This window comes from Rhinatrema bivittatum, chromosome 5 (genome assembly GCF_901001135.1).
Source record: "Rhinatrema bivittatum chromosome 5, aRhiBiv1.1, whole genome shotgun sequence".
NCBI lineage: Eukaryota > Metazoa > Chordata > Amphibia > Gymnophiona > Rhinatrematidae > Rhinatrema > Rhinatrema bivittatum.
The window spans coordinates 30,241,459-30,360,303 of NC_042619.1; the positions used below are offsets into that span (position 1 = coordinate 30,241,459).

The following is a 118,845-nucleotide window of genomic DNA, read 5'->3' on the forward strand; positions in this document are numbered from 1 at the left end:
TTTTGCAGTTATTGGATTGTTAACTATGCAAAAAATATTGCCTCTCTATAAATAAGCTTAGTCAATAGGACAGACTGAGCACAAGAAATCATTAACTAATACATGACTTTACCAGCGGTGTAGCTAACCCTGGAAAATCAATCTAACATCAAAACCCGCTCTGTAAGCATGAAAGTGCAGCTCCGGTGGTTTCCACTTGAAAACTCGGGGAGGGGAGGAAAAACCTGGAGTCTAAATCCTGCTCTTGCACCAATCTAGAACAGCAAATTCATAGCACAACAGAAATGCAAAACATTTCAAACCCCAGTACGCTGACATTTAATATACTTTTTTTTTTTTTTTTTTTTTTTTAAAGCATCCCAGATTTGTTACATGAAACCTTGGCTCCATGCCCCCACAAGGGCTGACATACAGGCCGATACAGTACCAGTGCGCTCCACCGGAGCCACAGTACACGCGGGGCGCAGTACTGTTAGCCCGCGTTTGGCCGCGCGTTTTCGACGCGCTATTTTCACCCCTTTGTCAGCAGGTTTGACAGTTGACGCTTCTGTCTAAAAGGAGGTGCTAGGGACATGCTAGTGTCTCTAGCGCCTCCTTTTTACCGTGGGCCCTAATTTGCATACCTGGGCTTCCTGAATCGCGCGGCCTGGGCGCGCGTCGGGGAGAGCGGGCGCTCGCCGGTTCTCCCGCGAAGTTTTCTGTATTGGCCCATGGATGAGGCTCTGCCTGCGTTTCTGAAGGTTTTTATTTATTTTTATGATTAGAGAATGCAGCAAGCATTTTGATGAATCCTGGGAAACATAGTTTGAATATTCCTGTTAAGAGTTCATTTCTTTGCCAGTAAATTATCTTCTTAAAAGTCCATAAACATGAATATATATATAAAAAGGGCATTATCAGGACTGATTGATGTTATATTTACTATTAATTTTTAATTTCATATGTAAAACGTTTCTTTTCTCAGTGGAATAATTAGCGCAGGGATTCTCAGCTCCAATTCTCAGAGGCTGCAAACCAGCCAGAGGTTTAGAATATCCATATTATCTATGATATCAATTCACTTAGTCCAGTCTCAGTAAGAATGCAGACATTTGCATGTAAAAGTGACTGCTTGTCTAAGAAGCAATTGTCTTGCTATCAAATACAGAACCAGGAGAGAGCTAACTAATACAAACAGACAAATAGTAGACATTAGATGCTACATTCTTGCCCCATGGAAACATGCACTCAGGAGGGATGCACAACTTTTTGCAGGCTTAAGGCCAAATTATAGTTTTGTACAATTTTTAAGGGCTGCACGGTCTTTGGCAGCAAACAGAAAACAAACACATCCAATATGTACTGGATCATACACTAAACGTTAACACGAAAATTCATTACATATTTTTCAGCTCTTGCTTGTATTCAGGCTTAGTCATTTCCATTTTAATGTATCTGCTTTCTCTCCAGTCATAAGAACAGAGAACAATCAGTGCCTTCCTCATTTTCTGGCCTTAAGCATCTCATTTTCTACATCTCCTTTCAATATTTTTCCTACTCTTACTTAACACAGAGGCGCAGTTTGGTCAGCCACACACAGCCTTCCTCACCGATTCATCCTCCTGCTAGTACAGACTTTCTAGTACAACTTCCAGCACACAAGGATCTCACTCACACTCCCCAACCCTCCCCCAACGGGCCAGAATCTCTTATTCTCATACGTGCACACACACCTACACAGCCATGCTCACACATACTGTACCTAACACTGCCTCTCCTACCCTTAACCCCTCTACACCCCCCCACCCAAACCAGTCTCTCACACCCTTACGCAGCCTGCCCCTCACCCACAGCCCAAGCTCGCATGGCTGACTCCAGGGAGACTGAGTTTCTCTCTCACACCCTTACGCAGCCCGCCCCTCACCCACAGCCCACGCTCGCATGGCTGACTCCAGGGAGACTGACAGTCTCTCTCTCTCTCGCACCCTTACGCAGCCCGCCCCTCACCCACAGCCCACGCTCGCATGGCTGACTCCAGGGAGACTGACAGTCTCTCTCTCTCACACCCTTACGCAGCCCGCCCCTCACCCACAGCCCAAGCTTGCATGGCTGACTCCAGGGAGACTGACAGTCTCTCTCTCACAACCTTACGCAGCCCGCCCCTCACCCACAGCCCAAGCTCGCATGGCTGACTCCAGGGAGACTGACAGTCTCTCTCTCACACCCTTACGCAGCCCACCCCTCACCCACAGCCCAAGCTCGCATGGCTGACTCCAGGGAGGCTGACAGTCTCTCTTTTATCCTGCCTTTATCTAGCCATCTGTCCCTTCCATTACCACCTCTCTACTTTTCCTGTCTTTCAAATCAGATTCTCAGTCCCCCAGTCTCTCATCCTCCAACTTGTCCTTTGCCACACCTCCACCTCCCCACCATTCACTTCATGATCACAACCCAGCTCCTCCATCTTCCCTGCTCTTCTCCCCTCTTGTAAAGCCCCTTCATCTGTGCTGCTCTTTATCCAACCATCTCTTCCAGCTTTCACACCCCCATTGAAAGTAAGAGGTTAAGGCCTAAGCTTATGCACTTCAAAGTAGGAAAAGATAAGGGAATGCATGGGGTGATTCCCTGAAAAACTATCCACATGGGGTCAGTGAGATTTGGGGTTGCCATTCAGGAACAAACTGCTGCCTGCAGGCTCCTGCCTGGGTGCTGACGGGCATGGAAAAAGGTGGGTGGTGCGGCCAGAGTGCCTCCCTCACTGCACCAGCCTCATGACGCTTCAGTCCTTTGCCCCACGCGCCTCCGAGGATAGAAAGAAGCCCTGGAGGAAGCCACTGGCATTCACCCTCCCCCCAAGGAAAGGAACAGATAAGATCGGCTGCTGCTGGCACCTATTTGATTACCAGAGAAATTTTGAGATATCCTCACCCTGAGATTGCTAATAATTAATGGGGGGAGGGGGGAAGACAGAGAGGAATGCGTATTAGCATTTTCTCATTAAATGCCCTCCCCCCCATTAATCCCTACTCTCTTGCGCTCCCCTCCCTCCCATCCACTCTGCTGCTCTTCCAGGGATGGCCCCCAGCACTCTCTTTCCTCCCCACAAGTCACAGCCAGGGGCGGCTCAAGGCAATCTGCTGCCTGCGGCGAGAGATGACATGGAGCCCCCTCCCTACCACCACCCCCCCACCATGGTGCGGCGCAGGTGAAATCGCCAAGAGGGCCAGGGCAGCAGGGGAGGCAATGGAGGGGGGGGGGGGGGGGAAAGTGACTTGCCGAAGGTGACACGGAGTGACAGCAGGGTTTAAACCCTGGCTTCCCTTCTTCGCAGCGCGCTCTCTAACCACTAGGCTACTCCTCTATTCCCCATCGTCTGCTCCCCCCCCCCCCTCCACCCTTCTCCAGGATCTGGCCCCTGGGGGTGAATGGTGGGAGTCTGTGTGTGTGAGACACACTCTCTCTTAGGGCTGATGCTAGGGTATTAGATGCTAGGGTATTAGATGCTAGGGTATTAGATGCCCTGGTCAAACCTTACAGCCTTTCACTCCCCCTTCCCCATATTCCATTTTAAAATGTATCAACCATTTCCCCGACCTAAAAAGGCAGATTGTATATGGAAAAGGGACAAAGTACAATCTTCTGAAGTAAAAATATCACTTACAACAATAGGCATACACTGCAAAAAAGACACTTTCAATAATAATAGTTTATTAGACTTAATAAACTACCTTTCTCATAGTAATCAAGGCGGTTTACTGGATCCCATATGGTACTAGACCTATGGTAAAGTGCACTGGGTGTGGACTTGGCCCACAGAAAACCAGGAATAAACTGAACCAGTGCCTTCCACATCTTAATTGCCAGCACTCAACCTATGAAAAAGCCAAACTACAAATATTACATCAGGCCCTAAACACCAATACACCTCCTGTTAGGAAAACAGATTAAAGCCAGGTTGTTGTAAATCTCTACACAGAAATTACATGCTAGCAGAATACCTAAAGCCTCAGTCACACAGACAGGCTCTCATCAAATACAGAATAAAGAGATCATAAAATATAAATTCAAACATACAGACAAAAACTGAACTGGAAAGCACAGGAAGCCAAACTCTGCAAGCAATGCAAACTCAATCAAGAAATATAAAACATTAAACATACCAATAAAAAGAATGTCAAATCAGCTGATAAATAGAACATTCAATTAAAAACATTTAAATATTACCAAACACTAATAAAATATTTCAAAACAGCAGACACATCATATCCAATAAGTAAAACTAACAAGGATAAAAAAAATCTCCCACTCTCCATACCTGGGAACTTTAGATTTCCAGTCCTTCTGAGATTGTCGTAGATTGGAGGAGGGCGCCCCTGGTAAAACAGGGTCAGCTGCTGGTGTGCTCTCTCCGGAAGAGGCCATGGTGGTGGGAGGGCAGCCAGAGCTGGTGGGGAAGCGGTTCATGTGCGCTATGAGTGGCCCCCTATGGCTGCTCTTCAGCACCCCATAATGGTTGGTGCCGTCCCCGCTCGGTACTCCCTCCCTCTAAGGCCAGGGCTTCCCAACCCTGTCCTGGGGGCACCACAGCCTGTCAAATTTTCAGGATATCCACAAGGAATATGCATGAGAGAATTGTGCATATACTGAGTTTCCATTATAGGGCGCCTAATACCCTTGCACCGGCCCTGGTGCTGGGCATCGTGCAACAAGGCCAACTAGTGGCAGATTTAGGACTTGCCAGGTTCCTGAGCAAGCCCTGGTGCACACAGTCCCCCACCTAAGGAATATCTTTGCAGAGACTTGGCTAAGTGAGTAGGGAGGGGATATAAAATAGGGGAAAGAACACCAGGTAATTGCAAATCGAGGCTCATGGGGGCCGGTTCCCTGTCCTGCTTGAGCTGGAACCTCAGTGGAGCTTCCCTGGTTCTTAGCCCACTGCTTGAACCACCAGGCCACTCCGCCTCCTAAAGGAACCACGGAGGCAAAGAGCAGTTTGGAGAACATAACTGAGGCCACCCATGTGACAAAACGCAATGAAATCCTATTTAAAAACATAACCCCCCCCAAGCCCATAAAAATTGAGTTTAAGAGAAAGATGGCCATGGAGAACCATGGACTTAATGGTGCCTTGCAGGACAATGATGGAGGCCATCCTGCAAAAGCTCAGTAAGAGCGAGAATAAAGCTCTGGAAGTTTCTAGAGAAGAGATCCATTCCAGGATCCATTGGATGACATCATCACTTTGTAGGGACTGCTCTCCTGCTTGCCCTCTTGAGAATGACGCTTCTTCCTGGCATCACACAGAAAAAAGATAGTCTAATAATGTCAGTTCAGGGAAAACAGCCTTCATCGTCACTGCCACTGTAACTGGCCAATAATAAAAGCGTGTAAAGCATGACTTAGAATAGTGTATTACACGCCAACGTGAGGCAGTCACTGAACTGCCATTCACAAACAACAAGTCTAATCTTTTCAAAGAGACTTAATACCAAAGGCCCACTTTAAATCTCAGCAAAAGGACTGAACAATGAGCAGCATGCTCCCTCCTTAAATTTTTGGCTAAGACCGAGAACCTATCTAATATGGGAGGGATTAATGCCCTGACATCTGATCCCACTGGGGACAAGAAACCATTTGGTCCCTGGTGAAAGCCGGGATTAAATGCCATGTTAATAACAAAAAAGAAAAATTAATATGGAGTTATGCAGGGCACCATTTTTGTATTTCTCTGTCTCTCTCTGCTGGACAGGAGGCGCAACCCACTGTCTGGACTGATCTGGGTACGTACAGGGAATGCATTAAATTGTAGATTTAATTTCATGTTCCATCACCTCTTCCTCCTACAGCCACTAGGGTAGAGCTTCTCCACAGAGGCAGTCACAGCTACGATGACCAACATCAACGCATCCGAGGCCTTAATGTGTCCCATGAACTGCCTGTTGGAAACACTCTGTATACAATGAGAACCCTTTTGGCTTATCCATTCTTCCAGACTGCCCTTGCCTGCAATGCTGTGGTTAAGGATATCTCCCAGCTGTCAGTCATACAGGCTTGATGGCCTCCTTCTCCCCTTTGCCCTTATCTGGGGAATGTAGTTGAGTCAGTCTACCGCCTATGCTAGGCAACTGCCGTCTCCCCAATTACACCCAAGACCATTACAGAGTAATGGTCTTCTTTCCTGCCCAGTTATCTTCTTTTCTGGTTCTTTATCACTTTGGGTGGATGGCATATAAATTCCCATACTTAAACCAACACCAGTACTGCTTTCCCCATCAATCTCTTTTTTACCAGCCTCTCAACCCTATTGCCACCACTGCTCTCTATAGCTGTCTTAAGCATACCAAGCTCCACCACCGCACGGTCTTCCACTCCCTTCTGTTGGTAGGCCAGACCATTATAATCCACCCAGCAAAGAGGTACCTCCTCACATTTCCTCCAAGCCTAACATATAATAATAGATGAAGGTGACAGTAGATGAGGACCAATTGGCCTATTCAGTCTGCCCAGTTCACAGTCGTAGAAGTTTGATCATCTGCAGAATATCATTGGGGTCAATATTCAAAACCATTTAGATGGATAACAAAGTTATCCATCTACATGGCAAGTTGTGCGATATTCAGCCTGTTATCCCGCTACATTATAGCCAGAAGTCATTATCCGGCTATAGTTTAGCCGGATACAAAGGGGATGTTTTGGGGGCATTCCGGGGTGTGACAAAAGGTTATTCGGCTAACTCAAAAGAATTTATCCAGTAAAGTAATGTTTCAGGGGAAAAAAAACAAAAAAACAAAATCCCTACAAATTGCAGACCAGCAGGCCCAAACTGCAGAAACTGCAAAGGCCAGGTGGGGCTGAACCTGCCACCACCTCCCTAAAGACCTCCGATTTTAACACTGAAAAAAGCAATACTAGGGCCGTGATCCCAATGGCATGTATTCCCTCTCCTCCAGCCCCTGCTGCCGCTTCCCGTATTGTTCCCAGGCCTACCCTACCCCCCGGCTGCCCGGTACCATAATGTGCAGAATTTCCTCAAACCGTGATCTCAGCCAGGTGCGGCGGATGTTACTAGGCTACTACATTGGACGCTACCGTGAGCCAGGGAGGAAATTCAACACATTAAGGTACCGGGCTGCTGGGGGATAGGGGGAGGGGGGGAGGGGGGGGGGGAATACATGACATTGGGGTCGCAGCCCTAATATTTTTTTTTATGTTCAAATTGGAGGTCTTTAGGGGAAACAGGGACAAGTTTGGGCCTGCCTGCCCGCAATGTATAGGGTTTTTTTTTCCACCAGAAATGCAGCCACATAACTTTAGCCACATAACTTTAGACTTAACTGGCAATATTCAAAAGAGTATCCAGTTACGTTTAAACTTATCTGGCTAAGATTAGTCAGACAAGTTTAATCGGGGATATTCAGTGGGACATTTATCCCACTGCATACTGATGGCAAGTTATCCGGCTAACGGTAGCCAGATAATTTGTCCACAGAACACTGGCCTCATTAGTTATCCAAGTTCATTTTTGTCAACTTCCTCCTTGGTTCTCACAAGTCCCAGACTTAATCCAACACCCAGACCCCCCCCTTCCATATCTTATCACCAGGCTTTGTAATAATCCAAAACAGACATCAAAACGACTGAGGCTGTGGTCCGAACATCCAGCTGCCCCATGCTTGTTGATGTATTGGTTCTAACCATGGCCCCCTCCGTGCAGATTACCCGAGTCTTCTTGGCAGCCCGATGCAGCTGAACTGCTGATGTTAGGGCCGACACCGCTGCTCCGTCCAGGTTATTCCAGCCTTTTTCAAAGTATCATGCAGCCGTACCATAGATGTTAAGGTTCATGATCATGGCCACTCTGTGGAGGTTATACATTCCAAGGCCCCACTGCCGCTCCATGCATTACCCCATTAAACACACCAGTGCAGTCACTTGAGAATATATAACTTCTAAGAAGCACAGGCAATTCATATCAATAGGCATAATTTTAATGACAAGGATACAATTAGTTTTGTACAGATACATTTAAACAAAAACTGCCAACAGTCAGATTTAGACAGATGAATTTAAGAAGTTAACGAATAGGATGAAAATCCTCCAGTACTTCTGCATAGGTTTTCTTTTCTACAAAACAAAAAAAAAGATACAGAGTCGTGAGGATCACTTATTTACAGTCATTACAGAACTCACAGATAGCTTGTAACTGGCTCCAGACACATTCAAACGTTTCAGCGCCTCTTTTTAAAGATGCTCAACAAAGTCTGAATCTAAAACAAGATTTCGGCTGCCTGAAGTATCGGAAATTACCTCAAATTTCTTACAATTTAGGATTTTCACAAAGCATGAAGCTCAAATGGCTTTACATGGAAGTTTCTGGATGGTTCCACCATTTCAGAAGGCAGGTATTACCATTTCTCAAATTCTTCAGAGGATACAAATGGTCCACAGACTGCCTTTAACCTACACCCATGAGGGGCTGATCTAGTGGCTCGGTGGCAGTGCTGTGGACTGCCGTTCGGGAGATCTGGTTTTCAGTTCCCAGGCCAAGGGGAACTGCAGGTGCCAAGGGGGCAGGGGTCACAGCCATCTTACAATGGTAGCATTTATCTCAAATTTCAAAATTTGACTAAGCACTTCTTTTGGCAGTAACCTGGTGTGCAACAAAACAATAAGATGGGGCCCGACTAGAGATTGTTTTCTGTGTTCAGGTAAACCTTCCTCTTGAATAAAAGGTAAAAATTGCTTTCAGCAGCACGGCAAGAGTTGAGCTACAATAACTTCTTCCTTCAAAACACAAAACCAGAAAACGGAAAGCTGTAAGAAAGCATCTCTACCGCCGAGCTTTCTTTTTGCAGAAAGGAAAAAAAACCAACAACCACCAGCTGAGCTTTGCAAGGACTGGAAAGTTCACTGCAGAACTTACGTCTGCAGAGAGAGTGCAAGGCTAAGACCATGCATACAAAAAGTCTTCCGTGGAAAAGGTGAGAACATTTTAGAAAGCTTCATCTATAACAGCTGGATATGAAAAAATGGCTGTCCAGAAATAAACAAAACTTCGTGAAAGCAAAAACTTAGATGTGCCCTCTCTCGTCTCCGTGGACATCATACATGTGAAACACAAAACACTATATATGTGCTTCAAACATCATGTGAAATCTCATAAGATAAATTAAGAAAGCCTTTGTGTGCATTGTATCATGCAATGCTGGTAGAGAGGTCTTCCCAATGAGACCAATATAACCGGTTTTCCTAAAGCTGGTAAGGATACGTTATTAAATAGATCACACAGGCTTATATATTTGCTAAATATAATGTAAAAATGTTAGCACAAATCTTGGCTACTAGGCTTGGCTCCTGACTTGATACATGAAGACCAGTAGGGATTTATATCAGGCACACAGGCCTCAGACAATATTTAAAGATTGTTTAATCTTATATTTATTTATTTTATTTATTTACGATTTTTATATACCGACATTCATTTCAAAAAGAGATATCACATTGGTTTACAATAAGGTACAATAGGTAATTCACTTTCCCCTAAAAGGGCTTACAATCTAAAATTTTTGTACCTGAGGCTAAGAGATTACAAAAATAAAACCATCAAAATCAAAGTTCTTAACAATTAAGCAAAAGGTATAACAGGGAGCATATTAAAGAAATAACACAAAGGGTTGCACGAAGGGGTGCACAAAGGGGACCTACACAGGGCAACCTACCTAAGCTTTGACAATCTATTAACATAGAACATAGAAATGTCAGCAGAAGAAGACCAAACTGCCCATCCAGTCTGCCCAGCAAGCTTCCACACTTATTTTTTTTTCTCATACTTATCTGTTACTCTTGGCCTTTAGTAACCTTTTGGTTCTATTTCCCTTCCACCCCCGCCATTAATTAATTAATTAGTTAGGGGTAGTAACCGCCGCAATAAGCAAGCTACACCCACGCTTATTTGTTTACCCAGACTATGCAATTCAGTCCTTGGTTGTTGTCTGAATATAAAATCATCTTTACTTCATTCCCCCCTGCTGTTGAAGCAGAGAGCTACACTGGATATGCAGTGAAAGTGAAGTATCAGGCTTGTTTGGTTTGGGGTAGTAACTGCCGTAACAAGCAAGCTACTCCACGCTTTTTTGTGAATGCAAATCCTTTTTTCCACATTTCCTCTTGCCATTGAAGCAAAGAGCACTGTCTGAGTCGCATTAACCGTGTGTATGTCTATTGAACAAGGGTATTACCTCCAAGTAGTAGCCGTCTTTCCCGCAAGCCACCCTCTCTTCATTCACATCCTCTAGACTTTATGGATCCACAGTATTTATCCCCCGCCCCTTTGAAATCCGTCAGTTTTGGTCTTCACCACTTCCTCCGGAAGGGCGTTCCAGGCATCCACCACTCTCTCCATGAAGAAATACTTCCTGACATTGGTTCTGAGTCTTCCTCCTTGGAGCTTCAAATCGTGACCCCTGATTCTGCTGATATTTTTCCAACGTTGTCTTTGGATCATTAAAACCTTTTAAGTATCTGAAAGTCTGTATCATATCACCTCTGTTCCTCCTTTATATGAAGCTCCAGGGAGCTCAACTCAGGAGCAACATCAGAAAATATTTCTGTCTGGAAAGGGTGATGGATGCTTGGAATAGATTCCCAGTGGAGTTGGTAGAGACAAAAACAGTAACATGTGCCTATAAGTAAAGTATCACCTGAGCTAAAGAATTCCAGATTATCCCTATCACCTGAAAAGCAGGTTGTTAATACAAACATAAAAATAACACTTTGAGATGTCTGTATGCCAATGCCAGAAGTCTAAGAAGTAAGATGGGAGAATTAGAATGTATAGCAGTGAATGATGAGAGACATAACTGGCATCTCAGAGACCTGGTGGAAAGAAGATAACCAATGGGACAGTGCTATAACAGGGTACAAATTATATCATAATGATAGGGAGGATCAACTTGGTGGGGGTGTGGCACTTTATGTCCGGGAGGGTATAGAGTCCAACAGGATAAAGATCATGCAAGAGACTAAATGCTCAGCAGAATCTATATGGGTAGAAATCCCATGTGTGTTAGGTAAGAGTATAATGATAGGAGTATACTACCATCCACCTGGACAAAATGGTCAGACAGATGATGAAATGCTAAGAAAAATCAGGGAAGATAACCAATTTTGCAGTGCAGTAATAATGGGAGATTTCAATTACCCCAATATTGATTGGGTAAATATAACATCAGGACATGCTAGACATATAAAGCTCCTGGATGGATTAAAAGAGCAATTGGTTCAGGAACCAACGAGACAGGGAGCTATTTTAGATTTAATTCTTAGTTGATTTGGTGAGAGAGGTAACGGTGGAGGCCACTTGGCAATAAGGATCATAACATGATCAAATTTGAAATAATGACTTGAAGGGGGACAATATGTATATCTACAGCTCTAACACTAAATTTTCAAAAGGGAAACTTTCATAAAATGAGGAAAATAGAGAGAAACTGAAAGGTGCAGCTGCAAAGGTTAAAAGTGTTCAACAGACATGGACATTGTATTTTTAAACAATCTTAGAAGTTCAGTCCAGATGTATTCCACGCATTAAGAAAAGTGGAAGGAAAGCAAAACGATTACCGGCATGGTTAAAACGTGAGATGAAAGAGGCTATTTTAGCCAAAAAAAACATCCTTCAAAAATTTGAAGAAGGATCCATCTGAAGAAAATAGGAAAAAAGCATAAGCATTGTCAAGCTAAATGTAAAACATTGATAAGGTAGGCTACAAGAGAATTTGAAATGAAGTTGGTCATAGAGGCAAAAACTCATAATAAAAACTTTAAAAAATATATCTGAAGCAAGAAAACTGTGAGCGAGTCGGTTGGACTGTCAGATGACCGAAGGGATAAAGGGGCTCTTAGGGAAGATAAGACCATTGCAGAAAGACTAAATTAATTCTTTGCTTCTTTGTTTACCAATGAGGATGTTGGGGAGATACCAGTTCCAGGGAGGTTTTCAAGGGTGATGAGTCAGATAAACAGAACCAAATAACTGTGAACCTGGATGATGTAGTAGGCTAGCCTGACAAACTAAAGAGTAGCAAATCACCTGGACCGGACGGTATGATTCCCATTGTTCTAAAGGAACTAAAAAATGAAATTTCAGATCTATTAGTTAAAATTTGTAACCTATCATTAACATCATCCATTGCACTTTAAGACTGGAGGGTGGTCAGTATAACAACAATATTTAAAAAGGGCTCCAGGGGCGATCCGGGAAACTATAGACCAGTAAACCTGACTTCAGTGCCAGGAAAAATAGTGGAATCTTTTCTAAAGATCAAAATCATAGAGCATATAGAAAGACATGGTTTAATGGAACACAGTCAGCATGGATTTACCAAAGGGAAGTCTTGCCTAACAAATCTGCTTAATTTTTTTTTTGAAAGGGTTAATAAACATGTGGATGTAGTGTATTTGGATTTTCAGAAAGCGTTTGACAAAGTCCCTCATGAGAGGCTTCTAAGAAAACTAAAATGTCATGGGATAGGAGGCAATGTCCTTTTGTGAATTACAAACTGGTTAAAAGACAGGAAATAGAGAGGAGGATTAAATAGTCAATTTTCTCAGAGGAATAGGGTAAACAGTGGAGTGCCTCAGGGATCTATACTAGAACCGGTGCTTTTCAATATATATATATAAATGATCTGGAAAGGAATACGACGAGCAAGGTTATCAAATCTGAGGATGATACAAAATTATTCTGAGAAGTTAAACCACAAGCGGATTGTGATAAATTGCAGGAGGACCTTGCAAGACTGAAGATTGGGCATCCAAATGACAGATGAAATTTAATGTGGACAAGTGCAAGGTGATGCATATAGGGAAAAATAACCCTTGCTGTAGTTACACGATGTTAGGTTCCATATTAGGAGCTACTACCCAGGAAAAAGATCTAGACATCATGGTGGATAATAGATTGAAATCATTGGCTCAGTGTGCTGTGGCAGTCAAAAAAGCAAACAGAATGATAGGAATTATTAGGAAGGGAATGGTGAATAAAATGGAAAATGTCATAATGCCTCTGTATCGCTCCATGGTGAGACCACACCTTGAGTACTGTGTACAATCCTGGTCACATCTCAAAAAAAGATATAGTTGCCGTAGAGAATGTACAGAGAAGGGCAACCTAAATGATAAAGGGGATGGAACAGCTCCCCATGAGAGGTCTAGAACAGGTAGATGTGAATCGGTTATTTACTCTTTCAGATAACAGAAGAACTAGGGGGCAATCCATGAAGTTAGCAAGTAGCACATTTAAAACTAATCAGAGAAAATTCTTTTTCAATCAACACACAATTAAGCTCTGGAATTTGTTGCCAGAGGATGTGGTTAGTGTAGTTGGGTTTAAAAAAAGGTTTGGATAAGTTCTTGGAGGAGAAGTCTATTAACTGCTATTAATCAAGTTGTCTTAGGGAATAGCCACTGCTATTGCTGGCAGCGGGTAGCATGGGATTTACTTGGTTCTTATAGCCTGGAATAGCCACTGTTGGAAACAGGGCTTGATGGACCCTTGGTTTGACCCAGTATGGCAATTTCCTATGCTCAGAACTCAAAGCATAGGATAAGCACAGAGGATCCCTAGTGGCAAGGAGATGAGGGGGGGGGGGGGGGGGGCAGGAATCAGCTGGGGTCTGTGACATTCCTCCAGAAGTGAGCTGGGGTGACTGGATGAGCCTAATAATCCTTGTTTGATATCATATTCTGCGATAGTGGTAGGAACAAGGTTGCAAACAAGCCATGCTTCACTGTCTGTAGAGTAGAGGTAGAGGGAATGGGTAATATGAACAAAACAAAGGGCAGATAAAGGAAGCACAGCCAAACATACTGCAGGCCACTGGGCAGATGAGGAGTGTCAGCAGGTTACCCCCCCCCCCCCCCAATCAACTGAGTCGCTGTGGCAGGTTGGAGGTGGCTGGGTATCATCTAGCAAGGCCACGGGGAGACCTAAGAGGGTGGATGTTTAAGCAATTGCCTCCCTGGTTTTGGTAGCCATTTATGTAAAACATGAGATGTGGGGGCAGGCTGGGTGCTGGATTAACGCTAATCTACCCAGGATGGTAGAGAACCAACAAGAAAGAAAATAAAAACCGATTCGGGTAAGGAATGAGATCCTGCAAGCATTCCGCCTCCTGCAGCTGAGCTAGATCTTTGCTGAGCAGACTGGAGGAGAGAAAGAGCGAGGTGGTTAGAGCAGCGTGCCGAGAATCCGGGCAGGCAGGGTTCAAATTCCGCCGAGTCTCCTTGTGACCTTGGGCAGGCCATTTCATTCTCCCATCGCCTCAGGAATTAGAAAATACTCACAGTACCTTGAGCTACCAGTGAAAAGGCAGGAGCAAAATATAAATAAGTAACAGGGGGTCTTTTTCTGCTGTCATCTACAATGTTAGCGTGCTATGTCTTCAGTGTTTCTCCCAACCTCCTACATTCCAATTTTATTTGTTAAAAACTGCAGCTTGATCTACCTGGCTCCTTGAAATCCTCAGGATGTAACTTCATATATCCAATCAAATCTGTATCCTCTCTGGCATTGATGTAGTTCTCGCGTTTTGTAAGATGATAGCCAAGGAACCAGCCAGCGCTAGTGAGAAGAAGCTGGCGATGCACCCCTGCAATAAAACCAACAAGACTGGTAAACAAATTTAATATAGAAGACAAAAAAAGCAAACCAAAACCTTCTTTATTGGAGTCTTTAGCATGAAAATGTGTTAACTGAGAGGAGACACAACTTCTAAATATCTTGGGGAGTAGCTCCTGGGAAGCCACCATCTTCCTGGCTCTACGGGATTTTCTAGGAAGTCACACAATCCCTTCCCCTCTGCCCGACTCAATCAAGTCTATGGGCTGAATATAAAAAAAGAACGAGAGCGTGGCAAAGCCAAGTGAACAGGAAGAAAGAGGGCAGCCACGCAAGCCACAATTACATACGGAAGCACAAGAAACTGCAACCGGTGCATTCTGCATTCTAGGATACCTAGAAGGATCTATAATTGTGAATAATTTCATAAAGTGTTTACAACCAAATCCTTTTGATACCATAAGAATCGTGTTATGGTTTCTTGGTTAAGGGTAGATCCAGTGGCTTTTCTGACGTGGAAAACCCAAGTTATTTTATTTTGCTTATATGGATTTTAGAACTGCTTTACTAGGGACATCTAAGGCATCTAAAGGTCCACATTCAGTAGGATGTTTAATAGACAAGTCATCCAGCTAAAGTTAGCCGGATAACTTGTCCTGGATATTCAGTGTGATAAACGTCTCACTGAATATCCCGGATTAAAATTATCCAACTAACCATAGCCAGATGACTTTAAACATAACCGGATATTCTTTTCAATATTGCCGTTTACGTATAAAGTTAATTGGCTATGGCTAGTTGGATAACTTTACAATTAACCGGCGATATTCAAAAGAACATAGTCAGTTAAGGGAGGTTCCATAAAAAAAACCCCAAAAAAACCCCCACAAATTGAGGGCCGGAAGGACCAAACATGTCCCCGCCTCCCCTCCCCTCCCACCCGAACTGCAAACAGATCCGATTTCAGATTGTTAAAAACTTCAGGGCCACCAGACCAATGGCATCTAACCCCCCTCTCCGCTGCCTGCTCCCCATATTTTGCAGGGAAAGGGTTGGGGGAAGGTGGGCTGAGCACGCAATCCCAGCATTTAAAATACGAGGAGTGGGGAATGGATGCCATTGGTCTTGAGGCCATGAAAATGTTAACTACCTAAGCCCTACAGGGCCTTTGCAGTTCGGGTGGGAGGGAGGCAAGGACAGGTTTGGTCCTGCCGGCCTGCAATTTGTGGGTTGTTTTTTTTTTTTTTTTTAAATGGAACATAGCCTGTTAAGGGGGCCGATGCAATTATGTGCGCTGAAAGCGGGTGCTGACTTTTCAGCGCCTGCTTTTTTAACATACGCATGGTGCCCGCAAGGGGGGGGGGGCGCCATGCAATATGGAAATTAGGGGGTCGTGCTAGGAAGGAGGCGCTAGGGTCGCTTGTGCGACCTTAGCCGCGGCTGCCGGTTGTGAAGACAGACGCCGTTAAACTTGGCCTCGGTTTTCATTTTTTTACTTTAAAAAAAGAAGTACAGAAAAGCAGTTTTTTCTGCTTTTCTGTACTTCTTTTCAATGTGCTCAGCTAGTAATGCCTGCTCCAGGCAGGCATTACTAGCTGAGCGATAAATGTGTGTCTGAGACGCACATTTATCTTTTTGCATTTGGCGTGAAAGGAAAATTAGTTTCTTACCTGATAATTTTCGTTCCTGTAGTTCCAAGGTGCGGAGTCACAACCCAGGTGTCCTGGACTGATCCTGGTACGTACAGGGAATGAGTAATAGGCTCATTCACATGAATTTGCATGTGATGAGCGCCATCTCATTTACTCCGCGTTGGACGCGCATTAAATAGGCGCTAATCCCCCTATTGCATCAGGGGGTGGATTAGCGCCTATTTATCCCGCGTCCGACTGTTGTTGCATCGGCCACCAAGATAGGTTCTTTTGAATATAGTCGGTTAAGGATAAAGTTATCGGGCCATACAAGGCTGGATAACTTTAGATCTGCTTCTGAGCAGGTCTAAAGCTATGCGGCTAACTTAGCTGGATATACCAGATATTCGGCTATGTTAGCCAGATAATGGGACTGCTCCCAGGAACGCCCCCAAAACACCTTTTTCTATCCGGCTAAATTACAGCCAGATAACATATCCGGCCAGATAAGAGGCTCAATATAACCATTTAGATGGATAACTTGTGAGTTATCCGTTTAAATGGCTTTTGAATATGGACCTCCTAATTTCTGTAAATTCTGGACATTCTTCATTACTACTTTGCCAGCACACCAACAAAAATTAATTTGATGTGTTGTTTGGGAATCTCAGTTCTAACTGATTATGTCTTCAAATTGCTCAATGAATGCTGGCCCACATGCCTTTGATGACAAATTACTTTTAAAACCTTCAGTTTTACTGCACTTATTTTTAGCCTGATGTTAAGTCTCTTTTGGTCTATTAAGAGATTGTTATATATATATTAAAGGGGTTTGGGAAATAATGTTGACAAGATGATAAAGTGTTAATCTTACTCTAGAATGTTTTTAACAATAAAAAAAAGCTGAATATGAAAATTGCAACCGGGCACTATTTGAGATGCGAATTTTCAAGAAATGTCCCCCAAAATCTCCACTTTCTTATGAGAGATTTGGAAAAACAATACTCACCCCCCACCCCCCCCACCCCCAATATTTATTTCCTTTCAAGCCTAGGCTTTGAATTATGAAATGAACTGCTAACATATTAGTTCATTTGTAATCTCCAATCACATTTCTTCTAAATGCAATCAAAAGTAAAAAATATATTTCCTGACCCGCATCGATGAATTTAATCAAAAGCCACACATGTTCGGAAAACTGTTACATTTCAACTAATGGCTATTTTAAACACAAAGCGGCAAGGGTGGCACAATCCCAGGGGTCTTTACCGCATCCCACTGGAGTCCATGTTGCGACAGAACCTGCTTATCCCCTCTCTCCCTTGGGCCATGGTAAGCACAGCATACACAGGCTGGTGGCACAGCTAACACAAGCGCATAGATTCCCAGTCCCCGCATCTCTGCTCCTGCTTGTGACCATAGCAACTTCCTCTCTAAACAGGACATAACCAGAGGAGGAGCCACAAAGAACAGGAGGACAGGCTCTCACTTTGTTCCTGCACCGATAGTTCATAAATATGCATGCAAATGTCGAGGGGGAGACGGATGACAGAGGGAGATAGGGAGAGGAATATAGTGAGGAGATGAGGGGAGAAGAGCAACATGGAAGAGGTGAGAATTGACTTGGGAGCGAAAAGGAGGAATGTGAAGGGGAAAAATGAAGGTGGGATGAGGCAAACTGAAGAGACCTGAACAAGTGAAGGATGGAAGAGAAAAGGCTAGAAAAGATTTTAAAAAAAGGATAATTGGAGATAATGGGAGAGGCTGGAAGGTGAAAGGGAAGCAGGGTGAGAGACTGAAGGATCCGATAACAGCCAGAGAGTTCGCCCACTTTTTTTCATCACTTTAATCATTAAGTAGAATGGAGAGAGATTCTGGGCACACGGGAAGGAAGGAAGGAAGGAAGGAAGAAAGAAAGAAAATATGGAGTTCAGGGAGGATGGAGAACCTAGTAAAGAAAAAAAAAATCAGAGCAAACAACTAGAAAAAAACCATATGCCTCCAAAAAATGCAAAATGGCAAAAAAGGTCAACATTCCCTCCAAAAAGACACCCCCAGAAAGCAAAAAAAAATAAAACAAAAGGGAAAAATAAGTTTCTAAATATGTTTTTTCCCCATGTGACAGGAGATTCCTCTCCCAATTAGAGAAACACAATTAACCCTGGTGTCCATCAGAAAGGAGTTAAACCTCTGTACAATGTAGACACCTGCTGGACTTTATCAAGTGTATGACAGGGAAGTAGGACATTACCTGTTCATCTAACAAGACGGCAAGCTGAACTGAGAAAGACTGACACCTGTTTTGGGCCTAGTACGTAACAATAAGAGATCATCTAAATAAAGCCCACATCAGTTACAGGGCCACATGGGGCAACCAACGCAATGACCAAACTTGCTTTCCCTTCCCCCTACTAGTGGGAAATAAATCGAGACCATGAGAGTAGATCACCTAACTGCACAATGAACAAATAGCAGACTAACTAAACACTACCAAAACAAAAAAGGAACGTTACAGTGTTTGAAAAGGGCAACTGCCAAATTCCCACCCTACATGTACAGGCAAAATAGTCCAGCTCAAAGAAAAAAGATCTCTGCATGAGTGGGAGGACTAACTCACGTCAGAAGAGCATTACGTTTCTTTTATGCATTCCACTTTTAAAAATAACAGTGAAAGGCTAGAGGCACCCATGTGTATTGTAACTGCAAAAACGGGGAAAGGATAAGTCAAGAAGAGGTGGAGCACAAAAGCTGTACAATGTGAATGAAAGAAGGATCGCTGCTTAGCCTAAGGCACAAAGGCAATCTACTATATAAAAGCCCAAACTGTACCATGCATAAAAGGACTGAGAAAGTCACAAAAAAGATCATCACTCCAAATGCTCCAACATGGCTATCAGCGACAACATCAGAAAGCAATGCGAACAACAAAAAAGTTATCCACAGTTTCATGTACAAGTTTGCTCACAGCCTGCCACTCCCACTGAAGCTTTCTGATTCTACCAGATCCCTCACCACCAGAGGAAAGTTCAGATCTTCAGTGAATGATTAAACTGCATTTTCAACTTCAGATCTGAGATGGAATTGATGTCTGTGTGTTTTCTTATATTTTTTTAATGGCTAGAAGTGATTTGAAACTTTTCAGGGCCATAGACACCTGGAGAGAGATTGGACTTTGAGGTTGTAGAATGAGGACTAATTGAACAGGTCAGGGCGCTAGAGAAGGGATAAGCAACTTCCTGTTCACAGTGCAAATCCAGACAAGACAGAACCAAGGCTGTTTAGAAAGATCCAAACTCTACTTGTTATGTATTTGAAGTTTGGAGATCGGCTGAATCAAAGATGGATACAAAGCACTCCACTATGAATACAGAGTCCAGGACCATTATTTACCGGTGCCACACACTCATCAGGTACATCACAACCAGAGACCTTAGTTTTCATTTTTCCTGGGAATTTCAATGTTGTGACAAAAACAAATCAGTGGAAAAATGACTGTTATATTAAACAGAAAAAAAATCAGTGGAAAAGTCAGTGAAATCCCCAGCAAAAATAAAAAATGAAAATGAAAGCCCCCTAATCCTAGCATAGCAGATATTATGTTTCTGAAAATCTTTTTTTCAAAGTGCACAAACTTTGTCGCTTAAGCTGCAATACAGCCAACAAATCTTGAAGAAACATACTTTACTATTTTGAAACAATTTTCCAGCTTTTCAAGAAGCTACGAGTATTCACTGCTTATCTTCAAAATAGTGCAGTCTTATCAAACAGCACGAGGTTGCCCATCTTTAGTGAGAGCAGGTGCCAATCTTAGGCTCTCTCTATTTCTACCTAAAGTGCTCTCAGCAATTATTCTCGAGAAAAAAAAATTCTCTCAGGATCACTGCCTTCCTTCTTCATGAGAAATCCCATTGGTCTGCTACTGCAGTAAGATGGGAAGGTATTAAAAATAGTTACTTTGGAACTGAAATGGTTAGCAAAAGCATTACAAAGTTCAGAATGCAAGTTGGCTTTGGGATATTTAGGGCCACTGTCCTGACGCTTGGTAAAGAATTTTACAGTGTTAAACAATGTCTGAGGGTTGTTGTTCGATGCTCAGATACATTTTGAATAATTTTTTGTTAACTTGTTAATGTAATAGCTCTGATTTCTTGAGGGTCTAATGTTTCCTCCAAATGGTTCCTATTCTACACAGTTCTTTTTTTTTTTTCTCATACATAAGGCGAGTGTGAACCAAGAAGCATGGGATTTCCTACAGGCTATGACTTTTCTTAATGGGGGCCAATTTGTCCATGGTACTCAGGAGTGCTGAGTTCCAAGTATCAACCATTAAGACAGTAGGCTCTGCAGGACCATTGATATTTAGAATAGTAATTTAGATTTTTCAAAAAAATCTGCTTGCCTGTTTGACTCCCATGTGTCCTCTTTATTGTCTTGTTCTTTTGTCTCCATTTTTCTAACATTTTTTAAATTGTACGCTTATTGTAGAAGATGTTGTACATCTTTGATTATCGTGTTCCTTACTTTTCAAAATCTCCTTCCTTGAGCTTATTTTTCAATTGTTCATGCTATACAGGTATCCACGTGATGCCTGCAAAGCAGCAATCCAGTTTACTTATGTTTATACAAAGTTACTGACAGAGCTGGCTTAAGCAAACTGTGGGTCATCTAGAGCACAAACTTCCACTGCAGCAAACAAGAGCATCAGTGTCTACAAAAGAATAGGTTCTAACAGCCACACAAACTCAAAGAGCCATCAGCACTTTTAATCACTCCCTTCACATCTTTTGTGTGTGCAAATAAACCACTACGCCAAATACTGTTTTTCATTGTGGTTTAGTTTATTTTTGTGTTTTAGGGTTTTGTTTAAGCATATTTTAAAACAGCCTCCACATCTCATGCAGACTTTTAACCATTGCAACTGCTCCTTTTACTTTGTCTAATTTTCTCAGAGTTTCCTTTTTGAAAGTTAAATGCTACTGCAATCATTTTATTTATTCTTCCTCTGGTGACCTCGTTTTAAGATAGATAGGTCAAATGCATATATTTTAGCTTGAGGGGGGGGGGGTGACATTCTGGACAGTGAAAAGTTTCTGATGAGAAAGTTTGCAGAATTGAAGACAGAGTAAAAAAAAAAAAAACCACAGACAAGAAAAATAGCGTTCGGAATAGAAATAACACTGGACGGTTTGGCAAGGGGGTTGGGAGAAAGTATTCAGTAGGGCATAAACTGGGGTAATTTCTCCATGACCTGGAATAGTTAGCTCTGAAACAGCAACCAATCACTTTCTCTCTGTGTGATCCGGCATTTTAAACCGAAGGTACTCAAGACCTCCGAACTTTTTTTTTTTTCTGGTCCAGCAGCTCCTTTAGGCTTCCCTAACCAGGCTGGGATTTGGCAAACTATTTACTTCTAGGCAGTTAACCTCCGTCTCGGAAACCTGAATTATATTATAGAGCATTTCTTTTGCATAGCATCTTTCACACGCTTTACAATTTGATACCGCAGAGGCATCAGCAGTCACGGCCGTGGAGCTACATGGCTTTGCTTGGGTGCTGAACATACAGCACCCCCAGCTCCACGGCCTCAGGGGGGGGGTCCCATTACGCCTCCCAGTTCCCTTCCCGGTGATGTCCGAATCTCTCTTCCACAGGCCCCGCCCGCAGATACTGACCGGCGCGGAGGGGCGGCCGGCGGTTCAGCGCGTTGTCCAGCAAGACCGTAAGCCAGCCCATGAAGCCGACCCACACCGAGTTCCTGTTCACAATGCCGGGTGGCGGCAACCCCCGGGCCTCGTCCGGCAACAGCCCCATAGCGGGAGACAGAAGCAGCCCCGACGCTTCAAGGACGAGCGAACTACGGCGGACTGTAAGCCCGACGTACCCGGTGCAGCGCGCAAACCAGCCCGCCGAGGCCGGAGAGAAAGGTTCCACCGGCTCACGCTTCCCCCCCTTACACATGGACTCTTCAGCAGCGTTCAGGACTAGCACCTTATCCGAGTCACCCTGAACAGCCTGCTCCAGGCCTGCTTTTGCTCCATTGCATAGAGAGAGAAACAGTCCTCATTTTCATAAGGAACTCAGCCACAAATAGGAATTGAATTAACCCCAGTGGTATTAGATAATCATGAAAAAATAATCCCCAAACAAGCAAGATTTAAACTACTTTTATTAGAATGTATTTATACACAGAAAACACTTGAAAAAAAATACTTTTGTGAGTATAATGGAGGAAATAATTGTTGCAACTTTCACAGTTAACTAAAAAAAAAAAAAAAAAAAAAGGTCTAACAATCCCTGACAACAGCCTCAATATTGTCATATACAACATCCTTTTGTTAGCCGTTTAAAAAAATGGCAATCTACTAAGACTGCAGTGAGAGACAGTGATTTTTTAAAGACCAACTCTACTTAAGCAATGGTGACTTTTTATAATTATTATTACTTGATCTTATTATAATATGTAGATATACGGTATTTATTTCTTAAAGGTGATTAATTTGTTTTCCAAGTCACAAAATTCCATGTATCCAAATCCATAAATTTAGCATACTTTTAATCCCACTTCACAAAGAAAACATTTTAAAGTGGATGAATTCTAACCTCTTACTACTGAAATGGTTAAAAACAAACAACAAAAAAACCCCACTCCCATCCCGCTTCACTGAAATCTACTGTTTCCAGAAAAATAAACATTTGCTTTTAAGCAACCAAACTCAAATCAGATGATCTACACTGTCACGTGACCTGGCACTCCTTTAACTGGCCACCCCAAAGGACCAACTGCTCACAGTCAGTGGTCCTTACAACCTGCCCTGGGCCCTCGACCCTGTCCTCACAGTGCATATACACCATTCTCAGCCACAACAGCCATTTTCCTAGCATGTGGATAGATGGATTCGGGACCAGTGGGTTATGCACCTCTACCAGAAGATGGAGACAGAGCAAACTGGCATCCCAACATATATACTCCTGCAGTGACATCAGCCAGTATTCTCCATCTCCAGCAGATGGCAGACATGCATCTCCCTACTGGGGATTGCTTCATATTTTAGAAGGAGAAATAAAAGAAAAATTGTTCTCCCTGCTTTCCTGCGGTGATACCAAATGGTCCCTCCCTCAGTTGAGACTTCCTGAGATGATTTCTGTGGTGTCTCAGATGAGTGCCTTGGTCTGATAGCTGATTGTACAGCTGAAAGGCAGCAGGTGCAGGAAACTAAATATAGCAGTGCCAGCAGATGCCCTCTCCCCCACAGCTGGAGACCATCTTTGTACTCAGCTGGGAAGGGCTGAGCTCATGAAAGTTTAAAAAAAAAACCCAAACAAAAAACACATTATAGATCAGCGAAGGAGGGTTGTTTAAGGGATTCCCTTTCCCCGGTCTCCGTTCTGACCTTCGACCTGCCCTGAGGGAGGTTAGGGATGGGAGCAGCCTGGTGGGTTAAACAGCCTCTTTTGGCTACACCCCGCTCTGAGGCTTGTTCGCTGCATGGTAGGCTGTGGCAGCACTTTTGCCTGCGAGTTCAGCTGCCCTCTACAGGACGTCAGTTCAGCCAGGGCTTCTGGTTTTGCATCCAGGTTTTGGATGCTTAGTTGGCTGTCTGCTTGTGCATCCGATTTAGACGCACGCTTATCCTGAGCACACAAATTGGGCATAAGTGTGGGTGCATTTAAGTTGAAATGCCTAGCTATGCAGCACCTAGTTTTGGACTCCTAATTGTTGGATACCTAAATTTTGGATACCTAAAATTTAAACGCACATAAAAAAAAAAATGGCACCTATAGCTATTAAACCTAAGCCTGTGCATTGCCTGTCATATTCTGGCGTCTCAGCCTGGCTTGCACTCTAAATTGTGCCAGCGCTGTTTAGAGGCTCAGGGAGAATTATCTGCCTCTGATTTTACTAACAGATATAATTATTTTGGCTACTCAAATCATATATCACACAACTATCAACTCAAAACCATACAAAGTGACATATTTCTTCTATGTAATAAAGAAAATATATTACAACAATCTTTAAATATTTAACATATTACCCACAAAAATATGTATCTAAAAATTCTCCCTCCATTCATACATCATACATACCCTTTCATACTTCTACTATCTTCATAAAAACAACTTCCTTTCTTACAATATATTATGAATATGAAATACAATTTGTTAAATAAGCAGAGAAAATCCCATTTATCATGAATTATCACTCATTTAGAAAACAACAAATTTCTCAATTTTTCTGTTATTCTTTCTTGTTTTCTTGTTCTCTCAACATGTTTCGCCAACAGGCTTCCTCAGGAGATATATAAACGAATCTCCTACTGCTCATCTGTTCATGCTCATCACATATTTCTGAAAGGAGCTTTTCTGATTTTACTAAGCCTGATTCTTCCCAGCTCACTTTTGTTTAGAAGCGAGTTGGAGAAGCCGGCCAGAAAGTGGGGTGAATCCCCGGTTCCCCAGTTGCTGAAGGATAAGAAGCAGTTGCTGTGCGCCCCTTTGGTATGAGGGGTCATCTCAGGGGCTTCAAATGGTTTTGTCCCTACAGAGGGACAACTTTTCAAAGGACTCAGCCTTTTGACAGGTCTCAGTCCTTTTGTTCCAGACAGCCCAAGTGAGGCACAAAGTCAGGTAGTAGAACCTCCAAAGCCTCCCACAATGAAGATTTGCCGACCCACCCCTGGGAACAGGAGATGGAGGGCACCTCTCTCTCTTTTATCAGAGGTGAGTCGAGATCACATCGGATCAGTGGGTTCTGGAAATGATACGAGAAGGATATGCGCTGGAATTTCACAGTGTTCCACAGGACATATTCATGGTGTCTCCCTGCCACTCTCCTCAGAAGAAATAAGCGGTGGAGTGTACACTGTCAATGCTCCTCAATCTGAGGGCTATGGTTCCAGTACCCATATCTCAAGAAAATACTGGTCAATATTCCATTTATTTTGTTGTGCCCAAGAAGAAGGACTTGTTTTGTCCCATCCTGGATCTCTAAGGTGTCAACCGTCATTTGCGGGTGACTCATTCTTGCATGGAAACATTGTGCTCAGTGATAATGGCTGTGCAGTCAAGGGAATTTCTAATCTCCTTGGATCTGTCTGAGGCATGCCTCCTTATTCCCATCCGATTGTAGCACCAACGTTTTCTACTTTTCGCAGTGTTGGGGTGCCATTATCAGTTTTGGTGCTGCCTTTTGATCTGATCACTAGTCCCAGAACATTTTCCAAGGTGATTCTGGCGACAGAGCTGAGAAAGGATGGGATCCTGGTACACCCATATTTGGACAATTGGTTGATTCGGGCCAAGTCTCTGGAAGAGAGGCGTGTGGGTAAACCGTAAAGCGATCTCTCTGTTGCAGGAGCTCGGTTGGGTAGTGAACCTAGCCAAGAGCAGTCTTCAGCCATCTCAGTCACTGGAGTAATCTGGGAGTGTGGCTTGACACTAAGCAGGGCAAGATTTTTCTGCCAGAAGCTCATATTCAGAAGTTTATATCACAGGTGTGTCTCTTGGTGAACATTATATGCCCAACAGTGTGGTCCTATCTACAGGTACTTGGTTTGATGGTGGCGACCCTGGAAGTGGTGCCACAGGCAAGTAATGCATATGCATCATTTTCAGCGCTCCCTGCTGTCTTGTTGCAACCCAAAGTCCCAAGACTATTTGGTTTGATGCCACCTGCCAATGGAAGTGTGCTGTCATCTCCAGTGGAGGTTACAAGCAGAGCATCTGAGAAAGAGAGTTCCTCTGACATCGTCGGACTGGTTGGTCCTCATGACAGATGCGAACCTCCAGAGGTGGGGAGTTGCGCTGTTAGTGCCTGACAGTGAAGGGCTCTGTAATATAGAGGAGTCTCTCTGGAACATCAATCAGCTAGAAGCCCAGGTGGTCTGGTTGGCATGCTTGTAGTTCAGCAACAAGCTGCAGGATCGAACAGTCCACGTAATGTCAGACAACGCAACGATTGTGGCATACATCAATTGGCAGGGAGGAACCAAAGGCCAACAAGCGTTACGGGAGATAGACCAACTTATAGAATGGGTAGAAATACATCTTCAGGAGATTTTGGCCTCACACATTGCAGGAAAGGATAATGTAAGAGCAGACTTTCTCAGTAGAGAGAGTCTGGACCCAGGAGAATGGCTATTGCCAGCATTTCAGCTGATAGTGGATTGCTAGGGCCTTCTGTTTCTGGACCTGATGGTGATTTCTCGCAATGCAAAAGTTCCTTGATTCTTCAGTTGCAGGAAAGATATGAAGTCCTTGGGTATCGATGTTCTCATGCAGGTCTGGCCTTTCCCCCATTGCCTATGTAGGGTAGAATAGTTTGGAGGGTCGACAGCCACAGGGAGATGGTTCTTTTGGTGGCACCAGATTGGCCCAGGAGACCATAGTAATAAGATCTGTGAAGACTCCTGGTAGACTCTCCCCTCTGTATTCTGACCCACAAGAATCTATTGCAGCAGGGCCTGTCCTGCAGGAAGATCTGACTCAATTTTGTCTTACAGTAAAGGCCCTTGCGAGGGCTCACTTGTTGAAGCATGGATATTCTACTGCAGTGATTGCCACCTTGTTATAAGCACAAACGTTTTCCACTTCTTTAGCCTATGTATGGGTTTGGCGAGTGTTTGAAGTTTGGTGTGAAATTTGAGGAGTGCTTTCTCGTTCAATTAGGATCCGAATTTTTGCAGGATGGTTTGAATAAAGGGTTGGCCCTTAATTCCTTGAAAGTACAGATAGCAGCTCTTGCTTGTTTCAGGGGTCAGGTCAATGGTGAATCCTTACCTCATCCTGATGTGGCCTGTTTTTTTTGAGGGGATTGAAACATCTTCGTCCTCCCTTGCAGTTACCGGTTCCCTTGTGGAGTCTCAATCTGGTGTTGGATTTCTTGGCGGGCCCTATGTTTTGACCACTGCATAGCCTTTCCTAGCAATTACTGATCTTGAAAATGGGAGCCGTTTCTTCGGGTAACTCCAGGAGTGATGCAGTTGTGTACTGTTCCTTCTTTCTTGCCTAAAGTGGTCTTGGCTTTTCACTTTAATCAGTCTATTTCCTTGCTGTCCTTGGATACGGAAAGAGATGCAGAGGAATATCACCTGTTGCATGCCTTGGAAGTCAAGAGACATGTTGAGGTATCTGGAGGTTTCTAAAACCTTGCTGAAAGATGGATCGCCTGTTTGTCCTTCATGGTGGAGGTAAACAGGGTGAGCCGGCTTCGTGGGATACAATAGCTTGCTGCATTAAAGAGATAGTCATGGCCACATATGTGGCCGCAGAAAAGCCATTGCCTATTCAGATTAGGGCTCATTCCACTAGGGCTCAGGCAATGTCATGGGCAGAGGTTAGGTTCTTGTCTCCCGCTGACATTTGCCAAGCTGCGACATGGTCTTCTTTACACACTTTTTCCAGGTATTATCATCTGGATGTGGAGGCCCAGGAGGATGCAGCCTTTTCACCTGCGGTTTTCACTGGACGGTGGGCAGCCTCCCACCCTATTTGGGAGTAGCTTGGGTACAACTCACTGGTCCTGAATCCATCTATCCACATGCTAGGAAATGAGAAATTACTACTTACCTGATAATTTCCTTTTCCATAAAGTGGATAGATGGATTCAAACTTCCCACCCTTGACTGCCAAATAATTGTGGTAGAGTCCTCCTGTGTGGCTACGTGTTCCAGGGGATTACTGGTAAGTATTCATCCAGTCCCTAGATTAGTGCTCATACATTCTTGCCTGAGTTCAGGGTTTCCTGTTGGTTGAGTACAGAAATGGTTATGGTTTTTTTTTATTCTTTATTTATAATTTTCAATAATACAAACAAATCAGTCGTTTGTAACTTCTTGACGGAATGCTAAAAAGCCTTTCCGTCTTGCCTGTGTGGCTATTGCTAGATCGGGAAATATCTCAACTACTTTCTCATGAAATGTAATGGGATATTTGTTGAAATATTTCTTCATTTTTCAATTCAAGTCATTTAAACATGAAAAAGTTACTAATAAGGTGCCCCATTCAATTACTTGAGCAGTAGAATCTTCTAAAAAGTTTGTAAGATCTCCCTGAAACATCATTTCAGATCTGTTATTTAAATTCTTTGGTTTTGGTAAGAAATAACAATAATTCACAACTGGTGAGTCTTTTAAAGTAAAGCCAAGCGTATCCATTAGAAATTTTTTTTAACAGTAATTAGAGTTCAGGGTTTCCTGTTGGTTGAGTACAGAAATGGTTATGTTTTTAATTAGGTTTTGCTAGTCTGTCCACAGTTGGCTTTTGAAGAGAATACTGGCAGACTGATGTCACTGCAGGGGTATATATACTGTGACTTCAGTTTGCTCTGTCTCCATCTGCTGGTAGAGGTGCATAACCCACTGGTCCTGAATGCATCTATCCATCTTAGGGAAAAGGAAATTATTAGGTAAGTAGTCATTTCTCAATACTTTTCCCAGCAGCTCCAGAACTCTAGCTCGCTATCTCGACCCCATAAACACCGGCTCCATTGTTATTCTATGGTGATCCTTCTCATGTGATCTCAGTGTGCAGGAACAGCAGGGCACAAGTTCCACCCACCAAGCCTCAAAAAATATGATTTTGAAAAAAAAAACCCCTCATTAAGCAACCTGTTAATTAAAAAAAAAAAAAAAAAAAAAAAAAAAGCGAATGGCTAAAAAAACCAAGCCCAAACTCGTGAGAAATAAGCGAGGTTGGCAACACTGATTACCACACAGCCAATCATCAAGGCTTGAACCCTGGCTACTGTCTATCTTTCATATACATACATAACCAAGCTTTTCTTTTTTTTAAAAAGATCTATTTTTCTTCAGGGAATCATACTCCGTATACAAATCATGGATGCAAGTTTGTGAAAGTAAAAAAACCCAAAACTATAGAGCAAGTCCAGATCCCGTTGGGATGAAAGGCACTATATAAATCAAAAAAGATGCTTTAACTGGAGAACCTGGGCAACACGAAACTAGCTCTGCAACCAATTAAAAGAATTTCAAGCTTACAAATTCTACAGACTAAAACTGTTCGCTTTGCACTAATACTCTCTTTAGCTTAATGCAATGGAGATTCCTGCTTCTGGGGAATACGTTAGCATATGGCCCATAGGGGGGAGCCTAACTTGGGGAAAATTTTTTTTTTTTTATTGCTACTCGGCATACTTGGGAACTTTTGATTTCTACTCGTCCTGTGATTGGTGTAAATTAGTAATGGGGGAGAGGAGGGGAGTGCGCATAGGGTTACCAACTTTTCCCACAGACTATGACTGGACACTTGAGAACTGGGAGGGGGGGGGGTGCCCCATCCCTTTCCAACATTAGCATACATTTGCATAAATGTGTCCTGTTCTTGTCTCTTTTCCCTCTGTGCCTTGACTGTCTCTTTCCCCTCATCTCTCTCCCTCCTGTCTCCTGTGCACTCTCGTGTCTCTCTTCCAGCCTCCTCCAAGCCTTGTGCCCCTCTCTCTCCCCTCATCTTTTGTGCCCTCCCGTCTTTCATCCTTAGCCCATACCCCTAATTTCTCTTCCTCCAACATCTCCTGTGCCCTGACTCTTTCCCTCATGCCCTCTTCTCTCTCTCCCTCCTTCCATGTCTCTCCTTTGGATTTCTCATTGAGCTTGTGCACCTTCCTGTCTGTCTCCCCCCTCCATCTCCTTTCTCCAGTCCCTGAAGATTTATTTCTCTTTCCCATCCCTTCTTTTTTTGCCTCTCTCTCTCTCCTGTGAGGCATTCCTGAGATGCTTTTATTGAGAGCGCTTTTCTGCCATTGCTTCAAGCCCGAAACACAAGAGAAGTGACAACAAGAGAAACAGTAAGTGAACGAAATATTGTTAAGACTGTTTGTGTTCATAAAATTGATTACCAACAACGATATTTTTGTTTTTAGATATCTTGTCTTTAAAAGAGACTGTTGCTCTGATGCAGCAATCTAGTGAAACGTTGCCAACGTCGGCGTTTCAGATGTCTCTCGGCGTTGCGGTAGCTTTGCGAAGCACCGTTCAAATCTTTAAGAAGGAAACTGATCTCTAACATAAGTAATTTCACGCCTTTAAGTTGCCGATAAAAGTTTCATTGGTCCATGGGCTTTCTTGAAATATGTACAGACTGTGATGACTCGTTACAAACTTATCCAAATTCCAATAGCTACAATGTTGCTTGGATGTTGTTTGAACAGCAATTTTTGAAACAATTACCCCATGTGGCACTGGAATCTTGGTATTAACAAGACTGGAAGTAGCTGATCCAGCACTAAATTTGTTTTAATTTAAAATTTAAAAACAAAAAAAAAAGTGAGTTTTCAATAAAATAAAGAGGTTTTTACAGGACCCATGATTGTACCGACTGGCTTCAAATCGCATTGAATATTCAGAAACTGTACCAGTGCTGAGGTCCTCTTTGCCTCTTGATAAAATTATTGGTAAAGTTATCCATAAATAACACCAGCTCATTTGATTATCTCATCCTCTCTCCCAACAGCTTCCAGTCACAGTAGAGAGAGGAGGTAGGGGGAAGAGCCACAGAGCAGCTGCTAAGGAGTGCACTCAGGTGAGATCCCACCCCCAATTCCTGCCAATCACAGCACAGGGAGAGGAGATAGGGCGGGGCACAAGAGACAGATTTTTAGTGGCCTGTCAGTACTTCTGACTGGACCACCTTATACTTGAACAGAAAAAAAAATATATATGATCCGGTTCAAAACCAGGCAGTTGGCAACCCTGGGTGTGCACAGGGCCAGTGCATCCCAATAGGCAAACTAGGCGGTCGCCTAGGTTCCAGCCATTAAGGGGCAGCAAAGAGCAGAGCCCATTCTACTCACAGCCGAGAGGAGTAGAGACTCAGCATGCCACGAGCGGTGGGGAAGGGAGACAGACGCAAGGCAAAGGGTTTGCCTAGGGTGCTAATACCCATGCAGCGTTCCTGGCTGTGCACAGATTCTCTCCTCCTATACACAACCTGCTGCATTTTTTTCCTCCCACACATTTTGACACACTCATGGAGACTGCACGCAAATCTGTCTCCTACACATGCATTGTGGATATCCTGGAAATGTGACTGGCTACGTGTATCCCCGAGAACCACCGGTCTAAATCGGATGCTGATACATACACTCCCTCCCACCAGGAGCAGCCTTCTCCTGTGGTCCCACGGGATGAGGACTCACTCTTCAGGCTGCATCGGCCAACGCCGCTCCTGCTTCTTCTTAGAAGGTGCAGGCAGACACAGGGATGACTCTTCCATCTTCTTCTGGCAGACTTGCAGACAGCAGGATTGCTCACCCTCTGCCCCATGTGACAGGACTACCTCTTCCAGAGCCCATGCAAGCATTTCATTGCAGCAGCCTCAGGATTTTATTTATTTTTTTACATTTATCTGATTTATATTCTACTTTTCAGCACTTCAAAGCTGATTACATTCAAATACTGTGGGTATTTTCCTGGAGACCTGGCAATTCCCTTACAATTCCAGAGTCGCCAGGTGAAATCCAGAGAATTCCCAGGTATGCAAATTCATCCTTTTCACCAAAATCAAGTGCAGAATCAAAACACAAACAGTTTGATGCAATATCCATGCGGGAAAAACAGGCCAATCCACCTCTCCCGGGTGCTTGATGCAATAGGTAAATGAGCCACTGCATTAAAAAGGATGTGCTAAGGGAAATTGTGCATCCCTAGCACCTCCTTGCCATCGGGCGCCCAGGAGAAGTGGCTGTGTGCTGCTTAGGAAAACAGACGCTCAATTTTACGAGCGGCCATTTTCCTAACCTGATGCTGGCAAGATTTTTTTTTTTTCATGTTGCGGCTTTCTGTGGATCCTCCAACTTAATATTGCCAAAATATTAAATCGGAGGAACCACAATATTAAATCGGAGGAACCACAGAAAAAAGTTCCAAGACTTCACATGAACTACTAAAGAAGAAGAAAAAAAAAAAGAAGACACTACCAGCAGGAATTCAAAAACTAGAGGTCTGTGGGAAACAAATCTTAAAAAAACAAAACAAAAAAACCCACAACTCAGTAAAGAAATAAAAGTTTTATTCTTTCAAAATAGGATGGCAGCACATGATTGCCAAATTTTCTGTATTTGAGAACTCATTTTTACATACAAATATTCATACCCAAGCAATTAGAGTTCATCATTAATCATCTTCATCATTTGTTTTCTTTTAACCTAGCAGTTTCATTCTGCTCCTTTAGGCTTCCTACTCAAAATGTGAGTGGCCTCTACTGGAACCACAGCACTACAAGCCTTCACATTCAGAAATAGCAGGGGGTTCCCACCCACGATTTTTAATCCCTTCCAACTAGGCCAGCCACTGCAGTGCTGATCCTCCAGCTAGGGCAGGACTTCCCAAACCTGTCCTGGGGACCCCACAGTCAGTCGGGTATTCAGGATATCCCACAAAGAATATGCAATGAGGTACATTTGCATAACATGGAGAATCAGTATAAACAAATTTATCTCATGCATATTCTTTGTGGGATATCCTGAAAACCTGATTGACTGTGAGACTCCACAGACAGGTTTGACACGCCCTGAACTAGGGCTATGCTCTCTGTGGCTCCACAGGAATCTGGCACTTGGTGTTTCCTGCATACAACCAAGGTGTGGAAAATCTGGTGCTCCCTCCCCTCCTCAGGCTGACTGCATCACCAGCCATCCCTTAGGAGCAGGAGCCAGGCCTGGAAAGAGTCCCAGATCTTCCCCCGGGGCGATTCACAGACCCACGCCTCATCTTGAGGTATCACTTTATGAAAAAAAGCAAAAACAAAAGAAAAAAAAAACAAAACTCTTTGCAAAAATTCTGTCAGTTACTGTTAGGTGAAAATAGATTGCGATGCTCCACCTGTGTTCTTTTGAGTCAAAGTAACAAGCATCTGCTGCCCATTATGTGGCGATGTCATGAGCAAGAAAAACCACAGAATCCATTTTCTGCAGTATGTGAAAGAAAAAAAAAGTTTCATTAGGACAGCAAAGCAGTATGGCCGGGAAGTCTCAGAAAATGTGCACAGCTCTGCAACCCCAAAGGTTCGCTTTAAAAAAAAAAAAATAAACACTGCATGGCACAGAGACATTTACTGGGGCTTCATTATCAAAATAGACATACCAAGGAATGCGATAACCTGGGCTAAAAATAAGGAGTCCCAGTATGGAATTAGGAATCTTAAATCCAGGGTTTCAAAAAAAAATCAACTCCCCAACTTGCCTGGAGAGTGCGCGCATTTTGTCAGCCGACAGATTTGTATGGGGCTGGGAGAAGGCGACTTTGTCCCGCCGTCGAGGCCCCGAAGGAGGTGGCAGCGGGACCAAAAGGGAGGAGAGTGTAAAGGCTACAGGAGGTGTGTGGGAGTGAAAAAGGAATGCGAGAGGGCTGCAAAGGGAAAGGGAGAAGAGAAGGCGGTGACAGCGCTGTAGAGCAGGAAGAGAATGAGTGTGCTAGAGAGAAAAGGAGGACGTGGGGGGGGGGGGAGAGCAGCGAGAGAGGATAGCCATAGAGTTTTTCCCAAGAAGGAGAGGGCTACAAGGGTGGAGGACAGGGGATACCCACACATGGCAGGTTCAGGGCTACCCTGGTGGGTAAACCATAGAGGAATTTTCAAACCTCCGTGTAAGTTCGTGATGAGAGACAACCGTATCTGCTTGCCTGTGAAGCAGCTGCTTGATGAAGGTCCTAAGGAATGAAAAATAAAAGCCCCGTCACTGATCTTTTCTCTCTTTGATGGCTGCTGGTTTAGTCAGCACCAGGACGTACAGCCGGAGCCACGCGTAGCTGACGCCCAGGGCACAGTACACAGAGGTCAGGAGCAGCGAGATGAAAGGAAGCCTCTCTTTCCAGGCCGTCAGAGGGTACACAACTTCACAAAAGACCGCCAGAGGTACCAGTCCGACGAGGTAGAGAGTTTCTGGCCAGTTAAGCAAAGGCCCCTCTTTTCTGTAAAAAGCACAACAGTTGGCATTATGAGCCTCAGATGTGACAGGGGCCACACTAAGGATGGAACAGACAATCTCATTTCACACAGGCCGCCGAACGGCCTTTCATCAGTAATACTTCCAGTCACAGTGGACATGGCTTTAATGATAAAATACGGGTAGCAGCAGCAGTTTCAGGGGGCGCTATATCCCCTGGGGTGACCAGTTCCTTCTCTTATCCAAGCTTTTTTTTTTTTTTCCTCTTACCTGAACAAAGTCCTTAGAGAGGAGAAACTGTACAGTGTGAAAAGCAGCATGAGGAGGATCTTGATTGGGAATTCTGCAGAAAAAAGGACATAAAAATGTAGAACGTATCATGTATAAAATATTTATAATATTCTAGAAGCAATTGTGCCATTAACACGATGTTACACACTGCTGCGTACCAGTGAACACACCGTGCGGTTTATTTAGGTAGGAGGAGCTGCTGCTGGGCACAAGTGACGGCTGCTCTGCATGACAAGAGTTTAATGCTGCTGACAAACTATTAGTGTATAAACATTTTTACTGAATAATCGGGCTAAATAAGTCCTCCCAGACATTTGTCAAAAGGGACTTTGGTGGAATTTCCAAGAACCTCACACAGCATAGGCTTATAGCAGTTTGTTCCAAGACTTCTGCCATCCCGAATGCAATTGAATTTAGAAAAAAATAAAAACCAAACCCTCCGGGCTCCAGTTCCAGCCTCTCTCCTCGGCTCACTTTCAGTACTCTTTCAGTCCCTCCAGTCCCAAAGTCATTCTTTCTTCCTCCACCCCAATCCCAGGTCCCTCACCACTGCTCCCCTGCCACTCCCTCCCTCCCCCCGCGGCTGTCATTGTAGGAAGAGAATGAAGAGCAGTGACATTTACAGTCCCCGGGGGCTGTGACCTGCATAGCACTGGCAAGCAGGATCCTGCCAGGATACAACATCTAGAGGGCACCGCATGGTCAAAACCACAACTGGATCTGCACGCCGAGGGGAGGGGGATGAATTGAGATTCAAAGTTTGGTTGAAAATTGATAAAAAACTGGCCAATAGGTTTTGGAAAACCTGGGTGTTTTATCTGAGGGAAAAAAAATGTTTAAAAACTAAAACTGCAATGCCCTATGGTAGTACACAAAGATGTAACATTAGGGATGACACCTTAATTCAGCAAGTTTCCTGACCAAGTAAAGGTACGAAGACCCAGAAGTATCCATTCATGTTGCAGAGAGATACTTTGGGCTGGCTCGCAAGGATGTGTTAGGCCTTGCCTTGCAGGAATGTGCTCCTGAGATCTGTGAATGATATTTCAAGCACCTCCAACATTTTGCAGAGCCCAGGCTAAAGTTCTTAAATGGAAGAAGTTTATATCAAGTGGCCCCTGTGAATGTAAAAGGTTTTTGGACACACGGGAATGCCGCATGCCACCGGACGCTCGAAAGCACTGCTGCCTTCAGCTGCTTCTTGCTGGGAGAAAAAAGGCAGAAGCAGAACCTTAGAAGGAAAAGATGCACCAAAAAGGAGGATTGTACCTGGTGCTGTGAACAGCAGCGGGAAGAGGGAAAGGTGCCCCGTGGTGGTCAGAATCAGATAAATTCCAGCCTCTTTTCGACTCCTCACAGAAAGCAGGCTGAAAGAGAAAACATTTCATCTAACATCTCTGCCTCAGATTCTTTACTGGCTGTGAAGCTTTTATTGGATCAACACAGGCGTTATCCAAAGATGATACTGAACATGAATTTGAGACCACACAGAGCCTTTTCTTCTTCAGATGTGGCATTGAAGGTTCATGCACATTGTCATCTTTGGATACTTCCTATGATGGGCCAAAATAAAAAAAGGTGTCACAGCTTCTAAATGAATACAGTTTTATCTAAGACCCAGGGGAGATTCAATAATGAGGCAGAGTGAGGCGATCGCTTCAGGCGGCAAACAAATGCCTCTCTCATAACGCTATTGTGGTGATGCCTCACACTGCCTGCCAAGGTTCCCTCTAAGCTGTGTGCATGTGCAGGCTCATCTCACCACAGTACAAAGCACAGGTGAGACCCCCAAAGCTTCAGGTGCCCCGCAGTATTAAAAACTCATGGGAGTAGCACTTTGTCTATGCTGTTCTCGCGATGCATGAGATCAGAATGAAGGAAGTGCCAGCCCCGCAAATCTTTAATACCATGGGGCCTGCACAGAGGAGGCAGCAGAACAGGCTTCAGTGCCAGTAGCAGCGATCGGCTCCTCACCAACAGCTCTGCAGGGCAGTGACAGCGGCAGCAGAGTGAGAGGCTCCCGGCAAAAGAAAGAGGGGGCCTTCCTTAAGTGTGTGTATGTGTATGAATGGAAGCTTGCCTGGGTGTGCGTGTGTGCGAAGGAATAGGTGCCTGCCTGGGGGCGCGTATGTGTGCGAAGGAATAGGTGCCTGCCTGGGGGCGCGTATGTGTGCGAAGGAATAGGTGCCTGCCTGGGGGCGCTTATGTGTGTGAAGGAATAGGTGCCTGCCTGGGGGTCTGTATGTGTGTGAGAATATGTACCTGCCTGGGGTCTGTGAGAGAATATGTACCTGCCTGGAGGTCTATCAAACTGTGTGTGTGTGTGTGAGAGAGATGAATGGGTGTCAGCCTGGGGGTCTGTGTGAAAATGGGCTCCTGTCTGGGGGTCTCTCAATCTGTTTGCGTGTGTGAGAATGAATGTGTGTGTGAGTGAGTGTGTGTGTGTGAGAGTGAGAGAGTGTGTGTGTGTGTGTGAGAGAGTCAGTGAGAGCGACACATTGGGGGCCAATGCAATACAGTGCGCTCAGCTGAACGTGGATTGTGTAGGCGCAACCAAATCACCTTATGCAATAAGGGGATTAGTGCCTCCACAATCCGTGTCCAACGCACCAGGAAATTAATAGCGCTCATCACATGCAAATGCATGTGAATAAGGCTATTAGTTATTCACTCCTGATGCAAAAAAACCCCAAAAAACCCAATGTGCGTCCAATATGCATATTTTTGCACTCAGAAATTAATGCCTGCCCATGGCGATATTAAGTCAGAGGAACAAAAGAGAGTTAAGAAAAAAAATATTCTCCCTCCTTGACAGCGTGTCTGACCTGCCCTAAGCTCCCTCTCCTTGATTGCATGCCCCTAGTGCCTCTTTGACAGCGTGCGCCCAAGAGAGGACCACTGTCGGTGGCTGTCTGCTGGTTAAGAAAACAGATGCTGAATTTATCAGCGTCCATTTTTCTAACGGGTGCACATCCATGGGTTAGGAAAATGGACGCTGATAAATTCAGCGTCCATTTTCCAAATCTGACTGCTGGCACAGGGGGAGGGAGCTTAGGGCAGGTCAGAGGGAGTGAATAAATCAATATTAAAGTGTCGAGCACTTAATATTAACTTATTCACTCCTTCACTTATTGCCGATTTGTCCATTCACTGTCACATGTCAGTGAAACAACCAATCCCCTTTCAGGACAGACTGGTGGGGTGGGGTAAGACAGTAAATGAAAGACTGGTCGGGGGGGAGTTCATAGTGAGTGCTGAGAGAGAGAGTGCTTTAGGGGAAGGGGGTGAAAGTGACTGGAGAGAGACAGACTGCTCTAGGAGTGACAGTGGCTCATGAGAGAGAGAGAGATACTGGTCTGGGGGAGGATTGAAAGTGATGAGAGAGACTGGTCTGGGGCAGGGGTGACAGTTACGAGACAAAGACTGGTCAGGGAGAGAGGTGACAATGTCTGGTGAGAGAAAATGAAGAGTGAGCAGTGATAGCCTTTGGGTAGAATGTGCTGGGTGATCACCCTGGGCAGCACCAGCATCACCTATCCTGTCGTGACCCAAAGAGAAGCCTGGTAGGGCTTCTCTTTGGGTCATCCCGATGAGGCTTGAAGAGACAGGGATGCTCTGAGAGTTTGAGCGTGTGTGTGTGTGAGAATGAGAGTGTATGGCACGAGCCTGTGTGCATGTGTGTGTGCTGGAAAATGAGACCCTGTGTATGTGTGTGTATGTACAAGAGAGCAAGAGCCTGTGTGTGCATGGGTGTGTGAGCACATGACAGCCTGTATGCATGTGTGAGAGAAAACCTGTGTGTATGTGGGTGTGAGAGAGAGAGTCCTTATGCATGTGTATTAATTTATTATTTTATGTCCATCTATTTAATAATGTATGGGGTTTTTTTTTATAACCCACCTCGAACATTGGAGGGTGCGGGCAATAAATACTTTAATATAAATAAATACATACATACATGGTGGTGTGCCTGAGAGCCTGTGTGCATGTGTGAGCGTGGTATAGGTGAGAGCCTGTGTATGTGAGAGGATGGAGAGAAAGCCTCTGTATATGAGAGGACATGTGCATGTTTACTTGGTCCACAATCCACAACAAATTTAGGGTGACTAGAAATCAAAAGATATCAGGCATGGAAAGTGGGGAATTTTTTTATTCTTATTAGATTTAACTGATGAATGTTATTTGATTGTGTCTGTTTTGAAATATTTTATTGTTTTTTGAGAACATTAAAAAAAATAAATGTTGATGTCCTGTTCATCAACCATTTTGAAATATTCATTCTATTAGTATAGTTTTGCTATTTTGATTAATGTTATATTTCTTGATTTTATTATTGTTTTATGAAGAATGATGGTGCTTCTGTTTTTCCATTGTTGCACTGCATACAGGTCTGGCTTCATGCAGTTTCCAGTTCAGTTTGTGTCTGCACATTTCTGTTTATATTTTATTCTATATTTGGTGTCAATCCGTCTGGATCTACATGTGTGATCGAAGTGACATTCTGTTGGCATGTAGTTTCTGTGTAGGGATCTAGCAGCCTGGCTTATTCCTAATAGGAGGTGTATTGGTGTTTTAGAACCTGGTGTAATATTTGTAGTGTTGTCTTTTCAAAAGGTAGGAGCGTTAATGCTTGAGTGCTGGCATTTAGTGCTGTTTTAGTATGGGAGGTTTATTTATTTAAAATATTTCTAGGCCGCTTATAGCAAATATATTGTACTAAGCAGATTACAATATAAAAATAAAATCCATCATAATAGGTTTACTATTTTATCATTGTTTTTCGGTTTACTCATGGATTTGAGGCCAAACCCACATCAAATGTACCTTGCAGTAGGGCTAAGTACAAATGTCTTTTTTGCAGGGTTTTCTGGTTGGCACCAATGCAGTGCATGTGAAAATAATATACATGTTGCTGTGATATTTTTACCTTGGAAGACTATGAATATCTTTTTTCATGTGCATTCTGTTATTATAAATGCAGTTTTTAATTGTGTGTAGTGAGGGCTAGTGTTTAAAGTTTGCTTAGTGCGCCCGATATCCGATGTAATTAATCTATTGCTAGTTGTAACTGCTGTAAATAGTCCCTTCTGTAAATAAGTTCCTCCTATTTCTTATTTTTGACAGTTGTTCCTTACTCTCTTTCACGCTACCTATCTTTCTCTCTCTTCTCCTGTCTCCCTTACCCCCCTCCTTTTTTCTGGCCTGCTCCCATCCCCTGCCCCCTGTTCATTGTAATTTCCTCCTTTAATTGAGTTACTTGTAAACCGGCGTGATGTGCCATACGAACGTCGGTATATTAAAAGTTGTTAAATAAATAAATAAATAAATCCTTGCACCAAGCTGAAGAGAGTGTGCTACACACCAAACCTCCCCCCCTCACCATTCACCCATTTCCCACTTCTCCAGGGGGCAAATGCTGCGGAAATGTGGGAGGCAGATTATTGGGTTCCTGGGAGCGTAGCAGGGTCGTCAGCTTCCAAGAAATATCATCAGGGATGCACTGTCTGCCATGACTTTGGGATTTCTGACCCTTCCTTTCCCTCTTCTGTGGCATTTCCAGTCACCGGAAGGGGCCAGACTCCAAGGGGACCGTCTGCCCCCCCCCCATGACCTTCTCAATGATTTGACCTGTGCTGTGCCTTTTGGGGGGGTGGGGGGGGGAGGTTAGCTTATTTGATGGATATTATGGAAATCCAAACAAAAGGCAAATACCTGCTCTTAAAACCATAGCACAGTGATGGATATCAAACCTTCTGCTCACAGCATCCAAGGCGAAAGGAAAAGAAACAGACTGGAAATGATGCTCCCTTATGAAGGGGCCTCTTCCGCACAGAAACCATTAGTCAATAGTCTGGTATCACTTTCAGTAAATTCCCAGACCAGGTAAACACCACACAGCCCTCTGAAGAGCGCCAGCGGGGCACTGGATAAGATGATGGCTCAGTGAGACAGGAGACCAGGTCGGGCACTTGTTTCTCAGGGCCACAAGGGTTGGGGCTGTAACGAGCACCTACCCCTGGCATCTTAAGATGAGATGACAATTGCCACTTCCAGGGCCCAGAAGGGTCCAACCTTTCCGGAAACCGCGGTAAAAAAATGGAATGAGAATGCTTGAGAGGGCTTGACTAGCTCAAAGGCACAGACACAGTAAGACAAGTAGATCAGAGACTGAAAGAGGATGTGCTGGACCACCAGGGATCAATGTCCAAGGGTCTTGTATTAATCGATGAATATCTTGTTATGTGTGTCAGAAAATTATATTAATTATAAAAAGAGCCCAACTACGTCATCGATTCTGTGGGATCTGGAGCAAGCCACTGTATATCTGTGAGTCTATTATTACCTAAGCAGGACAGTGAGCAAGAAAGTTACCCAAGTACCTTCATCTGGATTTTCAGTGGCACTTATCCGGATAAGCCTGCCGCTGAATATACCCACGTAACCTTAGGACAGGTATTTTTCTAACCAGGCTTCTCCAGCTACCTTCAGCTGGGTAGGGCTGAATATCAGTACTCACCAGCTAAAATGTATCCATGGTTAATAAAACGGAAAATATCATAATGCCTGTGTATCGCTCCAAGGTGAGACCGCACCTTGAATACTGCGTACAATTCTGGTCGCCGCATCTCAAAAAAGATATAGTTGCAATGGGGAAGGTACAGAGAAGGGCAACCAAAATGATAAAGGGGATGGAACAGCTCCCCTATGAGGAAATGCTGAAGAGGTTAGGGTTGTTCAGCTTGGAGAAGAAACGGCTGAGGGGGGATATGATAGAGGTTTTTAAAATCATGAGAGGTGTTGAATGAGAAGATGTCAATCGGTTATTTACATTTTCGAATAATAGAAGGACTAGGGGGCACTCCATGAAGTTAGCAAGTAGCACATTTAAGACTAATCGGAGAAAATTCTTTTTCACTCAACGCACAAATAAAGCTCTGGAATTTGTTGCCAGAGGATGTGATTAGTGTAGTTAGTGTAGCTGGATTTAAAAAAGGTTTCGATAAGTTCTTGGAGAAGTCCATTAACGGCTATTAATCAAGTTGACTTAGGGAATAGCCACTGCTATTAATTGCATCAGTAGCATGGGATCTTCTTGGTGTTTGGGTAATTGCCAGGTTCTTGTGGCCTGGTTTGGCTTCTGTTGGAAACAGGATGCTGGGCTTGATGGCCCCAGCATGGCAATTTCTTATGTTCTTATGCTCCCAGAACCCCACCTCCCTCCCTCCAGTGCAGTCTCTTTTAATCTGGCTTAATTTTGTGCAGGCAATGAGTTACCAGGACAAAGTTTCCCAGTCTGTGATCGGTGGGAGGATATTCAAATCTCTGTTTTGCCATCTGGGTTAACTAGGAAAGTTACCCACACAAAGCCTTTGAATAATCGACCTCTAACTGTATAACAAGACTGCTTCTTCTTCCTTTTCTTCAGATGCTTTCATGCAAGAAATGTGTTTGCAAGGCCATCCACCTCAGAGGTGGCTACAAGCCTGTTTCTCAAGTATTACATTGTAAAGCATGCTTGAACCCTGTTTGGATGAAAGGTGCTTATACATTCAAATACAATAAAAATAAGACAATCTTTTTGGATAACATCAACACACTTTGTAATCAAATCAAAATACATAAATCCTAAGAGGTGCTGGTGGCTCTTTACCTGAATGGAAGAATGGCCAGAAGGATTGCCTTTTCATGCACGTGCCAGCCAAACATGAAGGAGCTTAGCGCACACAGTGTCAGGCACTGCAGGAAGCCACGGGGCCCATGTGGTTTAAACCAAAGACAGAAAACAGAGGGCTACAAACAAGGCAGAGACATAGCTGTGAGTAATCCGGTGGTAAAAGCTAGAACCAGTGCGTGCACAAGCTGCAGAATTGTACTGTATGACAATACCGAAAGAGGAGGCATGTCCTCTGCGGGCAACAGAATCACTTCCTAGTGTCTCTCGTGGAGAAAGTACTTAAACCGGCTCATCATGGTCGATTCTATACCCAAACCCATGACTTCCCAAACCTGTCCCCGGAACCCCTCGACGAGTCGGATTTTTGGGACACCCACAATACATATGTAGGGGATAAAGTTGCACATACTGTGTCTCCAGTGTATGTAAATTTATCTCCTGCATATACATTGTGGATGTCCTGAAAACCCAACTGACTGTGGGAGTCCTCAGGACACGTTTGGAAACTTCTGCACCTAAACAGACTCATCAGCACAAGGCTTGAATTCTAGCATAGAAAGGAAGAATAATTATTTCAAACATTCCTGCATTGTTCACGTACAATCAAACTGCACATATTAGGTGCTATCACTGAGGGTACCTTTTACATGTGGGGTTTGCACAAATAATGAAAGAAAAACCATGCAGGTAGTTTTGCTTTGATAATGCCTCGGGAAAAAGTATCCATGGAAATTTGCACCTGCTTTTTGCACTATACGTTTTTTCCTTGGGAAGGTTTGAAAATGTCATCAACATGCATTACTCCCCTCCCTGATTTAAACTTGTCCTCGGAAATGTCTTCTGGCACTACGGTTAAAATTACAAGCATTGAGAGTAGGTAATTTTTTTTAAATAGTCCATCTCTGCTGACAAAATGCTGTTCTACCTCTGTAGGCAAAGGAAAATTGATTCTTACCTGCTAATTTTCATTCCTGGAATACCACGGATCACTCCAGACTCCTGGGGATTATGCCTCCCTTCCAGCAGATGGAGACAGAGAAAGTTTCACTGGCACAACCTGGAGTGCCACCCGAAGTCCCCCAGTGTTGACCTGTACCCAGGCCAAGATTCTCCACATAACGAAATGCTAACAATGACCCACAGACGAGCAGGGGGAAAAAGGTAAAACCCCACTTTGAAATACAACTTTTCGTTTCATAATTCCAAACCAGGAGAACAATCTTGAAATCTTCACCAGTTCTACAGACTATATACAGCAGCATGACAGAAGTACAAACTGACTCTTCCCCCATACCTGAGTGGGACTCTGGACTGATCCGTGGTATTCCAGAAACGAAAATTAGCAGGTAAGAACCAATTGTCCTTTCTTGTTCAAACCCGGATCAGTCCAGACTCCTGGGATGTACCCAAGCTTCTCTAACCAGGGTGGGATTGGGTGAGTCCCGTTCGAAAAACACTCACCAAAACCCATGATCTCTGGGGCTTGGACATCCAACCGATATTGTCCAGCAAAATTGTGCAACGACTTCCAGGTAGCCGCCTGACAAATTTCTTGTAGCGACACCAGTTGACACTTGGCCCATGAAGCCACCTGAGATCTAACCGAATGTGCCCTCAATCCCTCTGGAACTGGATGGCCTTTACAGATACAAGACGATCTTACTGCCTCTTTCAACCATCTTGCTATCGTGGATTTTGATGCTTTCTGTCCTCTGAAAATATTGGTGACTGAGGTAATGCAACAAAGCCCTCTTCACATCCAACCAACGTAACTCTCTAGCATGCAGAGTTGTCGCATCCAAATCCAGAAAGGCTGGAAGCTCCACAGTCTGATTCAAATGGAAAGCGGACTCCACCTTCGGAAGAAAAGAAGGCACTATCCTCAAAGATATCCCGGAATCTGAAATCTTCAGAAAAGGGTCCCTACACAATAATGCTTATAGTTCAAAGATCCTTCGGGCGCAACAAATGGCTACCAGAAACAGACTTCAAAGTGAGATCCTTTACTGTTGCCCTTTTCAAAGGCTCAAAAGGAGCTACACACAATCCTCGCAGGACAAGATTAAGGTTCCATGAGGGACACATTTTCCACACAGAACGATGCAGATGCTTTGCCCTCGAAGGAAGCGAACCACATCAGGGTGTGCAGCCAAGGAAACTCCATGCATCTTGCCCTATAAACAGTCCAAGGCCGCAACCTGAACCTTGAGATTTAAAAAGCCAAGCCTTTAACCAAACTTTTCTGCAAAAAGGCCAAGATGTTAGTTACAGAGGCCTGCATTGTGACTATTCCTCAACCTGTGCACCAGGACTCACAGACTTTCCAGACCCTTACATATGACAACAAAATGGAAGTCTTTCTAGCCTGCAACAAAGTGGTAATGACATCCTCCGGATATCCTTTTATTCTCAAACACCTCCTCTCAAAAGCTAAGCTGCTAGACAGAAGCGATCTGACCTGTCTAAAAATACTGGACCTTGCCGAAGCAGCATCGGCAAATGTGTGAGCCTGAGTGGACCATCCTCCGCCAGGTTGACTAGATCCACGAACCACCGGCGCTTTGTCACTCTGGCACCACCAGAATCACTTCCCTGGGATGATTTTCTATTCGCCATATCAGTTTCCCCACCAGGGGCTACAGGGGAAACATATAAAGAAAAATCCCTTGGGGCCAGGACAGAACTAGAGTATCTACGCCCTCTGCTCTGTGCTTTCTTCTGCAACTGAAGAACTGGGGTGCCTTGACGTTCTTCCGTGTTGCTATCAAGTTCAGGCGAGGAGTCCCCCAGTGGTGACATATCAGAGCTCGATGCCGCTCTGCCCAAAGAAACAACTCCTTCGCTTGCAGGGCCACTGCTTGACTCGTTGTTCCCCCATGGTCGCATTGTCTGATGTGATGTACACAGAGTGGCCACTCAGAGGCAGAAACGCCACCAAGGCGCACCTCGCTGCTCTCATCTCCAAATAATTGATAGACCAGGACTTCTCTTCTTCGGATCATTGCCCCTAGGCCGACTGATTCTGGCATACCGCCCTCCAGCCAGAAAGACTGGCATCAGTTTTAACTACCACCCAATTCGGAACCTCCAAGTCTACTCCGTGTCTCAACTGTTCTTGATCAAGCTACTATGAGAGACTGGACCTGGCAGTTTCCTCAAGTCACAGATGCAGATTGAACTGCTCAAAGGGTCCCATCAGGAAAGAAGAGACCGTTGCAGAGGTCTCATATTTGCAAATGCTCAAGGGACCAATTCCAAAGTCGAGGCCATTGAGCCCAACACCTGAAGGTAATCCCAGACCCTGGGAACTGCAGATCCAGCTGCCTACATACCTACTTCTGCAGTTTGAGAATACACTATTCTGTGAGGAAAATCTTTCCTACTCTGGTTTCTAAGCGCATGCCCAAGAAATCCAGAACCTCCAACGGGGAGAGATGACTCTTCGGCAGGTTCACCACCCATCGCAGGGTCCTCAATTGCTGGAGGACCTGAGCCACTGCCTGAGTACCAAGGACCTCCAACTTTGCCCGAACGAGCCAGTCATCCAGATATGGATGAACCAATATGCCTCTCTTCCTGAGCACCGCCACCACAACCACCATCACCTATGGTGAACGTTCAAGGCGCTGTTGCCAACTGGAACAGAAGGGCGCAAAACTAAAAATGTTTCCCCGAGGAACATGAAGTGGAGAAACAGCTGGTGATCTGGGCAGATTGGAATGTGCAAGTATGCTTCAGACAAGTCCAAGGAAGCCAGGAACTTTCCCTTGCGCACTGCTGCAATCACCGAACGCAGAGTTTCCATTCGAAAACGAGAAACCTTGAGAGCCACATTCACTTTCTTTAGATCCAAAATTAGACGGAAGGTCCCCTCCTTTTTCAGAACCATGATATATATGGAATACCTTCCAGTCCCTAGTTCCCCCAATGAAACTGGAACTACGGCTCCCAGAGCTTGCAACCGGTTCACGGTTTCCTGAACCACATTTCTCTTGTCAAACGGAGAGCATGGGGAAACCATAAGTTCTGCAGCGGATGAGAGACCTAACGCATAACCATCTTATCACACTGAGAACTCACTGATCCAATGTGACCTTTGTCCACTCCTCGTAAAATAGAACCAGATGCCCTTCAATCAGAGGAAGAGAGGAGTGGACCAGCCTCGCTTCACTGGGAGGACTTAGCTCCACCAGAGTCCTGACCGTCTCTGCCTGACTTTCTGCTGCCTTGAAAGGAGTGATTCTAGGACTGCTGTCTTCCAGCACCTAGCCTCTGAGCTCCCACTGAAGGCCTACTTGGTTGAAACGGCCTGTTCAACTGAAACTGGGGCCACCCAGAAAAGGAACCCTCATTTCCTCTGGCAGCTTATGCCCTTTAGTCTCCCTGAGATGTTTCACAAGCTCCTCTAAGTCTTCCCCAAACAGAAGCTTCCCCTTGAAAGGTAATGCTCCCAAATGAAACTTAGACCAAACATCTGCTGACCAGTTCCTCAAACAAAAGGAACCGTCTGTCCGATAACGCTGGAGGATGTTCTAATGAGGTCATATAGAGCATCTGCTACATAAGCTGCTACTGCCTCCAGGCAGTCCACTTGCTTAGCCTCAAACAGAGATAGTGGCCTCTTAGTCTGTAATTGCTGAACCCAGTGCAAGCTGGCCTTCTGCATGAAGCTACTGCACACAGCAAACCGAATGCCAAGCGCTGACACCTCAAATACCTCCAACTTTCTATCCTGCATATCCTTCAGTGCCGCTGAACCAGCCACAGGTTTAGAGGTCTTCTTAGTGACCGCAGACACCGATGCATCCATCTTAGGAATCACCAACAACTCAAGTGTATCCTCCGGCAATGGATACAACTTTGACATCGCCCGACCTACTTTGAGGCCCGTTTTGCTCCTCGATGACTAGTTTCTTCACAGACTTTGTGAAAAGGGAAGGCTTTCACTGGACCCCTCAGGCCATCCATGACCAGGTCCACATCCTCTTGATCAGATTCCTCTTGAGAGACTTTGATCTCAAGCTCCTCCAGAACATGAGGAATTAAGGGCCACAACTCATCTTTCCAGAATAACCGTACCACCTTAGGGTCATCCCTCTTCAGCCACCGGCACCTGATCCAACCCTCCATCTGGATCCGGAGCATCTGGGTTATTATCAGGTACAGCTAGATCGTTGCCGAGCCCAAGAGGGTTCGGAAGGTCAGGAACCCATAGAGCCCCTTCCGACTCAGAGTCAATATCTGGACTGCCCACCACTGTTCTCATCCCATGGACCCTAGGCACCTTTTGTGGAACCGACCCCCAGAACTAGGTCTCTTAGCCGGTCGCAGAACACCCTGCTTGCCAGCCGTCTTTTGTGCCAAATGTGCCTAACAGGAGGACGAACTCTGAGGAAAAAGGAGCAGGATCCTCCAACCCGACCCCAAAGGGATCCCCATCGGAATCAGGTGGATAACACTCTGGCCCACCGGCGACAGAAGAGGGGGGAGATCATCACACCCCTGAAACAGTCTCAAACAGGCTTTCAGCCCTGGACAACATGGCCACCTTTCCCGCGCCCGGCGGGGAGGGGGGCATCTGACTTTGCTCTAGGCTGCTGCTCCAACACAGCCTTAGGCAGTCTCGACCTGCCCTCTCCTCTGGAAAGGCAGCAGGAGCACAGACCGGCACTCAATAATTGCACGCACACGTTGCCACAAGAGCGGCATGCACTGCCACACGCCATGCCAACCACGAGGCGCAGCGACCACCACTAGGCCCGACCGTGCAGCAAAAAATGGCTCCGCTGTGCCACGCGGCCAAGTAAACAACCGCACAAAAAAACCCCTCGCAGCCCTATGAAGGCCCAGTGCCGCTAAAACCTCACTGCTCTTCTGCTCAATGTTTTGTTTTTTTTTTAACTTTAATGAGCCAGAAGAAAAAAGGCAAAGAAATATTTCCCTGACAGAACAGTTGCTGCTGAACTTCAATCTGTTCTCCTGGGGGGGGTGGGGAGAAGAACTGGTCCCACCAGCTATACACCCCCCCCCCCCCCCCCCCGGGCAGTGACAGAACAAGCCCAACCAGGGTCCCCGACCCCCTGCTCATACTCCTCAACACCAGGAAGGATAGCCCCACCAAGGTCTAGCAACCTCCTGGAAGGATAAAGCCACAAAATCTGAAAGTTCTCTATCCCCCCCAGACTGCAGGAATTGCACCTCTACCATCTGTTGGAGACAGAGAAATACTGGGAGACTGCAGGTGGCATTCCAGGTTATATGCCAGTGCAACTCTCTGTCTCCATCTGCTGGAAGGGAGACATAATCTTCAGGAGTCTGGACTGATCTGGGTATGAACAGGAACCTAAAATTTCTCTCCCTGTGTTTTGTGTCATCTAACATGAGAGCAAATTTCTGTTCCTGCAAGCAGCGACGTGCATCCAGCCCAACCACTCCTACACTTATATTTTGCAAAGAAAGAAAATGTTGGGTTTCTGAAGGAATATGTGACAATCTACTATTCATTATTTTGACATTTCATAAAGACAAGCATCAGGTTGTCTTCTAATAATAGATATAACATGGTAACAGCGACAATGAGTGGGAAATGACACAGCAGACAATTCTTCAACATTACAGGTAGCAATATTAGTTATGCAGTCAAGCAAGTGCCTGGCTCCCTGCCATAAGCCTGCAATACTGCAGAATGCAGATGGAGACTTCCTCTGGCACCACATATCAATTAAAACTAGTAATCAGCAGGACTTGCACATGCCCTTAATAGGACTTAAGGGGTTAGGGCCCAGTTCTTACTATGGACCAGGCCTACCACAACAGAATTCTCTCATGTGCAAAGTGATCGAAACGGTGTTTGATCACATTTATATTGTCTTGTGGATAACAGTTTCTGTTCCTAAGATCAGGAGTAAGATCTCTTAAGGTGTAGCTGTCTTTCAGCAGCTGCCTACAGGGGAAATTGGTTGGGGGAGGGGAGAGTCCCTCTAGAACAGTATTGATTCCAGTGGCTGAGACTTTCTGCTTGGATGGCTTAGGTATTCCTCTCCCTGCTACAAAGATAACAGTACTATTGTGATGAAGGAAAACCATTTGTCAGTGAGGGGAATGACACACAAATACACACACTAAAGGTACTGGTTTGTTCAGCGTTACCATTATAGAGATGAAGGTACAGATTAACGTTGCTAGTGGAGTTACAGTGGGCAGGACGGTGTGCTGGAATTCTTGCACCAACCCTCCTGTCATCGAGGCCGTAGGAATCTTGTCAGCATCTAGAAACTTGTACTTCAAACCTAGTGATAAAACACGGCACACAGTGATACAAGGGCAAATCAGATTTGTTGCTTTTGCATGTCCCTGGGATTGCTTGGCAGGAGGTGTCCTGCCTCATTCTTTACTTTCCCTCACCTCTGACTATAACTGATTTTGTCACCCTTTATCTGCTTGACCCATTACTGCTCTGACCTACAAGAGCTGGTCTGATATATTTTCTATTACCATGCATCCTAGGTAATCATTTTTGAGGCTTGGCTTGTTTCCCATCACATATTCTGTGCACTTTGTTTTGTTCTCATGGGACAGTTTGCAGAAACAAAAATGCATTCTATACCAGAACAATATGTTCTATGGCATCTTAAAAGTATAATTATCTGTCAGATAAGTACAAAAATTATGTCCCTTTTTTGTTTAGAGATTTTTTTCAAGTTGCAAATACAATTTTTTTTGAAGCCACTCCTCTGGACAAAGTCCCACTGCATTCAAAAGGCACAGTGTTTTGAAATCTTCACAGATGTGCGTCGGGGCTTACAGGACATACTAGCTTCAGCTCTGCATCTGACCAACAATCATACTTTACCACAGAACGTATTGTTTTACACTCTGTACAAACTGGCACCATGTAAGTTCTCTTTCTTAACAGACTGTACTTTGAGTGGAATTTATTTTTTTGTATTCTGTTTTCCAGGTTGGAGGTTATTTTCAATATTGCACAGTATGCAGTCACTTGGACACATACGTCACAGAAAGACATACCACTGTCCCATTTCTCACTGGATAATTGTTGTGGGATGCTAGACTACACACTTTTCTCCCCTTCATATGCTGTATATATTGTTTTCTGCTTATTTACTGATCCTGCTTGACATAAATGAGGATTGCTAGGCCCAGCTAGAATTCTTGCATACTCAAACTCCAAAGTAGCTTGTGTTTGTATGAACATTTCTCAGCAGTGCAAGCCATGAAAGCAGACAATGAGAAATGTGTTGGGATGTCACAGGCAATATAACGTGCCAAGATGTTAGCTAAAGCCAGAAGAAGGCTGGGCTGCACAGAGAGGAAAAGCCAGTAATAAAAAGGAAGTCAAAGTCTTTGTACAGATCCTTGCTGAGGCCTCATCTGGAGTGCTATGTTCAGTTCTGGAGACAGTCCAGAGAAGGGCAACCAAAATGGTATGGGCTCTGTATTGGAAAACCTATAAGGAGAGGCTAAAAGATAAAAGGATTAGGGGGGCACACCATGAAGTTAGCAAGTAGCACATTTAAAACAAATAGAATGCTTTTTCACTCAATGCATAATTAAGCTTTGGAATTTGTTGCCAGAGGATGTGGTTAAGACAGTTTATCGGGGTTTAAAAACAGTTTGGAGAAGTTCCTAGAGGAGAAAGTCTATTAACTGCTATTTGTCAAGTTGACTTAGGAAATAGCCACTGCTTATTACTGGCATTAGTAGCATGGCATCTATTTAATGTTTGGGTAATTGCCAGGTACTTGTATCCTGGATTGGCATCTGTTGGAAACAGGATGCTGGGCTTGAAGGACCCTCGGTCTGACCCAGTATGGCAACTTCTTACGTTCTTAGCATATCTCCCCTATACCTCTTCTCTTCCAGATTATAAATATTATGATATGTATTATCTGAAAGAGTAAACTGATTTACATTAACCCATTCTAGTCCTCATGATTTTATAGACCTCCTTCACATCCCCCCACAGCAGACTCTTCTCCAAGTTGAACAGTCCTAACCTCTTTAGTCTTTCCTCATAGGGGAGCTGTTCCATTCCCCTTATCATTTTGGTTGCCCTTTTCTGTACCTTCTCCAGTGCAATTATATCTTTTTTGAGATGCGGCGACCAGAATTGCACACAGTATTCAAGGTGTGGTCTCACCATGGAGCAATACAGAGGAATTATGACATTTTCCGTTTTATTCACCATTCCCTTCCTGATAATTGGGGGTCATTTTTCAAACCGCGACGGGCTGTTTTTGTGTGCATTAGAGCGCATCGCGATGTTAAAATGTAACTGAGGGTAAGAGGGAGTGGTTTGGGCGGGGTTTAGTTAAATGATGGGCCAGTAGCACTGCTCACTATCGCCCCTCCACCCTTTTTTTTCCCTGCGGGTAATCATTTCGCTATATTTAAAGCAAATGATAAATCTAGGCCATTGTTTGCTTTTTTTTTAACCACTGCAGCACACTGAGCAGACGAAGATACAGATCTTCAAATCCCTGAAAGGTTTTAATAATGCACAAACTTCAAACCTTTTCCGGGGGGGTCATGAAATAAAACTCCAGGGGCAGCGACTCAGAACTAATAATCAGGAAATTTTTTAACGGAGAGGATGGTGGATGCCTGGAATGCCCTTCCGGAAGAGATGGCGAGTACCTTAACAGTAAATGAATTCAAAAGGGCCTGGGATAAACACTGCGGATTCCTAAAGGCTGGAAATGAAGAAAAGGGTGCATAGGGGAGTAAGCAGTTACTACCTTTAACAGAAGGCATGGGGATCACCACCTTAAAAACATCAAAGCTAATTGATGAAACACAACTGCAACATCGCTGAGAACTGGTTTCAGATGACATCCGATGCTGGGCCCAGACTTTCACGGTTCGGGTAATGATATGTAGACAATAAGGAAAAAGCACAGGACAGCTTTCTATGGCCAAGTCCACAAGCAAAGCACATTCAAGCAGCATGGACTGAATTTTCAGGAAGGTTGCTCACCCCACAGCAGTAATTTTTTATTATGGGTTTGACAGTTGCTTGTTTTTGATTGTAAATATGACTACCCTTAACATAAGGTTTGGGGGTAACCAGCACGGAGCTGCAGTTACTACCATAAGGAACTTTCTGGGCAGACTGGATGGACCATTTGGTCTTTTTCTTCCGTCAGTATGATGTTACTATGAATTCCAAACAGGGGTGAGAGAGAAATTTGGGCCGACGGTGGGCGTGAGGGCGGAGGAAAAGAAAAATCTAATAATGGCATACACAGGAGAAAGGCAGTTTCTGTAGCCAGGAGCAAATTGTGCAGCAGTTGCATGGTATTGCAAAAAACTAATTGGCCTTGAATACAATGTTTAGTTATCTGTGATTTAGAAGTCTGATACATATTATGATAGGAAGATCATGCATTTTGCAGTCATGTAGTTACAGTAAAATTAAACAGGAGCTTTCCTCCAGAAGCGGCTCCTAAGACAGATGGAATTATTTTGTATTACGTCAGCCTTTGCAACATAAATGCAAAGTAACGTATTGGTACATAGGGCTGGCTAATCCTACAGAAGAGTAGGAAGCAAAAGAAAGGGTCTTAAATGGGACTAAGGGAAGTTCCAGCGTTTCTCTTCTAACACGTAAAGGCGTGGCTACAGCATCACCCTGGAGGTTTAAGGAGAGGGGAGTCACACGGCTTCAACACAGGAGGAGCCTTGCAGAGGGGACCTAAATACAAGACGATATTAAGGAAACCACAAGAGACATGAGCAGAGGGGAACCTAAATACAAGACGATATTAAGGAAACCACAAGAGACATGAGCAGAGGGGAACCTAAATACAAGACGATATTAAGGAAACCACAAGAGACATTAGCAGAGGGGACATGGTGAATAAACCTACACAGGGAAACGAAGAAAACAAGAGGCCGGGGCAAATCATTTGGAAATATAGTCTGGGTTTTTCATGATTTGTTTTATGATGTTATACCTGTTTTCTATGCTGTATTCTATGTTACATGTTTTTGTCACATCTTTTTTTTCCCCTTGTACTTTAAAGTTAATTTGACCTTCTTTGGACATGCAATTAAATTTGCAAGATAAATAAAACTTGTGGCCATAACCTGGATTTCATTAACTCATTTTGCACAGACCTGCTGAAGGCAGTATAATGGTCACAATTGCCTTATGTTGATTCAGTAAAAAAAAAAAAAAAAGGTATCACTGACAACTCGGCATCCCCTTTATTTCTAGGCATTTACCTAAGTAACCTGGCTTGGTGAACAAGCTGTCACCAGTTTGCTAAAAGAAAATTATTACTTACCTGCTAATTTTCGTTCCTGTAGTACCATGGATCAGTCCAGACAGTGGGTTATGTCCCCAATCCAGCAGATGGAGTCAGCACAAGCTTTGAGGGGGCGTATCCATATATACTACTACCCCCTCTGCAGGAGTTCAGTATCGAGTATATCAAAGCCCGAGTAGAAACCCCCGAAGGATCAAGTTTGTGGAAACAGATAATGAAAACAATTGTAACCGCAACAAGTAACTGCAAACATCCTACCAACTTGTAGGGAGCTGTGAAAAACAGCGAAAAGAAACAACTGTGAAGACACAGAACACTGCGAGCAAGAAGCAGCGCAGAGCTGAGCAGGATCAAGAACCCAAACGCGGTGGGCGTCTGGACTGATCCATGGTACTACAGGAACGAAAATTAGCAGGTAAGTAATAATTTTCTTTTCCCTGTACGTACCTGGATCAGTCCAGACAGTGGGATGTACCCAAGCTTCCCTAAATCGGGTGGGGTCCTGCGAGGCCTGCTCGGAGAACCTGCTCGCCAAAGTGTCCAGAGACCGAAGAGGCGAGGTGCAGACGATAGTGCCTCGAGAACGTGTGTAACGATTTCCAGGTGGCTGCCCTACAAATTTCCTGCGAGGATACCGAGCGAACCTCTGCCCAGGAAGCCGCCTGAGAACGTGTAGAATGTGCTACGATTCCGGGTGGGGGAGTCCGACCCGCCCCAATGTAAGAAGCAGCAATGCCGGCCTTCAGCCATCTGGCAATGGTAGTCTTCGAGGCCTGAGACCCCTTCTTAGGACCGGCCCAGAGTACAAAGAGATGGTCAGAGGTTCGGAACTCATTTGTAGCCTCCAGATAGAGGCGCAGAGTGCGCTTGACATTCAAGAGACGGAGAGACTTCGGCTCTGAAGAAGAGAAGGACGGCAACTCCACCGTCTGGTTCACATGGAATGCAGAAACCACCTTCGGAAGGAAGGAGGGAACGGTGCGAAGCGAGACTCCAGAGTCGGAGAAACGGAGATAGGGCTCTCTACACGACAGAGCCTGCAGCTCCGAGATGCGCCGAGCGGAACAGATGGTCACAAGAAATACAGTCTTGAGAGTGAGATCCTTTATCGTTGCGCTGCGCAGCGGCTCGAACGGTGGTCCCGACAGGGAGCAAAGCACAAGGTTAAGACTCCAGGAGGGACAAGGGTCCCACAACGGAGGACGCATATGCTTGACACCCTTGAGAAAACGAGCAATGTCAGGATACTGTAGAAGAGAGCCCCCATCGCTCCACAGCGAACCAAGGGCGGCCACCTGAACCCGTAGTGAATTATAGGCGAGCCCTTTTTCCACCCCCGCCTGTAGAAACTGAAGGATCTGAGGTACAGAAGCCTTAGCGGGTCTCGTGGCCTGGCTGGTACACCACAGCTCGAACACAGGTCGCCGACGTCGATGTCTTTCGTGCCCGCAATAGAGTGGATACTACCGCCTCCAGGTAGCCCCGACGCCGGAGGCGGCGCCTCTCAAAAGCCAGGCCGCAAGACAGAAGAGTTTTGTCTGCTCGAAAAATACCGGGCCCTGATGTAGGAGCTGGGGGAGGTGCCCCAGCCTGATTGGCCTGTCGATCACCAGCTGTAGCAGGTCCGCAAACCAGGGTCGCCTGGGCCATTCTGGGGTGATGAAAACCACGGTCCCCTGATGGCTTTCTATTCTGCGGAGCATCCTGCCCACCAGGGGCCATGGTGGAAAAGAAAGATATGGCGGCCACGGGAGGACCAGGGCATCCACTCCCTCCGCGCTCTCTCCGGCGACTGAAGAAGCGTGGAGCCTTGGCGTTGAGAGCGGACGCCATCAGATCCAAGTGAACGATCCAAGTGACCGATGAACGAGAAGTTGCATTGCTTTGTCGGAGAGAGACCACTCTCCGGGTCCAGCAGTTGACAACTGAGGAAGTCCGCCTGGACGTTGTCCACACCGGCGACGTGCGAGGCCGCTAGCCGGACGAGATGACGCTCCGCCCATTGCATCAGCAGCGCCGCCTCGAGCGCGACCTGCGGGCTGCGCGTGCCTCCTTGTCGGTTGATGTAGACCACGGTGGTAGCGTTGTCCGATAGGATTCTGACTTCTCGGTTCCGAAGAAGCGGGAGGAAATGTCGCAGAGCTAGCCGGACCGCTCTGGTTTCCAGACGGTTGATTGACCACTTCGCCTCCACCGTGGACCACGTCCCCTGCGTGGCGCTTCGATCGCAGACTGCACCCCAGCCTGCTAGACTGGCATAGGTGGTCACCACCACCCAATTTGGCAGATCGAGGGACATGCCACGGGCCAGGTTCGGCGGATCCAACCACCAGCCCAGACTGTCCCTGGCATTCTGTGGGAGCGGGAGAATCATCTGATAGTCCTGCAATACTGGTTTCCAACGGGAGAAGAGCGCCCACTGTAAGGTCCTGAGGTGCGCGAAAGCCCAAGGTACAAGGTCGATGGTGGACCCCATCACTCCCAGGAGTTGCAGGTAGTTCCAGGAGGTGGGCTCTGGTAACGCAGAGAACCGTCGTGTGTGATCCCGCAAGGATTGAGCTTTGTCCTGGCGCAGAAAAACTTTGCCCAGTAGGGTGTCGAAAGTTGCCCCCAAAAAAAAACCCCAAGCGTTGCGAGGGCATGAGGGAGCTCTTGGAGAAGTTCACTACCCATCCCAGGGAATGTAGAAACCGTACTACTCGAGTCACCACTGAGCGTCCATGATCGAATGACTTCGCCCGGAGGAGCCAATCGTCCAGATAAGGATGAACCAGGATGCCCTCCTTCCGGAGAGCTGCCGCCACAACTACCATGATCTTGGTGAAGGTGTGCAGCGCCGGCGCCAATCCAAACGCGAGAGCCGTGAACTGAAAATGCTGGTCCAGAATTTTGAAACGAAGGAAACTGTGGTGGTCCGGGCGGATGGGAATGTGCAGGTAGGCCTCCGTTAAGTCCAGGGAGGCGAGGAACTCCCCCCGATGCACCGCCGCAATCACTGACCGGAGCGTTTCCATGCGGAACCGAACGACTCGAAGGGATTTGTTGACTTCCTTGAGGACTAGGATAGGCCGGAAGGAACCGTCCTTCTTTGGTACGACGAAATAGATGGAATAGTGGCCCGAGCCCACCTCTCCGAAGGGCACGGGCGCAGTAGCGCCTATCTCCCGGAGTCTGTCCAGAGTCAGCTGCACCGCTCCTCTCTTGAGGTCCGAGCCACAGGGGGAAAAGATGAACCTTCCCTGCGGGGGGCGGACAAATTCCAATGCGTAGCCGTGTTTTATGGTATCCAGGACCCACTGGTCCGAGGTGATCCGTGCCCACTCCGCTTAGAAATACGTTAGTCGGTCCCCAATCCTGGGGACAGGGGAGTGGGCGAGACTGGCATCATTGTGAAGACTTGGTATAGGGGTTCCCGGTTCCGGGAGTAGTGCGTGCGGGCCGATGCCCGCGGAAGGCGCGCAACCAGGGCTGAGACCTGGGGGCGGATGGCCGGGAGCCCGTCTGTCTGTAGCCCCTGTAGCGCCGTTGCGCTCTGGCTCTGGTCCGAGAAGAAGAAAACGCTCTGGATGGTCGAAACCTATCCTCCGGCAGCCGATGAACAGCGTTCTCCCCCAGGGACTTGATGATCTGGTCCAAATCCTCCCCGAAGAGGAACTTGCCCCTGAAGGGAAGAGAGCCCAGACTGGACTTAGAGGACGTATCAGACGCCCAATTGCGTAGCCACAGTAGTCGTCGTGCTGCCACTACCGAAACCATGGATCTTGTGAGGACCCGAAAAAGGTCGTACGAGGCGTCCGCCCCATACGCCACTGCGGCTTCTAGCCGATCTGCCTGGGCAGCCTCATCGGACGGCAGGTTCTGAGACGTGAGGAGTTGTTGCACCCAAAGGAGACTAGCCCGCTGGGCAAGCGAACTGCACCTCACCGCCCGCATACCCAGAGCGGAGACCTCGAAAACCCGCTTAAGGAAAACTTCCAACTTACGATCCTGTGTGTCCCGCAACGCCGCACCTCCCGTCACTGGGATAGTCGTCCTCTTCGTGACCGCCGACACTGCGGAGTCCACCTTTGGGACCTTGATGAGGTCCAGAAAATCTTCGGGGAGCGGGTACAGCTTTTCCATAGCCCGGCTGCTCTTCAGGGAGGCCTCCGGGGTGTCCCATTCCCTGGTGAGAAGTTGTAAAAACGAGTCATGAATGGGAAAAGCCCAAGCCCTCGGCCGGAGTGCCGCCAGGACAGGATCTCCCTTCCTTGAAGAAGTGATGACAGCGGGAGCTACTGGGGCAGGCGGGTCTGGTGGCGGATCCAAATCTAATTCCTGGATGATCTGCGGGATGAGGTCGTCCAGCTCTTCCCTCTGGAAGAGGCATAGGGTACGCAGATCATCCCCCTCCTGTGTGCCGTCCCCTTGTCCCCCGTCCGGGAGGTCAAGTCCATGTCCCGCTGGGTCTGGCACCGCCCCCACTGCCGCGGGCGTGGATCGGACCCGGGTAGGAAGGCGGGAGGCCCCCACTCCCGGAGGTCGGGGGGGGCCGGCGTCGAGGGCGACATCCGAGGGATCTTAGGAGGGGGGGGGGGGGGGTCCCACAGGTGCTTCCAGCCCCTGCAGATAAGCGGTATGCATGAGCAGGATAAACTCCGGAGAGAACCCCGGCCTGCTCGGGTGCGCTTCGGGGGCGGCGTGGTTCCTGCTCCCTGGCTCTGGGTGCTTGGTTCCTGCACCAAAATCGGGGGAACACCCCCGCTGGTAGAGTCCTCCAGGGATCCGTTCTCCCTCGTGGCCTCCAGGGATCCGTTCCCCCTCGTGGCCTGCGCCTCAGGGCGCTCAGAATGTAAAATGGCCGCCGTTCCCGCCAAAAATGGCGGAGTGGCCGGCCCGCACCGCCCGGGCAAAAAAGAGAAATCAGTCAGGGACTGTGAGGTACCTTCCCCCCCGGGAAGGCATCGTGCACAGATGCCCTCCCGGGAAATCCGGGACCCCGGGTCTCCGCAGGCCGCACAGCGGGACGGCCGCGGCATCGGAATCGCTGCAGGAGAAAAGAAAAAGCCACGGGGGGGGCCACGCGCACAAAGGCGCCGCTGCGGGGGGGCCCGGTCGGCCCGCACTGCCCGCTGTCTGAAAATAGAGGAGGGTGCCGCGGGGGGGCCTTCCTGGCCACACGACCCGCCCCAGACATCTTTCCCTAAATGGCTCAGCAGCCCATGAGGAGCTGTAAAATGGCCGCGGGTGAGGGAGTAAAGAGCGAAGAGGCCGGCTCCACCGGCTTTCGCGGGCACCGGGGGCTGAGCTGTAAAGGAAAAAACTACAAAGGAAAAACAAACTTACCCCTGGCTGCAACGAGAAATAAACAGCAAGGCCGCAGAGAAGAGACAAGGAAGAGAAGCCACTCCCCAGAAGTTGAAAGAACTCTGCCTTTTTTTTTTTTTTAAACTTAATACAAACTTGATACAAACTTGATCCACAGAAAAAGACAACAAGCCATAATCAAGCAAGAAAGTGAAGGAAAAGGAGGGGAAGCCTGATTCCCCTACTCGCATCTGCTGGAGTCAGAAGATACTGAACTCCTGCAGAGGGGGTAGTAGTATATATGGATACGCCCCCTCAAAGCTTGTGCTGACTCCATCTGCTGGATTGGGGACATAACCCACTGTCTGGACTGATCCAGGTACGTACAGGGAACGTGAGTTTCCCAGCATCCCTTAGAACACATCTAAGCTACACCAATTTACCAACAGCAAGACGGACACCAACATTTGGATTTCGCTTTAAGTTCGTATATGTAGCTCAAACACACGGTCAGTCTAAAGTAGTTAGATGGCGGATCACACACAAACCCCCTTCTTTCTACACAAAATGTGGCATGGCAGATCTAGGTTAAGGGTACAATACCAATGATTGATAGACTTTTGTCCGCAGCATTGTATAAAGCCCAGAAATTAGGAGCCCAATAGGCGTGGCAAAGGCCTCTCTTGAAAGGAAAAAGTCGAGACAATACTTGAGGCATCTGGCCCTGCAAGGAAATATAAAACAGAAAGGTGCAAAGTTATCTGTAGGCCTCGCCAGCCTTAATCTTGGACACCAGGGTTTGCATCGGTTATGCTGCAAGGTGGAGTTCCTTGCCACCCCTCACAACTAACTCATAGCTAACAGGATGTCTGATACTATATATATATATATATATATATATATATATATATATATATATATAAAATGCTATAATAGTTACCGTATTTATTAGCATTATACAATCTACTAGATAAGGGAGCCCTGACCGACGTGCCGCAAATGCGCAGTAGAGAGCAGCTCTACCGCGCATGCGCGGGCGAGCACGTTGGCCAGCGTGCCCGAAAAACAGAATGGCGCTGGGTCGCTAGGAGCAGGAGCAGCGGTGGCAGCGGCGACGACAAGCAGGAGCGGGAGCAGCAGTAGCGGCGCGCGCGAGGGAGGGAGGGAGGGACAGCCCCCGTTATCGGTTGTGGATGAGCTGAAAGGGGAGGGGAATGAGAGAGGGGGGGAATGAGGGGAGGGAGGAGAGAGTGAGGGGAGGAGAGAGTGAGGGGAGGGGGGAGAGTGGGAGGAGAGAGTGGGGAGAGAGGGAGGAGAGAGTGAGGGGAGGGGGGAAGGAAATGGACCGAAAAATTTTTTTTAAATGTAGCCCGTTGTTACGGGCTTAACGGCTAGTTATATATAAAAGCTGAAAAATCTGGGAACCATAAAAATGGGCAAAATGTTTGAAGACATAGCCCACTGAATTTTTTTTTTCATGTTGCAAGACAGACTTGGGCCAGCTTGGCAGACGTTCAGGTCAGTCCTGCAGAAATTTACTTCTGTGCGTAATTTCTTTTTCACCCCTTCAAATCTTGCAGAATTGAGGCCAATAAAGATTAGAAAAGAGCACCCCTCTGCTATTAGCTCTTCCCACAGCCTTTAAATCAGCACTCTGCTTTTACGTGAAAAGCACGTACTCTTAACACAGACTGTTACCACCAAAATGTACAGCACCCGCCTGTCATGGCGCACAGTTTAAACAAGGTAGTTTTGATTTTTAAATGAGCGTAAAGACATTAAACAGGTAATTTTCAAAGATACTTATGAACATATGCCCTGGTTTTATGCACATACTAACATTACAGGGGGTGGCGGCAGAGTTGGGGCAGGAGCAGGATTTATGTGCATGCTTGATTTCAAAACTATGCATATAAAGTCACCAGCACAAAGTTACACCTGCTCAGGTAGGAGTCATTTTGTGCATTATGAGCACACCCGAGAATATTCAAAGCAGATTTCTGCGCATAAACCTTCTTTGAAGGTTCTAGCTAAAGTCTGTGGCTAAGAAGTAACCAGCTCTAACTGATCTTTTTACATTGTTAAGCTGCTTCTCCCCTTCCTCGCCTGTCTGCTTTTAGTGGCTGGTTGAAATGCTGCAATTCCTTGAGGGCTCCTCCGCTACAGAGTCCATTTTCTGTGAAAACAGTAGTAATGTCTCAACTAATTACTACAAATATGCCCGACTAGTAGTAGTAGCAGCAGTAGCATGTTTTTTTTTGCAGGAGGCAGGCCTTGTCAGATGAATCTGATCAGTTTCTTTGACTGGGTGACCAGAGAGTTGGAACAGGGGAGAGCGCTATATGTAGTGCACTTGGATTACAGCAAGGCTTTTCACGGTTCCATATTGGCAACTTATAAACAAACTGAGCACCCCAGATATAAGCCCTAAAGTGACTGACTGGGTTACAAACTGGTTGAGTGAGAAGCGACAAAGGGTAGTGGTAAACAGAGGAAAGGGGTATTTTACCAGTGGTGTGGCCTGGTACTGTTCAATATTTTTATTAACGATAATGTAGAAGGGCTGTCAAGAAAGGTTTGCCTTTTTGTGGATGATACAAAAATCTGCAACAGGGTATGCAACACAAAGAGGGCTAGTGAAGCTTGAAGTATTGTCTAGTCTCTGTCAGCTAAGATTTAAATGCAGGGACGTGCATTTAGGTTACAAAAATCCATGGGAGCAGTACAGTATAGAAGGTGATGTTCTTCAGTGTACAGAACAAGAGTGGGATCTGGGGGTGATCATATTTGATCTCAAGGTGGCCAAACAGTTAGATAAAGCAACGGCAAAAGCCAGAAGGATGTTTGGGTGCACAGGGAGACAGAGCCAGTAGGAAAAAAAGGATGCAATATCACCTTTATAAAAGTATCTGGTGAGACCTCATTTGGAGTACTGTGCACAATTCTGGAGACTGCACAGACAAAGGATAAAAACTGAAGTCTGTCCAGAGGGCAGCTACTAAAATGGTCAACATTCTTCATCAACAAGCATATAGGGACAGATGTTTAAACATCTACACATGTATACCCTTGGAGGAAGAGAGAGATATGAAAGAGACATTTAAATATCTCCAATGCTCAAGAGGTGAGCCTCTGTCAATGGAACAGAGGCTATGGGGTGAAACAGGGCAGACCTGGGAATAATCTAAAGAAATATTTATTTGCAGAAGACATCACATGGAACAAATTTCCTGTGCAGGTGATGAAAACAAAAGGACAGTGTCAGAATTCAAGAAATCATGGGGCAAGAACAGAGAATTTCTGAGGGAGAGGAAGGGACCATAAAGCTGAGGAGGAGATGTGCATGGCCAGACTGGATAGGCCATATGTTTTTATCTGTCATCATATTCTATAATAGTAATTTTGGCTGTTCCGTGAACAGATATAGTAATAACCTGCACTCAAAAATGCTGGTCTGACCCTTCTGAATAGAATCAGCTGGGGGCTCTGAGACAGAGGAAGGGGAAGGCAGCAGGTAAACACGTTTTTTTTTTGTTTTTGTTTTTTTTAATGTAAAGTATGTAGCCCTACAAACTTTCAAAGTCCATATTAACCTTAGTTGTTCCATTCTCCTGGCTCAGTCTGAGAGGCAGCAAGACCTTTCTATTTTTATACTATTTTTTTATTACAGGGATTTCACCACTTTTACACTCAACCCTCCCCTCTAAGCATTGATGGCTCCTTTCAGCACCCGGTTTGCGCGTACCCCGCTCCAGCCAGTAGGTGTCGCTGTTGCACAATGGCTGAGACTCCCTCCCTTTGCGGGGCTGTGATCTCTGCTGCTGCAGCAGCACTGCCCGTCCAAGAAGCAGGAGCAGAGTTCAGGAATTGAACCCAGGTCTCCTGCAGGGCAGTGTGTACTGTTGCCCACTGGGACATGGGTCTTTTACGTATCTACCCCCTCATTGATAATCCAAAAACAAAAAGTGATAACACTAAATACTCTCTCAAATAAACCAACTAACAAAAGAATATTTATTAATACTTAATCATACAAAATGTATCAAAATTAACCAAATATGTCAAGAGATCAAATTCATAGAATCAGCCAAAAAAATTAGATAGTACTAAAATGTTGAAAGAATACTTTCAACCTTAATAACCTAAAAAAAAGTATGTAAAATGTATATTCCTGTAGTTATAAACCTACGAAAGTAGTTACATTAGATTCCTCCACAAAAGATTTATTGGGGGAGTAATTGGATTTTTTTTAATTTTTTTTTTTTTTAAAGTCTGGCAGCTTCAGAGATGTCCGAATGGAAGCAGGGGAGATTGGATCTTTTGGTCCCGCAGCCCTGTATAGTTATGTGATTATTTTCGCACATGACAAAATACAGTTATAAATCTGATGAAATTCATGTTTTGAATAAAGGTCGTACTTTTGGTCCTACAGCATTTTGCAGTATTATCCTTTTCAAACTCTGGTCTTTTTACAAAAATTGAAAGTATTCTTTCAAAATCAGTTTAATGAGAGGGAGAATATTTCTATAGTGAGAAGGCTGTCGACATGGATGCCCCGAGGGTCATCAGTCCTTTATTGACATTTTAATGTATGGTGTAGTGTAAAAAGATCGTAGTTCTTCGATTAGAATATGAAAAAAAAAAAATCATTCCTTATCCGTCTGGGGTTGAGGGACCAGCTTTGGGTTCTCCTTCTTCTGACTCCGAGATCATGATAAAACCGGCAGACAAGAGGGGCAGGTTTTGTCCTTTTGGACAGCATGGGCTTATGAACATGGAGGTATTTCGTCAACTTTGGATACCAACTATATGAGCTTGCCAGTTGATCCTACACTAGAATTTGTTGAACTAACTTCTGGCATTGTGTTCGAGGGCTTGTGACTAAGGTTAGTTACTGAAAAGAAAGCTGATTTTTTGGTTGAAAAGACCCCATAGGTTCTGTTTTGTTTTTTTTATATCATGCCAAAGATACCTAAATCCTTCATATCAGTCCCCAAGCAGGCCTATTGGCTTAGGGCTACAGCCTCTTTCCATTGATACATTTTTACAACCTTTTGTTCCTTAGTTACGTTCAATATGTTCATGATTCTTCGCATTTCATCCAGTAGTTGTACAATTCCGATATCGAAGGAACTGGTGTGTAATTACCTTCAGTATCGAATCATTGTATTCTAATATTTCACAATTTGCTACCACTGAAATTATCTGGACAACACTGGACCAAAGTTTAGATCAATGTTGTTTCTATAAGAACATAAGAAATTGCCATGCTGGGTCAGACCAAGGGTCCATCAAGCCCAGCATCCTGTTTCCAACAGAGGCCAAAACCAGGCCACAAGAACCTGGCAATTACCCAAACACTAAGAAGATCCCATGCTACTGATGCAATTAATAGCAGTGGCTATTCCCTAAGTAAAATTGATTAATAGCCATTAATGGACTTCTCCTCCAAGAACTTATCCAAACCTTTTTTGAACCCAGCTACACTAACTGCACTAACCACCTCCTCTGGCAACAAATTCCAGAGCTTTATTGTGCGTTGAGTGAAAAAGAATTTTCTCCGATTAGTCTTAAATGTGCTACTTGCTAACTTCATGGAATGCCCCCTAGTCCTTCTATTATTCGAAAGTGTAGATAACCGAGTCACATCTACTCGTTCAAGACCTCTCATGATCTTAAAGACCTCTATCATATCCTCCCTCAGCCGTCTCTTCTCCAAGCTGAACAGCCCTAACCTCTTCAGCCTTTCTTCATAGGGGAGCTGTTCCATCCCCTTTATCATTTTATTTATTTATTTATTTATTTATTTAAAGTCTTTTTTATACCGAAGTATAGCAAAAAATGCCTTCACTCCGGTTTACAGAATAACAACTTGATACATACAACGAGTTTGATACATATAACTAACAATATGAAAGAGAATCCAAATAAAACAAGCAATGTTTTGGTTGCCCTTCTCTGTACCTTCTCCATCGCAACTATATCTTTTTTGAGATGCGGCAACCAGAATTGTACACAGTATTCAAGGTGCGGTCTCACCATGGAGCGATACAGAGGCATTATGACATTTTCCGTTCTATTAACCATTCCCTTCCTAATAATTCCCAACATTCTGTTTGCTTTTTTGACTGCTGCAGCACACTGAGCCGACGATTTTAAAGTATTATCCACTATGATGCCTAGATCTTTTTCCTGGGTGGTAGCTCCTAATATGGAACCTAACATCGTGTAACTACAGCAAGGGTTATTTTTCCCTATATGCAACACCTTGCACTTGTCCACATTAAATTTCATCTGCCATTTGGATGCCCAATCTTCAAGTCTTGCAAGGTCCTCCTGTAATGTATCACAGTCTGCTTGTGATTTAACTACTCTGAATAATTTTGTATCATCCGCAAACTTGATAACCTCACTCGTCGTATTCCTTTCCAGATCATTTATATATATATTGAAAAGCACCGGTCCAAGTACAGATCCCTGAGGCACTCCACTGTTTACCCTTTTCCACTGAGAAAATTGACCATTTAATCCTACTCTCTGTTTCCTGTCTTTTAACCAGTTTGTAATCCAAGAAAGGACATCGCCTCCTATCCCATGACTTTTTAGTTTTTGTAGAAGCCTCTCGAAGGACTTTGTCAAACGCCTTCTGAAAATCCAAACACACTACATCTACCGGTTCATCTTTATCCACATGTTTATTAACCCCTTCAAAAAAATGAAGCAGATGTTAGGCAAGACTTCCTTTGGGTAAATCCATGTTGACTGTGTCCCATTAAATGTCTTTCTATATGCTCTACGATTTTGATCTTGAGAATAGTTTCCACTATTTTTCCCAGCACTGAAGTCAGGCTCACTGGTCTATAGTTACCCGGATCGCCCCTGGAGCCTTTTTTAAATATTGGGGTTACATTGGCCACCCTCCATTCTTCAGGTACAATGGATGATTTTAATGATAGGTTACACATTTTAACTAATAGATCAGAAATTTCATTTTTGAGTTCCTTCAGAACCCTAGGATGCATACCATCTGGTCCAGGTGATTTGCTACTCTTTAGTTTGTCAATCTGGCCTACTACATCTTCCAGGTTCACAGTGATTTCGTTCAGTTCGTCTGACTCATCACCCCTGAAAATCATCTCTGGAACTGGTATCTCCCCAACATCCTCATTAATAAACATGGAGGCAAAGAATTCATTTAGTCTTTCTACAATGGCCTTATCTTCCCTAAGAGCCCCTTTAACCCCTCTGTCATCTAATGGTCCAACCGACTCCCCTCACAGGTTTCTTGCTTTGGATATATTTAAAAATGTTTTTATTATGAGTTTTTGCCTCTATGGCCAACTTCATTTCAAATTCTCTCTTCGCCTGTCTTATCAATGTTTTACACTTACCTTGACAATGCTTATGTTTTGTCCTATTTTCTTCAGATGGATCCTTCCAATTTTTGAAGGATGTTTTTTTGGCTAAAATAGCCTCTTTCACCTCACCTTTTAACCATGATGGTAATCGTTTTGCCCTCCTTCCACCTTTCTTAATGCGCAGAATACATATGGACTGCACCTCTAGGATTGTATTTTTAAACAATGTCCAAGCCTGTTGGACACTTAACCTTTGCAGCTGCACCTTTCAGTTTTTTTCTAACTATTTTCCTCATTTTATCAAAGTTTCCCTTTTTAAAATTTAGTGTTAGAGCTGCAGATTTACTTATTGTCCCCCTTCCAGTTATTAGTTTAAATGTGATCATGTTATGATCACTGTTGCCAAGTGGCCCCACCACCGTTACTTCTTTCACCAAATCTTGCGTTCCACTAAGAATTAAATCTAAAATAGCTCCCTCTCTTGTTGTTTCCTGAACCAATTGCTCCATGAAGCAATCATTTATTACATCCAGGAACTTTATGTCTCTAGCAAGTCCTGATGTTACATTTACCCAGTCAATATTGGGGTAATTGAAATCTCCCATTATTATTGCACTGCCAAATTGGTTTGCTTCCCTGATTTCTCTAGCATTTCATCATCTGTCTGACCATTTTGTCCAGGTGGACGGTAGTACACTCCTATCACTATACTCTTACCCAACACACATGGGATTTCTACCCATATAGATTCTACTGAGCATTTAGTCTCTTGTATGATCTTTATCTTGTTGGACTCTATACCCTCCCGGACATAAAGTGCCACACCCCCACCAAGTTGATCCTCCCTATCATTGCGATATAATTTGTACGCTGATATAGCACTGTCCCATTGGTTATCCTCCTTCCACCAAGTCTCTGTGATGCCAATTATGTCAATCTCATCATTTGCTGCTATACACTCTAACTCTCCCATCTTATTAGGTTGATCTGGCAACTATAGCTTTGACTAGGAATTATTTTGCCTTTGGGGATAAATTTTCCCAGATTTGTGTACTACGATGGGGCCCACTAGGGCAGAGCTTCCCAAACCTGTCCTGGGGACCCCACAGCCAGTCGGGTTTTCAGGATATCCTACAATGAATATGCATGAGATGCATTTGCATACCACAGACACTTGGTATGCAAATATCGCTTGTCTGTATGTGTCAGCTTTTAAGGACAGTTGGATTTACTGCTGAAATTTTTGGTCTGATGTTTTATGGCTATGCCATATAGATGTTGTATGGTGTGGTGCACAGGACACATTTTTACCTTTATTTTTTGAGTACTTAAATGCTTGAGGTTCGAACTTGCATTTTACTTACAAAGTAAGCACATCTCATGCTTTTTGTTTGGTATGTGGGTGGGATTTGGATGGTTTTTCTACCTCCATCTTTAGAAAGTCTACTGACTGCAGTAGTTTATTGCGGTTTGATTGTTGCCACCCCCGACATATTAGGGAAAACATACCTGTGAGGCAATTCCATTTCAGAAGAATTTCTACCTCAATTTCAAACTATAAGAAATATCCAGTGGAGATGTACCAACATTTATTTTAGCAATAGGGTATCTCCATTCAGTGATCCATCTTGCTTATAAGCGTGTGTTGCATGTTAAGTGGGAGTTACTTTTATCTATTAAGCAGTCTGATAACTCTCCCCGTTTGGAATGTGTTCTCCCTTATTCTAATCAAGTGCGCCATGTTGATGAGATCATTTGAAAAAATAAAAAAAAAATTGGTCCTTGGCACAAGGTTTTATGGGTTTGGAACACCTTCCTATTTTTTTATTTTCAGCATCCTCATACCATTCAGGACATTTTGGCATTATCTGCTTCCTTGGCTGGTTCTGTGAATTTGATCTCTTGACCTGTTGGACTATCTGTGTTGCTCACACTGTTCTGTCTGTGCTTTATCATTAAATATTACAGAATTCTATTTCTGGTAAACAGTTTTGAATTCGTCTACTACTTGCGAAAAACTCTGTAAGATATATATAATTTGCAGTTTCTATGGCCTGATGTATATGGGTAAGACCATACATAAGGTTAAGATTTGAATTATTGAACATTGTATAAAATTTGGGGTAGATACATGGATGTCCTACTTGTTCAGCATTGGTATGACAAGGGCTATGGGGTGGAGAATCTCCATTTTTTTCTATTTCAACACAAAATAAAACATGGTGCGGATTTAAATGTATGTTTATTGCATACTAAACAGCAATGGATATTTGATATAAATACTGTATTCCCTTTCGGTATGAATAGGCAAATTGATTGGGTGGTGTTTCTTTAAGGCTTTTATGTCTTGAGATATATCAATACTCCTATGATTGGTGGTACAATGTCACATGTTTTATTTTGAAGAATGGCAGTTGCTTGAGTTAGGTGGGGGGGTTTTTGCTAGCAAGCTGTGTAAGGAGGGGTGAGAACTTTATTTCTTTTTATTGTATATATTTGATGAATTGTTGCTGTATTTTGTGCATATTTTTGATATTTTCAAGATACTTTGTGATGTAAGACTGACAGCTGACATATGTCCTTTGATGGATATGTGGACTTGTCTCACATTGGGAAAGCTCCGATGGAGGATATCTAATGTTTTCCAGCGCTTGTAATTTTCCCTACTTTGGTGGAGTCATTTAGCTATTTGAAAGATGAGACATACTGATACTGAGTGATTTTGGATCCTTCATTTTGGTATGAGAAGATTTGGACTCTCTTCATAAGATATAAGAAGATCTCAACATTCAAGAAAAGACTCAAGACGTGGCTGTTCACGCAGGCCTTTCCTAACTCAAACATTACTTAACTCCCTTAAATCATCAATCATTAATAGCCACCTCATAATGTTTTTGTATATATATATATATATCTGATCTTCATTTCCCTTCTTACCCCAAGTTATTGATTCCCTGTTACATGTAACTGCTTTTCTGCACCATTGTTCAAATTGTAAAGTTTATTTGAGTTTCACCCCTGTTTCTTGTGAACCAGCATGATGGGACTACCGTCTTGAATGTTGGTATATAAAAAAACTTAAATAAATAAATAAATAAATATACCAGCAAAACATGCTGGGATGTGACTGACAAAGAGTCTCTCTAAGAAAAACAATTTTTTATATATTTTTAAATTTTTTGTGCTGCAGCATTTGCATTTTATCTGTGTATCTTACTTTGTGTTATGCTTTGGTTAATTTTGATAAATTTATGATTAAGTAGTACATACATCAATTAACAACAAATAATGTAAGTATTTAGTTACCGTATATCATTTTTGTTTTTGGATTATTTTTGTGGATGATAGAATATTTGTAGCCATTTTATTATTGGCCCTCATTGATTACATTTTACAATGTATTTTCCAAATTTGTCTCATTCTATGCCATCATATTTGTGACTTAACAGGAAGTCTCATGGATAAATCACTTCCAAGTCAAGGAGCTGTATTCATCATCACAAGCTAGTTAGAATGTCACAGATATTGGTCAAAAGTCAGCGATACGAGAAGTACAGCGTTCACATTTTCCTTGTTAAACATAATGATTCTTTAGTGTTAAAAAAGAAGAAGAGAGGCATTTCCTTACTTACCAGAACTATGAAGGGCCCCAGTGAAAGGCCAAACACAAAGCAGACAATTCTGCCCAGAGAAATCACACGCAGGAAGCTGAAACTGCGCCATATGACAGATCCATCTAGACAAAATCAGCATTCTCATCAATATTTATTTATTTTATTTAAGGTTTTTCTATACCGGCATTCATGAAAGCGTTCACATCATGCCGGTTTACATGAAACAGGGGTGTGAAGAACAAACCAAGAACATAACTAAACGTGATGAAGAGATGCAGTTACAATTAACAGGGGCTGTAAACTGGGAGGAGGAAAAATAGAGAGAGAGAGAGGAGGTTAATTATATACAATAGTACAGTATATATACATAATCCGAAATATATAGTTGCTGAGTGGAGTCTTTAATGGTTGGCGTGTTAAGTGGAGTTCGGGAAGGCTTGCCTAAACAGCCATGTCTTAAGTCTTTTCCTAAAAGTTAGGAGGCATGGCTCACTTCTGAGATCTGGTGGGATAGTGTTCCATAATTGTGGGCCTGCTGTGGAGAAGGCTCGGTGTCTTAAGGTACTGTGGTTAGTGGTTTTGGTAGGTGGAACAATGAGGCATCCTTTGTAAGCTTCTCTGGTCGGTCTTGTGGATATGTGTGGACGTAAAGGAATTTGTAGGTCAATTGTAGTGTGTTGGTGAATGATTTTGTATATTAAGGTGATAGATTTGTAAATTACTCTGAAATGAATTGGTAACCAGTGGAGGTCTTTTAGGACTGGGGAGATATGGTCTCTCTTCCTGGTGTTAGTTAGTAGTCTGGCTGCTGCATTTTGGACCATTTGGAGCGGTTTGGTGTAGGAGGAGGGGAGGCCAAGTAACGTAGAGTTACAATAGTCTAATTTGGAGAATATGAGAGCTTGGAGGATGGTTCTGAAGTCTTTGGTGTGGAAGAGGGGTCTTATTCTTTTTAAAACATGCAGCTTATAGAAGCAGTCTTTGGTTGTTTTGTTTATGTGGGCTTTGAAGTTTAGTTTATTGTCAATTAGAACACCTAGATCTCTTACTTGAGTAGTTTGTAGGTTGGTTGGAAGACAAGTTGAAGGATTGTTGTTCTCCGGAGAAATGAGTAATAGTTCTGTTTTATTGGAGTTAAGAACCAGATTTAGGCTGTTGAGGAGGTTTTTGATTTCTTGATGACAGGACTCCCAGAAATCAAGTGTTTTTGAGTAAGATTCTTTGATGGGGATCAGTATTTGTATGTCGTCTGCATAAAGAAAGTGATTTAAGTTGAGGTTGGTGAGGAGTTGACAAAGAGGCATGAGGTAAATGTTAAAGAGTGTAGGGGATAAAGAGGAGCCTTGAGGGACTCCAATGGTCGAGTCGAAACGTGATGATTCTTTATTTTGGATTTTAACTTTATAACCTCTGTTAGTGAGAAACGATTTGAACCAGGAGAGCGCCAATCCAGAAATTCCTATTGTAGATAATTGGTTTAAGAGAATAGAATGATTGACGGTATCAAAGGCTGCTGAAAGATCTAGAAGGACCAATATGAAGGATTGTCCTTTGTCTATGCCAAGAGTAAGGAGGTCTGTGAGGGAGGTGAGGAGGGATTCTGTGCCTAGGTTCTTGCGGAATCCATATTGCGAGGCGTATAGCAGTTTGTTATCTTCAATGTAGTCTGATAATTGGGAATTCACCAGCCTTTCCATAATCTTGGCAATGAAAGGAAGATTGGCTATAGGTCGGTAATTGTTAGGGTCATTTGGTTCCAAGTTTGGTTTTTTTAAGAGTGGTTTGAGAGAGGCCTGTTTGAGGTCTTCAGGGAAGGCACCTTGAGAGAGTGAACAGTTGATGATGTCTGCCAGTGTTTTGGATATAGTGTCTGGGATTGAAAGAAGAAGTTTGGTAGGGATATGGTCCGCTGGGTGCGAAGAAGGTTTCATTCTTCTAAGGATAGTTTGGATTTCGGCAGCTGTGGTAGGTTCAAAGAATACGAGGTGATTGTTTTTGATGGGAGGCAGTAGAGATGATGGAAGGGGGGCGATTTTGGAAGGAAGTTGAGTCAGAAGATTCGTGATTTTATTTTGAATGGCTAGGAGAGAGGTGTCTGTATATATGCTCTTATCCAAAGAAAACTCAAATATACAATTGATTCTCAGATTATCAGAAATGTATGTACACAGTCACACCTGATCACCAGCAAAGCACATTAATGTAGAAATACACCATTTTATTAGGTATTCACCAATTAAACCACACCCACTGTCAACTCTTAAAAATAAAAAATGCAAACAAAAAATATAGCATCAAATCAACATGTTCCATGTGAGCAAAGCTTTACATGTGCTCAGACAGCCAGATATTTCTTTAAAAAAAACACAAAGTGCATACAAGAATAATCTTTCCTATTTTCCAAAAGCACAGATTCTCTGATGTTTGGCAGACAAGACAATGCAGGTCATCTATCTGTAAGAGGTATTCTTACAGATCAGAACAAGGTAGTGTTCTTTACTTTTATATTAAATCTTTGCTGTCAAACCAGCAGCTGTTCCCTACGATGCAGAAAGGTTTTGCAGAATCGGAGTTACCTTACCTGGCTTCCACGCAGTGAAGCAATAGGCCTGTAGCAAATACACACCATAGGCTGGGGCAACGTAGAGGTAAATGTGTTTGAAATTGAGAAGAGCAGCAAAGAGTAACGCTCCTTCCAAATGCCTCCTCTGTCAGATATAAAAAAACACCAATATTATTCTTCCTTAGAATTAAGGGGGAACCCCCAAATCTGTCATTTCAGGGGGCGTGGCAGCTTGCTGGTTTGGCAGAGGGGTAAAAAAACCCTGCTCTTTGAGTCAGTGGATCAAGTCTGTTCACCTGACTGCTCTTGGGTTATTTACATGAAATAAGGTGGTGGTCTTGCCCCAGTTTTATGTATTTTGTCATTTATATAGAGATATAAAAAACAGGGTGCCTTACAATAATTACCGTAACACACAGTTACCATGAGTTCCTGCCCTGAAGTAAATTAGCACCTAAATTGACAAAGGAAGATAAAATGACATGCTCCAATTCAAATGGGATATCAGTGCCAGAAGAGCTGTGCTACTTGGCTTCCAGTCTATTACACTAACTACCAGGGCTTTTCCCTCTGCCAATTTGATAAATGCCAGAAATTCACTATAAAAAATAAAATCCAGCTAGTTGGCCCATGAAAGCATTATTTAAAAAAAAAAAAAAAAAATGATCGTGTCTTCCCACTGACGTTTTGGTCAGTGCTTGCAAAGACAGCGAGAATGTGGTTTCTTTTTCAGAGCAATTTTCTCTCAGCAGGTGCCACCGGGGTCTATTTTGTGTTGACAACCACTCTGAACTGACATTGCCACAGCAGATATTTCACTACCAAGGGAAATATTAGCGTCCCACCATTCTACATTATGACCCATGCTGATGGTGCACGCCACGCCGAAGGTTCTTGGCTCAGCTTTGCCACTGAAGGACTGCATCTGGGGCTGAGAAGGCATTCTCTGGCTGCCTGCCAGTACTCACCTGCATAAAATGGAAGATTTGTTAGTAAAGCAGCAGCAGCAGCGCTATGTTACACGTACTTTCACAAGAAGGCATATCACACACTTCAGCTGGCTCCAATGATATGATCTCACTTGTAACACTAGCACGCTTATGGTCCCTAGGATATCTACCCTAGAAATGGCTGCATGCATGTTTCTGAACTATTATAACTAAGCTGTACTGCAGTCCTGCTTGGGTACAAAACACTGTACAAACTGTAATATCAATTTTTTATATATATAAAATATAGAAAATGCTATATTGTATATATTACATTATCTCGTAACTGTTTTAACTGATATAAGGCAGATAATATTGCTACTCAGGGATATTTATTCTGGAAAATAATATCCAATGTTATGTTGATTTTATTTCTTTTTATAATGTTAGGTAAGTCTTTGTTCAGTACTGTGATTGTATTGCTGGAAAAGCATGAAAAATAATAATGGTAATATATGTGTAATTTAAAAAATGTATTTAATATGTTTCATGGTGTAATGTGTATGATGATGGAATCCACCTTGTATTACCTGTTTGAAAAAGACAGAACATAAGAACTTGAATAAAATTAAGAAGTTGGTTTTCTGATTTTCCCCCGTTTACTGCCTAAAACACAGGGCAAGTGGAGAATAGCAACAGCTGTTTTTGCAGGTGTGGCATCTATGGAGGATTCTGAAACACGGGTCACAGCTTTGCTCTATTATCCTGTTTGATCTGGGATCCTCAGGAAGTACCAGCTCTGCCACATGTTGAGAACAAACCTTTTTTGGCATGGTAGTTTCCTCCTGTTAATTCGGGATTCCAGCCTATTCAGGATGGGATCTGGCACTGTGGACCTTCATTTGCAACTACCTAGCGGTTTTGCCTCTGTTTTTATACCTCCTCCCAATACACTTAGCCCAGTCATTACTGCAATAGCCCTCAGCGTGGGTGAGGGGGAGAGGCCATGCATCAGGACTCCTTGGAACCCTGCAATCATGAACCCTAAATCCAACCACTAGGTGTTGCTATTGTGCAATGACTAGGTCTTCCTTCCCTCCAAGGCTTGTGAAATGCTACCCAGCCAGCTCAGGGAGCAGAAGACTGAACAGCCCTCACAAATGAACTTTTTAACAACAGAGTAAATTTCACATGCTGTCTGGTCAAAGCTAACCTGGGAATACTGGCTTGACTCTGCTGGAGCAGCTGTTTGCCTGTGTCTCAGCCAATAAAAGCAATACAGCTAATAGATTTAAAACAAGCTTAGAAGGGTTTAGAATATTAACATGGTCCTCCATAAAAAGTGTTTTCTGTGTTGTAATGGCCCAACTGTCCCATTGGACACATCTTCTGTCCATTAGGCTTTTCAGCCAACACGACGGCCGCTTGAAAGGCCTTAGTCAAACAAAACAAGGAGGCTCCCAAATAGCAGTTTATTATAATTACCTGAAACAATCGAGCAACTGACAGAAGCATCAAACCAAATAAAAAGCCGTTGTACTGAAAATGGATATCTGAATACAGAGTGAAGGACCGAGGGCAGAAAACCTTTGATTTCCTATCGTCACTTAGCAAGGAAGGTCTATGGAGCAGCCGGTGAGTTATAAAACACTCCCCTGGCTTACAATACCACGACCAATGCCCACATTACGGTTGCATGGCCGTGTATTGCTAGCGCTTTCATCCTGAGTATCTATGGAAACGGGCAGGAACAACGGAAAACTAAGAACATTCCTTAGTCGGTTTAGAAATTTTACGGAACCTTTTATGGGGAAAAAAACCCCTTTAGATACTGGCACAGTATTTAGTAGCCAGTCAAGGAGAGGAAACAAACGATGAAAATCAGTTATATCATACAGAAAATGTCTCCACCGTACAGTAAACAAGTCAACTTTTTTTTTTTTTTTTAGGAATGGTTTCTACTTTACTTCCTAAATTCCTTACGTGCCGTTGTACGTTCTCTGCTGTACAGCACAATCTGCGCTGAACTGTATTGTATTTGTAATAAATTTACCCCTTGCGAGTGCTAAAAGTCCTTACAATAAAATTTTGCAAAACTTCAAAAACTTTCAAAACTGTAAAAAAAATTATAACCTCCCCAAGATGCCAAGCACGTCCCAACAGCAGATCTTCAACAGGGAAGCTCATGTTAACGTCACTTCTCATGTCACATCAGTACCAAACCGATCTCAAAAAAAAAAACCAAAAAACTCACGAAAGCAGAAGGAAACATTTTTTCTGAAGAAACTATTCTTGGAAAAAAAAAAAAAAGTTTGGGTCATCCACGCTGGACAAATTGTTTACTGTGCTGTGAAGAACTTTTCTGTATAAGTGATGATTTTGCGAATTTGTTCCCCTCCCTCCTTAGATCCTTTTGAATGGGGATACTCATTTATTGCTTCTCTTTTTTTGAATACTAATGACAATTATTTCCCCTCCTCACTCACATACCCCTGTAATATCCCAGCATGCCCGGCCTTCCTGAGGCTCTCAAATCTACAGAATTCATTTTAGGAAGGCTGCAGTGTGGCTGCCAGAAATCCACTTTTTTTGGACTAACTTACTAGATTTTTTTTTTGAGTGGCTGTTTGGAGTTACACTCTTTATGAAGTCAAAATAAAATGAGCAGATCAGCACAAAGAAACTTGAAGGCAACACCTCAGTGGGGGAAGTGTGTGTGGGACCAGATAATTGCATCATTAACTTTACAATCAGGATGCTAAAAAGTAAATTAAGGGCTACCCAAGAATGGAAGACATTTGAAATTAAAATGACAAAAAGACATCAACATAAGGAGGATTTAACAAGAGCTATGGGCTTTCTAACTCACTACCACTGAACTCTGCTGCCTCTGCTCAATACGGCCCTTCCTCTCATGCCTTTCCTACCACCACACCACTGTGACAAATGATTTACAGGTTAACATCATCCTTAGACTCGACCTGCTCATTTTGTTTTGACTTGATGAAGAGTGCGCAACTCAAAGAAAACTAGTATTAAATTAGTCCAATAAAAATGGTATATCTATAAATACTGACCTTTATTTCCAAGTGAAAAAGTTGTAGAAACTTTCCACTGGGTTTTCTGGTGGAGCTTTTCCTGGCTTCTTTCCTTTTCCCAGTTCTGGAGCAGAGACTCACTCAGGAAGCTCAAACTCAAATGAATGGGGATTTTTGCTTTAGCCAACAAGTACCTTAGACGAGCCAGTGACTGCAGCTGCTGCCAGCTGTGAGATTTTAGTGAAAGGATATGATCCACAATTAACAAACCGAAGTTCCACAAAAGCAGGACAGACAGGATGAACACAGGTTGTGCCAGAAGATCTTGCATGGTTTTCTTGCCATCTATTGTTTTGCAACATCTGAACCAAAACCAGAAGAAAAAAAAAATCAGAAGCAGCTGATACAGTTCAAAACAATGTGGAATAGCAAGGTTTCTTTACAACTTAACCTTTTAGATCCTGTTCATTGAAGGAATTATTTTCTGATGCCCCTTTTTACATATCTTAGTTAACTAGACCCAAATTTGGTATAAAAAAAATTTGCAAGGAAATCTGACTATGGATTTTTGAGAAAATCCCAGGTCCACTAGTGGAACGTTGGGATCAACAGGGGTCAAAATTTAATTTCAGGTAATTCTTGTAACATACTGCAATACTACAGCTAATATACATAAAAATGAAAATTACTCAAAAAAATAATAAGAAAAAATCAAGCATGATAATCTGGAAAACATTTTTCATGTAGACGTTTACCACAAAATTCACACCACTTTTTTTTAATATTTTTGGAGCAGACAGCACATCGGCCTTGGGAAGTTGAGGACAAGAAGTGAGGCTGTGATGCCTTTACATTGGCACTTATGGGTGCTGTAGGACCTCCTTTCCGGATGCGGTAGCTTGAAAGACCACATTTCATTGCTACAGTAGATATTTCACGTAAGAAGTCCAAGTGGCTCATTGCTTCTTTTCCTAGCAGATGGCAGTGAATTTTCCAAGCAGCCACAACATCCATGTTCAAGCCATTTGAAAATAAATTCCACCATCACTTTTTGGAGCGAAGTGTTAGGTGGTAAACTGCTAAAAGCCGGTCAAGAAGATTAACACCACCCATGCCTTGATTGTAAACACCAATGATTTTTGCTTTATTAGAACTTTTTTCTTTTCTTTGAGAGAATAGCGGCTGGCATCCAGTTGGACATACATGACTGACCACACTGCTGTCATTCCAGCAGACACAGATGATGTCTCCATCACCACGATAATCAAATTCCCCACGATCTTTCTTGTACAGTTCTTTAGGTGCCATTAGGGGACATTTCCCAGTCCTGTTTTCTCTGACAGCACCAATTGCTCAAAATCCCTTTTCTTTCAGTTCGACCATCAAGTTGTGTGATGTGAAGAAATTATCAAAGAAAAGGCAATGATTTCTTGGCTCTTGAATGACTGAAATCAAATCCGAAATTACTCTTGTACCAAGTAGAACTTTTTCAGCTTTATCAGTGCCTGATGTTTGGCACCTGTATAAATCTGCATCAAAAATGGAAAACCATCTGGACTGCACATCATCCATATTTTGTATCCAAATCGAATTGGTTTGCCTCGAATGAACATTTAGCAATTATGATGGCCATATGTTGCGATTCCTCCCACGGCCGGAGCCACAGGAGACCTCTTACCTCGCAGCCCAGGCCACCAGCGTGCCGGCGTGGCTGGAGCCGCGTTGGGGTTCTCCCACGCAGCAGGAGGCTGCTGCTGATTTTTCTTTCACCGTGACGGGAACCGCAGACTTCAGGGCCCTTCTGTGCGGCATGGATCCGCTGCCCACGTCGTCCCTAGCAGGCCAGGAGGCCTTCCCTCCACGGCAGGACGCTGCCATCTTCATCTCGGCCTGGAGGCCGCAATCCCCGCTCTCCTCCACCAGGAAGCCACCCCTATTCTTTCTCCGGCAGCAGGGACACTGCCGTCGGGGCTTGCGCAGAGGCACAGCTCTTACTTCTCAGCATCAGCGTCTGCAGAGCCGCTGTCCAGGGTCCTGCAGACTCTCTACTTCCCTTCCTTAGGCACGGGCCAGTGAGGGAGTGGCTCCCTGATCCATCCAGATAACATCACTTCCTGGATCCACCTCTTCAGCCCTATAAAGAGGGCCTGGCTTCATTCCCAAGTTGCCTTTGCAAGGAGTTAGTCCTCCTTTGGACTCCACGTCTGTTTCTCCTCCTAGGCACTCTGTTCCGTGTGGGATCCCGTGTCTTCGTCATTGTTCCTGGTCTCTCGTCTCATCTCATCTTGTTCTCCAATCCATGCTCCAGATGTCTTCGCCTTAATGTCTTCACCATGTTCCTGATCTGTCCTGCTGTGCAGTGTTCCTGTCTCCCTGATCCTCCTGTCATCTTCGTCCAGAGGTCTCCTGACGCTCCGGTTTCCGTCTCTGAGCGGTCTGCGACCAGCCCGGCCAGGGATGCCGAAGAGGGAACGTTCATGGACCCTGGCGGGAGAGGGAGTCTGTCATTGCATCACAGCAGCACCTAGTAACTGGATCTCGGACCCACATTAGCCGGGTTCCAGAAGGCATTGTGGTTTATTGCCCCGAGCTGAGGGCTATTCCTGCGATGACTGACTGAGTAGGGGGGGAGGGGGTGCGGAATATAAAAATAAGGGGAAGTCCCAAATATTTGTAAAATGAAGGCTCATGGTGCCACAGCCCAAGTGAAGCTGGTTCCAATCGAGCTGGAAATCTTAAGTGGGCAGGAGGAAACTGCCAGGCCAATAAAGAAAATTAGCTGAAGCACCGACATCACAAATGCCAAAGTGATGGATGGGTTTCACTTGTATCCATTAATAAAATAATTTTCACTGTTGTTCAACAAGATCAAAATTAGCAAGCTAAAACGAAATTGTACCCATCTTATTCCCCCTGAGCCTGTGGCACGAGTCTTTTAAATACCAAGCAATGCCTCTAAAATAGATGTTGGAGGGGTGCCGCACGTGGGCTAATTTTTATTCACACATTTATGGGTGGCACAGGGATGTGGGAGGGACTTTCACCAGGCCTTGTGGTCCCTTTAAACAATGAAGGCTACAGATTAGCAGCCTCATTCACCCACAGGTTTTCTAACCCAGGCAAGCAAGCAGGGTAGAAAACTCGCACATGAACCTGAGCTCCCAGGATGGCCAAATAAACATAACTACTCCTCACACGAGGTGTAATTACCTTTTTGTGAAAACATCACCACATGCCAGTTTTCCCTCAGTTCTGAACTAAGGAGATGCTTTACGTGATATTGCATTGGAGCAACTCAGAATTTCAGTAAACTTTTCTATACTGCAAACTATGCGCAAATATATATTACTTGCAAGGAGCAATTATGACTTTTTTTCACAAAAGGGGCAGGGTGAAAAAGAGCACAAAATACCAAATTTCAAGCCATTTTGCGTGTTTTTCATGAATTGTTCCCATTTGCAACAAACTTCACCGCACTTGCTCGTGGCTGCAAAAGATGTAAACACAAGGTCTGGGAGGAACACAGGGTTTGGGTCGAGGTAAAGGAACAGATGGCAGCTCTAACAAAGACTGATGTTTAAGGCATGGGAGACGCACGTCACAGAATGGCAGTGGAAGCAATTTACAGAGTAGCAGGAGACATTTCTGCAAGCAGTTACGTTATGCTGCTTTCTTCAAACAAAATTCCAAGCTAAAGCTAAGATGGCAACAGTGGATTAACACAAACTAAGCATATGATAAAGTTACAGGCAAGGAAAGAACATTTATTAAGATATAGTCAAAACTGACCAGCTACCTGAGGAGGATTATATTATTGTGGCTCTAGCTGGTACTTTCAAATGTTAGGGTTTCAAGACCTTTTGGATTTTGGTGCTTGATATTGTTGTTTGAATGTACTGTTGAAAGTAATATACTTGTGCTCTACTTCCAGTTTTGTGTCTTCAAAGCTGTTTAATTAAAATCTCAATTAAACAAATCTGAAAAATGATCTGCTGTGGTAATAAGCCGTTCCCATCTGTGCAACATACTCAGCCTGCTGCTGTCTGTTATGTACCCCGGGCCCTGTCTCAGATGGACCCCAAGGGCAGACTTACTCGCTCACAGCATAGATGAAGAGAATATCCGTGAGGATGACGGAAAATCTTTGGAACAGAACCGTTTCCTTGCTGGAGTAGTTCAGATTCTGGACGACAAGCATCTCTCGGTCAAAATACTTAGCTGCGTGTGACAGCGCCCTTTCGAACCAAGCAAAAAGCGGAGGGTAATCTAGAGTCCATTCTGAAGTTGCCTAAAGGAATAAAGATAAATCTGGACAGACATTTCTCATCAGGACTTTAAAACACTCAAGGAAGGTAACGGAACACTTCTAATTAAGGATAATTCAGATTCAAAGGAGATCTTTTCCCATCACATAGGGGCAGATTTTAAAAAAGTACATGCGACCGGCGCGAACAAAAGTACGCCGGATTTTAAAAGATACGCGCGTAGCCGCGCGTATCTTTTAAAATCCAGGGTCGGCGCACGCAAGGCTGCGCAAAAATCGGCAGCCTGCGTGCGCCGAGCCGCGCAACCTGCCTCCGTTCCCTCCGAGGCCACTCCGAAATCAGAGCGGCCTCGGAGGGAACTTTTTTTTTTGTCCCCCCCACCTTTCCCCTCCCTTCCCTTATTTAACCCACCCCCCAGCCCTAACTAACCCCCCTCCCCTACCTTATTTAGTTGAGTTACACCTGCCTCCGGCTCCCTGCCCTGGCACAGGCCGCTGTACCGGAGCACTCAGCCCCGCCCCCGGACCACCACCCCGTCCTCAGACACGCCCCCGAACGCCGCCCCGCCCCCCCGGCAGGATTTACACGCCCGGGGCTTTTAAAATCTACCCCATAGTGCTTTCAAAATTATCAGATAGAAGGATTTTACTTAAAAGAAAGCGGTCTGTGTATTGTGCAGTACTTGAGAAGCTCACCGAGTAATGCTCTGCCTGTGTGGTTTAAAAAATTTGACTGACAATAAGCAGCGCCCAGCCTAGTGTACGGATTTACTTACGGTTGGGTGCATGTTTCAGATGCGCAATAATAGCCTCCGATGTAGCAAGATTAACGCTTCTAAAACAGCCCCCTAACCAAAGCATATCGGATAGCGCCCATCACATGTAAACTTCTTGCAAACAAAAACATTACCGCCCAATGCAGGAAAGCATGCCCAAAGGCTGGGTGCCCAATGTACATTTTTTATGCTGGAAAATTAACTCCAGCTCTGGAGGTGGAGTAAAAAGTTTATTCGCTGTCAAGGGCTCACAAGAAATATAAAAAATGTGGTCCTCCGTGTTGCGATAAATGTGCCCCTTGTAGACTAGGGTTGTTTAGAGAGCTTAGAATAAGATTTTATTTTTTGTTCTAACCCCAATTAACTAAATATATATAAGTATTAGTGGTGCAGAGCATGATTATTAAATAAAGGACACCTTAAAAAAAACAAAAAACTGTGGACGGTTCCTTTATTTTTGGCAAACAGGCATGGCAGATTTCTGTAACGTATTTATTTGTAGCTTTTTTATAGCGACGTTCGAGGGACATCACATTGGTTTACATGTAACAGTTGGGGAAACGATACAAAAAACGAAAACTTAACTTCATGTAAGTATGCACGTTTGATAGGAATGCACAATTTAGACATCCATCCGCTCATTGCAGTATACTTTTGAGCGCCAGAAGGACATTTCTCACTTTTCATACACCGCTTGGATTTCTCTCATTAGAATATTGTATCCAGTGCAAAGGGCATGTGGATGTGTGTGTGTGTGTGTGTGTGTGTGTGTGTGGGTGGAAAACGGGCACTCAATTTGAGCTTATTACAGAGTTCCACCTCTTCTTTTCAGTGTGTGTGTAAATGTGTGTGAGAGAGCACGTGTGTTTGGAGGTCAGAGAGCATTCACCACCAGACCCAGTTCATACAGAGTTCTGGCTCTGCTCTGCTCCCTCTCTCCTCCATAGTTCCTTTTTGTCTACAAATTGAGGCCTGGTCATAAGGAGGGCCTGGCTTTGACTCTTGACTCAGGTCTTCTGCTCCCTAGGCATGGCAGGAATGCTGTGGAGGCAGAATTAGATGCAATCTGCTAGCCAATTGGATAGTGTCTGTTTGGCAACAGCAAAGCCCAATCTATTTTTATCAATAGAACCAAAACGTTGGGTGGACTGTCTATGGGCTTCTGTCCACTCCAGATAGAAGGCTAAGGCTCGCTTGCAGTCCAAACTGTGCAGTGCTCATATGCCTTAGTGCAAATGGGGCCTGGGAAAGAATATACGCAGGATGATGGACTGGTTAAGATGGAAATCAGTCACCACCTTAGGCAGGAACTTAGGGTGCATATGCAAGACCACCCTGCTGAGATAGAACTTAGTATAAAGGTGGATAAGTCACTAAAAGGCCTGGAGCTTGCTGACCCTGCATGCTGAAATGACTGCCACCAAAAATATGACCTTTCAGGCCAGGTACTTCAGGTCACAGGTAAGCAGAGGCTCAAAAGGAGCTTTCATCAGCTGAGCTATCACCACGTTGAGGTCCCAAAACACAGTGGGAGGCCTTAGGGGAGGCTTCAATTGAAGCAGGCCCTGCATGAAACGTACAACTCTAGGCTGTACAGAGATGGTCCTACCACCTACACCTTGATAGTATGTACCAATTACATTAAGATGAACAGTGGGCCAAACTGAAAGGAGCAATTACAAAGGCAACAAATCTGTATGTTAGAAAAGTAAACAAAAAAAGTATGAGAAATAAGAAACAGATCTGGTTCTCAAAGGAGGTGGCTGATAAAATAAAAGTGAAAAGAAGAGCATTCAAGAAATATAAAGGATCCCAAAATGATGAACACGGGGAAGACTATCTGGTGAAACTGAGGGAGACAAAGAAGGAAATCAAAAAAGCTAAAAGTCAGGCAGAAGAAAGGATTGCCAAAGAGGTAGAGAGAGATGACAAAACATTTTTGAGATATCTCAGAGAAAGGTCCAAAGTGGTATAGTGAAATTGAAAGGTGACAAAGATCAATGTGTGGAGAGAGATGAAGAAATGGTGGAAATATTAAACAAATACTTCAGTTTGGTGTTCACTAAAGAAGACCCTGGAGAAGGATCGCTGCTGGTCGACAAGACTGTAGATGGAGATGGGGTGGATGAAACTTCGTTTAACAGGAGAGAATGAATGGGAAGAGCTAGGAAAACAAAGTGGACAAAGCCATGGGGCCAGATGAGGTTCATCCCAGGATACTGAGGAGCTCAGAGATGTGCTGGCAGGATCGCTGTATGACCTGTTCGATAGATCTCTGGAAACGGGAGTAGTGCCGAGTGACTGGAGAAGAGCGGTGGTGGTCCTGCTCCACAGGAGTGGAAACGGAGAGGAAGCTGGAAACTACAGGCCGGTTAGAATCACCTTGGTGATGGGAAAATGAATGGAGAATCTGCTGAAGGAAAGGATAGTGAACTATCTACAGTCAGGAGGATTGCTGGACCCAAGGCAACATGGATTCACTAGGGGAAGGTCCTGTCAGACAAATGTGATTGATTTTTTTGATTGGATCGAGGAAGAGTGCTTGATGTGATTGGATTTCAGCAAAGCTTTTGATAAGGTCCCGCAGAGGAGGCTTGGAATAAAATGAAAAGCTTGGGAGTGAAGGCCAAGGTGGGGGGGGGGGGGGGGTGGATTACAAACTGATTGGCAGGTAGAAGGCAGGATGTGATGGTGAATGGAACCTACTCTGAAGGTAGAACAGTGTTAAGCAGAGTGCCACAAGGATCGGTGTTGGGACCAGTTTTATTCAATATCTTTGTGAGCGACATTGCGGAAAGGATAGAAAGTAAAGTTTGTCTGTTTACGGATTATACTAAAATCTGCAACAGAAAGGACATGCCGGAAGGAATAGAGAGAATGAGACGTGATTTAAGGAAGTTAGAAGAGTCGTTGAAGATTTGGCAGCTGGGATTCAATGCCAAGAAGTGCAGAGTCATGAATCTGGGGTGAGGTAATCCAAAAGAGCTTTATGTGATGGGGGGTGAAGAGCTGCTGTGCACAGAGCAAGAGAGGGACCTTAGGGTGATAGTGTCTGGGGATCTGAAGATGGCAAAGCAATGTGACAAGGCAATAGCTAAAGCCAGAAGAAAGCTGGGCTGCATGGAGAGGAATAACCAAAGTAAAAGGATGTGATAATCCCCTTGTACAGGGTCCTTGGTGAGGCCTCATCCGGAGTACCGTGTTCAGTTCTGGAGACCGCATCTCAAAAGGGACAGAGACTAGTTGGAGGCGGTCAAGAGAAGGGCAACCAAAATGGTGGGTGGTCTCCAAATGACTTATGAGGAGAGGTTGAAGGACCTAAATATGTATATCCTACAGGAGAGGAGGTGCAGGGGAGATATGATACAGACCTTCAGATATCTGAAAGGCTTTAATAATGCACAATCGACAAACCTTTTCCATTGGAAAGAAATCAATAGAAATAGGGGTCACGAAAGGAAACTCCAGGGTGCACAACTCAGAACAGACAGGAAATATTTCTTCACGGAGAGGGTAGTGTGCCCTTCCAGAAGAGGTGGTGAAGACAAAAACAATGAAAGATTTTAAAGAGGCATGGGTAAACACTGTGGATCCCTAAAGGCTAGAGGATGGGAATGAAGAAAAGAGTGAATGGAGGTAACTTGCTGTTGTGGCAGTTACTACCCTAAACCAATAAGCCTTCATACTGTTGATGCAGCTCTAACTCTAATCCAACGGCAAGAGGTAACAGGGCCCTGACTCTGACGGTTTGGGAAACTAAGTATGGGCGTGACCTGAATGTTGCAGCAGATGCTACCACAAGCTTACTGGGCAGACTGGATGGACTGTTTGGTCTTTTGCTGCTGTCATATTTTATGTTTCTATGATAAAATACAAACTAGGATTGCTTATTGAGTGGGTGAGAGAGAAAAGAGGTGGATACTTAATATATTTTGAATGCAAAAAAAATACCAATACAATTTTTGTTCTACAGCAAATCAGTGAAGTCCCTACATGGTAGTCACTCTGCTCTATCCCATTTTTGCCTCCTTAACAAATAAAAATGACTTACTTCATAATACCACTGAGAGACTGGTAGACTGTGGGTGATGGCAAGCCAGTTTCTGTGTACTTCAAAGTCTGTGGAATAGCTAGGAAAAAAACAAACACAAAACTAGATATGTAATTTGAGTATAAAATAAGTGGGATTAGTCTTGTAGCAAGCATAATGACTGAAAGACAGCCACTCCCAGGTCAGTAATCGCTACCGACCTAGGAAGGTAAGACTTTTTTTTTTTAATTCCCTTAACGATCATTAACAATAAGGAGTTTTCTATAGGAATTTGTGAATTTTATAAAGACTGACTCATGGGTGGTGGGCTTTTCTTTCAGTACAGCATACAAAGATTCTTTGGCTGCGAGTCCAGATACTGCTTGATTTGAGAGCACAACATAGGTCTCCACAAATAGCTTGCCCTATTGCACAGTGCTGATCAGGTGGGTTTTAATGCCATGCCAAGATCTGTTTTATAATTTTTGCATAGCAAATGTCAAAAGAAAGAGTCACAAAAATGTCCTGAATCCCACTGGACTTCCCAGTCCCAGATAACAGAGTCTCTAAGCTCCATCAAGCATATCCTGGGGGAAGTCTTCATGGAGGTCAATGAGTTTTGCTTTTCAACATCTCACCTAGCAGGGGCCATTTTAAGACATCCAGGGTGTAGCAACTGTACATATTTCTGCTTTTACCATACACCTAATTAGCCACAACAGCACAAGTAGGAAACCCTTGGCAGATAAAAATTCAGATGACCCTATTTAAGCTCGTAGTAAAAGCTGGAATAGCTCAAACTGTTCTGTGATGAGACAGGGGGTACTGGAACCTTGGTAAAAATATTGGAAGGCCTAGGCCAGAGAGAGTCTAGCATCATATCTATGTCATCACCATACCCCCCTCCCACCTATCCTTTTCGCTCCCATTCCTTCCCAGTCTTCATGGCTCCTGCTCTCCCCAGCCCTCCTCACCTCTTCTTCCCAAAACAGTGCTGTAGCAGTAGCAGAAGGGACTGGCCGAACCTGTGTGTACTCACAGGTCCCACCCCCAGCACAGAAGGGAGGAGAAGGAGGTATGGCCTGCGAATGTATGAGCCTTCCTGCCACTGCAGAGCTTCAGGAACCACAAAATCCGCAGAGCGGCTTGGGAATAGGGAGCATGGGCAGTCCACAGGGGATGCGAGGCCGAGTGTAGATGGGAAGGGGGGTGCATATGGTTTTTTTTCTGTCCCATGAAAGGGAAGAGACATGGTTCTCACCTGTTGAAATACCACTGCAAATGGGAGTCTAAAATAGTCTGTGCCCAACCAATTACAGAAGATTAAGCAGGCAGAGAACAGTCCAGTTCTCCAGCAACTCCCTCATGCGGGTTTTAGGTCAGAAGAGGATCAATAAGATTTCTAACTATGTGATTCTGCCACAGTCTTCTTACTATACAAGGGCCTTGGTTTGTATGAAAGGTATAAATCAGCTCACACTATTTAAAAAAAACAAAAAAAACCCAGTAGTACTAGCTACATTCTTTACAATACCAAGTTACCTGTTTATTTTTTAGTTCTGTTGAATCCATTTTCTCCTAATAGTTTGGAGGTTTTATTTCCAACTTAATGGTAAATTAAAAAAAAAAAAAAAAAAAAAAAAAGGCAGCCTATCATAAAATGCAAATAAATACATAAAATATGTTCTAAGATCTTGATGTTAGAAAAAGTTACTTTAAAAAACTGATATGTTTCTCTTTATTTCAACTTTATAACATAAAACAAGGCAAATATTAAAGTTTTACAATAATCAGAGCAAGGAACAGGTCTCTTCACCAAAGAATGAAAAGAGCCATCAATTCAAAAGTAACTCCCAACCAGTCATTAAACTGAAACATGAATCACAGCAATCTAAACTATACCTTGCTTAAATAATGATCCATATAATATATTAAACTATGACCTCTTAGCTTAACATCTACTTTTGCCCTCTACATAATCCAAAAAGGGTTTTCACATGTCCCATTATTTACGAGTAGTCCATTTCTATCCCATGTTAATTTTTTCCATTGATAGTGTCCTTCAACCTTATCTAGTTTTCAGTGTTTGCCATTAATGAATTTTTTCTACTTGGCAGCAACTGTCAATCTGGATGCAATTAACATAAATGTTAAGATATATACATTAGGAAATAAACTTATGTTCAAGTTTTATTTTCTAATGTATATATCCCATGCACAAATTTTACTTTATGTAATCTGCTTTGAAGTGCCAAAAAGCAGAATATATATTAAAAAAATGAAATAAAATACCACCCCATCATGACTTTATAGTCATTTTTAATTATTATCGAAGATGTAGCTACTTTTAGGTCTCTGCCTCGTATTTGTCCCAACCTCCTCCAATACTGAAATATTACATTCCCTCTCTCATTTTTGGCAATACTTGGGGGGGGGGGGGGGGCGCGGGGACTACAAGAATCTGTATTTAATAGAATTTGAAGGAAGAGCCTAGTGGTTTTTAGAGCAGCAAGCTGAGAACTAGGAAAGCCAGGGTTCAAATCTCACAGATGCACCTTGTGACCTTGGGCAAGTCACTTTACCCTGCACTGCACCAGCTACTAAGCGAGTTCTCTCACTGACACAGAATGGGAGAAAAGCCTTAATAAATCAGGCTCAGATTGTCAATCTTCTGGGGCAGGGAAATACCTACGGTACCAGAATTTAACTCATCTTGGGGCCGATGCAAGAAAGTGCGCTCAGCACGGCACACAGTTTTAGCTCTCAGTTGTGGGCACATTTTCTAAGTGCAAACTCTGTCAATGCAGCAAGGAGTTTTGCACATAAAACATGAGCATTTAAGTTAGCATGGAAATTTCATGCTAATGAGGGGATTTGGCATTACGCCCAAGTCCTGTTTTGTTAGCGCTGGAAGCTTAACTCCTAATTTGAGGTGGGGTAAAGTTTCCAGGGCTACTCTTAGTATATGGGGGGGCTCAAACTGACTTGCAGGACAGGTATAAAAGTTAACAGCTATAAGGGCTGGGGGGGGGGGGAGGAGGAGGAATGCTCAATATTATGAAAAGTATAATTTGTAAAGGAAAAGAGTTTTGAGGAGAAATACAAATATGTAAGAAAAAAAATGGTAACCTCGGCAGATGGAAAAACATTCTGTGTGCCAGTGACAACTATACATACAAAGAAGGAAGAGATCATAGCCTGGAAGTAGGGCTGGGTTGAGACTAAGGTAAACCCATGCATATCATAGCAGACTGAAGAGACTGGGAAGAAAAAATGGAAACCAACATTGCTGAAGATGCTACAAAAAAAAGAAAAAAAAAAAGAAAAAGAGATAAGCATCTAAGGAGAAGAGAGACTAAACAAAAAGGGGGAAAAATGTTATTTGTTAACCAGGAAATCTGGATTAACAACAAATGTCATTAACTAGATCTTGGACCTCTTGGAAGCTAGATGGGAAAGAAAACACCCAGTCAGTATTTGTACCACCCAGTGCACAGGGAAGTGATCACAGCAAAAACCGTTTAATACAAAATAAAAAAAAAAAAACTCACCAGATAAAGGCTCAGAATCCAGAGTTATAATACACACTACACAAAAAGTCTATTGCAGAAGCTGGAGTTCTTGTGCTGGGACCTTTAGGATTGTGTGTGGGGAAAACACACTTTGCACACAAAAAGCATGTTTCCATGCACAAAATATGCTTTCTGAAAGCATTTCTGTGCACAGCCCTTTTTTGTTCACATTTTCTTTTTTCCCCCAACTCCTGATACATTAGGAGATGTCATCTACTTGGATTCCAGCAAAGCTTTTGATACGGTCCCGCTCAGGAGACTGGTGAATAAAATGAGAAGCTTAGGAGTGAGTGCCAAGGTGGTGACCTGGATTGCAAACTGGTTGACGGACAGAAGACAATGTGTGATGGTAAATGGAACTTACTCTGAAGAGAGAGTGGTTTTAAGCGGTGTACCGCAAGGATCGGTGTTGGGACCAGTCCTGTTCAATATCTTTCAGAGCGACATTGCGGACAGGATAGAAGGTAAGGTTTGTCTTTTTGCGGACGACACTAAGATCTGCAACAGAGTGGACACACTGGAAGGAGTGGAGAGAATGAGATAGGATTTAAGGAAGCTGGAAGAGTGGTTGAAGATATGGCAGATGAGATTCAATGCCAAGAAATGCAGAGTCATGCATATGACCAGTAGAAATCCAAATGAACTGTATTCGAACGAGGGAGAAGGGCTGATGTGCACAGAGCAGGAGAGAGACCTTGGGGTGATAGTGTCTAATGATCTGAAGTCGGCAAAACAATGTGACAAGGCGATAGCTAAAGCCAGAAGAATGCTGGGCTGCATAGAGAGAGGAACATTGAGTAAGAAAAGGGAAGTGATTATCCCCTTGTACAGGGCCTTGGTGAGGCCTCACCTGGAGTACTGTGTTCAGTTATGGAGTCCGTATCTCCAAAGAGACAGAGACAAGATGGAGGCGGTCCAGAGAAGGGCGACCAAAAAGGTGGAAGGTCTTCATCAAATGACTTATGAGGAGAGATTGAAGAACCTAAATATGTACACCCTGGAGGAAAGGAGGAGCATAGGTGATATGATACAGACTTTCAGATACTTGAAAGGTTTTAATGATCCAAAGACAATGACAAACCTTTTCCATCAGAAAAAAAATCAGCAGAACCAGGGGTCACGATTTGAAGCTCCAGGGAGGAAGACTCAGAACCAATGTCAGGAAGTATTTCTTCACGGAGAGGGTGGTAGATGCCTAGAATGCCCTTTCGGAGGAAGTGGTGAAGACCAGAACTGTGAAGGATTTCAAAGGGGCGTGGGATAAACACTGTGGATCCATAAAGTCTAGAGGATGTGAATGAAGAATGGGTGGCTCGCGGGAATGATGGCTACTACCTGGAGGTAATACCATACTGGGTCAGACCAAAGGTCCATCAAGTCCAGCATCCTGTTTCCAACAGTGGCCAAACCAGGCCATAAGAACCTGGCAAGTACCCAAAAACTAAGTCTATTCCATGTTACCGTTGCTAGTAATAGCGGTTGTTATTATCTAAGTCAACTTAATAGCAGGTAATGGACTTCTCCAAGAACTTATCCAATCCTTTTTTAAACACATCTATACTAACTGCACTAACCACATCTTCTGGCAACAAATTCCAGAGTTTAATTGTGCATTAAGTGAAAAAGAACTTTCTCTGATTAGTTTTAAATGTGCCACATGCTAACTTCATGGAGTGCCCTCTAGTCTATTATCTGAAAGAGTAAATAACCGATTCACATCTACCCGTTCTAGACCTCTCATTATTTTAAACACCTCTATCATATCCCCCCCTCAGTCATCTCTTCTCCAAGCTGAAAAGTCCTAACCTCTTTAGTCTTTCCTCATAGGGGAGCTGTTCCAGCAACCTTATTTTGGTAGCCCTTCTCTGTACCTTCTCCATCGCAATTATATCTATTTTGAGATTCGGCGACCAGAATTGTACACACTATTCAAGGTGCGGTCTTCACCATGGAGCGATAGAGGCATTATGACATTTTCCGTTTTATTCACCATTCGCTTTCTAATAATTCCCAACATTCTGTTTGCTTTTTTGACTGCTGCAGCACACTGAACCGATGATTTCAATGTGCTATCCACTACGACGCCTAGATCTCTTTCTTGGGTAGTAGTACCTAATATGGAACCTAACATTGTGTAACTATAGCATGGGTTATTTTTCCCTATATGCATTACCTTGCACTTGCCCAATTTTCCAGCCTCACAAGGTCTTCCTGCAATTTATCACAATCTGCTTGTGATTTAACTACTCTGAACAATTTTGTATCATCTGCAAATTTGATTACCTCACTTGTCGTATTTCTTTCCAGATCATTTATAAATATATTGAAAAGTAAGGGTCCCAATAAGATCCCTGAGGCACTCCACTGCCCACACCCTTCCACTGAGAAAATTGTCCATTTGATCCTACTCTCTGTTTCCTCTCTTTTAGCCAGTTTGTAATCCACGAAAGGACATCGCCACCTATCCCATGACTTTTTACTTTTCCTAGAAGCCTCTCATGAGGAACTTTGTCAAATGCCTTCTGAAAATCCAAGTACACTACATCTACAGGTTCACCTTTATCCACATGTTTAACTCCTTCAAAAAAAGTGAAGCAGATTTGTGAGGCAAGACTTGCCCTGGGTAAAGCCATGCTGACTTTGTTCCATTAAACCATGTCTTTCTATATGTTTGTGATTTTGATGTTTAGAATACTTTCCACTATTTTTCCTGGAACTGAAGTCAGGCTAACTGGTCTGTAGTTTCCCAGATCATTTGTTCTTCAGATAATGAAATATTTAATGTTTTAAATAATTTTAAATCCTGATATCCTACCATAGAGATCCAGTTCTTTAGGAAGATTAATTAAATATATTATGTGGATTCAAAATCAGAATAGTATTCAACTTTTTTTTTTTAAACAAATTTATCAGCATAAATGTAGAAAAGAGCTATAAAAAAATAAATAAAAAATGTGCCTACTTCCCAGTCACTGCATCTCCACCCATGCCACCGCATCACCTAAGTGTTCTTAGTGCTCATAGTTAAGGATAAAAATATCTTTAAAAAAAGAGAAAAGGTTACCTGTTTAAATTAGATCATCACAAACTCCCCCCCAGGCCCACACACTACCCAGGCTGGCTAATAGCAGCCCAGACTACCATAATGTGGGAAGCCAGAGATACACAAGAAAAGGGGAACTCAGAAATCAATCACAGGGCAACTTGAGCAGGTCCCCAACTTCAGCTAGCAAATATTTAGATGACTAAGCAGTAAGACTTTACTATTTAATATTTTATATGCCTACTTAGAGTAGTAAACTTCTCACAGCTCATGCGACTGTCTTCCTGAGCATTGTTGTCTAAGCTTCTAAATCTAGACACTAATTCCACACGCTGTAAGATACTGCAATATGAACAGCAAGCTTTTCCCTCTGGCCTCTCTGTATGTTTGACATTTGTCCTTATGAGAAGAGAAACGGGTTTATAATGTGCATTGGATATCTTCAGCATCCAGTAATTGAACACATCATCTTGAAATAGGCCTGCTTTTCCAACCCACGTGTCTGGTCTGGGAGTTTTGGATGATAAGTCTGGAGCTGCCTTTTCATTGAGTTTTTGTTTGTTTAATTTTTTTTTTTTTTTAATTTGTAATTTTATTGATTTGAAAGCCAAACATACAACAAAAAAGAACATAACACCAATATTGTCACAAAAACAAAACATTGCAACTGTTTTTAGGTGTTAAACTGTATACCCTGTTCCCATTATGTCCCTAACGCCCCACCCCCCCTTCCATGAGTACACTGTGAGTAGTAAGATAAGATAACTCAATAAATACCACATCTGCTGCGGGGCTATGGAATGATGAAAGGATAGTTCACTATGTACATAACTGATCCTATAAAGGCGAAGCATCGAAATCCCCCCATCTATCAATACTAAAGAACCATTGTCTTTTCCCAGTCCATGAATGGTGTCCACGTATTCCGGAAGAGAGTAACTGTCTTGTGTAATGCCGCTGTAATCACTGCCATCTTGCAAAAGTAATGAACCCTTTGTTGAATGCGTTTAATAGGCGGCGTGATCGACTGCTTCCAATATTGTGCAATGACCAATCGTGTTGCAATAAAGACTTGTTGACACAGCAAAGCTTGCGGTTTGGTCAGTTCTTTGTGAGTTAAATGTAATAGCATAAAACCAGCATCCAGGAGGTCGGGCACCTGTAAGATGTGTTCCAACCAATGTGCGACCTCTCTCCATAAGGAAGACACTGAAGGACAGTCCCACCACATGTGTATATAGGAGCCTTGAGATCCACAGTTTCGCCAACAGGTGTCAGTGATGTTGGGATACCGTCTATGCAGAGCTTGAGGAGTCAAGTACCACCGTGTAATCATTTTGTAGCAATTCTCCTGCTGGGTGGAAGATACAGAGCATTTTTTCGCTGCCAAATACAGCTGAGACCATTCTTCAGCAGTGATAACCTGAGCCAAGTCCCTCTCCCAAGCTTGCATATGAGGGAAGGGTGTAGTGTCAACCCCCATCAACAAAACATACACTTTAGAAACCATCCCTCGTTTCTTATCAATATCATTACAATAGTGTTCAAATAGAGTTTTACCCATGGTGAGAGAGGGCAACACACTGGGAGTATGGAGGAAATGGGAAATCTGAAAGCCTGCTAGAAAATCCGTGGCAGGCAGACGGTATACCCCTTGAAGTTGCGGCCGCGACAGAACCGATCCTCCACCTAGGAAGTGTTCAAATTTGGTGAGGCCCTGTTTAACCCAACGCTGCATGGTGGGGTTAATACGCCCAGCTGGGAAATTAATGAGGTGGGATATATGAGTAGAGTGAAAGTACAGGCGCTCCCCTACTACAGTTCTCTTCCACTTGGCCCAAAGTCTCATAGTGGTATCTATAGCAGGTGATAAAGGCCCCACCGTCACCCATGTATGACGTGGCTGCCACATAAGTGCAGACAGCGGCATGCTGCCAAGAATACGCTCCACCATGGACACCCAATGTTTGGGAGAGGACACCCTATGGCTGTCGAGGATGACAAGAAATTGCGCCGCCACATAATAGCGTTCCAAATTAGGCATCCCAAGCCCTCCCCGATCCCTTGGCAGGTACAATAAGCGGCGGGAGACACGAGGGGGACGCCGCCGCCATATGAAATCAAACAGTATCTTTTGCCATGAACGTAGAATGGCCGGGCTGATATATGTAGACAGGGTAATAAACAAATATAAAAATCTGGGTAATACGTTAATTTTTATTATAGCAATGCGTCCCAGCCACGAATACTGTCCCCTATGCCATGTCTGCAGATCTTTTTGCACCTTTCGGATGAGTGGTATATAGTTAAGGCGGTAAAGGTCATTAATATTCGCCCCACATGTACCCCTAAATATTTAATAGAGTCCTTTGCAATCTTGAATGGGTAGGACTGACAAAGATCCTGTACAATGCTCTCGTCCACGGACACATTAAGAATTTCAGATTTATCGAGATTAATTTTAAAGCCAGAAACCGCACTAAAGCGTTGTATTTCTGTGGTAATCTCTGGCAGAGAGGCAGACAGATTGGTAATGGTCATAAGAATATCATCCACAAATAAAGACATTTTCAAATGGAGGTTCCCCAGCTGCACTCCAGTAATGCCCTCCGCTGCCCTCACCCGAGTAGTAAAAGGTTCCAAAAAAAGGGCAAAAAGCAGGGGCAATAAGGGGCATCCCTGCCTCGTCCCACGTTGTACCGAAAATGTATCTCCGTAGCCCCCGTTAATTTTTATGCGAGCCTGTGGGTTATGGTAAAGGGTTTTAATCCAGCGGAGGAATATCGACCCAAAATGCATTTTCTCTAGAGTGGCGAACAAAAAGTCCCAATGCACCAGGTCGAACGCTTTTTCTGCGTCGATAGCGAGCAGCATTAGCGGGATGTTCTGCTGTGAAGTCCACCACATGGCATCCGTGACCTTTCGCACATTATCGGCAGCCATCCGTTGAGGGATAAAACCCACTTGGTCCCTGTGGACCAGCCCTGGGAGTACCAAATTGAGGCGAGCCGCCAATACCTTTGCTAAAAGTTTTAAATCAATATTAAGAAGAGATATTGGGCGATAGGAGCTGCACAGAGCTGGGTCCCTACCAGGCTTCTCTAGAACTGTGATACCGGCAACATTGGTGTGGGGTGGTAGAGAGTCCCCATCCCGCAAGCTATTAAAGAAGTCCACTAATGGAGATATGATGCTGGCACTACACTTTTTATAGTAAGCGCCAGTGAAGCCATCAAGGCCAGGAGATTTGCCCGCCTTTAGATCCCGTATTGCCTCCCGCACCTCTATCTCAGTAATCGGGGCGTCCAAGGCCTCTTGCTGTTCAGCAGTTAAGCCCGGGAGGGAAAGGTGTTGTAATACTGTCATCTTTTTTATAGAGGTTTTCATAGAACTTGGTGAAGCACTTTCTGATCTCAGGGGTTGTAGTGACGAAATGCCCCTCTGTGTGTTTTATCTTGGCAATATTATTTTGTAAGGCACGTTGCTTCAGTTGACGAGCTAAAACCCGCCCGGCCCTGTTAGACCCCTCATAATACTTCTGCCTCGTTCGGTCCAGGGCGTGAGCCACCCAAGCAGCATCTAATAAATGTAATTCGGTACGTATAGCTCCCAACTGCTGCAGAATAGCTGGGTCTAAAGAAGCCTCATGTCGCCTGGCTAGGCTACTTAAAGCCTGCAAGAGCTCAACCCTACGCTGCTCCCGTGTCTTTTTCCCAGCGGAGGCTATCACTATGAGGCGCCCACGTACAACCACTTTAGAGCACTCCCACAATGAGCCTGCTGCAGATACGGAGCCAGCATTCAGCCGAAAATAGTCTTGAAGCCAATCATTGATGGCATGACATTGCTCCTCCTCTCCTAATAAATCCTCCCGGAGTCTCCAGAACCGCAGGCCAGTATCTGGAGCAAATCGGCATCAGTGTCACCCACACAGGGGCATGATCCGACCAGACTATGTCACCAATACCTTCGTCTATAACCTGATTCTGGAGTCCCTTGTCTAAGAATATGTAGTCAATGCGAGAGTATGATGCATGTGGAGAAGAATAAAAAGTATACATCCTCGAGAGAGGGTGGCGAGCTCACCAAATGTCAACTAGTCCCCAATGTTGTAAAAGAGTGGACAATTCAGAAGATGCCTTCCAACTGTCGGAGTGCTTGCGGTGTGAAGTGTCTAATCTTGGGTTGCGCACTAAATTATGATCTCCGCCCCAAATAACCTGCCCTTCTACAAGAGAAGATAATTTATCAGCTAAGGATCGCAAGTAAGTGCCTTGGTCACTGTTGGGAGCATAAATATTGACAATAGTGTAGATTTGCTGATCCATTTTTATCTTGAGTATAATGTATCTCCCTGCCGAATCGGCTACATGGGTTAGATACTCATATGTAACTGCCTGGGAAATGAAAATGCCCACCCCAGCATACTTAGTGCCACGAGTACTGGCAGCCAGATACCGATGAGGGTATCCAGCAATCTGTAGCACCCGTTCGTGCTGCTTGCGGATATGCGTTTCTTGAATCAAGGCTATGGAAACCTGTTGCTGTTGTAAATCTCTTTGTAACAATCGCCTCTTTTTGTGTGTATTGAGACCCTTTACATTAAGGGACCATACCTTTAACGCCATGTGGACCTCCTAAACCATCTCCCTGCAATTGCATAGCCAGGATCCCTCTGTGGATACCCCCTAAGCATCATATAGAAATGCAGACAAAAATACAGACCCTGTGTACTCAAGGACAATTCTCCTTCCCATCCCATCCCCCCCAAACACAATGTATCCACACCCAGGATACCACGATGAGTGAGGCGTGCGTGCACCATGAAGCATGTGGCCCAGCCGGCTAGCGGTCCCTGACTGCTGTGCACATGCTCAGGAAGGTCCATAGAATAAAGAAATACTGAACTTTACAGTCTGAAAACATAAGAATACCTTCCCTTGGAATTCTTTAAGGCATGTAGTCCGTTAATTGCTGAATATACCACCAGAAAAAGTAAAACGCAGAGCTAGTGGAAAGGCTGTCCGCCATAAGTCATTTGCCCGTGGCCTGTTGTCGGTCGATCCGCGGTGAGGTAGGTTTTTGTCTGGCTAGGCACCTGTTGTTGCCTACCCGCTGCCATCCAGGCGTAGCCACCATGCGGAATGGGATCTCCACCAGCTTGCTAGACGGTAGCGCGTTAGGAATGTTTGCTTTAGCGAAAGCCTCTCGGGCCTCCGCCAGGTTCCTGATCCGATGTGTGATACCTTCCAGAGTAAACATTAAGCCAAAGGGGAAGGTCCATCGGTATCGCACCGCCCTCTCCTGTAAGATGGTGGTTACAGCTTTTAGCTCAAATCTTTTGCGAAGTGTAGAGGCTGCCAGATCTGTGAAGATACTCACAGTGTGACCTTCCCAGGTCCAAGTGCGCTGTTTTCTAGTGACGGTATAGATACAGTCCTTCTCCTGGAAGATTTGCATACAGATTAAGATGTCTCTGGGCCTATCCCCATTCCGAGGCCCTTGTACACAGTGTGCCCGTTCGATACCATAAGTAAGTGAGCCAGCCTCGCCCTCCGCTGTAGCCGACGGATCGGAGTGCATTATGAAGCGCAGCAGACGGGCAGCCACAGCCCGGCAGTCCGCATACTCCGGTGTCTCCGGCACCCCCCTGATTCGGAGATTATTTCGGCGAGACCTATTTTCTAGGTCCTCAATCTTTTCTTCGATAGCTAGGCGCTCCGCCTGACTTACAGTTTGAGCCTCCGTCATTTTCTGTATTAGGTCTTCCTGGCCCTCCATCCGGGTATCCAGATCATCCACTCGGGTGCCCAGTGCATTCATGTCGTCTTTCATATCTGAGATGAGTTCCTGGAGCTCTTTTTTGTGCTGCTTCATGTCTGCGCGGAGAGCCACGAACCAGTCCCGAAGCTCTGCACGGGAAGACAGCTCGCTGAAAGTCTGCGGCGCCGCGTGGTCTACCTCCGGCTCCGGGTCGCCATCCAAGGCCTGCTCTTCCTGCGGCCCGCCTGAATCGCCATCAGGTTTGGCATAGGAAAACTGTTTTAAATTCACTGCTTTGCGTTTCCCCGCCATCTAGTCTCCTCGATAGACCTGGGCACACGATCAAAATCAAAGTAAAGCAACGGATGCCTGCGATATCAGTGCGAATTCGCTTAAGCAAGCCGGGAGCTTTCGCTTAAGCCGCCATGCTCGCTGGTGACGTCATCACGTCTCTCTTGTTTGTTTAATTTTAACAAGGAATTAATGATTCGTGTCCTACCCATTTCACATTAAAAAAAAAAAGCACTGTGTGCTATGAATACTCCTAGTATACTAAGTAACAATTATTGTTTTGATTATCTTTTCTGTATTTGTGCTCATGTTTGTCAGTGTCTTTTTTTTTTTTTTAACTTGTAACATTTTAACTTACAGACTTTTTTTTAATTAATTTTCATGTTCTGGGATTGGGGTTTGTTTGGGGTTTTTTTTATTTTTTAACTATGTTTTATTACAGTCAGAGTTAAAAGAAAAACAAACCCAAACAAACCACCTTCTTTGAAATATACACGTAAAAGTTGAATGAAGGAGCTGTAAGTGTGATGCCTGCATGGGTTCTTGCTAAGCTAAAGATCAGAGCAGCAGCAGTGGCAAAAGTGATTAGCACAGAGATGGGCAAAACTATGGCCCACAGAGATGAGTCTGGACAAAAGTGATGTAACAGTCAGCCTGTCAACCCGCTGGGGGAGATTCAGGGACTTGGGGGGGGAGGGGAGCACAGGAATTTTCTTCCACTGTATTCTCCCCTCCCCCATTACTTGGACTCTAAGGTTTAAAGATTGTGTTTTACATTTACACATTTAAGCAGTCATTTAATTTGAAATGACTACCATCTAATATGATTAGAATACTTTCACCCATCTCCCTTTTAGTCTGTCATTTATGGGCTTTTGCTTCGTATTGTTCTGAGTCACATTTGAGAAGAGAGTGTGGTATAAATGTGAAACAGAATAGAACAGGCAGCCAGTTACAGCCATGACACATCATAAAGGTTCGTAGGATTAGCAGGAGGCACATACCTATGCTAGGCCGGTGAAGACTGAAAAAAGTCTAGGGCTGAGAAGCAAAGCTAAGCTCTTCTATGCTACAGAAAGTAAGGTGGCAGGAAGAGAATGGTAAAGCACATGAAGTATTATGAGAATGCACCCTGGTCTTACAGAAAAATAAAACATGACTATGCTTGTAGTCTGTCCATTTCTAATGCAATACAATAGTCTACTCTGTCTCAGCCTTTATGCACATGTTCTTGTACCCAAGGATCTTCTGTGCCGATCCTACGTTTTAAAACATGACTATGCTTGTAGTCTGTCCATTTCTAATGTAATGTCTCAGCCTTTATGCACATGTTCTTGTGCCCAAGGATCTTCTGTGCCGATCCTATGCATTTTTTTAATTCAGTTACTGTTTTGACCTCCTTCAGGAGGCTGCTCCCTGCATCCACCGCTATTTCCGTGGTTACTTTTCATGTTATACCTCAGTCTCCCTATTTTGAGCCACATACATGGCCCCCTTGCTCTAGAACTTCCTTTACATTGCAAAATACTTCTGCCATCCTCATATTCCTTGATGGCCACTTAACAGGTAACATAACATCACTACTTAGAAGGGTAGTGCTTGCAAAAATGACTTTGGGGACCTGTTAGATTATCCGACTAGGCTTAGGATGTGGGGTAACTGAAGACCTAAATCTTTCAACATTTTTGTCAGCAATATTGAGGAAAGACTAATTAGGCAAGGTTTGTCTTTTTGCAGATGATACTAAAATCTGCAAAAAGGTAAGACACCTAGAAGGAGTGGAAACCATGATGAGGGATCTAGCAAAGTTTGAGGAATGGTCTAGACCATTCCATTGTATGCAAATCTCTCATATACAGATTCATTGTGGATATCCTGAGAACTTGGCCTGTTTGGGGCTCTCAAGGACCAGAGCTGGCCACCCCTAGTCTAGACTGGCTGCTAAAATTTAATGCTAAAAAAAAATATATATATATACACAAACACACACACAAACAGTCATGCATTTGGGCTGCAAACACACAAAGGTGCAGTGGTGAAATTATTCTAAGCACAAAGTAACAGGACTGGCCAAACAGGTGGATAAGGCAATAGCAAAAGCCAGAAAGATGCTTGGGCATATAGGAAGATGAAAGGTCAGCAGGAAAAAAAAAAAAAAAAGCAGCGATATCACCCCTGTAAGAGGCCTGTCAAGATCTCATTTGGAATACTGTGTATAATTCTGAAGACTGCACCTTCATTGTAGTAGCCATGCTCTGGACAGACTGTCTGTCCAAAGCATGGCTACTGCAATGGTCAATGGTCTTCGTTCTAAAACATATTGGGACAGACAAAGATCTAAGCACTTTATTCCCTAAGGGAAAAGGTAGGATAGGGGAGGTATGATGGAGACATTTAAATACCTCCAAGATAACACTGCAAAGGTGGGCCTCTTTCAACAGAAAAGAGGTTCTGGAATGAGGTCTCGGAGAGAAGGTAAATGTGGGTAGACTCAGGAGTAAGCTAAGGAATTATTTATAGAGAGGATGGTGGATGCCTGGAACAGTAAAAGTAGTAGAGACAAGGATGGTTAACATGAATTCAGATACATGGGATAAGTACAGGGATCTCCAAGGGAGTGGTAAGAATTGTAGAGCCCAATTGTTGGTCTGGATAGACAAACTAGACAGGCTGTGTCTTTCTGCCATCATATTTCTCTGTTTCTATATTTATTTCTCACACTGTTCAAGTAAAGATTTATAATCACATGGACAATCCTTGACATCCAAGAGGCTATACTCATGCTCTGTTACGAGCATGTTATATTTATTGTTTATAGACATTTGATATTCTGCCTTTCAATGCATGGCCTCAAGGGAGATTACAAAAGTTTTAACTAAAAATTACAGTATACTGATTGGTCATTTATAAACAAAGTTGAATCAAATTTACAATGGATAGCATTGAGAGGTCAGGGTGAACAACAGTCCTTAATCAACGGTTCAGGTAGATAGTTTGAATGACTTAATGTCTCTGCCAAAGGAATTCTACAGGAAGATGTGGCTAAAGAGCCATGCCTTAGCCTTTTTCTTGAAAGTGAGTTAACACAGCTTAAGGCATATGGATATTAGTACCTTGTTCCATATTTCAGGAGCATTAACAACTGAAGGCACAAAGTCTTGTACGGGATAGTCTAGCTGAAATTAGAGGAGGGGGGGAGGAGAAGAGAGCTATTTGGGAGGATCAGAGATCTCTACTGGAAATGTAGTGGAAAAGAAGGTGAGAGATACTGGAGGACTTGTTTATTCATGCACTTGTAGACAGAGCAGAGGGTTCTGAGCTGTATCCTGTTCACATTACTATAGTGGAGGCATATGAATGAAATAAGCTGAAACCACAGGCTGATGCAGAAAATCCCTCTTCATATTCTATTAATAATTACTTTCTCTTAAAGTGTCTTTTATTCTGTTTCTCCCTACTTTTTGTGATGTGCAGTTCTCTTTAATAGGAGCCCTAAATGCAGCTTTTTCCTGAATGCATGTTTATATCATCATCAATTTACAGAAGTTAATCGATGTACTAAAGTTCAAATGCCATTGCACAATGTGAACAAAAATGGCAACTGATACAAGTAATTATATTTGCTCATTTTTACACATATAGATTTTCCATTTGTAAAGGCATTCACAAAAAATGGTAAATTGTTGAGCTGAAAAACCATGTAAATTTTTTCATTAGCAATTTTAGTATAGAAAAATTACACAGAAAACTGCAATTTAATGAGTTAAGTTTGTGATTTCATGCCAACAATAAATGTCAAATTTTATTTCCATAATATTTAAATAAGCAGGTACTGTAAAAAAAACCAAACAAAAAAACCACCCCAAACCACACCGTCTCAGGACTGGCCCTTTTGCCCTGAGGTGAGAAACTAGATAAAATAACCATGGAGAACTCCAGTACAGAAATTTATACAAATTAACACCAAATACCACAATTTCTTTGGATATTTTAATTTTATTTATATTTAATTATCGACTGCAATACAGTTGATATTTGCCAATTCAAAGTTTCAAAATAGTCCTTACATTCAAGCAAACATTTCAAATTCTAGAACAGGTCATAAACCCCAACATATTTCATTCTTCCAAAGGAAACATCTGGGTACTGCATGACATATTTCATATGGATCCAATTCTAAACAAGGTGAAAATCAATCCAACACCAAAACTTTAAAAACTATTGAGGTCCATATTCAAAAGCCATTTAGATGTTTAACAAAAAAGTTATTTGTCTAAATGGCAAAATTTGGAACATTCAGCCCCTTATCCAGTTAGTACTTACTTCTAGCGCTGGAAACATAAACTGTGTGTAGTTTATGCTTGCCAGGAGTGGGTAAGTTTGGACCCAACTCCCAGTATGGCTTTTTAGGGTTTGGGGGGAGGGCCTGGCAGCACCCATTCAATTCAATCCAGGGAAAAGGATTTTGGGAAGGGATCACGGTTTTTATGAGATATAGGTGGGGATGTGGTGTTGGGGATACAAGGTAGGTAGGGCATCTGTGAAATTTTGGGTTTTTGTTTTGTTTTTTTTGAGGGATGCCCCCAAGACCTTGTACTTTCTTTAAAAAAGTTTCTGATATCTATTAAAGATATCCGGCCACATAATGGAATATAGCAGTTTAGATTTTTAAAACATAGCCTGTTATGTTTTGAAGTTATCTGGCTGCATGCAGTCGGATAACTTTAAGTAGGTATATTCAGTTGGACCTTTATCCAGCTGAATACAAACAAGTTATCCAGTTAACTTTAGCTGGATAATTTGTCAACAAACCGGCTTACTGAATATGGATCTCATTCTATACAAACAAAATGATTAAGAATCTTTATTCACTATCCATACACTGCTGAATGTCTCCTGAATATACTTAACCACTTCTATCAAACAATTTTAAGGACATGCTTATATGTTCTATATACTGCACAAAGCTGGGATCAGTACATAGGTGCATCATACCATATACAGGGTGCAGTGCATTATATAAAAGCATGTGATTTAAATCTGATAAACAATGAAATATCTGAGGAGTTGGGGCCCAGATCTGCAAAACTGCAGAGATATTATTCTACATAATGCTAATTCATTTTATGAGGTTTTGTTTTTTAGGCTGGTAATGTAGCCAAGCTGAATCTTTCTCCACTACTTACTATCCAGTCCTGAATAAGTCATTTACTCTACATTTTCAAACCTAGAGGCCAACATACTAAGTTGTAAATAGTTTCACAAATACAATAGAGGGCATAAAAATGTGAAACAGCAAACATAATCAGAATCACTTTTGCAAATTTTAGTAATAGGCTAGATTTATAAAGATATTTGCAAAACATACTAAATTACAGAGCTGAGAAATCATGCAAATTTCATTAACAATTCAGCAATAGCACAATTTCACAAAAACATTTTTGAAAAATGTAACTATATCACACTGAGATGCAGTTTTGCAAATTAGTCTATGATTTCATGTTTTTACACAAAAAAAGTAGCTTCACAAAGAAATTTAAATGGACTTTTTTTTTTTTAATGTTACCAGCCAATTTCGTAAATTCATTCACAGCTTTGCACGCTGGCCTCTAAAAGGCCTTGTAGAAATTAGTCTTCCCGTGTAGACAACATTTTGTGGGGATAAGTTTTGTAAAAAAAAAAAAAACAACCACAAGAATTGCCGACTTTCACAGAAAACTAAACTACAACTTTCTGTAGTGTAGTTTAGAAAATATTTCACTTGAAGTTGTTCTGCTCTGTTGAATCACTGTGGATCAAATTTGCATGATTTTTCAGTTCATTAGTATAAACAGTACTAACAGCAAAGGAAATTCGAAATAATACACGCTAAAATGTGTATTTCGCTCAGGCATGTTAGTTGCCATTTTTGCACGCGCTACCGCATCTGCAAAGTTGTTCACGATCTCTCTCATTGGCCTCTTACGTTTGCAAGCTCTTCCGGGAAAGCGTTTTACGCCCAAGCATTTAGGAAACCATAGTAATAGTGTCACATAAATTATTATTGAATGCTACTTAATTCCCTGCGCTTCCTCACAGCACCAGTCCTTAAATGCAGTTCTGATGGCCGTGGGCTGAATTTGCTTTTGTCATACTTGCCATCTTCAACATTCTCAGTGTGTTTTTCTCTCTCAAACTCAACCCTTTCCACCCCACCTGCAATCATCAGTGAACCAAGAGGGTTTTGCAGATACAATCCCCGGGGACTGGGAAGAAGGGGGAAAGGATCAAAAGGAGAATCCACTGAATGAAGAACCGCACCGTACAACGCGCCCAGCCACCAAAACATCATCCAGAAAACAGCTGGGAGACCGTAAGCCCAGCTCGCTCCCCTCACCCCGTCCGTCTGTCCTTACTATGTCGGTATGAGGAGGCATTTCAGCAGCGAAACTCCCAGCGCCAAAGTCAGAAACCAACGGCGGTTACAAACGTCTACAACCACCACGGCCGCCATAACGTCCCTCAAGCCCTGGTAACCCGGAAACGGACGAGGCCGAAACCCTACCTACCGCGCAGGCGCCTCCTCCCTCACCCGTAACTCCGCCCCTAGCGCCTGAAAAGCGTTGGCGGTAGCGCCTACAATGAAACGCCACGTCCGCTTTTTCCTCCACTTGGAGCGCGCGCAGGGGGTTGGTAGCAATAGGGCGCGAGGAAAGACGTCTTCTAGTTTTCCCGCCTTCCCCCCCCCCCCCCCCCCCCCCCCCCCCCGTGAAGGAGGGAAGAAGCGGATAGTTTTAAGAGACCGGAAAGCCGCGCCGCTGAGTATTATTATCAGGTCATGTAGAAAAACCGTACCCTTAACAGATTGGCATTTCTGTTAAAGGGCCAATAAATAAAGATGTGGTGGCATGTGAGCTTTCAAACCTGGTGACCTGGATTGGCCACTGTTGGAAACAGAATACTGGTCTTGTGCCTTTGTGCTGACCCAATAAAGATTAAAGCACATAAATTAATGTTGTGATAGGTTCAGTTAAGCTATTTCTATATTACTATTTATAATTAAATATAACTCTCATGTACAGTGCTTTAGAGACAATGGACCACAATTCTTAACTAATATAAGTACGTAAGAGCTGCCATACTGGGTCAGACTAAAGGTCCATCAATCCTAGTATCCTTTTTCCAGCAGTGGCCAATCTAGATCACAAGTACCTGGCAGTGAAGAGGTTCAATTTCGTGACCCCCCTGAAGTACGAACGAGCAACTGAACATCCTCCGACTAATCATGCCAGCAGTGAAACGCACAGCCATCTTGAACATACTAATATTTGCAACGCAAATGATACGTAATGCGTAGTGACGCAGTGACGCACTAATTTTTAGCGTAACGTAACGTAACTCCATTTTGGAATAATACTTTGTATTGTATTAATACGAATGCCAATGTAAAATGTCTAACACGTCAATTAAATGACGAAACAATAGTCTGATCTTAAGCTACACCTACTAGAGGACCACGCTAGCTAATGCTTGTTCAGCAATTTGTGAAATGTTTGTTCAGCAAAAACCAGAACGCATGTGTGAAAGATAAGAGTTGTAAAGTGCATAAAAGTTTGCTCCGAAGGGGGCGTGGCATGCAGTTGTACTGAGCCTTTGTCTTAGCTGCATCTTGCTGGCAATAAAAGTCTATCTTTGCGGATCAGTTGTCTGGACCTCCTTACTGACTAAAAAGAGACGGTTACAGCAGGATCCCAAGGGGTAGATAGATTCCAAGCTTCTTATGCCAGGGATAAGCAGTACATTTCTGCAACTCCAACTTAAGAATGATTTATGGATTTTTCCTCTAGGAGCTTGGCCAAACTTTTTTAAACACAACTACACTAACAGTTTTCACCACATCCTTTGGCAGTGGATTCGAGTTTAATTATGCATTGAGTAAAATAATATTTTCTCTTATTAGTTTTAAATGTATCATCTAGTATCTTGATTGTGTGTACCCTAGTCTTTGCAGAGCCATAGCATGCCCATGGCCATAGGCGCTGCTGCCATGTGCCAAGGAGAGCAGTGCGGCTGGCTGCCGGCGGGTCTTCAGCAAATGAAAAAGCAGTGTGGTCCCCTAGAAATGGTCGGCATGGCCTTAGTATGTGGAAAAGCAGAGTGGCCCCAATTCTGGCAGGGGCCACGCTGTTTTTCTACTTACTAAGGTTGCGCTTACCACACTGTTAATTTCGGCGAGGCCGCACTGCTGAGGAGGAGGAGTACGCTCTGTCGGAAGTAGTCCAATTCCTGTGGCCAGAAATCGATCCCTTGGCCACAGGAGCTTGAAAGGAGACTGCTAAATCAAGGAGGAAGTGAGTGAGAGAGAACGTGTGCTTGTGTGTGGGAGAGTGAGAGAGCATGTGTGCTTGTGTGTGGGAGAATGAGCATGTGTGTGAGAGAGCTGCTTGTGTGTGAGAGAGTGAAGGAGCATGTGAATGGGAGAGTGAGAGCGTGGGTGGGAGCGTGAGAGAACGCATGTGTGTGCACAACTACCCCAGTTACTCTCTGCCTGCTAATCCATGACAATTTCAGGGCATCTGGAAATCAAAAGTTCCAAGGTATGGATAATGAGAAATTTTTTTAAATCCTTATTTTAATTGTTGGGTGTCTGTTTTGAAATATTTTATTGATGTTTGGAAGATTTTTATACGAGTTTTTAATTATTGATGAGATTCTGATGCCAGCTATTTAAGGGACCATTTTATGACCCCTGTACAATACCTATGAAAGGGAGAGAAAAGGGATTAAAACAGTTTTTCTTCTCCCCTGCTTCAACGGCAGGGGAGAAGAAAAACTGATACTTCACGCATATCCAGCATAGCTCTCTGCTTCAACAGCAGGGGAGAAGAAAAACTGATACTTCACGCATATCCAGCATAGCTCTCTGCTTCAACGGCAGGGGAGAAGAAAAACTGATACTTCACGCATATCCAGCATAGCTCTCTGCTTCAACGGCAGGGGAGAAGAAAAACTGATACTTCACGCATATCCTGCATAGCTCTCTGCTTCAACGGCAGGGGAGAAGAAAAACAACCAATAAGGGCTGAATAACATAGTCTGGGTAAAACAAATAAGCATGGGTGTAGCTTGCTTATTGCGGCGGTTACTACCCCTAAATAATCAAGCTTGATATTTCACTTGGATGCAGCTCCATCACTGCTCTCTGCATTAATGGTGGGGGTGGAAGGGAAATAGAACCAAAGGTTACTAAGAGCCAAGAGAAACAGATAAGTATGAGAAAAAAAGAAGTGTGAAGCTTGCTGGGCAGACTGGATGGGCCGTTTGGTCTTCTTCTGCCGTCATTTCTATGTTTCTATATGTTTCTATAAAACAAGAAGTCAAACTTGATTTTAGTAGTAATTTGGTTTATCTGGTGAGTCAGTCCAAGGTGAAAGCCTGAGTAAAATAACGGGGTAGATTTTAAAAGAAAGCGCGATCGCGTACTTTTGTTTGCGCAGCAGGCGCAAACAAAAGTACGCTGGATTTTAAAAGATACGCGCAAAGCCGCGCGTATCCTCTAAAATCCTGGATCGGTGCGCTCAAGGCTGCCGATTTTGGGCAGCCGGTGCGCGCCGAGCCGCACAGCCTGCCTCCGTTCCCTCCGAGGCCGCTCCGATTTCGGAGCGGCCTCGGAGGGAACTCTCTTTCGCCCTCCCCTCACCATCACCATCCCCTCCCTTCCCCTACCTAACCCATCCCCCCGGCCCTATCTAACCCCCCCTACCTTTATCCATGGATTTACACCTCCCTCCCTCTGGGAGGCGTAAATCCACGCGCGCCAGCGGGCTGCTGGCGCGCCGAGACCCGACCCGGGGGCAGTTCCAGAGGGTGCGGCCACGCCCCGGAACGCCCCAGCCCGAAACCACGCGTCGATCGGCCCCGCCCCCGACACGCCCCCTTCCAAAAACCCCGGGACCTACCTGTGTCCCGGGGTTCTGTGCGCGCCGGCGGCCAATGGAAAATAGGCGCGCCGGCACGCAAGGCCCTGCTCGCGTAAATCTGGGCGGATTTACGCGAGCAGGGCTTTTAAAATCCGCCCGAACATGAGCAGTCTGAGGCTTTTTCAAGGGCTTTATTTACAGTGCAGAAAATACCAAAAGTCTGCTTTCTCTCAGCAACACAACTTCAGGTTAAAACATTCACAGTCTTCTCTCTTGAACTAACCTGCTATGCCAAAGGGGCTGCCTTTCCCATCCTCATGGTTAGGATATAAATGTTACACAACCTGACTTCTCCTGGAGTCTCTGAGGCCCATCTTCCTTCCCCTAGGGCTGTATTCTTAACCCTGCTGTCAGGGCCCCACCATGGTTGCCTTATACTTTTTAAGGTGAACTAGGCCAGATGCCTGGTCCAGCATGGTTAAGGAGGGTTTTCAGGGACCCTCCTTCACATACCCTCTCCCTCAGCTCGGACTTATCAGGTCGAGCGCCTCTACTCAACATGGATCTCTTACAGGGAACTGACTTCTCTCTCCAGTATACTGGCCTGGCCTGAACTTGGGTTGACTCTTCCCCCATATCTAAGGGTCCTTTCCACTTTACATGTTTTCTATACTATTTGCTAGACATCTTGCAATTTAATCCCAGGATAAGGGCTACAGAGTCATCCTTTCCCATTCTTGCTAGGGTTACCCTTAACCAAGCCCCAATTACCAGAACCACCCACTGTGCCTTTTGCCTAATGTCTTCCCATATTCTTTTACATGAGTCCATATGAAGCTCTGAGTTTCAGACCTCCTCCTTGAGGTATATTATTTATTAAACTCTTTCTGTGAGGACTCTCTTCTATCTTTTAAGGTGGTGCTGCTTCCCTTGAAAAACTATGTTCTTCTCCCTGTCTTTCATGGTTCGGATAGCAAGGATTCTTATCCCTTTCTTGCTCTCATCTTGGCATTCTCCTCTTTTTGACGGTGAGTGGCCCAATGCTCCTGAACATGACCCGACCACTCTTCAACCAGTTGGACATCCTGGTTCATGGATGCTACCTCTGCTTCCTCGCATTCCTTGTCTTCTTTCTCTGGCCTCAGCCCTTCAGCCCCCTCTTTGGCATACTCTATGGGGAATGGTTAGCCCTGATAAGGCATTGCCGCTGCTCACCAGTTTTCACTTATGCTTTTGCCTCCTAGATTTCCACCATCTCTTTCTCTGACTCGGGCTCCTTCTCAGCCCACTGGGTGACTCAGTACAAGGAAGCTATGTCAGAATCAGCAAATCTTTTGTCTCTCCCATTTAGTGCATACTCTACTGGTTCTTGCCATGTCTTCTTTAGCATGGTGCTCTCTCTAACAAGTATCACCTTACTGTCCACTTGGGCTTCAATCTCTTTTACTTCAAACGCCAGCTATAGCCTTTCGCCTTTTTGCATGGCCTGGACTCCTGGGAATGAGCTCCCCAGCTCCTTTGCATGGCTGGCCTCTCTGGCTGCAGTACTTCTCTTACAAGGGCCACACCTTTTTGCAGTTCGAATTTCTCTCTTTTTCCAGAAACCACTCTGGCAGCAAACCTTTCTTCAAGGGCTACACCCTGTTCAAACACACACAAACTTCTCCTCCCTTTCTTTTTCTTGGAATAAAGAAACAAAACCCTCATAATGCAGCTCTAACTCATTTTTTTTCTTCTCTCAAGCAAAGCTAGTCTCTTTGACCTGCTAATTTTTGTATACTCTCATGGCTGCCCCTTTAGCAAATTTCTTCATTACATGCACCTGTGCTCTGTACATAATTTAGAGCCACAGTCCTTCACACTTATTCATGCTCTGTGTACCCCTTAGAGCATTACTTCACCAGCGCAAGCCATCTGCTCTCTGCATTCCTGTGCTTTGTAAGTTGTTCAGAGCCACAGGCCCTCTGCTCTGTGCATGAATAAAACAGGTTTCTCAAATTTCTGTTCTTACTTCATTTCCCCTGGTCTGTGCCACTGTCTGTCCCAGAACCTTTTAGCACAAGTTGCTGCTCTGTACCAAGCTTTAGAGCAAAGCCAAGTTTCCCAGAAAAAAAATTGTCTTTCTTTTTCCTTTTTCTTCCCTGGAGGCGTGAGCACTGCTCTACTGCTATATATCTCAGACTCTCCTGTAACCCCATCTCTGCTCTGTCCAAACAAACTTCACTTCCCTTTCCTCCTCCTGAGGCATGGATCTCTGTGCTCTGTTAGCATAGAAATTCCCCTAGCTGATACCATATGTAAGAGAGCACTAACGGGCTGAGGCTTTATCAAGTGCTTTATTTACAATGCAGAAAATACCAAATCTGCTTTTTCTCACAAAACAATTTCAGGTTAAAACATTCACAGTCTTCTCACTAAGAAGTAGGCCAGCTACGTGGAAGAGGCTGCCTTTTCCTTCTTACAGCAAGGACAAAAGCATTACAATGCACGCATGTTATAAAATTCTGGGTCAGCCCGCGCAAGGGGGGGGGGGGCCTCATTTTGCAAATATGTGCGGTAACGCATCTGGGCCTTCCCCAGTTCCCTCCCAGTCTGCTCCAATTAAGGAGCGGACTGGGAGGGAACGACCCAACACCATAACCTCCCTCCCCCTATCCCTATCCTAGCTACCCCTAATTGTTTTATTTTACCTATTGCTGCTGCCAAGGAGCAGGAGCAAGTTGCTCTTTGAGTACAGGGGAGATATGGTTACGCATTGAATGACCTGAGATCAGTCTCAAGATGGCATTTTGCAGCATTTACAATGCTTTAAGGGAAAATGCCGGGAGACCAATATACAGAACATTACAGTAATCTAGAAGGGGCAATAGAAAAGCCTGTGCGACAGTCCTAAAGTCAACTGGAAACAACAGTGGCTTAATATTGCATAAAATATGCAGTTTAAAGAATCCAGCACAAACTAAAACTTTGATTTGAGTCTTAAAGTCTGGCTGCTGTTAATTAAGAATCCTAAACTTTTTACAACAGGGGATAATGGCAAATTTAGGTTCTCAATACAGATATGCTGCTGTGGTTGAATAGATATATTGCGTTGGAATACTAGTATACATGTTTTAGCAATGTTTAGAGCTTGTTTATGTCAGCCATTGGCATAGAGCAGACACACAACAAGAAACTAACGTAGCAGTCTCATCCCATGATTCTCCCATTTGAATACAAAATTGTATGTCATCAGTGTACAATTGGTATCCTGTACAGAGCCCAGCCAGAAGTCTGCAGACTGGACATATGTAGATGTTAAACAAGAGAGCAGAAGGGCTGAGCCCTGTAGGACACCTGTATTCTGCCCATGAATTGGCCACTAAGAAGGGAGAGGATCACAGCATACAGCTGCCTTCATATCTGCCTCCCCTTCCCTTCTTTCCTCAAGCAGTCTCTGGAGTCTGAGCTGAACTTGAGGGCCTGACAGGCCAAAGCAGAGTGTTAAGCCACCAAGGAGCCCATCCTGTTGTGGTCAAAGATAGGAGCAATAAGCTGCTGCTGCGGAGTCCATCCCAAAATGGCCGAAGACAGAAGCCTACTTTTATATGAGAGAAAGAGCATGCGCACGCATGTGTGTGAGTGAGAGCCTGCATATGTATGAGAGAGACATAGTGCCTATGTGGGTGTGTGTGTGTGTGTGAGTTCATGGTGTGTAAGAGAGAGAGGAAGCTTATGTGGATGTGTGTGAACCTGTATGTGTATGAGGGGGAGAGAGAGCCTATGTGTGTGAGTAAGGGGGAAAAGAAGGAGTGTATATGAGAGCATGTGTGCAAGGGAGAGAAGGAATGTATGTGTTAGAGCATGTGAGGGAGTGTAAGAGAGAATGAACATATGTAAGCGTGTGTGTGAGAGAGAGACATCATAAATTTGTGTGTCCCTTCCCCCTAATGCACAACAATCTCGGGCTGACTGGAAACCAAAAGATCCCAGCTTTGGAGAGCGGGAGATTTTTCTAATCCTTATTAGTTTTCATTTTTGGGTGTTATTTTATGTGTCTGCTGTTTTGAAATATTTTATTGATGTTTGGGAAATATTAGAAGAAATGTGAGTTTTTAATTATTGGATGTTTTATTTGTTGGCTGTTTGGACATTTTATTTTGTATTATTATTATTATGGGTTTAATATTGAATGAAATCTCTATGCAAGCTTTGACTTTCGTGACTTGTGGCCTCCTTTTTTACCTGTATTGAGGCAGCAGAGTATTGCCTGCATAAATTTCAAGCTGCTGAATAGTGTTAGGGGAATCTGGAGGGCCTGTGAGAATGTGAGTTTATCTCCTGATGGAACCAGACTGCATCCCACTAGTTTTTGTTATTTTATTACACGCCTTCCATAGCAGAAGTAAAGTTACGCGGTAGAGGGCCCGGTGTGCGCTTGAGTGCGTAAATACTTACGTGCAGACTTCATGTTACAGACTCGGCCAGGAGATATGCGCATGCTTGCACGGTTTTTAAAATCCGCGTGGTGCGCCCTGGGCCGAGTCATGCACACATCTCCTGACTTTGGCGCGTGAAGGGCTTTTAAAATCCGCCAGATAATGTCCAGAATTGGAGTAACTGCATTGTGTCATCACATTCAAGCTTTGTCTTATGTTTACAGTCTCTGCCTTGCAATAAAAGCAAGTCCCGGGAACAACAGACAAGGTGTGAAGTTCCACTCTTTTGACAGAAGAAAGGAATGAAAGTGTTCTACTTAAGAAAATGCTTTAAGTCTGGTCTGATGGCTCAGTAGCTGGTGTTCTATTTCCCATCCCAGCCATGGCTAGTGATGCTGCTGAGACTGTGCACGCAGCTCCCGTGGGGAGGTAGTCTTAAGTCATCATCATCTGGCAACATCTAGTGGCCAGATTTAGGCTCCAGAAGGAGCCCTGGTGCATCGCAGCTGGCTAAGGGCAGTCAATGCAATGACTGAATTAAAGTGACTTGGGAGTGGATATGAAATAGGAGAAGAAATCCCTAGGTAATTGTGAGTGAAGGATCATGGTGCCAGATCCCAGTCCCAGTTCTGAATGACATGGAAGCCCAAAGGAGCAAAAGGAAACTGCAAAAGTAAAAATACATTGCAACATGAAACCCTCAAGGACCACCACCGAGTAAAGACCAGCCCCAATTAAAAGGTCTGCTTACATGTTAATAGAGCCAAAAAAAAGTGTTCAAGTATTGTGAATATTCTAAAGCCATTCATTCCTATGGAATTTAGCACTTTTTTTTAGGCCCAGCAGTTTCCTCCTATTTATTTGGAATTCCAGCTCAGTTTGAACGGTCTGGGATCCAGCATCATGATCACAGTCACCTGGGGATTTTTCCCCTGTTTTATGTTTGCTCCCAACTCATTCAGCCCAGGTTTTGCAATGACACTCTTTGGTCAGGGTAAAGGCATTAGGGTTCCTTCTGGAGCTCTGCAATAACGGGTCCTGAATCCAGCCACTAGAGCAGTGGTTCTCAACAGCTGTGTCGGGACACACTAGTGTGTCGTAAAGTCCCGGGAGTGTGTCGTAGAGCCAGCAGAAGACTGATCTTTCCTCATCAGTCTGAGCAGGAGTTGTCTGACTTCTCTTTTATTGGGTATGACAGGAAGCTGCTCTTGCTTCCTTCTCCTCTTCCTGGCTGGTGGGAGGATGTTCCTTCCTCCTTCACCCAGATCAGACAGCAATATCACCAACGCCTATTCATATGGTCCTGGCAGCACACCAACGTTATCTTCTTCTGCCTGGCCTGAAGGTGGAGGCTGCTGATGCTCTCTTCACCCCATGGTGCCTGGATGTGAAAGCAGGAGCATAAGAGAGAAAGGTGTGTGCTCTGTAGGTCCGCTACTGCTGCCTCCTCATCTTCCTCTCCTCAATGCTTCTTGCCCTCATCTGCTGCTGATAAAGGAGAGAGACTCTGGATTGGACAAGTTTTTTTTCTGCTGGCTGGGAGCCATGAAGAGGGGGAAATGTACTGGGCAGGAAGGTGTGGGAAGATAGGAGTGCAAGAGTCTGCTGCGCAGGAAGACATGGGGAGTCGGGGGTGGGGGGAAAGGAGGTTGGGGGTTGCTGGGAAAGGGAGAGGTGGAGGAGGGAGGAGGGAGGGTTTGGGGGCTGCTGGGCAGGGAAGATGGAAGTGGAGAGATGGAGGTGTGGGGTGGCTGGATTGAGGGAGAGGGAAATGGGGGATGCTGAGCAGAAAAGAGTAGGAAAGAGGTGGTCAGAAGTATTCTGGGTAGGGAAGGGGAGAGGGAAGGGCAGAAAAAGTTGAACAGGGGAGAGAGGGAGCACAGGGAAGAGGATGTGGGGTGGGGGTGTTGGGAATGTTGGACAGGGATAAGAGCATGTGAAGGGATGATTGAGTAGTTGGGAGAAGTGAGGGGTGATGGGGACATGGAGGGGAGTGACTGGGTACAAGGGCCAGACTATGTCAGTTTTGAGAATATGCATTTCTTCTCTCTTTGAACTTTGCTTAGTGTAGGAGGAAATATATTTTTGTTTCTAGTCTCCAGTTTTGCACTGCATGCAGAAGGTAGTTATGGGGTTTCCATTCCAGGTTTTGTTTCCACATTTTTTATTTGTGTTTTTTTAATTCTATATTTGATGAAGGCAGGTCTGTCTGTGTTCTGTGTGTATGTGACTGAGTACTTTACTAGAGGTTTGTGTTAGCCTTATTTGTTGTATTTTCACAATATTATATTGCACTGGAGTTGAACTGCTGCCTTTTAATGGGTAGGTCCATGAGCAGCTGAAGGCAATCTGCCTGAGGCGAGGGATGAGATGGTGCCCTCTGCCGCCTCCCTCTCTTTTCCAAACACACCCATACATGAGCCTGTCACACACAAGCATTATCTTTCACACACACACACACACACACACACACACCAATTCAGCCCCCGCCTCCCCCTCGTCTCAAGGCCTGGTCCGTGGCAGCCCTGCTGCTGGGTCTCCTCTTCGGGGCTGTCAAGGGATGGAATCTGTGGCAGCCCTGCTATAGGGCTGTTTCTTTGGAAACCATGGAGGACTAGTTGATTGAACCATGGCCTCAGAGAAGCTAACCAACCTTAGTACAGCGCTGACATGACTCCTACTTCCTGCCCTTCGCAGGGTCGACGTGCCTCCTACTTCCTGCCTGCATGGCTCCTACAGTCATTTTTCCGGGGCCTGCTTCTACAGGAAGGTGCACCTGGAGTTTTTGGATATTGGCCTGGAGACTCGGCAATTTCAGCAGAATTCCGGAGGCTCCGGGCCAGATTCGGAGAGTTCCCAGGTATCCCCGTGGGCCTCATTCAATCTTCAGCCACTGGTAGCCTCTTCTGATCTTTAGTCGCCAGCGGTCCCATGCTCTCATTCAGTCTTCAGCCACCGGTGTCCCTGCAACCTCTTCTGATTTTAAGCCACTGCCAGCCTCTTCCGATCTTCAGCTGCTGGTGGAATGGGAGCCACTAGTGGCCCTGCAGCCTCTTCTTCCACGAGATCGATTTTAGCGTCATCTTGGAAGCAAGGTGAGGTGGCCACCGGGCGTTTAGGGGGCACGTTTTGCCGTTCCAAAATTTTGCCGCCTTAGGCAGCTGCCTCACCCTGCCTCATATAACCTCTCCTGGATAGGGCTATTGTTGTTTCATTTAAGAACATAAGAAATTGCCATGCTGGGTCAGACCAAGGGTCCATCAAGCCCAGCATCCTGTTTCCAATAGAGGCCAAACCAGGCTACAAGAACCTGGCAAGTACCCAAACACTAAGAAGATCCCATGCTACCTATGCCAATAAAATACAGAGTACACACGTATTGCAAGGCAAAGAAATTAATAAATATTCACAAATTATGTGATTTAAAGGACCCTCATACCACCCAAGGTTTCATATGTTCTTGAAAACCATCTGGGTCCTACATAATCATTGGTCCTTTTGATTTTATTTAAAGAGTGATAATGAAAAAATAAATATATTGACATTTGGATGCCCAATCTTCCAGTCTCACAAGGTCCTCCTGCAATTTATCACAATCTGATTATGATTTAACTACTCGGAATAATTTTGTATCATCTGCAAATCTGATAACCTCAACGTCGTATTCCTTTCCAGATCATTTATATATATATTGAAAAGCACCGGTCCAAGTACAGATCCCTGAGGCACTCCACTGTTTACCCTTTTCCACTGAGAAAATTGACCATTTAATCCTACTCTCTGTTTCCTATCTTTTAACCAGTTTGTAATCCACAAAAGGACATCACCTCCTATCCCATGACTTTTTAGTTTTCGAAGAAGCCTCTCATGAGGGACTTTGTCAAACGCCTTCTGAAAATCTAAATACACTACATCTACCGGTTCACCTTTATCCACATGTTTATTAACTCCTTCAAAAAAGTGAAGCAGATTTGTTAGACAAGACTTCCCTTGGGTAAATCCATGCTGTGTTCCATTAAACCATGTCTTTCTATATGCTCTGTGATTTTGATCTTTAGAATTGTTCCCACTATTTTTCCCGGCCCTGAGTTAGTGCCGGGAGTTAGTGCTGCTGAGGTATGGCAGGTTTGATAGACATGTACAGAGTGGGGTTTGTTTGTGTTATTTTACAATGCACCTGGTAGTAGAGGGAGTTTGTGATGCTGTTATTAAGGTGACACCAGAAATGTCTTAGTTCTGCTCTGCCCCCATTGTTAGGAAGTGAGGGACTCCTGTGGATGCAGAGCATATGTTTCTGTTAAGTCCCATGATGGTCATGTGTTCAGTGTGTCACACATGTAAGCATCATCTCTCAGATGTGTCCTGACAGAAAAAAGGTTGAGAACCACTGCACTAGATTACACTGTTGTGCGATGATTCATACTCATTCCCTCCATAGACCCCTGCCCATCCCAAGGAACAGTTCTGGCTGGGAAGCTTGCTCATGACTGAACCACCGGGTGAGCCCAATTTATCTCCCTTTAAATAAAAGCATGCTGCAGAATTATCTGAGAATGAACAAGTCATCACGTGTTGTTGCTGTATTTTAGGAATGCAATACTGGCACTAAGCATTTTATGTAGGTTTAGGTTCTGATTCACTAAATCTTTTCTCCTGTTCTGTGTTTGGGGGGAGGAAAGCTTAGTGAATCAGACCCTTAATAACTTATTAATGTACTATAAAAAGTCATATCATGATGTTGTAATGCAAGAACAGGCAGGTGAGTTCAATCAATAGCCCCAAGGGCTGACACAAAAACATCTCTGCCATGAAACTGTCTGTGAGTCTGCTCTTGATGCTGCATTGCTTTATGAAACCTAATACATTAAACGGTTCTCCTGGGAAGTGCGTGTAGAGATGTCATCCATTAATGCCCTTGATGTCTCCATTTGTGGTTTGAAATAATTCTGAAGCCAGGAAGGCCAAAGCTTATAGTTATTATTACAACTGTGGGCATTTAATGACTATTAAAAGTCCCCTGTTTGGTTTGTTAGAGAGATGTGATTTGTTTTTGTCAGATTTCTTACAGGGACAGATTTTTCCTTCATTAAATTCTGAAATCTGTTTCTGCCGGAATAAATCATGCAAGCAGGATTCCATCACCATCTCAGTTCCGGTTTCAAATTTGCTTAAGTACATTAAAAAAAAAAAAAGTGTTTAGAAGTCAGGGCTGAAATGTTTCTGAGCTAAATAAAGCACCTTTGCGGCAGACATTGTTTATATTGTCCCGTCAAACACTCATAGGCTGATGCAGAGATGAACCTTTCACTTGAATGCACATTTTCTGTGCGAAAAACTCACTGCCAAAGCAGCAAGGAGTTTTGCCTACAGAAATGTGTATTCCTAAACAGGAGTCCTACTTAGTGCCCTCACCTGGAAATCCCATGCAACTGAGGGCATTAAGCAGTACTCCCTGATGCAGATTGACTGCATTTAGTCAAAGCACCTTTTTTTAGCACTGGAAACTTAACTGGGTCAGTGCTATTGCTGTGGCAGTTAAAATCCCTAAAAAAGGAGAAAACAATTTTTTTAAAGTTTTAAAATGACTCAAGTTAAGTACCGACTTATCTGGCAGAGAACAGCAGTGCCTAGGGGGCAGGGCCAGGCGCTGAGGATCGATGGCGTCTCCCTCGAGGAGGGAGCGCCGCGGCAGAGGCCGGGACAGGCCTTGCCGGCCGGGGAGGAGTAGCAGCAGCCTGGGCCGGCCCCGAGGTAGGTGAAGGGACCGGGGCACGGCCCGGGGACCGTAACAGACAGTGCCAGAAGGATACTTCATTCTGTTTCTTCCTTAGGCAGAGTGATCACTTCTCACTCCCTCATGCAAAACTTCCCTCAACAGCCACAAAGTTCTTGTTACTTTTACTTTGTATTTTCTTTGCATCTCCTGGAAGTGCACTTTACTGGGTTCCCTTGCTTTAGATGGAATTTGTAACACCTCTGTATCTTTCTGGATGAAAGACGTCCCTCTTCCAAAAGTTTGGTATACTGACTCCCAGGATCATTGGTTATCAGCTCCAAGTGGAAAAGGTATTAGAAAAACCAATAAGGGGGGAAAAAAAAATCACCCAAGAATCATCTGTTCCTCCAAACCAAAAGACAGTTAATGCAAAAATATTCTTCCTCTGTATCAGGCCACTGTCAGGTCTATACTCTGAAGGAGATATAACTCACTGCAGGAGTTTCTTACCCCAAGTCCATCCTAGAATACAGGGATGCCCCCAATCCACTGCAACCAGAGGGGTTTGGCTCTCACAGGGAACTCTCAACATTTGTTGTATGCTTGAAAGAGTCCAAAGCAACGCTTAAAGGCTGGATAGTCAAGCCAAAGGAAGGCTGACTCCTAAATGGGAACTCTCCCTTACTCCTGTCCCAAAAACCTGCTTCTTTGAAAAGATAGCTAAAAATCCACAAGGATAGCCTGTGCTGTAGAATGATAAACAGCCAGGACGCACCACCTGCATGTTCCCACATGGGGGAGCAAAACCCAAACCACTTATCTACTTATTGAACCTCCCCAGTTTAATGGTACACTCCTTTAGTAAGGGGGAAACCAAAGGTCCCTTAAACACATATATTTGT

At 44.1% G+C, this 118,845-nt stretch overlaps 2 protein-coding genes and 1 long non-coding RNA gene across 6 annotated transcripts; 1 reads left to right on the forward strand and 2 right to left on the reverse strand.

The window, feature by feature from the left end:
* Positions 1-7,945: 7,945 nt before the first annotated feature.
* On the reverse strand, positions 7,946-22,200 carry NDUFC2 (NADH:ubiquinone oxidoreductase subunit C2). Its single transcript, XM_029602198.1, has 3 exons — positions 21,900-22,200; positions 14,484-14,627; positions 7,946-8,103 (listed from the first exon to the last, which is right to left on the reverse strand). Exons 1-3 carry the CDS (start codon positions 22,183-22,185, stop codon positions 8,054-8,056), a joined length of 480 nt encoding a protein of 159 aa, XP_029458058.1. The 5' UTR covers positions 22,186-22,200; the 3' UTR covers positions 7,946-8,053.
* Positions 22,201-29,780: 7,580 nt separating this feature from the next.
* Positions 29,781-50,156, forward strand: LOC115091896. Its single transcript, XR_003856836.1, has 3 exons — positions 29,781-30,031; positions 30,697-30,765; positions 50,053-50,156. It is a non-coding gene; the product is annotated as an uncharacterized LOC115091896 (long non-coding RNA).
* On the reverse strand, positions 32,233-104,431 carry ALG8 (ALG8 alpha-1,3-glucosyltransferase). Of its 4 annotated transcripts, XM_029602200.1 has the most exons (13): positions 104,211-104,424; positions 85,263-85,341; positions 80,266-80,459; positions 76,424-76,533; positions 74,619-74,686; positions 72,223-72,349; positions 69,660-69,763; positions 59,273-59,393; positions 49,242-49,381; positions 42,069-42,208; positions 35,687-35,784; positions 34,397-34,469; positions 32,233-34,151 (listed from the first exon to the last, which is right to left on the reverse strand). In XM_029602200.1, exons 1-13 carry the CDS (start codon positions 104,324-104,326, stop codon positions 33,917-33,919), a joined length of 1,605 nt encoding a protein of 534 aa, XP_029458060.1. In that variant the 5' UTR covers positions 104,327-104,424; the 3' UTR covers positions 32,233-33,916. The 4 variants fall into 4 exon arrangements, with proteins under 4 accessions (XP_029458060.1, XP_029458062.1, XP_029458059.1 ...); XM_029602202.1 differs by lacking the exons at positions 59,273-59,393; positions 74,619-74,686 and adding an exon at positions 86,784-86,846 and having other exon boundaries at positions 76,211-76,533; positions 104,306-104,431; XM_029602199.1 differs by lacking the exons at positions 59,273-59,393; positions 74,619-74,686 and having other exon boundaries at positions 76,211-76,533.
* Between the last annotated feature and the right edge of the window lie 14,414 nt (positions 104,432-118,845).

Excerpts from the sequence above, each read along its gene's own strand:
- NDUFC2 (XM_029602198.1), bottom strand. The coding sequence starts at position 22,185 with ATGTGTAAGGGGGGGAAGCGTGAGCCGGTGGAACCTTTCTCTCCGGCC. Across the intron at positions 14,628-21,899 it reads CCGGCCGCCCCTCCGCGCCG|GGGTGCATCGCCAGCTTCTT; the intron begins GTCAGTATCTGC and ends GTTTTATTGCAG. Across the intron at positions 8,104-14,483 it reads TGAGGATTTCAAGGAGCCAG|AAAAGAAAACCTATGCAGAA; the intron begins GTAGATCAAGCT and ends TTTGTTTTGTAG.
- ALG8 (XM_029602199.1), bottom strand. The coding sequence starts at position 104,326 with ATGCCTCCTCATACCGACATAGTAAGGACAGACGGACGGGGTGAGGGG. Across the intron at positions 72,350-76,210 it reads TTTTTCACTTGGAAATAAAG|AGGAGGCATTTGGAAGGAGC; the intron begins GTCAGTATTTAT and ends TATATCTGACAG. Across the intron at positions 35,785-42,068 it reads CTGGCCATTCTTCCATTCAG|CCTGCTTTCTGTGAGGAGTC; the intron begins GTAAAGAGCCAC and ends TTTCTCTTTCAG.